This window comes from Argentina silus, assembly GCF_951799395.1.
Source record: "Argentina silus genome assembly, chromosome: 2".
NCBI classification, from domain to species: Eukaryota; Metazoa; Chordata; class Actinopteri; order Argentiniformes; family Argentinidae; genus Argentina; species Argentina silus.
In genome coordinates, this window is record NC_139656.1 from 16,388,579 (window position 1) to 16,532,757 (window position 144,179).

The 144,179-nt window shown below is 40.8% G+C and overlaps 10 protein-coding genes across 12 annotated transcripts; 7 read left to right on the plus strand and 3 right to left on the minus strand.

Moving 5' to 3' along the window:
* Positions 1-1,732: 1,732 nt before the first annotated feature.
* On the minus strand, positions 1,733-11,017 carry mtch2 (mitochondrial carrier homolog 2). The gene is made up of 13 exons (XM_083692093.1): positions 10,873-11,017; positions 9,834-9,918; positions 9,390-9,496; positions 8,244-8,270; positions 7,677-7,733; positions 5,907-5,964; positions 5,735-5,786; positions 5,592-5,651; positions 5,259-5,352; positions 4,668-4,715; positions 4,484-4,551; positions 4,203-4,278; positions 1,733-2,597 (listed from the first exon to the last, which is right to left on the minus strand). The coding sequence occupies exons 1-13, from the start codon at positions 10,957-10,959 to the stop codon at positions 2,511-2,513; spliced, it is 906 nt and encodes a 301-aa protein (XP_083548219.1). The 5' UTR covers positions 10,960-11,017; the 3' UTR covers positions 1,733-2,510.
* A 1,038-nt stretch (positions 11,018-12,055) lies between these two features.
* Positions 12,056-18,947, plus strand: LOC310820473 (low choriolytic enzyme-like). Of its 3 annotated transcripts, none has more exons than XM_083692106.1 (9): positions 12,056-12,374; positions 16,628-16,661; positions 16,840-16,905; positions 17,008-17,160; positions 17,494-17,611; positions 17,825-18,003; positions 18,217-18,298; positions 18,487-18,611; positions 18,750-18,947. In XM_083692106.1, exons 2-9 carry the CDS (start codon positions 16,658-16,660, stop codon positions 18,764-18,766), a joined length of 744 nt encoding a protein of 247 aa, XP_083548232.1. In that variant the 5' UTR covers positions 12,056-12,374; positions 16,628-16,657; the 3' UTR covers positions 18,767-18,947. The 3 variants fall into 3 exon arrangements, with proteins under 3 accessions (XP_083548232.1, XP_083548230.1, XP_083548231.1); XM_083692104.1 differs by lacking the exon at positions 12,056-12,374 and adding an exon at positions 16,246-16,354; XM_083692105.1 differs by lacking the exon at positions 12,056-12,374 and adding an exon at positions 16,253-16,354 and having other exon boundaries at positions 16,631-16,661.
* Positions 18,948-24,611: 5,664 nt separating this feature from the next.
* Positions 24,612-27,297, plus strand: LOC310801110 (low choriolytic enzyme-like; the record flags this gene model as incomplete). Its single annotated transcript, XM_083665100.1, has 7 exons — positions 24,612-24,672; positions 25,300-25,398; positions 25,695-25,847; positions 26,073-26,190; positions 26,502-26,680; positions 26,875-26,956; positions 27,121-27,297. The coding sequence occupies 7 exons, from the start codon at positions 24,612-24,614 to the stop codon at positions 27,290-27,292; spliced, it is 864 nt and encodes a 287-aa protein (XP_083521226.1). The 3' UTR covers positions 27,293-27,297.
* A 127-nt stretch (positions 27,298-27,424) lies between these two features.
* On the minus strand, positions 27,425-30,966 carry fadd (Fas (tnfrsf6)-associated via death domain). Its single transcript, XM_083665099.1, has 2 exons — positions 30,279-30,966; positions 27,425-28,655 (listed from the first exon to the last, which is right to left on the minus strand). The coding sequence occupies exons 1-2, from the start codon at positions 30,574-30,576 to the stop codon at positions 28,375-28,377; spliced, it is 579 nt and encodes a 192-aa protein (XP_083521225.1). The 5' UTR covers positions 30,577-30,966; the 3' UTR covers positions 27,425-28,374.
* Positions 30,967-32,133: 1,167 nt separating this feature from the next.
* Positions 32,134-67,401, minus strand: ano1a (anoctamin 1, calcium activated chloride channel a; the record flags this gene model as incomplete). The annotated part of the gene is made up of 25 exons (XM_083665179.1): positions 32,134-40,936; positions 41,119-41,224; positions 41,347-41,531; positions 41,756-41,808; positions 42,625-42,777; positions 45,040-45,182; positions 45,418-45,518; positions 46,221-46,278; positions 46,518-46,629; positions 46,927-47,128; positions 47,378-47,452; positions 48,369-48,437; positions 49,690-49,772; positions 50,108-50,268; positions 50,950-51,084; positions 52,003-52,067; positions 53,505-53,546; positions 53,657-53,712; positions 53,976-54,027; positions 54,598-54,652; positions 57,584-57,735; positions 59,921-60,019; positions 61,570-61,908; positions 64,087-64,274; positions 67,317-67,401. 25 exons carry the CDS (start codon positions 67,399-67,401, stop codon positions 40,712-40,714), a joined length of 2,994 nt encoding a protein of 997 aa, XP_083521305.1. The 3' UTR covers positions 32,134-40,711.
* A 7,546-nt stretch (positions 67,402-74,947) lies between these two features.
* On the plus strand, positions 74,948-82,979 carry LOC310823589 (apoptosis regulator BAX). Its single transcript, XM_083696476.1, has 6 exons — positions 74,948-75,239; positions 76,050-76,098; positions 76,254-76,415; positions 76,638-76,770; positions 76,941-77,045; positions 82,167-82,979. Exons 1-6 carry the CDS (start codon positions 75,173-75,175, stop codon positions 82,263-82,265), a joined length of 615 nt encoding a protein of 204 aa, XP_083552602.1. The 5' UTR covers positions 74,948-75,172; the 3' UTR covers positions 82,266-82,979.
* A 31,299-nt stretch (positions 82,980-114,278) lies between these two features.
* fgf3 (fibroblast growth factor 3) lies at positions 114,279-116,775 on the plus strand (the record flags this gene model as incomplete). The annotated part of the gene is made up of 3 exons (XM_083665509.1): positions 114,279-114,555; positions 115,714-115,817; positions 116,395-116,775. The coding sequence occupies 3 exons, from the start codon at positions 114,279-114,281 to the stop codon at positions 116,773-116,775; spliced, it is 762 nt and encodes a 253-aa protein (XP_083521635.1).
* Positions 116,776-124,584: 7,809 nt separating this feature from the next.
* On the plus strand, positions 124,585-127,154 carry fgf4 (fibroblast growth factor 4; the record flags this gene model as incomplete). Its single annotated transcript, XM_083664868.1, has 3 exons — positions 124,585-124,879; positions 126,269-126,372; positions 126,978-127,154. 3 exons carry the CDS (start codon positions 124,585-124,587, stop codon positions 127,152-127,154), a joined length of 576 nt encoding a protein of 191 aa, XP_083520994.1.
* Positions 127,155-135,824: 8,670 nt separating this feature from the next.
* On the plus strand, positions 135,825-137,632 carry fgf19 (fibroblast growth factor 19; the record flags this gene model as incomplete). The annotated part of the gene is made up of 3 exons (XM_083665180.1): positions 135,825-136,038; positions 136,520-136,623; positions 137,303-137,632. The coding sequence occupies 3 exons, from the start codon at positions 135,825-135,827 to the stop codon at positions 137,630-137,632; spliced, it is 648 nt and encodes a 215-aa protein (XP_083521306.1).
* A 1,657-nt stretch (positions 137,633-139,289) lies between these two features.
* On the plus strand, positions 139,290-140,958 carry lto1 (LTO1 maturation factor of ABCE1). Its single transcript, XM_083691740.1, has 5 exons — positions 139,290-139,452; positions 139,615-139,720; positions 139,826-139,896; positions 140,000-140,117; positions 140,366-140,958. The coding sequence occupies exons 1-5, from the start codon at positions 139,382-139,384 to the stop codon at positions 140,435-140,437; spliced, it is 438 nt and encodes a 145-aa protein (XP_083547866.1). The 5' UTR covers positions 139,290-139,381; the 3' UTR covers positions 140,438-140,958.
* The last annotated feature ends 3,221 nt before the right edge of the window (positions 140,959-144,179 follow it).

A 144,179-nucleotide genomic window follows, 5' to 3' on the forward strand; every position in this document is an offset into this window, starting at 1 on the left:
TTCAATATAACATATTGACGGACATAATTGGTGTAACCGTACATAGCCTACTGTAAAGAAAAAAAAAAGGAAAACTTGATAACAAGTAAAACAGAGCACAAATCTGAAGCAATAATGACATCTAATGAAATATAATTATACATATATGCAAGAAGGTCTATACACCAGTAATTTGGTAACGCTACAAAAGTAAAAGTGGACACAACCCTTGTTCTTTAAGTGGCTATGCGCCTTTACGCAAATGTGTAAGTAAAGTCCACAGACCAATCCGTCGGCTCGAGTGTAAATTTTGGCACCCTTTTTTAGATTTAGTCTAGTCTTAGTCAATTTGACTAAAATTACAATATGTTTTATTGTCATTTTAATCATGATTTAGTCTAGTTCGTCAAAATGACGACTTAATGTCATTTAATTTTAGTCACATTTTAGACACATCACATTTATTGACTCATTAACCCATAGTAAACAATAAATCACTGACTTTCATGTGCGCAAACATAGCGTTTGTCCAACTAACATGTTTCTGCATAACATCCTATCGCTTCTCTTCCAAACTGCGAAATGAGCAGAATAATTACTCTGCAGCAGATTAAAAATCACACCTGTCCAGGGCACATAAAGGCACATTAGGCAGTTGGCCTAATCAATGCAAAAACAAGCTCTGCGTTTGCCAGGATCAGCTTCAGCAAGGCACTGCGCAGGTTCGCTGATATTGATCACTAAATCAGTGCTTATTTCTTTACCAAAGATTAAAGAAAATGTATAAATAGGATATGCGCAGCGCATTGTTCAAACTGTTTTGAGATTGGGTTTATTTTCCCCCGTAAATTCGTGGGTGCAAAAGCTTTCCACATGACAAGTAGCCTCTTTTTCTGCCGATAGCAAGCGCGTGCCTGTTTGCTTCAATGATGGGTTTTGGCCAGGTTGCGAAAAGTTTGCCGGGCAGGAATGGGGGTGGTCATGACTTGCAAATGATCTGTGCATGGTATTAATTTTCCACCAATAACAACATTGCAACGTTGCAATGAGAAAGTCTTACAGTTCTGCTAATGTCATGCATGCTTCTTTTTTGGGTAAATACAGTTTTTATTAGGTTTTCCTTGTTTTAAACAAAATTAATGCATTATTGAAAATATCAAACAAATAAATGTAAAAAAGTTCAATTTGCTCTTTTACCATGGCTATTCAAATCTAAGCCAAGAGTACACATTCCCTTTCCCCTTGCAGTTGATTGATTGATTAATGTGATGACTGGCCCAAGTCTGAACCCATGATGCCCCAGGTCTGAATCAGTCCCTAATTAGAGGGGAAGGATGAAAAACATTGCTGTGGACCCAGAGGTTGAGATTTGAATACACCTGCTCTGTACTTTTCCACTATGACTGTGGTAACATGGATTTTCATGACATTGTGTGTGTCACCTAATATGTCAGGTTGTGTACTAACACTTATACACTCGTTTTGGACAGGGGATTAATGTACCTAGCTACAGTATTGATCATCCATATTCAGAACAGCATGGGCTCCCTGTTGCTACTAGCAAAGTCTACCTGGGATCAGTAGGCCTACTTTACACACTCTGCATGTGTGAAACAAGAATCAACTCAATATGAATGACTAACATGAAAACATTCAGTCCATACAAATCAACTGACACGATGTCAAATGTATCTTTTTGATAAGCATCGGCTTATCAAACCCAACGCATTTTACGAGAGGATAAGACGCAATGCAGTATGTCAAAAAAGCATACCTCTTTATTTGAGTCAGCCAGAATTAGTTAATTACAAGCACCTGACTGCTTTGGAAAGGCGAGAGACATTTGTCAACTCAAGCTACTCTCCATGGCTCAAAGTGTGGTAATGTAGTTGCTTTTTAAGCACCACATATGACTCCATTGTTTTTGCCATACGCTATAACATGGAACCATCTTCAAATTTGTAGCATGATTACATACACATCAATACAACACACTGACACAAGGAGGTCCCAATAACTTGTGAATTAAACATTACTACATGCAGATTTTAGCAAAAATGTCCATCTTAAATTCATATCAACAAGGAGATCACAGGAAGAGCCTCTATCACACTCTGCATCACAATATGCCAGATATAGAGGATTCAGAAAGGTTGTATGTATTGGCAAGAGGTAACATGTAGGATTCAATCTCCGTCACAGAAAGAGGCGGGCAGGTAACAAATCAAGTTTGTTTCATTACTGGATTTAGGTGAAATAGCTGAATTTCAATATATACTGCAGTAAATGTGTACAAATTTCTATATATTAAAATAAAGCTCTTCACGATTCCAATCAAAGCAGCACACATTGCCGTAAAATAATGCAATTTTATCTTTACTTGATGGCAGACTCAGACAGATTGTTAAAAAAAAAGAAGAAAAGTCTCATCGTAAACAAGTGCATACAAAGGATTAGATGCCAACCATCCACCCCATTCAGGCAATGTCAATTTATATTATAACAATTAAACTCTGCAGTTTGCTCCAGACTTAAAAAAATCTCTTCTGATCGATTGCATACGTCTTCCCCATCGGCAGCTTCCGGAAAAATAAACTGTTGCCTCTGCTCATGTTTCCCTATAAATAAGAAGACAAAAGAAAAACAGGAAAATCTTAAATGGTACAGTACATATGTACGTATTGGTAATTTACAACCATCTACTGAACCAACAGCATTCCTCAACACATGGTGCGCAGTGCATACTACTGGAACTACACATCCCTCAGGACAATACATTCTTAAAACTATAAATATATTATTACAGTTTAGAAACATAGATACACTAATATCTATGTTTGCCCTCGCAAACACCACAACTACAATATAGCTAATCATGGGCCAAAGGTCCCTCGTGAAGTGAGTAATGGCAGTGAATGTTTACTTAACTACTGAGAGAGTGATAGAATACAGAGGTTTTTCAGTGGAGCTTTACAAAGGGATGGTTCAGCCTATTTTCATGTTTAGGTGAAATATCATCTTACCCAGAGTTCTCTGGTCTCTACTTTGCTACCACAGCACAGGCTAAGAGTTAGCAGGGGCGTCTCCAATAGACTGGATTCCAGTGACCCGATACTAGCATTGTTTGATTTACATGCCATAATCTCAGAGAAACTTCAAACAAAGTTGATACAATGGTTAGATCCGGCAACTCTGATTGGCACAACCTGTTTCGCTAAAGGTACATTCCAGCCATGCTCAAAATGATATACAACGGCGAAAAAAAAGAGTATCTCTCCCTTCCCAGGCTTATCTCACAGAATACACTTCACATCTATGGAAAATAAAGATAGGCTGATTTTACTTTGCTTGCTACACATCAGCGTGACTCATGATTTGTGAACTGAGCAATGTTTCCAACATTGAGTCGCAGGCGAATCGGCGACTCTCCTGTCAGTCACACTGAACTGGAACAAGTGGCCACAGTCACATCTGGTGAAGCCCATATTGCTAGCAGGCTGACTTAACTTTACGTCTGCATTTCTCTTAGCTAGCTGTAAAATCCTCAAAAACAAGCGAAGCAGCTGAACTGACATGACACATCCAGCATTAGTACTGACGCTAACATTACAAACAAAGCTAGCAAGCCAGTTCAGTAGTTAGCTTTCATTTTTACCATATCTGAGCATTGGCTCGAATGCACCTCGGCACTCGTCTGCACCTTGTGCCTTTGAGCGCAGCACAAACCATGGCCACTTCGACCGCGCTCAAACAACTATAGAGCACACCCTTGTGTGTTCTTTCTTAATTAGTAGCTGCTATATACTGGACTAACATGTACATGCTTTTATTGTAATTCCAAACAACAATAGTTTTGCTATAATATGCAATGATATGTTGTCACATAGGAGACCAGGAAGTTTTTGTTCACAGCTAGTCATCACTCCGCTGTCATGTATTTTCTTCTTTGGTCTTTATTTATTTATTTTTATTTCTAATGTTTGCATATTGTTCTGTACAATTTTACTGTCAATAGTATGCACGTTAATAAAACATTTCAAGATTAACTTTCTACTAAACTTTGTTTCTCTGACAAGATTATGGCATGTAATTCAGACGATGCAAAACGGAGAACAGGAGAAGCTTTCACTGGCCTGGGGACATCTCAGGGTAAGATGATATTTCACCTAAAACATGAAAATAAGATGAACCATCCCTTTAAGGTTTTGAAAGCAATAAGCTACCTCTAGGCTCAGGTGCCTCCAGCAGTCCACCCAGGTAGGATATATGGAAGCATAGGGGGGGAGGCCCCCAGCCAGCCTGTCAAAGAGAGGAGATGACTGCTTAATTGGAATACAGGGTCTTTATCAGACATAAAACACTCACTTAAAAATAAAACTTTATTACAACTATACATACTTGCTTAAGGCAGTTACTGTAAGATATCAGGTGTAACAGCAGAGACATATCAGTTTGAAGCAAGGTAATGACCAACTACAAAACACATTTACATGTAGCTACTTACCCACAGTTATTAACAGCCATGAGGTTTGACACCAAAACAAAGGGGTATGTGAGCATACTGGCAAAAAACTGAAACACAGAAATACAGATTGGCCTACCATACTAAACCTGTCCCACAAACTATCACTTACTCAAAGTAATAAATTCATTTGATATAAAGATAGACAGACATGTTTTACACTTACCCCAGTCACAGCCTGAGAGCAGTTCTTGATTTCTCCTGTGTGACTCATCTGTGGAAAGAAATATATATGCAGTAAACTAAATGCAATATTCAAACATAACACTTAATAATAAAAAAATATATAAATGAAAGTGGCATTAAGGAAATGTTTTATCATTCAAATATTACCAAATGACCCAGGTATATCTATAGCCATTTGGCAGTGAAATTAGCTGGCAGAAGATCATCACCTAAGACCATCTCCATCCCATCACTTTTTTGACCACTTATGGCATTAATAATAAAACGCAGTACAAATATCCAATATATATATATATATTCAATAATGCAGCGATCGGTCCTTGGTGAGTAGAGGAAGATCTGGCACGCATTCATGAGACAACGTCAGGGGAGGAAGGAGCAGGGAGGGAGAGGGGAGAGGAGAGAGAGGTATTGTTTTGGTTTCGGTTTGGATTAGACGGGTACTGTACCTAGGGGAAAGTTAGCCTCAATCCTGCCTACTGCCACTTTAACATTTAGAACTCACTCATTGGCAAACAGTTTCTTTCTGTACCGAGGCTCACGTCTACCAAACAAGGTCTGTGAGACTTACCGAGTCGTCAATGGCGTATGTGTTGATGAGGTGGGCCAGCATGTTGCAGATCCATAGAGACAGCACGTCACCCAGCAGACGAGGGATAAGGCCCCTGTACGAAAGGACATTTGAGTCTAACTTTAACATCACAGGGAAGAAGAGCTCCTGGTAGGCAACCAGAGGTAAAAGCATATTTGAAATTGAAACAGCATAGAAAAAAATGTGACCTGCAAGACACACAAGAAAGTGATTCAATTTACTGATGTTCAAAGTATTCTAGTAATCTAGGTCAAGAGTAAAGGATTTCCCTGCTAAACCATTGAAGTCATGCAGAGAGGGACTCGTACTTACGCAAAGAATCCTAGGACTCCTTCCTCCTTGTAGACAGTGACAATGGAATCAAACACTCCACTGCAAGGAAAAAAAAACAATTTGTAAAACAAGGCTCAGTTTTAAAAACAAATATTAGAACAAACAAGTTCTGAGACACTTACCAGTATTTGGTTTCTCTTCCGATAAACTGGACCATGCATCTCAAAGTGATCACTTTGGGGGGAAAAAAGGAAACCATAAGAATATTATTCAAGGGACACTTAAGGGCACTGACGAATGTTCAAAAGTACAGGACAAAGGATGACAGTTCAAAAGATGTGAAAGTGACATTACCATGGAAGGGGTGCGTGACAATGGTGGCACAAGAGCGTGCTATCATCTCTTTGGTTGTCTATGGTCAAACAGACAGAAAGAAAGTGAACGTGAAATTTGGGACGCAACATCAATTCAGTATTGAGACCTCTATATAAGAGTAATATCCAGACCACAACTGGTTCATGTTTTCTTTGGTTATTTCTTTTAACAGCCACCATTATATTTGAACTAAAACAATGTAATGGTTTGATTATGGTGCAGTTCTGAGTGTGCACTGCTAACAACAGCACCGATAATAACCAAACATACTGTGCAGGAATACAAATTTCACACCCATGCCAACCTATAGTACAGGCCAGGAATTTACAGACGGTGCCCTACTGATTGGCCTTGAAAAAAAATCAAGACCCTACAGCCACGATGGCTGAAGTGCCCTCAGTGTATAAAGTTGCCCTCACGTTCTACGAACATCCCTCATCTGCATTTTTTGGCTAGCCTTATCATAATCAGTGAAATGCACTCTGAAATAGATTTTACAAATGCCACTGTTGAAGAGAGGACAATCTCTGTTTTAGCAATACCAATATTATGTTCAAACACACAAGATTGAGCATGTCATGCTCATGTTAACCTGAGTAAACAGTGATACTGAATACGTTACCTGGTGGTCTGGCTGTGATGGCAGGTACAAGAAGAGCTAGGCTATAGCATAATTTTAGAGATATTAGCGATGATTAGCAGCTTCATCTTTTTAAAGCTCTTTCTGAGCATCATCATTATGTTGCACTGTTGCTCCAAAAGAGATTGAATGGTTAGGCAAACTTGATTAATTGTTTAACAGATTTAATTTTCAGAAAAGTGAGTGAGTGAAAAAAACAAAAAACAATATCAAAGTGTATAGAATGTGTACAATATCCAGGGTTAGGGTCAAATCAAAAGATCTGTAGATTTTTGTTTTGTTAAATCAGTTCTTGCCTTATATACAAGTCTAAAGTAACTCTGAGATTCCTAACTTTGAATTCTCCCTTGCTCCACTGTCAGCTTTCATGTTTCAGCTGCTGTGCCGAGTCGTGACAACGGCTCATGCTGAATTTATGGCTCATACCTGGCGAAAATAATAAATAATTTCATTTGGGGGCCATATGCAATCGCCTACTTCACCCATGCTTTGGGCCGGCCCGAACAGAAAACTATGCATTTACCACATTAATAATTATTGATGATATTTTTTTATTATCATTATTTTCTTTTTAAAGTGAAGCGGAGCATCAGTTAAACCATGAATCAAGTTTGTATCACCTTTTTCCTTGAAATAAATCCGGAAAATAAAGTCTTTCTTGCAACTTAAATTATGCCCCAATTAAGTTCAGGTTTCAGGTGGCATTTGCAATAATATATTTTGTCCTTGTGTCCCTCCAAATCTTCCACTATTAAAAGGTCCAATGCAAAATGTTTCAGTAACATTTATTTACAGACAAATTGCTTTAGGTATATTTACAATTTAAAAACTCTGCAGCCCTAATTATACTGTAACAATTGTTTACACAAACCAGTTTCTCTGGCCTCTGAATGAACTTACATTTACGCAATGGCCTTAGTGCCCTGGCATTTGGCCTTAGTGCCCTAACAAATTGTGTCCTTTCCAAGGCCATGAGGCCTTCCCCTGAAATTCAATTCGAACCCTGCCATAGTAGCTTGACTGTCTTGCCTTTGGTGCAAAGTTGACATTATAAAGATAACAAAGTCAATAACAAAGAATAATATCTGTCTCACGGCAAGTCTTTATACCTCATTTACAACATGCTGTAGGGATCCCTCCTCAGCTTTTGGACTGCTTCCAGAGACCTGAAAACATTGAACATTGAGCATTAACATCCACAGTCTGCATTTCAACATGTGAATGTCGTGTAACATAAAAAAAGCAATCATGTATGTTTAGGCTAATTATTACATAATTCAGCTCAACTTAGAGCATAATGCTACACGAAAATGATTTGATCCTAAGACAGGTCCAGACCTGTGGTCCTCTGAGGCTCAGTTGGTAGAGCATGGCGCTAACAATTTTAGATTAGATTAGATTAAACTTTGTCATTGTGCAGAGTACAAATACAGAGACAACGAAATGCAGTTAGCATCTAACCAGAAGTGCAAAAAAGCAGAAAAGTGCAGTGTGAACAGTATATACAGTGCAATGCTTAGGTTGTGGGTTTGATTCCTGCTGGGACCATGTATACTGAAATGTATACACTCACTGCAATGCAAGACGCTTTGGATAAAAGTGTCAGCTAAATGGCATATATATTATATTATTATATATAGGTCATCGGTCATGAAATATTTTGTCTTAGGATTTACCTCATACTTCCCACCTTCCTGACACCTCTGTAAAAGAAAGCACAGGTTAGCGCAATAGAGATTACATTTTTGTCATGGTCGGTCATTATCCTGAGTTTCTCAATTTAGAAACTAATGGCACTTGTCACAGTCATCACCCTCAGACAGTGAAAAGCCAATCCAGTTCAAAGGTCACATGGAGTCAATGCCCCAGTGTTAATAACTTTCTATACAGGAGGACTAAAGACTAAAGTGGAATGTCACTGGAGACACCTAACCTCGTTGAGACCAGGCTTTCCTAGTTCGGAAATCCTGGGGAAATTATTTGCAGAAAGTAGCTACAAAGGAGTGGAAACCCATTTGAAACGAGTGACATCTCGCAACACGGCAATCCAATACCTTGCTTGGGCGGAGGTACAAAAAAACTGAAATCTGTTTTTCCTTCAGGTTTTCCTCCATTTTCTTCAATGTTGCAAGCTAGCATAGGCAACAACTCTCTGCAGTCCTACCCGATTGGAAGAGATGACACAACAACAAGCAACCATTCTACAGGCATGTAGGGGAGGGTTCTTGGAAACACCCAGTGAAATCGCATCGCTCCGTCCAGTTAAATCCAAACCAGACCTGCTAATCTAAAATTCTCCATCCATCCAAAGGACACATGAAAACAATGAGATTTTGAGGTATGGCTACGCGAGACTAGACACCCAAACAAATGGGCAGCATTGCAACACTGACATGGAAATTGTCATATTTGGCTGCTAAATGTGCACCCATAATAATATAATTAAATATTCTTAATTATTTTACTTCCTCCATCATCCTGGAAACTGAGAGTGTGAAAAACTGTCTCAAATATGCAAATGTTTATATTTTATCATGCTCAGTTGAAATAGCATTTATAAGCAAAGCAAAGTGCTAAGAGTTACAAGAAGTGAGATACAGTGACAGAGGCAGATTGTATGGGGACAGGAGAAGCCCCGAGTGACAACTCACTGCAGGCAGGTCATAATGTCTCTTCTACATCACTGGACTACAGAGTAACAGGATACTGCTTAGGGCATTGTGAGAAACTACATATAAAGTGGTGACACACCAACAATATGAAGGTATTTTACATTAAATATCCTTGACATCAAAACCAGCTGGACAGCTGGTAAGGCCCACCTGCAAGACCCTGCTGTGTACAATGGTGCCGATGGTCCCAGCACAGAGCCTGGGGACAAGACCATTGAATAGGCCCGCTTTTCCATCAATCTTTGTGATGTGCTTCGCTAAAAGACAGAGACAGACACAAGAAGACAAAACCACAACAAATGAAAGACCCACACCAATGAAACAATCTCTGCATAGGCCCCAACATGCAATTCTAGCCTATTTTGAGCATTTTGTCTAGCCTAATACTGTATGACCTGTGGGCTAAAATAACTACAGCACTACAATAGTCGTCTTGTATAAATTCAGTGGCCAGCAGATTCATGTCATACTGGGGTGTACACTGGTATTATCTCTACAGAAAGAATGCAGAAGTAACGTGATCTGGCATTACCATCTAGGAACACTTTTTTTTTTTTCAATTGGGAGGACTGCAATTCAGATGCCCAGTCTTACCATAAGCAAACAGTCCAGGCAGTTGGTACACTTGTCTGCCAAACAGGTTTCTACCAAGGGAGGGAGGCAAAGGTTCATGTCCAACCTGAAATAGAACACAGTGAGATTGCCACTTATGTAGTTAGCAACACATTAGCCTGAGTGGACCTTACAACTGTACGTATGTGGCTAGCAACACACTATATCATGACAGAGCTCAACTAACTAACAAATAAAACTAGTAGTAAATACTTTCTGTTCCAAGGTAGACAGTCATCACACAACTTTGTTGACTGAAGTTATCCATTGTGAAATGCTTTCTGTTTCACTTTGCTGAGACTCTCCCGTTATTAGCTGGCATAGCTACATTGCAATTATCATCCAATCTTATCTGATACAAAACAACACACTAACTTTCCCTGCAGCACTATGAGTGAGTAATGACAGCTATCTTAGCTAAACGTTACACACTAAGTCAGCTAGCTAGCTAGCTAGCTAAGCTGTAACCTTACTCAGTGGGCCAAAGGGCGCACATCCTAGAATTGACTCACCTGCCAATAATGGTTTGGTTATGCATGCACTTGCAACTTGCGAGTCGTGAACAGTCCTCGTAAATAATAATTACGTGTGAAATCGTAGTTAATAACACTTAGCTATTTATCTAGCTAGCAACTGTAAAAATCCCAAAGTACCTAGTAAGCTAGCTAAAAACTAGCTAGGTTAGCTACTAGTTCCTTTGACATTTCGTGACGTCAACCTCTGCAAAACCTACATCTAGCAAGCACAAAAACACAGTAGTATAGCTGACAGTTGTTAAAATTCTTTCATTGGATCTAAATATGCCTTTTGAAAATGAGAAAAAAATCAATGAATTCAGCACTGGGTGTTACGTAGCTAGCTGGTTAAATTAGCTAACATAGCTAACCTGTCAGCTAGCGTAGCCTCTTGTCTGACAGTCATACTGTCAATAAGCGCTCTCCTTGCCTCATCGTACAGTTTACTAGGTCAACACATTACGGACATTCATGTATATTTATAAGATTAGCTATTACCGTCTTACCTGAACAAGAACTTTGATGTACATTAGGGGGTGGGAAAGGACTGTAAGCCCAGACCCCAGAAGTACTTGGCCACACGTGTCCGCCATTATGGTGAAAACTGACAGGATTCTCCTCCTCCTCCTCCCACAACCGGGAGGAAGGAAGCTTTTTAGATTACTTTTGGGGTGTGTTCAAGATCAGTGTAGCAAACGCCAAGCAATGTTTCACTAAAACATTCATTTAACCCATTTAATCCCACCGGTTACAATAGTGACAGACCAAAACTATTGTTCTTGTTAGGCTCCCTAGAGGTTACAGTCGTACTTATCAACACATGCGTCATATAGTTGTTGTAGTAGTAGTAGTAGTAGTAGACAACTTCATTATCCTCCATGAGGAAATTTGTTTGCAGCGTCACTTACAAACAAACACAACACAGTTATTCAACACATATACATGTACGTAGATAAAACATATAAAAAAACATATTAAAAAACATTAGTGCATTAAATAGTAAAATGATTGTCCATAACTATGTTGTTTGTTATTATTGTCCAGTTAATTCCATTAATTCCAGTAAAGTACTAATGCATTGTCCATGGTCAGTCCATTCCATTTGAAGTGCTAGTGCATGTGTGTACGTGCGCGCATGCGCTCCTGTATGTGCGGATGTTCAGATGATTGTGTCGAAACAGTCCGTATATGTTACTGAATAACTTTTTATTTAGATGATGAATTGCTAATGAATGCGTATCTTGCTCTATTAGTTTTAAAGTTTGGAACTAAAAACTTGTGAAGGGAGGAGCTGAAATTCTACCTGTAGTGGGTGGGAAGTATCGGAGATGATTTTGTCGGCTTTTTGGATAATGCGTTTCTCATATTAAAAGTCCGCTAGGTTCTGAACAATGATTTTACTGCACGTTTTGACTAATTTTCCCAGTTTATTTCTCGGAGTGACTTTCGAATTCCCAAACCAGCAGGTGATGCAGTAACTGAGTACGGTTTCTATGAATGAGTATGGTGCGATCTACATTCAAAACAATTGAGTCGTCTTAAAAAATGAATTCTCTCTTGTCCTTTCTTGTGAATCGCATCCGTGCACTGTTCCCAGGACAATTTATTGTCAACCATGAGCCCAAGATACTTGTATTACTCTATTATGTCGTGTTCCCCTTTAATTACTGTGGGGTGTGGTTCAGGGACATTTCCTCTCCTAAAATCGATTACCAGTTCTTTTGTTTTTTTCCGCGTTTAAATTTAGCCGAGAGTTATCTCACCAGTCTAGAAAATAATTGATAACCGGGCCATGTTCGTTCTCATTGTCTTCCAGTAGACTAACTAATGCAGTATCGTCGGCGAACTTGATTCGAGATCTTCCTGGAAACTTGCTGCGGCATTCGCCAGTATACAGTATATACAGTATAGGCGATAAAACGCTTCCCTGCGGGGAGCCGACGGATGTTGTGCGCTCGTCAGACAAGACATTGCCGAAGCGTACTTACTGGCTCCTGTTCGTTAAAAAGTGGGTAATCCAAGAGACCAAATTTTCCTGTAGTCTCCAAGCTAGGATAGTGGCACATATCGTGTTGAACGCAGAGGAGATATCTGCAAACAAAATGCGTGCGTGGGTCTTCTTTCTACACTCCAGATGTGTATAGATTAGATTTAGCAAACATATGATGGCGTCATCGGTGCCTCTATCCGATCTTTATATTTGGAGAGGGTCAATGAGATGTTTAGTGGAATTAATTAAGTGCGACTTAACAACTTTCTCCAATGATTTAACTACGAGTGATGTTAAAGACACTGGCCTGTAGTCATTGGGAGTTGAGGGTCGAGAAAGTTTTGGAACAGGGACTACTATATACTTTTTCCAGAGAGATGGGAGCTCCTGGATGTCTTGGGAGATTTGGAATAGGGGAACTGAAGATGCCACTTAGCTGGGAGGCACAATGTTTGAGCGTTTGGCCATTGATGTTATCCGGTCCTGGGCTCTTTCTTGCATTCGTTTTCATTAAGATTCTCCGAACGTCTTCCTCCTTCATGATGAGCGCACCAGCCGGACGAGCGCCTTCCTCCTCTGTGTGCGCGTCAGATGTTCCGTTCGCACCTTCTTGGGGGGAGCGCTCGTTTCTTCAAAACGAGTAAAGAATGTATTTAACTCGTTAGCTGTTAAGAGGCAGTTTTTCTCATCTTGGCAGGGGGGACACATTTCGCGCTTAAATGATGCGTTGGCCATGTTCTTGATGCCTCGCCAGGCTGAGCGCGTGTCTCCACCAGAGAGCGTGTTTTGAACTTCGTCTTTATATTGAATGCCTGCTTTCTTGATCTCTCTGTTAACTTCTCTTTGGATCTCTTTTCTGTCTTGGATGTTTCCTGCAGCAAACACCCTTTTCTTTTTGTTAAGAATCTCTTTTAGCCCCTTTGTCACCCACGGTTTATTGTTTGGAAATATGTTGTAGGTTTTTGTGGGAATGACAGATTCTACCCAAAAATTAATATAGCATGACACTACGTCAGTCAGTTCATTCAAATTAGTTGAAGTTTCCCTAAACACGCTCCAGTCTGTACAATCGAAACAATCCTGCAATTTATTGATTCATTTGTCGTTCCAGACCTGGACGTTTTTTTTGGTTTATGTGAAGATTAGCGCTTTAGAAACAGGTATAGACCTGGTTGTATGACTATTGGAGCTTTGGCACAGGTATAAACCTGAGTATTTGGGCTTTGGCACATGTGTACTGCCTGAATAGTACTCTTCTAATCCACATTTCTGGTGGATTAGTGAATGGGACTTGAGCACATGAATATTTATATTATATATAGTTATAACATTAGGGTACATTAATCACAAGGTATATCTGTATGGCAGGGTTGAGGTGTGCCGGTGGCGATTCAGTTACCACCATGTTTAGGCTTTTTCCAAAATAGTTATGAAGCAAGATCATATCATGGGTCCAAATATATTACAAAATGATATATAGGCCTATTATTTATTTTCCTAATCAGGCCTAATTATTCAAAATCATTTAAATTCCAGTAAATTTGTGAAATAAATTGTAATTGAAAGTACTGAATAAAACACTGTAATAGGCATTTAAAAAATATATATATAAGAGAAAGACAGACTCCAGTGCTTAAAATCCCACGTGAAAAAAACCCAAACGGTCTCAGTCCTGTGCCCCACTACCTACAGCCCTCATTCCTGGGCCATCCAGGAGACTGTGAGACAACATTTGGCATATTCTATCATTAGACACAAGTTTGTGCACCAGCTTTAAAGATCCATCTTTAAACACCCTTTTTTTTTTTTTTTTTACCATACACATGCTTTCCATGCCTCAACTGTACAATTTGACCAAGACTGACCACTTCTCCCACCGAAATAGAGATTTTCACTGACATCACCGACTCAAATAGAGATTTTATGAAGGTGACACTCATCCTCTTCATATACTGTCCATGACTGAATTAGTAGTAATTAAAGTACTGTAAGTAAGAGTACATAGTTCTGATGGATTTTCCTTTCAACTATAACTGGTTCGGAATTGAAAACATTGTATAAAATACCAGTCTGGTGATGGAGTTCTGTTGTATATCATTTTGGGGTGAAATCGTTCTATTTATACAACTAGCACTATTGTGACCTAATGTGTGCAGTTGTGCAGGTTGAAACGCTGCATACAGACAAGTGGAGATCTAAAAAGATTAACAGTTTGTAAACATTTGTAATGTAATGTCTTAAGATAACCAATAACAATTTGTGAAAATGTTTATATTTTTTTCCATTTCTCTATTATTTTGAAACTGCTGTGATACGTAGCCTAATCAGGGACTTCAGTTGTAAATCTTGTGCAATTCGTCAAAGGATTGCAATGCACATGGTCCCTCACAAACAATTAAAGAAAGAAATGAAAAAAGAAGAAAGGCTATAGGGCTTGACTTTTTATATAATCTGCTTCTGACTTTCATTCTGCAATGTGCTGTGGCAGGACCAGACCTGCTGTGGACAAGACACAGGACAGTACTGTCTCCACATGTCTTATCTGGATGAAATGCCTTAACAACCACAACTCTCAAGTTGCTGTATGAACCACAGACGAGTGACTCATATTCCATGATGTTATTCATGGTTTACCATGTTATATTTTTCTTGGTATAGGATCAGTATAATGATAACATAAAAAAAACAACGTTTTTATTTTTTTTATCTGTGCGTGTCTTTGCAAGTCACTGTTTGAACCTCAACATTTTAAATATTTTGCAACAGTTCCCATAGTTAGGCAAAAGAGGAAGAAAGACACAGAAATATGCACACATATGGCCAGCATTTCAACATCCGTCTCATCACAATGACACTTCGAAACACTAGCATTTGAATTCAGTTCAACACATGTTTATGGAGAAACCGTTTGTGTGGTCTGGTGTTGTGTGGTCTACTGTTGAAAGGTTTAAGCTCTTTCAGAATACAAGAATGGCTGTTGAAAGCTGTGGTTCTTATTTTACAACAGTGTTTCAAAAACCGTCTACAATATCTTTGTATAACATTGGTCATGGGAAAATGTATCTATTGTCTCCTGTTTGGTCATATTAGAGTGAAAACAAACAAAGCACATGTTGATTTTAAGCAGTTGAAGCTAGATGGATGCTCAACCTAAAGTAATGTTGAGGTAGCATTATAGAGCATATTTTTCACAAAATGAATTTGTCAGTATTTGTTTAATAACTTGTACAGTATATGACAATGCTCCTATATAATAACTAGAAATAACAAGTTATCAAAAGATTATTATTGTGATATCACTATTTACTATGTGATTTGTAATAATACAAATACTACAAATAATACATTGTAATTTCTACCACAATGGATATAATAATCTTCAATAATAATCTTTCTCTAAAGATAATAATATGTCTCTATATTTCAAGATAAAGCAATAAAAATGAAAAGGTACATTGTCAAGCACTCTTTATCAGCTTTTGTTTTATTATGAAGTTGCATGTACATATCAGGCTCACAGTAGTGGTAAGGACCTTTTTTTTTTTTTATATATATATATAGCATTTTGCACTTTGATGATTATAGGTTCAAGTAGAATCAACCTGAACCATTCTTGTGAGAAGCACACAATTATGGACTTGTTTCAATGGTTGTCACATGCACTGACTGACATAATGCCCAAAGATTTTCCTAAGTTTGATGCCAATTCAAAATTGTTTGATGAATATTTGCAAAAGATCACAATTCAAACCACAGTTAGTCCTGAGAAAGATCTGCAAGCAAGTGTTGGGTTGAATTTGTCAATAACCACGGCTCTTTTGCAATTTACCCATTATGGGAAGGACCACAGCATCTGTCAACATAAAGTATATAAACTACAGCTCTTTCATTTCCATAGACTGATCTCAGACACCCTGCAGCCATTCATTATGTCACCCTTCTTTGAGCTTGCCATTTTCATCACTGTTCTCTGTTCGGTTCATGGCCGTTCTATCGAGGTAGGGTTCAATGAATTGAAGGAAGAATATGTATCTTTGTTTACAATAAACATTTTTTCAAAAAGATTTAATCTAACCTTTTGTTAACCTACTGCAGTGACCTTACTTTACTTGCAGATTATTACTTGAATCAGTTTCATCAACTGTATTTCATGTCTACTGATACTGAAACGTATGTCTGGAAAATTGCTGCGTTTTTTTCTCTCTCTCAGTTTTTGTGTGAACTGACTTTTGAAATGGAATGTAATATTTTCCTCTGTTCTTGCCATATAGCAGGTTTCATTTGACAGGACAGCAGAGGACATGGGTAAACACATTGTGTCTCAATTATGTAAACAGTAGACCTATAATATTGTACAGTGTACATTATTTGTTATTACCATTCATTATTGTTATTGTTCACATTTAGAAAAAAAAAAGTGTTATAATATATCAGTGGCAACTCATGCATAATTAATTAGTTATGTCTTATTTCAATTCAACAGACAATAGCATTGAAGAAATGGATCTCTCAGCTTCAACTCTGATTGAGTTGGCCAACGTAAACGTTGGTAAGGCAGCCTGTATATACTTAGGTCATTATTATTCATACTAATGAGAGCATGAATTAAACACACCATCGCATGACCTGTATACTTGGTGTTGTTTTCAAGGACAAGAGCTTGATGATCCAGTTGTCATGTACGGGGACATTGCTATGAATACTGGGTTCCAGAACGCTGACCCCTGCACAGCTCGGGGCTGCAAGTGGATCAAAGCTACTGATGGGAAGGTTTATGTGCCCTATGTCATCGCTTCTGAGTATTGTAAGTATGCGATTTCCCTTAGTTTCCCATTGATGCTCTGTGGCTCAATTGGTAGAGCATGGCACTAGCATGCTATGGTTGTGGGTATGATTCCCACTGGGACCATATGTACAAAAAATGTATGCACTCACTGTACTGTAAATTGCTTTGGATAAAAACATCAGCTATATGGCACATTTTATGACAACAACAGTGCATGTGTTGGTAGATTGCTTCATATTCATCGGCTTGCTTTTAAACACGTTTTTACTAATTTATAGTCTTTGGAATGCTTTTGTGCTTACTTAAAACACTATCATGTATTTCTGACTTTCCTTATGCACTGTTGTGCAGCAACACGTGAGAGAGGCGTCATTGAAGCAGGATTGCAATCCTTTGCTGCCTCGACCTGCATTCGCTTCACACCAAAAACCAGAGAGAGGGACTTTGTGGACATCAAGTCTAGATCAGGGTAAAAAGAACATTCCTCCACCACACTTGTTTGCCTATCTTTGATATTTGTGGTCATTCCCTCCTCTGTAAACCCAGGAAACATATCTATACAATGTGCTGAATACCCTTTGTATATCATATCTATTGATTATTATATTACTAAATGACCACCTGTAGATCTTAGATCTTTCACTAGGTGATCATGACTTGTCTTGCTTGTCTATGTCTGTAGGTGTTTCTCATTTGTGGGGCGCCGTGGAAATGGCCAGGTGGTGTCTCTAGCCAGAAACGGATGTGTCTTCCAGTCTGTGGTCCAGCATGAGCTGCTGCACGCTCTGGGCTTTAACCATGAGCAAACACGCAGTGACCGTGACCAAAACGTCCTCATCCTCTTGGAGAATGTCATGGAAGGTGAGTGCTTTCTACCTTCATGAACACTGGCTGTAAATTCTTATTATGAACTTGCACACTTATTGCTGATAGAAAATATATTCTGCATAAAATATACTGTCTATATAATCACAGTCTATTTCAACAAAGATTGATGTTAATATCAGAAAATCACAAAAAAGGTTTAATCAAAGAGAAAGTGTCTACATGAAAGTGATACATGTTTCCTCCAAGGACAAGAAGGCAACTTCAGAAAGATTCAAACAAACAACTTGGGGACTCCATATGACTATGGTTCTGTCATGCACTATGACAGGTAAATTGTATAGTACAGCCGGATATCCCGTTGGTATAGCTGAAGCTTTTCTTTACACCAATAACAGCTGTAATATACAAGGCAAACATTTTTCTGTCATCAGAGTAATGATGAAAAGTGAAATCATACCATCTGCCCATTTCAATTAAAAGCATAGTGGCATTCTGGCCTGTTTTGTTTGCTTTCAGGTTTGCCTTCTCTAAAAACCGAAGGCCTACCATTATTCCAATCCCTGACAACAAAGTAGTTATCGGCAGGGCAACTCAGATGAGTGCCAATGATATTCTCCGGATCAACCGTCTCTACACTTGTGGTAAGTGCTAGAAAGGGAGAGAGAGCTTTGTATAAGAAAATGGGTCTAGGGCTAAGAGTAAGGGCTACACCATAGGCAGCTTCATGTCCCTCAATTCTAACTAACTGTATTTGCTGTTTTGTTCTCTGTTTGAAACAGGATCACCATGTGAGTGATTTAAGAAAGCCGGGCATGGATTTGTGCAGCTTATTGCTTTTTACATTCTCAAGAAATAAAACTGTTATGCTTACAGTACAATTACTATAGATATAGTTATAAGTAACCATGGACTATGGATATAGCAAACTGCAGAATCATTGCTTACAATCACAATAAACATTTGTTTTCACTGCCTTATATTTTGTATACTTGTATTTTGTATACAAGTGATTGTAAATGTATTTGCGGCTGATTATTATATGAATCACCCAGTCTATGCAACAATGTTATGATGTAGGCACCATCCATCTATATTTATTTCAGAAGCATCTCATCTTGGCTTCAATTGTGTCCACACACTTTGAATTCATAATTCAAACCCACTCAAACGTCAAAATGTGTTGAAAACAACATACTTTATTTTGACTTCATAAACTTCAATAACAGTTGGAACAGTCTTTGTGGGAATTTCCACATCATTGGCAATATCTCAACCAAGGAATCAGTCAGCCATCTAGTGGGCACGCTGCCAAACCTAGTGGCCACTACTGTTGTAGTTCTCACTTGTAGTTCTGCCCAAAAAGACAATTCCCAATGTAATTCCATTGGCAGAGTCAGTATTGTTCCTGGCCAAAATTAGGTAGCTTCCAACATGACGTTCATGTTCTAGAATTACTTTCAAATATACAAATTCATACATTGGCCATCGTACATTTGTTTATAGGCCAGATCGGATTGGTAGTGTCTACGCCAGCCAGTGAGCTGAGTTGTCCAACTATAATAGAACATTAAACATTAATAACCCTTACACCATTTGACTCCATCTCCTTTTCAAAAAATGTAACTATGAATGAGATTTGTTTCTTGGAAGTGTGGTTTCATGGACCAGCCAATCACACTCTGTTAAAAAAAAAAAAAAAAAAAGTTTGAGTGAGTAAAGCTGTCATTTTTGTTGATAATGAACAAGACAAAGCCATGTAGAAGAACACATATGTTCTTACATACAGTCTTGGATAATTGTATAATTTGTTGCCCAAATATTTTATCACATGGCCGATCCATCACTAAATAGAGAATTGGATTCTGTTATTATGAAAATGTAAAATTGGCGTCAATGATCAAAAAGCAATTGAGGTGAATGTGCCCTCATTTTAGTATGCAACTATATATACACGTGTACTGAAAGTAGGATTGCACATCGCTTTGTCCATAGATCACATAAAGGGTCAACTGACAGCCCTACAAAATATTTATACTTTATTATTATAAGGAAATAGTGCTCCTATAATGCAAACTGCTGACTGCCTTGTTGATGTAATGACTCCATGTTAAAACTGCACGTCTCTGGCTGCCATGTCTATGTTCAAGTTCACCATGGGTCTTCTGGCCCTGCTGCTGGTGTTTGCATCTTGGGCAGAAGAGGTAAGACAGCTGTAATGGGTTAAAAATCACTGAACTTTTAAAAGAGAATTTATTTTACCAGTTAAAAGGATAGTTCACCCAAATTACAAGGTCACATACAGTATTTAGTTCCTTACCCTGAAAGGTGTAAACAAACAAACATGCTAATTTATGGTACATTGACTTCCAATGGTTTTGGTTAAAAATTAGTTAGTGATTACTGACACTGCCAAGATCAAAATAATTAAATTGTGGATTGAAGTCTGTCCTTGTCCATAGACTCCTTTCAGGGTAAGGAACCAAATATTGTAAGTAATATGGGTGAACTATGCCTTAAAAATATCATACATTACTCTATATTAGTCCAATTGTGGTTCTTTGTGATTTCCATCATTGCATATTTGTTACTATGACACACTCTCTTTCCAACCCCAATGTAGGCAGGTACGTCCACATGCACTTTAGAGCAGAAATTCATGTAGCCAAATAACTCTCCCTCTCCAGAGACTGCTGTGGTGGAGGACACATCAACGGCCTCATTTATAACCGTTACGTATGCACTAAATAGACCCCAAAACATACATGCTCCAGTTTTCACGCAAAAGTCTGCATTTATAAAACTTGAACTTGACGTGAGAATATGCTTACCTTCACGAAAACTTCTGACCATGTGTACGCCCACTCTAGAGGCAAATAGTATGTTTGAAAGGATCACTTTTGAACAGTTTTCGACCAGCAGTGATCAGTGCAGATCAGCACCCTTGAATACCTGTTGCATGATGGGGGTAAAATCTGTCAGACTTGCTGTGGATTCATGCAGTTACTTCTCACACACTGCATGAAGTAGTAAGTGCCTTGATTGCTGAAGGCACTTTTCATGGCCAATAATGAATGTTTTTTTGACAGGAAAAGCATATGCCGCGATGTGTATACTGTGGTAGGATGTACACTCATTGAACACTTTATTCGGAACACCTTTACACCTTCTTATGGCGGAGGTGGTGTAATGGTGTGGGGAATGTTTTCTTGGCCAATCAATCATGCTTGAATGCCACAGCCTATTTGAGTATTGTTGCTGACCATGTGCATCTCTTCATGGCCACCATTTACCCATCTTCTAATGGCTACTTCCAGCATGAAAATGCACCATGTCACAAAGCAAAAGTCTCAAACTGGTTTTATGAACATGACAATGAGTTGAATGTTCTTCAGTGGCCTTCCCAGTCACCGGATCTAAATCCAATAAAACACCTTTTGGATGTGGTAGAACAGGAGATTCACAGCTTGAAAGTGCATATGAAAAATCTCAGGAATTTGGTGATGCAATCATGCCATCATGGACCAGAATCTCAAAGGAATGTTTCCAACATCTTGTGTATGTGGGTATGTGGTGTCACACTTCTGATCAATCAACATCACAATTCATGCAGTTTGGTCTGCCTTAAAGCACATCATCATTCTGAGGTTGATTTGCTGTATATAGAATTCAATAAAAAACAATATATAAAACATAAAAGCATTGCCTAGGTAAATATTTGAAGCCATAGTTCCTACCTTGTCTTGCATTTCAGTTCATGCCAAATATCTGTGTTCCACGAGCAGATCCACTCCGACCGTGACAACCACACCCATGTTCACCTGCGGAACGTCCAGTCTGGTGAGTGGCTTGGCGATCTATCACAGGCCACTGTATGATGCATATTTGATCAACATCTGATTCAAACTGTCCCTTTCTAACCATGTCAGACCTGGTTCTTCATGGATCCATGTCTGAACCTCTTTTGAAGACACTTAGGATCAAAAAGTTGATTTTAGAAACCCCCGACAAAAAAAACAACTTTTGAAAGATTAGCACCCTCAACCAGGGAACTTCTTATGACTACAACTCTGTCATGCAGTAACACACGTGAATCAACTGCTTTTACGAATCTATCTTTCTAGCATCCACCATTACATTATCACAACCCACCTATCCAGCTCTCGTACAGACATTAGACAAACATATCAGCAAATAATTAATAAATATAACTGATTGCCTTTAACTCTGTGATTATAGGTACGCCTTCTCCAAGATCAACCAGCCCACCGTGCTGCCCATCCCCAACAGCAATGGCTCAACAGGCTGCTCAACGTGTGCTGTAACTCGCCCAATGCCACATTTAAAACTTCAAGCACCATACTCTGTACTTCATACGATCATACTATATACTGTCTGCCACCTTATACATCAATTGAGTGATTTTCAAAGAAACTTAAAAGCTGACGTACGTGAACATTTTCCTGCGCCCACGCTGCGCCTATGTATTGAGAAGCTATTTTCAAAGATCTTTCTATGCTGCACTTATGTGTGGAGGTGAGCGAAAAAAGAGGCGGACATGCCTAATTTAAATAACGTTGCCTTACTCATATCATTTTAGAATGGACTGTGACTTGGAAAGAGGAAATCGAGGTCAGATTGAGTTCAAATCAAGGGGTCACTCAAAACCCACATGAATAATGTGTAAGAGCCACCAATAATATGTTTGTTATTTTCATTTAAGATCATATATGGTTTGGACTATTTGTATACCCTTTAGTTGATTATAGGCTTAATTATGTTGTTTTGTTTTTAAGATGAACCTTCACCATCTACTGAGTGCAACAGTGATGAGTCTGAACCATCCCTCCTGTGTTTCATTGTTGACTGTCATACTTAATTGATACCACCAGATGGCGCAGCCTACACCGGGTGCCTTTCTTCTTCTTCCCTTTACCCGTCTTCACCTACAACAGAATCACCCTCCATAACAAAATGAGCGGACAAAAAAAGCGGAAGATTGACAGCGAGTGTCGGGGTTTCAACATGGAGTGGACTGCAAAATATGTTTTCATTGAAATACGATCAAAGGCCGTATGTCTCATTTGTCAAGAAAGCGTTGCCGTATACAAGGAATACAACAATACAGACACTTTGCCTCCAAGCATGCTAACTATGCTAGCAACTCCTCATCTGAAGAAAGGGCCGCTACTGCTGCAAGGTTAGCAGCCAACTTACAGGCTCAGCAAAACTTTTTTGTTCGTCAATCTACTATTCAAGACGTCAGCACAAAAGCCTGTTATCTACTGGCATACAAACTATCAAAGGCAAGCAAGCGTTTCTCTGAAGGGGAGTTTTTGAAGGAATGTATGGTAGAGACAGCAAGTCTTTTATGTCCAGAAAACAAAAGTAAATTTGAAAACATAAGTTTATCACACAGAACAGTTAGTCGCCGCGTAGAACTAATTGACGAAGACTTGGCCAATGGGTTAAGCAAGAAAGCAGAGTTTTACTCGTTAGCCCTGGACGAAAGTAGTGATATAAAAGACACTGCGCAACTATTGATTTTTGTCGGGGGGATTAATGACAACTTCGAAATCACAGAGGAGTTTTTGGCCATGGAGTCCATGAGGGGTTAAATCAATTAAATCCATCAATGGTGAGTTGTTTTTATTTAACAATAACATTTATTAATTAAAAAGTGGGAAAAAGGAAATAGATTTCACATAGGCTATATTTTATGCTCGCTCATTTTCCATCTCATCTACTAATGGTCCGGCCCACAGGTCAGTTTTAAAAACTTAATGTGGCCCTTGAGCCAAAAAGTTTGCCCACCCCTGATCTAAAGCATCTAGCATCTACACAACTGTAACTAGTCCTATATATTCTATTTTCTAGGCATGGTCTTTGTCTGGTGATAAAGCAATTTAAATTAGATTTTCCCAAAGTATGGTGCACCACCTACCCTGGTACCCAACACAATGTGGAAAAAGTTAAGGGGTCTGAATACTTTCAGCTGGCACTGTATATGAATCTGTTATAAAAAAAGAATATATACATTTTTAAAATACTTTATGTAAGTATGCATGTACTGTATGTTACACCAATGAACATGAGTTTGGAGGGCTAAAACTGTTAAATATCAAGGCATTAAACCTCTCGCTTAAAGATGTTTAAAAGGGGCCTTTTCACCTTTTATTCAGATGAAAACTGCCCATTTCAAGTGGATTGGATTCAAGTGGATTGACAATGGAACATTGTTTACATTATCCTCCTTTTTGAATGAAGCATACAGAGTTTGCTACAATTAAACACCACAAACAAAAATTAAACACCGCACATGTCATATTTCCCAGGCGGTTAATTTTCCAGTGACTGCAGAGTTCCCACCTTGTGTCAAGTATGTCTCAAAATGGCCTCACTTGTCAGCAAATATTGGTGTCCATTTAACCTTATTTGGGGGTCTCTTATCTATGTATGTGCTTGTGGAAACAGTATAAAAGCTTATTATAACTATCCACTTTTCACCCATTCCTTTTCGGAACTCTGAGGTAAGCACTTCCTATTCCTATTCTTATATGCATGTGGGCTAATAGGACTAATACTCAGCTAAGACATTAATGATTCTTCCTTGGTGGTTTTGACCCTGCAGGTTTTTGGCTGCCATGTTTGTTTTCAAGTTCACGGTGGGTCTTCTGGCCCTGCTGCTGGTGTCCTCGGCCTGGGGTGTGGAGCAGACTGAGGTGAGTCACACAAGACACTAAGCTGGGGGTTACTTCATCTCACCACTCGAGGTTAGAGGTTACTTTACCGCCAAAAAAACGACACCTCAATGACATTTTTACAAACAGCTGTTAGTGACTTGTCTGTCAGTAAATGCAAACTAAAATGATTGTACGACAAAAACGCTTAAAAGAGTCTTGACACCATGAGAACCAGTATTATTTTTTCATAATTTTTCATATTTTACTAATTGAAAATGTTGAATCTACAGTATGTTCCCCATGAATTGATATACTTTATATTATTGATGTACTTTATACTTCATTAATGTATTATCTTTCTTCACTGTCTGTCATTTTATGTTGTTCCTTGAAGGAAGGTGAGAAAATAAAAATGTTGGCACTCTTAAGTTGAATGTCAATAAATCAATCAACCAATCAATGAATCAATCAAGCGATTTATTGAAAATGAACAGCAAAATAATCTTACATCCCTAGTAGTGCAATACACATACCTCTGAAAATGTTGGGGAACTAAACTATAATTATGACAAAATATTTGTCACCAATTAACTTAATTGACACCATCACACATCTCCAACCATATTACATCTACATGGCTTACATTAAGAAATCAATGACCACTCTTTTACAGAGAATGTTGTGGAGGAGGACACGTCTGCCAGGCTCTCTGTCTCTGAGCTGCTGGAGAGAGCTAACAGGAACCTGAGTAAGTTGGAACCATTTACAAGGGATGTGTGATGGAAATGAAAATTACGATGAATATTGTTGGTCATTTTAGTGTCGCCCTATGTATATGCTGGAAATAAAGAGGAAAGTGAGTTTTCATGTATTGTATCTGCATTTGACTGTTAAGGATAACACATTCAACTACAGCAACTACAGGTTTCTACAGGGGAGAAAAGTTGATTATTTATTTTTACCTTCTGCCAGTGTAACACTGTAAATTGTTAATGTTTTGAACAACCCCCCATAGTAACCTGTTCTCCATGTTCTAACCTCAAGTCCCTGACTTTGACGAGCCTGAGCTGATGGGTGACATTGCTATAAAATCTGCTGATGGGAAGAATGCTGATCCTTGCACCGCAAATGGATGTATGTGGGGAAAGTACAATGATGGCATGGTCTACATCCCCTACGTCATTGCCAACCACTACTGTAAGTATTCATTCAAGGTTACCAGTCTAAAAATCTAATTGACATTGATCATTTTGTATGAAACATTTGTCCTTTTTTGACCACAAAAAAGAATTGAAGAAGGTATCTTATAACTTTACATCCTGAATGTCCTATGCTACAGCAGTTTGCAAAGGCTTTGATATGTTAAGCTGTAACTAGACAGAAAAGTAATCTGACTGAGGCTTGTTTTTATTATATGACCAGCATCTCGCGAGCTGTCCATCATCCAGCGTGGTCTTGACTCCTTCTCCGCCTTCTCCTGCATTCGCTTCAAGCCTCGCTACAATGAGAGGGACTACCTCAGCATTGAGTCTCGCAGTGGGTAAGTCTGAATTTCAATCACATCATAGGATTACCATGTCAATGCATAAGTGATTGAATTTCTCTATGAGGGATCATAACCCATTCAATCATTGAATTTGCAATCCCTGCATTGTTCATAAGGCTATCGTGAATTCCCATTAACCTATATCTTTGTCCCCAACTTTTCTCAAAACTGTACAATGGACTGCAGCCTCAATTAAATCAATTGCAGATAAAGACAAACTGCACTACGGGTTTGTTTACCCTGTATAAGAAGTCTTAACCACAAACTGAGACTCAAATGGCGCCTTGGCCCTTGTCCTTCACCAGGTGCTACTCTTACGTTGGCCGCACTGGCTATGCCCAGACCGTGTCTCTGAGCCGTCAGGGTTGCCTGTACCACAACACCGTCCAGCACGAGCTCCTGCATGCCCTGGGCTTCAACCATGAGCAGACCCGCTCAGACCGTGACAACTACATCTATGTCTACTGGGAGAACATCATTGATGGTTCTATACATCCTTATCCTGTCCTTCTGTCTATCTCTGTCACTGTTAATTCAATCCATAGTCTTTAGATTTGTCAAGGGGCAGCTTCCTTGGGGTAGCATATTATACCTTATAACACCTATTCGTTTCTAGCAGAAGTCTCTTGACTATTTCCTGGATTCTGATTAAGCTTATTTTTCTATTGTTTTTCCCAGACATGAAGTACAATTTCAACAAGATCAACACCCTGAACCAGGGAACGCCCTATGACTACAACTCTGTCATGCAGTACTCAAGGTCAGCAAAATAGCTCTATTATTTCTCTGAAATAATAAACGTGATCAACTTTCCATCCATTTCTACCATTCCCGAGATATGATCAATCAGACCAAGGTGGAGAATCAGCAGTGACGCTACTGGTTAAAAACATTTGTGTTGCATTGTGATTTGTGTTGTAACAGGTATGCCTTCTCCAAGAACAACCTCCCCACCATGGTGCCCGTCCCCAACAGCAACGTGGCTTTTGGCGAGGCCACCCAGATGAGCAACCACGACATCACCAGGCTCAATAATCTGTACAGGTGTTACAACTGTAAGTACAGTACAACCATAATCAATGAAGAACAAATTTGATTCTCATAATTCAAAAAGAGGTTACATAGAGGTTAATAACAATGTTACAATGACAAGTGGCATGTAATGACAACCAATCCCAGAATTATGTGCACCTCAAAATAAAGCATAAGAGTTGGGATATATTATTACTGACCACTTGTATCAAGAACTTAGCATGCTCTTTTTCCATTTGCCCCCTTTAGAAACAGAATAATACCTGTGATCTCACTTCCAATGGACTCAGGAGCATTCCGCTGAAGGAGTTGAGTGACCTCTAGTAGTTGAATTAATAAAATGTATTTTGCCTTTCAAAACACTGAGGCTGTCTAACACAAAAATCATAATAAACCTGATCAACTGAAATGAAAAGCTCACCTGTGTTACTCCTTTTATTCAAACACAGCACTCCAAATAAGTTTTCATTTAACTTGCCTAAAACAAACAGAATTTTGGCAACAATTATCAGTACAATGAATAATCTTGACACACCAGTGCTCACTGATACAAATACTGAAGGCCATTTTTGGGTGGTGTCGAATTTGCAATGATTTTGATGAATACAATATAATAACAACAAGCTAAATACTTACAATAATAGCCTGAAGCAAACATGACACATAACCTTCCCTCCCTGACAACTTAACAGTGGAAACAAGACATAGGGTAAATTATATAAATTAGAATTGCTATCATTCCTTGGGGAACAGGAATGAATGGACCAGGAATAGCCATAGCACCCAGAGAACCCATTGTGAGAAATTATTATAGATGCCCATTAACCTCGAGACAATTTATATGATGAGTTGTCAAAGTCAAGTGACAGGCCATCATTTGTCCATTACATTTTACAATCTCAGTAGAAAATGTGGTGTAATGGCTACAAACAGATGTTTCATAATGACTTGAGTCATACTAGTTGATGCTTAACAGTATGGCTCAGAGAGATTTCATGACAATAAAGTCAAGATGAATTTGGATGAATATCAATGGCCATAAGGTGATACTCTTCCATCTGAAAACCAAATCTTGTAGGCTACAATATCTATTAAGCCAAAACAACTAAATAACTAAGGCCTGAGAGATGATGGTTTCCTCCACTTTCACTGTCCATTGGCCTTTTCCAGTTCTTTCTGCACCAGATCAGCAGTGTAATTCAGTCGACAGGAGCGAAGGGCCTTGATCAAGTCCTCTGTTTTTGCCTCAGCTTTTTGTATTTTCCTCCATTCCTTCAGAAGCTCCACTACTTTCTCCTCCAAATTGAAAGGATGTTTCTCTGACACATGGTCCAGCTTGGCCTCTGACAGGCCTAGATTTCGGCCAAATACACGCCACCCCCGTCCAAGATTAGCAGTTATCATCCTTGTGGCAATGTCAAGTTTTTCTGGAAGAGATGGGATACAATTAATGTACAGTAGTCCACCACAAAGATAATAGCCTACTTCAGACATTTTGGATAAGACCTATTTCATACACCAATGTAACCTAGAAGCTACATACAATAGGTTATCCCTCATTTAACTTGACAGGATGTTCAAAATGTGCATCCTTGAAGAGTATGTTTTTCATGACAACAGGTGCCCGTAAGCTGAGTAATTCTGACCCTTTATCAAATCAAATCATAGTTTATTTATCATATTGACACATATGTAAATGGTACAATGAAATGCTTGTTATAAGCAACCTCTCAACAGCGCAGTGTAAATATAAGGATAGAAATAAAAAGAGAACAATAACAAAACAGGCAATAAGCCACAGTACCGTACTAAATACAATCAATAATAATAATAACAGTCAATCAATAAGTGCAACCTTAGATATGGTGGAATATATACAGATAAACATTATTATGAATATAGCAACAATGGTGGGAGTGAGTATGTGTGCGAGTGTATGTAGTATGTGATGTGCTGGGGTGAGTGCAAATTGTCTCTTGTACAGGTGAGCAGCAGGTAGTGCTGTGCTGTACTGTAGTTGCAACTGCATCCTGAGGCTTCACACTCGGGTTGCATAAAAATACAAAGACAAAAACAGAAAACACACCTCTGCACTCTATCGCTGAATAAAAATGTGCTTCAAGATAATATTTGTGTTTCTTGCAGAAAGTTGGAATGAAGTGAAAATACTCACCAGAAGTTATGTTTGATCTGTTTTTCCCCCTGGTGGTGGTGTATTCTGGTTGCCGGCTCATGCAAGTGCACGCTTTACCCTCAAGTCGCATACCAGGAGTTTTGTGCAAGACTGTGTCATTCTTCTAACTACGGAAGGCCTATTAGGCCTTTTTTTACACCGTTTACCCGTGATAATTTTCTTGGTTAACTCGTTCTCTCAAGATCTCATTATTATCCCATTATCTCAAGATAACAAATGTTGTTTTCCCGAGATAACGGGATAATTTTTCCAAGATCTCGAGTAGTTTTTAACCAGAGAAGTAATGGGCACGAAACGTTGTTTTCCCAAGATAACAAATAAATGTAACGTGAGATTTCCAACTGCATCACACTTGACATGACATGCTGATTGACAGATGACCTGAACACTAAGGTAAGCCTACTTCTTCGTTTGGGTTTTGCTTTTCTTTAGTTTTTTTTTTTGCAAACGATATAATGACATGAATAACTCGAGATCACGAAAAAACTAAGAAAATTAACTCGTTATCACGGGAAAACGGAGTAAAAAGTATGAATACATGGCCTTTTAAGTGTTCCGTATCTAAAACGCGGAAAGCGTGCGCTTGCATTACCCGGTACACGGAATACGACAGGGAAAAACAGATACAAAATAACTTCCTTAAAATTGTAATACATAATAGCTATTATGACATAAGTAGGTGGCTAACAATTTACAATAAATGAAGAAATTAAATTAAACCTCAACAGACACGTACCTGTAGAATGACTACGCAACACTTCCCCTATGCGTCACAAGATTCGGTAGAAAAAACAGGCCTCCTTTGACAACATTTTAGTATCATCATAGTTACATTATACGGACAATTTGGGCTTACCTATTTCTTCAGCGTCCGGAAGGTTATCCAGTGACCCGGTGGATTGACTGTCATAGTTGTTGATTTTTTCCACAAGATCAAGCTTACCTATTTCAGTCAAAAGACCCTTTAGGAATTCCGTGTTCCCATGTCCGAGTTTGTTTCTTTCCTTTAGGAGCTGAAAAAGTTTAATTCCACTGTCAGTCCTCTCCATACGGCCCTTCCCAATGTCTTTTAGACAAAGGAACTTCATTTTTTCTAATTGATCAACACTTAGCTCATCGGAAATCCGCAGTAACAAGACATCAAACGCGCTCATGTTGGCTATAAAGTAGAGAAACTCGCTAAGCCACTAGGAAGTGATCATAGCCAACAGTTTTGTAAACGCTTTCGCTTTTGATTTAGCTTGGGGTTCGATAAGGCTACAATGTAACATTCAATAGGCTAATTGTATAATTCAGCTAAGGAAATATTTTATAATAGCCTAGTGTTGGGGAGTAGTTCCGCTCAACTATTAACTACATTTTGCTGTAGCTTGGTGGTAAATAAACTAAATGCAAATCTAAGTAATGTGATCAGTATTTAAAAATAGCTACTACTCACTACATTTCCCCCCCAAAACAAAAAATAAATAAATAGCAATTTAACTATGATTCCAGCCCTTGAACTTCAAATGTCACTCCTACTATTTATTCCCTCATTGCTTTCATCTGTGTTCTCTCAGCTTCAATAGTGGAACTCCGACCATCTCCTTTCGGTCAATGTAAATGTATGTAAATGAGGATTTATTCAAAATAAGAGCACCCAAGTTAAACTTTATTTTGCATTTAAACATGGTAAATAGGGGTCAAGGAACCACGACAAATATGCTAATTATATATATCTTAACAAATATATATCAATCATAACCATATAATATGCTCTAGATTCAAACTCACCTGATGTGCATTCTGCATCAAGGAAGGTGACACCAAGAGGCTGAACAAGCTTATTAGGGAAGCTGGTTCTGTCCTTGGTGTCACCCTGGACACTGTGGAGGAAGGTGGCTTCTAGGAGGATGAGGACCAAACTCCTGGCCATCATGGACAATCCCCCCCCCCCCCCCCCCCCATCCTGTACATGACACTTTGGTAGAGCAGAGAAGCTCCTTTAGCAACAGATTATTACAACCACATTGCACTAAGGAGCGCTATAGGAGATCTTTTCTGCCTGCCGACAACTCCTCTGGCTGGCTCAATCGGGGTGATCAGAGTCAGGCTGGGGGATGTTAAATCATACTGAACTGTTGTTACTGTATATAATGTTTCAGATGGCTATTTTATTTTATTTTATTATTTATTTATGTATTTATTTATTATTATTATTCTATTATCACTTGATTGTGTTGTTGTTGTTTGTTTATGATGTGAGCTGCTGTAACGCCTTAATTTCCCTTGGGGGATGAATAAAATACATATCTATCTATTTAACTCGCTTTTATTTTGAAGCCGCGAAAACGGCGATAAGCGAAACCGGAAGTCATAATGGAGTTATATGGAGCTTTTTAGAGCTCAGAGAACACAGATACTGCTTTCCGTCTCTCCACTTTGCTCCACCATATCTGTTTCTATATTTCCTAGTGATGTCAGAGCGTTTCAGTTTCTGTCATAATGTCATAATTCACTAGTCATCTTTCAGTAACTGTCTTTCGTGTGTTGGACACTGCCCATCAATGAATCTTTTGTTAGATCAGTGAAATAGCTTTCGGTCGTTTCAACCTCATTTCCCCCCTATTTTCCTAGGAGGCCTATTGTTTCATGAGCATGAAACGAATAGGCCTACATACAGAAATACACCTGGATTTGCAGACACCGACAAAAATAAGTGAGACACCAACTCACAACGTATTATTTTATTGTAATTAAAATATGCTAAAATTGCAATAGAATAATATATCGTCTGACATTAAGAAAATGAGTTTGGACTTCAGGCTGACAGCTAACAAGTCAAGTCCCCGCAACTTTCTGCGAATGTTCCAATAAAGTCTCTCGGAGGTCCTGAATGTCGAGAACGTCGTAAAAGGCTTTTTTTTTATAGGCCCAACATTAGGCTACTTCAGACATATCAAGATCGGTCCTGAATGTCACGTTAATTTGAGGACATTCTAGGGACATATAAGAACGTTCCGTAAAGGTCCACTATTGGTCCTCAATGTCACGTATTGTACTTTGAGGACATTATTGAGACATCCCACGCCTTTATATGTCTGAAATAATTATACAAAATAACGTCATAAGTAACATACAGGCACCCTAAAAATATCACCTTACCCGGAATCACCAGGGACGTTATAACGTCGAGGGGACCCTCACGTTGACATGACATTAACAGGGACCTTAATAACGTTGCTGCAACATTACGAAACGTAATTTTGTTAGCTGACCTCTGAAAAAAAAAAGCCACCTATGTGCTTTAGGATAAAGCCCGGTTGTCTAAAACCTCAAAAGACGTTTGTATAGAAATAAATACTAAAATCAGCTAATGCTGTACAATTTCAAATTGTATTTTTTTTTTCAACACAGTTTTCCTCTAATGCTCTAGTCTAGTTAATCTAAATCAACATGTAAGAGTATCATGACTGAAAGTTCCTATGAGTAGTAGGCCTATCAATGAGGAATAAATTGCCACTGTAGTTAAAACGTAAATCAAGGTCAATGTTGTGGCAATTAAGCACACTTAAGTTATACAATCAGGGATGGAAATTAAGCTAGCCCGCTGGCCTGAGGTTAGTATTTGTCAGAGCTGGCTAGTGAAAAATGTGTCCAATATGTGTCCTAAGATTTTCATCTTAATTGCAAAAAGAAGAGCTAAGTTGTTCAATGTTATGTGCATTTATGGGAAATGAAAATAGTGTAGTAGATTTGAATTGAAATATATGAATTAGATATTAATTGAAATATTTGTTATGTTAGAAAATAATATCGTTGCTTCAGCCATTGTTTTAGACCATAGGCTAGTAGAATGTCACCTAGTAAAAATTGTAGTCAACTAGCCCGGCTGGCAAGTGCCCAAAAGTTCCATCCCTGTACAATGGAAATAAAAATTAAACAAAGTAGAAACAGTCGATATAAGTTGTTGAAAAAACAATGTCTCCTCGCATCAGAAAATAAAATGTGTGGTATTTTACAAAAAAATACCTGATGTTATACATTCCTACAAATAAATTGTAGCCCATGTTAACAGACATCACACGTAAATGCATCTCATATCATCAGTATCAAAATACAAACACCTGGGTATGCTTCCAGTAATACAGTGCATTCGGAAAGTATTCAGACACCTTCACTTTGTCCACATTTTGTTATGTTACAGCCTTATTCTAATTAATTAAATTCATTTTTTCCCCTCATCAATCTACACACAATACCCCATAATGACAAAGCCAAAACAGGTTTTTAGAAATATTAGCTAATTTATTAAAAATAAAAAACAGAAATATCACATTTACATAAGTATTCAGGCCCTTTACTCAGTACGTTGTTGAGGCACCTTTGGCAGCAATTAATCAAGTCTTCTTGGGTATGACGCTACAAGCTTGGCACACCTGTATTTGGGGAGTTTCTCCCATTCTTCTCTGCAGATCAAGCTCTGTCAGGTTGGATGGGGAACGTCAGGGCACAGCTATTTTCAGGTCTCTCCAGAGATGTTCGATCAGGTTCAAGTTCGGGCTCTGGCTGGGCCACTCAAGGACATTCAGAGACTTGTCCCGAAGCCACTCCTGCATTGTCTTGGCTGTGTGCTTAGGGTCGTTGTCCTGTTGGAATGTGAACCTTCGCCCCAGTCTGCGGTCCTGAACGCTCTGGAGCAGGTTTTCATCAACAATCTCTCTGTACTTTGCTCCGTTCATGTTTCCCTCGATCCTGACTAGTCTCCCAGTCCCTGCCGCTGAAAAACAACACCACAGCATGATGCTACCACCACCATGCTTCACCGTAGGGATGGTATTGGTGATGAGCGGTGCCTGGTTTCCTCCAGACGTGACGCTTGGCATTTAGGCTAAAGAGTTCAATCTTGGTTTCATCAGACCAGAGAACCTTGTTTCTCATGGTCTGAGAGTCCTTTAGGTGCCTTTTGGCAAACTCCAAGCGGGCTGTTGTGCTTTTTTTTTTTAATGAGGAGTGGCTTCCGTCTGGCCACTCTACCATAAAGGCCTGATTGGTGGAGTGCTGCAGAGATGGTTGTCCTTCTGGAAGGTTCTCCCATCTCTACAGAGGAACTCTGGAGCTCTGTCAGAGTGACCATTGGGTTCTTGGTCACCTCCCTGACAATGGCCCTTCTCCCCCTATTGCTTAGTTTGGCCGGGCGGCCAGCTCTAGGAAGAGTCTTAGTGGTTCCAAAGTTCTTCCATTTAAGAATGATGGGGACTACTGTGTTCTTGGGGACCTTCAATACTGCAGACATTTTTTTGTACCCTTCCCCAGATCTGTGCCTCGACACAATCCTGTCTCGGTCAACAGACAATTCCTTCGAACTCATGGCTTGATTTTTGCTCTGACATGCACTGTCAACTGTGGGACCTTATGTAGACAGGTGTGTGCCGTTCCAAATCATGTCCAATCAATTGAATTTACCACAGGTGGACTCCAATCAAGTCGTAGAAACATCTCAAGGATGATCAATGGAAACAGGATGCACCCGAGCTCAATTTCAAGCTACTAAGTATTTTTATTCTATTAGTTCGTTTTTTCACTGCTCTGAGTGTACTGAGTGCTACCTACATCTTGTATTGCTCACAAACCCTCTCTCTCTATACCAGCAAATATCACAATGTGCTTCCTCCCCATTCCTGTTGTTTCATCCATCAGGAGGACACATCGACGCTACACCCCCACTTGCAATCCTTCCAATCTAATCTACCCACCATGCTCGATTTACCACAACCTCACTGTCGCGGGAGGACTTTGGAACTGCCAGTCAGCAGTCCGGAAAGCAGAGGCTATCTCAGCCTATGCCTGCTTCGTGTCCCTCCACTTCTTTGCTCTCACAGAGACATGGATTACACCGGATAACACAGCTACTCCGGCAGCCCTCTCTGACGCCTACTCCTTTTCTCATTCCCCTAGACTCTCTGGTTGAGGGGGAGGAACAGGACTCCTCATCTCGCCTAAGTGGTCACATAATGTCCTTCCCGTCACACCTGTCCATATCCACCTTCGAATTCCATGCTGTTTCTGTCACTTCCCCAGTCAAATTTCACATTGTTGTTATCTATCGTCCACCAGGTCAGCTTGGCCACTTCTTAGATGAGATGGCTGTCCTTCTCAGCTTCTTCCTTGAAGACGGCACACCGCTCACACTACTGGGTGACTTCAACATCCAGTCGGAGAACCCTCACTCGTCTGGAGCACTTGACCTTCTCTCCTCCTTCGGCCTTACCCTGTCCCACTTTCCTCCAACGGGCAATCAGCTCGACCTTGTCTTCACCAGATCCTCCCATACCTCCAACCTTACTGTTACCCCTCTTCCAGTTTCTGATCATCATTTTGTATCCTTCTTCCTTCCTCTCAAATCCTCCCTCTTCCAGTCAGTCTCTACCCACACTGTATCCTCTTGTTGCAACCTGCGTACCCTCTCACTCACCGCTCTCTCTTCCTCTGTCTTATCCGCCCTACCCTCTGTTGAATCCTTCTCCCTTCTATCCACTAATGCAGCCTCCTCCACCCTCCTGTCCACTCTTTCCTCATCCTTCGACTCTCTCTGTCCACAGACCTCAAGGCCGGCACAATCCTCTCCACATGCTCCCTGGCTGTCTGAAACCCTACAAGCTTGTAGAATAGGGCTCCGGGCAGCTGAGAGGAAATGGAGAAAAACTGGCCTCCCTGATAACCTAGACGCTTATCTCTCTCTCCTCCTCAACTACACCTCATCTGCATCAGCTGCTAAAGCTTCTTACTACCATTCCAAAATTCAATCCTCTGCCTCTGACCCAAGGAAACTGTTCTCCACATTCTCCTCACTCCTCAACCAACCTCCTCCCTGTCCTCTCTCCTCCCTGTCTACCGATGACTGTCACCTACTTTGAAAAGAAGGTTGATGACATTAGCAGCTCTTTCCCTCTACCTCTCACCAACACTGCTACCTCTCCTCCCAAACCCACTGCGCTACACCGGGTCTCTGGTTTATCAGATTTTTTTCACCCCTCTCCCCTGATGATGTTCTAAAACTGGTCACATCCAAGCGGGCAACCACCTGCCCCCTCGATCCTATCCCCTCCCCCTTTCTCCAATCCATCTCCAAAGACCTCCTTCCATTCCTTACCACCTTAATCAATTCCTCTCTATCCACAGGATCTGCCCCAGCTGCCTTCAAGACAGCCAGAGTCAAGCCTCTTCACAAGAAACCAACTCGACACGTCTGCTGTCCATAACTACAGACCGGTATCCCTTCTCTCCTGAGACTGTTCTCCTTGCTGTCACAGAGGCCCTCCACTCTGCTCAAGCTTCCTCCCTGTCCTCTGTTCTCATTCTTCTGGACCTGTCTGCTGCATTCAACACAGTAAACCACCCGATCCTTCTCTCCACCCTCTCAGAATTCGGCATCTCTGGCTCTGCACTCTCCTAGTTTGCATCCTACCTGGCCGATCGCTCTTACCAGGTGACGTGGAGAGGACAGCGAGCTCTCACTACTAGGGTCCCCCAGGGCTCCATCCTAGGGCCCTTACTGTTCTGTATACCAAATCTCTTGCCTCTGTAATTTCCTCACATGGTTTCTCCTACCACAGCTATGCAAATGACACTCAACTCTTTCTCTCTTTTCCCCCTTCTGACTCACAGGTGGCAACACGTGTCTCTGTGTGTCTTCCAGACATTTCTGCTTGGATGTCAGCCCACCATCTCAAGCTCAACCTTAACAAGACTGAGCTGCTCTTCCTCCCAGAGAAAGCCTGCCATCGCCAAGACCTCTCCATCCGATGCAGCCAAGAACCTTGGGGTGATCCTTGACAACCATTTATCCTGTGTGGCGAACTTCACAGCGACAGCATGCTCCTGTAGATTCTTCCTCTACAACATCAGAAGGATACATTCATTCCTCACCAGAGAAGCAGCACAACTTTTGGTCCAAACACTTGTGATCTCTCGCCTTGACTACTGCAACGCACTCTTGGCCGGTTTCCCCGCCTCTGCATCAGGCCTCTGCAGCTCATCCAGAACGCTGCCGCCCATCTGGTGTTCAATCTCCCCAAATTCTCCCATGTCACTCCCCTCCTCCGCACCCTTCACTGGCTCCCGGTAGCATCTCGCATCAGATTCAAGACCCTGGTGCTCGCCTACTGGGTGGCAAAGGGAATAGCCCCTCCCTACTTGCAAGCAATGGTCAGCCCCCAAACCCCTGCCCGATCACTTCATTTTTCCACCTCAGCTAGCCGCCTGGCACCGCCGCCTCTACGTGGATGCAGCAGCCGCACTACTCGGTCACGGCTTTTCACTGTCCTGGCGCCCCACTGGTGGAATGAGCTTCCCACCGCTGTCATGACTGCAGAGTCACTACCAATCTTCTGTCGTAGATTGAAGACCCATCTCTTCAGGCTACATGTTAACGGTCCCTCCTAATGACCTCTTCACCCCCACTACCCCCCTGTACAAGTTTCTCTCCTGTTAATAAAAAAATAAATAAAAAAAGCATCTTCTAGCATTGTGACTGCCTATGGCCCCTGGTCTGAGCATTGATTACTTTATCTTATGATGACTGATGCATAGATGATTCACTTACAACAAATACATTTGTTTAAGTAAGTCGCCTAAATGCCATAAATGTAATGTAAATGTAATTTCGAGTGTCATAGCAAAGGGTCTGAATACTTATGTAAATGTGATATCAGTTTTTTTATTTTTAATAAATTAGCAAACATTTCTAAAAAACTGTTTTTTGCTTTGTCAATATGGGGTATTGTGTGTAGATTGATGAGAAAAAACATTTATTGAATCCATTTTAGAAAAAGGCTGTAACATAACAAAATGTGGAAAAAGTTAAGAGGTCTGAATACTTTCTGAAATGTATATTATTACTAAGCATGTTATTTGCCATGTCTCCTAGGATGTATGAAATACATTGCAACAGGTCGATGTTCCATTTCTGTACCATAGGTGCAGGAAATAAAAATATGTTAAGACAGTTAAATATAGCACATCATGAACATGTTTTTTTTTTTATCATAAAAGTGAATAATACATTCCAATAGTGTGTCCTTTTCATTCCATTCTGCTATCTACAGTACATGTTTTCTGAATGAACTTGGGTGTTCATGACACGCAAAGACAGACACAAAGGTCTATAACATTTTTAAAAATAAACATCAGAACTTTAGGAATTATTGAAAATCAGAACATACAGTGCCTTCGGAAAGTATTCAGACCCCTTCACTTTTCCACATTTTGTTGTGTTAGACTCAATATAAAATGGATTAAATTAAAAGAATTTGCCATCTTCAGTAAATTCATTAAAATTTAAATACAGAAATACATCATGTACATAAGTATTAAGACTCTTTGCTATGACACAAATTAGCTAAAATGCAAAAATGTCATTAACAAATCACTCAATAAGTTGAATTGAGTCCATCTCAATGCAAGGAGAATAGAGAATAGGTAATTTTGGAATTAATATTTTTGTTTTATTGGGTGTCTGATTTGCACAGGAATCAATTACACACTGTGTAGATTAGGATGTCACTACCAAATCTGCAAATTTCGTAATTTTCTCCAGATCCTGATCCAAACTCCCCAGTCTCTGCCAGTGACAAACATCCCCATAACTTGATGCAGCTACCACTATTCTTCACATGAGAGAGAGTGCAGAAACTGCACTGCATGTGCTGGATTTGCACCAAACTTAATGCTTTGTAGTAAAACCAAATAAACACATTTCCAGCCACTTTCTTTGCTGTATCACTTGAATTCATTGTTACAAACACAATTATGGATATGAGAGGGATTCTTTTTGGCCACTTGGTTATAGACCAATTTTGTAGAGTGACTGAGATGATGATGTCCCATCGACCATGCTTTTTCCTCTCCACCATTCAACTTTGTAGATTGTTGTGAGTCTCCCCAGGTCTCAGGGTCGCATTCCTGCGCAGTTTGGTTCCTCTCCATTTGCTCAGTTTGTAATGACAATCTGATTCACACAGTGTGTAATTGATTGCTATGCAAATCAGAAACCCTATAAAAACAAAGATATTAATTCCAAAATTACATGAACTATTATCCTTGCATTAAGATGGACTCAATTCAACTTATTGAGTGATTTGTTGATGACATTTTTGCATTTTAGCTAATTTTAAGAGTGTCATTTAAATTTGAATACATTTACTGAAATTTCTAAACATGTTTTTGCTTTGTCATTCTGGGGTATTGTGTGTGGATTGATGGCAAATTCTTTGAACTTAATCCATTTTAAATTGAGTCTATAACACAACAAAATGTGGAAAAAGTGATGGTGTCTGAATACTTTGCGAAGGCACTGCATAGTCTTTGGATGAACATTAAGGTTACTCTCATCAACATTACACAAGATAAGTTCAGCCAAAAGTATTTGAAGTGTGTTGATGGCTACCCTTGCTGTAATATAGGTTTCATCAACTTCATATAGTTAATAAGAACAATATCAATACATGTTTTGCCTGTTATACCTATCTAAGGTTACTATGAAAATCATTATTGACTAAATATTTAACAATGTAAAAATGTATGGTTAACTTAGCTGCAACTGTTACACAAATTAAGCAGTCAAAATACATCTTTCTGAAAGAGGAAGAGAGTATCTTTTTCTGGAACCCATCACCATTAAAGTTAATCGAAAAATTATCCCCTTAAAACAAAAGCCAAACAAAAACAAAAAAAATCCTCCAATCTGATTGCCGGTATGTCTGACAAAGCCAATGATAATTGTCAGAATATTGTTCATAATTAAAACAGTACTACTATAAATAAAACTCTCTGTGATCAATATCAATGAGTAAAAGAACATACAGGACAACAAAAAACACATTGACAAAGAGGAACATTTTGGCTGCTTGGCAAGGTACACAGGCAGAATGGCAAGCTCCCAATTTCTTAAAATAGCAAACGTTACAAACGTTACAAAAGAAACTAAATTAGCTAGCAAAAATTGCATATTCAAAAAGTTCTACATAGCTAATTACCTGCATTGTGCTTTTTTTGTGCAAAAGAGAAAAAAGGCCCATCTGAGCTTTCTGCCTGATACCTGGTTCACCAAAGAGATGGGCAATGACTTGCTACAAGTCAGAAGGGAGGAGGAGGGGAGGCAGGGGCAGAGGCCTGCCAATGGCTGCTGCCTCCCTTTTTGCTTGCTTTGGCCGGTACATATGTGAAGAGTCTAAGTCTAGACAGAGGGACCAAGGGTTCTGGGCAAGAGCTGATGGACGGACAGATGGAGCACACCCACACAGCAGGGCGCTAGTAGTTAGCGTGTGCATGCGAGGCGGGGCGAGAGCGTGGCTGAGGAGGGCTTTGGTTGATGGTTTGGTTGTCTCGGTTGTCTCTGAGGAGCTTCTTGCCCTGCTCCTCCTTCATGAAGAGTTCCACCATCAGGATCTTCTCCTTGTGGATCTGGACACTGATGTCCTTGGGGATGTCGGGGATCAGCCAGTCCACGAAGTCACTCATCAGCATCACCACGTTCTAGAGAGGGGCAGAAGATGATACTGTAAAGACTTAGCCATTTCTTTTACAATTCCATGCAATTCCCCAAACAGGCATTTATAATTATGACAGAATGTGCTCAAGTAGCGTAAACATTAAATATTTAAAATGACTTGTGTGTGTCATATTAATGTCTGTTATTTCTTGTGTGAGGCTCTTACCTGAAAAACAACGACAAAGGCTAGCCGTGCTGCCAGTATAGCCCAGAACTCCTTAGAGAGCTCATAGGCTGTGTTGGACCCTGGTGGCTCCCTGTAGTCCTTATATCTGTGATAACATGATTTACAAAGAGAGGGATTGAAATGACAATACATACAATCATTATAATAGGCTTCACACAGATTATCTTTATGTTACACCTCCTTGGAGGGCCATTTTGATGGTCGTACCTGCATATCTCCACACTGTATCCCAGGTGCATGGGCTGCATAGGGGCAGTGCCAGACTGGAAGTCACTGACATTGAAGTAGGACAAGGTGTGGTTGACAAAGCCGTGCATGGAGCCATCAGGACTGTACATGTACTGGTATACTAGCCGAGGGATGAAGTCAGACGTGAAGGAGATCACAAATGCCTGGAAAGACGGTACAGGTGTTGTGAGGTCAATTTAATAAAGCGATAAATCCCATGTGTTTTTCCAGTATTCAAATAGGTCAAGTAAGTCCAATAATTTGACAACACAAAATATCAATGTTGAAAATGTTTTGCGCATTTTTATTTTGTTATGTGCAGTGACATTTTCTCAGGCAAGACGTTTTTAACTGGACGTGCATATTTATGGGGAGATAATGTACTTACATTTACAATGACTGCTACTTTGCTGAGTCCTCTCAGAAGATTATACCAGATGCCTAAGCAGAAAGAAGACAGACAGGTAATGTGACCAGAGGTCCAGCTTCACACAATTAACTGCTTGGATAACTAACTCTTTCTGATATGCACCAACGTTATAAAAGAAACCGGAGGAGTTGGTGTAATGATTGATTCACTGGTTGTATTTGATAGCATTAGATAAAAAATTATGAACATACACCACAACAAGGACATAATAAGGAGGTTTCTCAACTGAGAAATTGTGGCACCTAAAGGAAGCTCAATAGCACCATCCACTGAGTGAATTGAGAGCATCACAATATTTTACCCATAACAAGTTGTGCAAAAAGGTGTCTTTAAGGTTCTATTCAAATAGGTATTTCATAACAATGCCGCTGTAGGTCTCTAAATCTTGCTTGCAAAAAAAGGCTTATTTGCATTATTTTCAATGGGAAACAATGGATTGTGCTCAAACCAAATAGGTAGCCCTACAGTATGTCCAGCTCTGAGACCACTGGCACGTAAACATAACTCAATAACATAATCACACAAACAAGGCTGTAGAATGTGTGTGGGAGCCTGTGTGTTCAATTGGCAAACTCCTGTTACCTATTTCAATTAGGATGTGTGGTGAGGTGTCGGTAGGGTCATCCCTACGAATCTCCTATTATGTCTAATTCAGTTTTGATATTAGAATAAATGTAAAAATAAAAGCAAAAATTAGGCAAAACCACTTGCCTTTGTGGAAATAAGAAAACATGACTGTTAGAAAATAACATATATAATAATCCTGTAGCATTCATAGACAAAGGATCAGGTTCCCCTGCTGTAAAAGTGTGTTTATGTAAACCTACCAATATCTTTAGCTCTTGCTGCGATAGGTCGCCGGACCTCTGTAACAAACTTCTTAGCATCCAGGCGTATCTCTATAATGTTGTTGAGCAGGGCAAAGAGTGGTGCCAGGGGAAACGAGGCCACAAACAGGGTCACCATCCCGAACTGGATGACTACAAATTAAAACAAAAACAAAATATCATCATCATCTCATTTCATTATGGACACAAGCAATGTTCCCTCTATTTTTTCTGATCTACTTCATAAAAATGTAGCACTACGAGCAACCTAATGTGGAATAGCCAGCATGTATGGGGTGCCGTTTGTAAATCTGACTAGATTTAGAAATCTGGTCAAAATAAATGTCTTCTTTTTAGAAAATGTAATATATATATATCAGAGTCTCAGATTAACACATTTAATTATTTACATCAAATCTTAAATCTTTAGTTATCTTTTAATTATTTAGCAAAAATTGTATATTTAAATGATATCTCATTATACATGCTTCCACTAGGCCAGATTATCCATAAACACAATATTTCCTTACACTGTTATGTGGACGACACCCAGTTATATCTTCCCATTAAACCCCATGATTCATCCAGTTCAGCTTCTCAATGATAGCTTGAAAGATATTAGATGTTGGATGTCTCAGAACTTTTTACAATTGAATGACAGTAAATCTGAGGCAGATATATTTGGCACTCCTAGTTCCATGGTAGCAATACAGGACAGTCTTGGCTGTCTGTCTGCCAATGTCAAATCTTCAGCTCGAACAGGTGGTAGTGTGGAACGTTTATCCACCAAGCTGATACAATCAACACTAACTACTGTGGCAGCACAGGGTGGTGCATGTACAGTAGTCTTATGTTAGCAGGTGTCCCCTTGGCTGAAACACACACAGATGTGTGATTCCCAGTAATAGGACCAGCCCAAAGCATTATCACCGTATTCCCTTTCTAGGGTTTATGGCTTCTGTATGTTGAGGTATGGCTTCTCTATATTAGGGTATGCTGTGAATGTTCCAGTATGTAGGGGTACATGGGAATCCATTGGCTGCTCTAAACCCTGTTTGCTGAATACTGTGGATGGCAATTTACTGTATAAGAATACAAGGCTAATCCACTAAAGCCAGTGAGACAGGGAGTTGGTAAGAATTACTCATGACTGCCTCTATGACATGGTCATACGCCCATAGTACTTCGTAGCACTGAGATTTAAGAATGGTTAAGGCTTCACCATTCTCTGTTTTCAGCCTGCTTTGAGATTGTCCAGTTATTTGGTCTGATGTTACAATTATGAGTGCCCCCACCGACGAGGACATCTAACGAATGAAATTAAACTTCAAGGTCAATCCAGTCTACTTACAGTTGTGGTCAGAAGTTTACATACACTTGTAAAGAACATGTATGTCATGGCAGTCTTGAGTTTCCAATCATTTCTACAACTCTTATTTTTCTGTGATGGATTGATTGGAGCACATACTTCTTTGTCACAAAAAACATTCATGAAGTTTGGTTCTTTTATGAATTTATTATGGGTCTTCTGAAAATGTGACAATCTGCTGGGTCAAAAATATACATACAGCACCTTGAATTATCAATTTTGGTGATGTAGAAAGTTGTGTCAATCAAATTTGTTTTGTGGCATGGCCTCTTAACTTCTTATGAGTGATTATGATTGACTACAGCTGGTGACTTATTTCAGTCCATTTAAATAGGGCTCGTTTGATACACTCATTACACTCAGCCAAAAACGCCATGACATACATGTTCTTTACAAGTGTATGTAAACTTCTGACCACAACTGTAAGTCTGACCACTCTCTGCTTCTCCCTGGTAGACTCTCAGATGCTGAGAAAATGTGAAAATGCATGTTATAGATTTCCACATCAAAGGTTGTGCAATTAATTTGACTCTGGTAGCTAATACTTTGAGCAGCATGAAATACCATAACAGATTTATTATCATAAAACCGAAAGCCAGTAAGGGGATAACTCTGTAAACAGGAATCACTAGGGATGGGGATAAGCTTGCTTGTTATTAATTGCAAGAATCAAAGGTTAATTGCAATAATTTTATAAAAGTCATGACACTATTATATCCATGTCTTCTCTGCGTAACAACAAACAAGGCTCTGACCTAAATATGACAGTGAAAGGATAAAATAATTGGCCATACAAAACAGTGTCCTCCTGTGTACACAATAATTCATTAATCGGACGCTAATAATTTGACCACAATGGATTGAAAAACAGACATGCTCATCCCATTCTGTGCGCCAAACCTCAGTTCAGTCAAAACCCTCAGTAACTGATCCAAGTTCATTGTCCTGCCTTTTATGTAATACAGAGTACATTGAACATGACAGGGATAGCTGATCTCCAATCAGCTGTCAGTAGCTTAACATTATGTGGGGACAGTGTGACTCACTCATCTCCATGTACTCTGGGCTGAGGCCTACGAAGGGACCCAGGAAGTGGTCCTTCTCGTGGCGCTGCAGAGTCTTGTTCAGCTCCTCCTCCTGCTGTGAGTCCATATCTGACTTTCTTCTCCTGATCAGCTTCTTCAGTTTACTGCAGTGAGCAGGGACAGAGCATGGAGCATAGTAATGAATGGGATTAGCCCTACAAGCATTTCTTTCAGAGCACATGATTGTAGGTAGTGTGTACACATAAGTGTGTGTGTGTGTGTGTGTGTGTGTGTGAGGCCGCATGTGTGTGCATGTACTGTTGGGCTCGTTTGTCTGTGTCTTGTCTATGACAGTCAGTCAGTGAGGTTCCACATGGTGCCTGCCTGCTCTGTACTCACGGAATGCCAATTTCAAACAGGTTGTTCTGGATGAGCTGCTTGCCCAACATGGTAATGCAGAGCTGAATGCATAGCTCCATGAGGCAGCCTGCATGGGCACACTAAAAAGAAAAGAGATGTGGTAAAACCAGTCAAATACAGATTACAGGCGTTATCTAATCTAACAGGTTGCATGGGCCCATAGTTAGACTTCAGATTAAATTGGCCTCACACACTTTTGTATCTTTAAAAGGTTTAGACAAGTAAATATGTTTTCACTGATTGGTTAGCTTTGATGTCATCAACAACACCAACTGTTACCCTCTCTGTGACAAACTGTTCTGGCCTAGAAAATGACCAACTCCGTAAACAATCTGCCATCAATGTCCATCTGAGCACCATTCAGCTAAACCAACTTTATCATTTATAACAAAATTGACAAAACAAATAAAAAAAAAAAAAAATTGAACAGATCTCTCCCTCCCTTTTTCTCCTTCAGCACAGTGCTGTGTGTGTGTGTGTGTGTGTGTGTGTGTGTGTGTGTGTGTGTGTGTGTATGTGTGATCGCACCAGCCCCTCCCTCTTGTGCTCCCTCACAGCTGAGAAGGAAAACGCTTCATTTAACATTCTCCCTCATCTACCAGGTCAAAGTAGTGCCACGCAAGATTTTCGAGTAGGGATTTTTCCTAATCGATTATGAGTCCAGGTCCAAGAGTACTCATGTACTCGACAACATGTTCACACCCTTAAAAAATTAATGGATTTAGGCTTTTCAGGTAATGGTAAATGAGATCAGATGAGAACAGATTAACAAATATTATTACCTCCTCCATTCTGTAGGAGCCAATAACATACAGATATCTTCCAGGACGCCCAACAAGTCTGTGGACAAAGCATGTTAAAAACATTTATGTATACAGTAATGGTCAAAAGCCATACTTATAAGACAGGCCAAATGGTAAAACTACAGTATATGGTATCTAGAGTGGATGGCTGTATATACTGTATGTGTTTGAGTTGCACATAGGCATATTGAGTTGCACACAGGGATATTGAGTTGCACACAGGGATATTGAGTTGCACACAGGGATATTGTCAAAAAGAAGAGAGAAGGCTTCAACCTGCCCCTGAAGAAGGCTAGGTAGACAATGGGGGTGAACGCGTTCACAAACTTCAGGACAAATGTCTTGATTATCAGCCTCTCTTCAAAACTCTTGTCTGTCTTTGGCACCTCTGAGAATACAAAACAAACAAATAAACAAATACTTTTTATCTCCTGACTTCTAATGCACTGGATATGCCTAGTGTCAGTGGTCAAGGCTTCAAATCAGAACTGTTGCAAATCTAACTAGCTTTTCTACAATAGCTGACATTGAAAAGTCACATAAGAACAAACATTGTGAATAATGTGTAAATACAGTTGGGTGAGTAAAACCCAAGTTTCAAGTTCCTGTACAGTAAGATCATTGCTAAAAGGGTTGGTGTACAGTAGACTGATCAAATCATGCCTTCTGCATGTGACAGACTAACCCAGAGTGGTAAGCCAGCGGGCGATGGCAGCATAGACCTCATCCATGATGATGATGATCACCAGGTTGATGATGGCGGCGGTGGTCTTGACGGTGGCTCTGATGTTGGAGCGCGCTGCGGGGTGGGAGCTCATGTGCAGAGCCGCCTTGATGGAGATCCTGTACAGGATGACCCCGAATACTATGGCAAAAGTCACACTGACCTGCAAAGACGACAGGAGAAGACACAACTTTTGACCATGTGAGTGGCTAATATGAGAGGATACAAATGTCTCACATGAAACTGCTAGCTCCGATGTCCAGTAACATTTGCTATGTTTCTGTACAGTGATTTGTGACATTTACAGTAAATACAAAATAATTGTATCACATACACTGCCATCAAACACACTGTAATAGCACAGACCGACAATCTATGGGGGCTCATCATGTGGGCAACTCAAAATACTTACCATAAAAAACATCATGATTAAGGCAGTCATGTATGCTGGCATTCGGTCTGTACATGTCAGTTTCACCTTTTCACTCTGAAACATAGAGTCAGCGATACGCACAGTGGGGTGAGAGAATCCAACAAATACATCTGACAGCGATCGTTACCTCAGCAGTGAGTCATTAATGTTGACACACATTTTCCAACAAGCCTGAGCGTCTTTCACCCCTGGCAAATTGATGGCGCTCCAACCAAGCACAGATAATGTAAAAAATGTACTGTCAAATCGCATTTCAATGTACAGCAAAGTGGGTCAATGATTTCAGCCTGTTTTTCCAGATGAAAAAGGTTATGTAATAACCACTTGACTGCGAGGAGAGAGAAGCTGACATGTATGGCAGAGGACTGCAGACAGAAACCACCACCCTGCCATGTGCTCGCCAACATGTGCTAACTGTTGTAAATAGAGACAGGGATAGGTGGAAAGCATCTAAGTATCTAGGGACGGTTAAGGGTGTGTGTATGTGTGTAACTCCAGGACACAGGTTCTTTATACTGGAAGGATGAGTTGAAGGCAGTGATATTAAAATATAGGTCATCTATGCATGGGGCCGAGTTTAGATTTGCATTCTTAGGTGACATGAAATGAGTTACAGATGAAAATAAAGGTCACCCTGGACTGTCACTCACACTGTGTTATATCATGCAAGAACAAAAATTGGAGGGGGCTTGAGCCATGAGTCAGCATAACAATGAGAGTTAGACTGATCTGCAGAGAGGGAAGAGAGGAAATGTCTGTTTCCAGTTGATGGTGGTGCCATATCTGACACTGAATGAGACAAGGTGAGCAAGACACGTGTAACAGCATCCCAGGAGCATCAGAGTAAAAAGACACTTATAATGATGCAGCAAAATATGACAAGTGAAAACTGAACAACTGATACAGTGAACAGACAATGTTAATGGATATTAAAAAAAAGAGGCATGCGAGAGAGAGGGAGAACGTTTACCTTAGACGTATGCTCCTTCTTCAAAGTCTTCTGCATGACGCGGAACTCATACTCAGCCCTCGGGTGGTCCTGGGGGAGACATGACACACATTAATGATCATAGTTTTTCACCAGTATCAGCCAAGGCCAATACATTTCCTTCAAGACGGGGGAGCTGCCATCATCCGGGTGAAATTGGCTTTTTCTTATTATTGAGTATGCAATACTGTGGTGCTGTGCCCAGAAAAAAAAACACCCACACAAAACCATGTCATCTGCTAAGGATGAGGTGTTTTAGCTTTGTGCAGTGCAGTATATACCACTAATATTTCTCATCATTTCATTTTAGAGGATGAAAATACAGTATCTATCATACAAGAAAATATGACAATGTTGGCAATATCTGTAACAGAGGATGCCGGATTTCACATGCACTTGGTATTAGGAGCACAATTAATTCCCTTGTCTGTTTATATACAATAAAAACTAAACCCTCATGTACAAGTTCAAGCAATCCCTATAGTGTAGAATGCAGCAGACAGCAACAACAGGCCTAACTGTGAGTAACTGTGACAGAAAGAGAGAGAGAAGGATTAATTAGCAAGTGTCTCTTAATTAGAAAGACAGCTCCATGGTTGGACATGCCAGACAAAAGAGAGGAGAAGTACAGCAGCAGATGAGCATGTAGCACATTCTGACACCCTGGCTGGTGGTAATGTACAGTAGGTAAGAGGGAAACAGCAGACTGTCAACTCTGCAACCACCAGCAGATGCTGCCTACGCTGTTAAAAGGTCAAGGAGAGGGCATGTTAAAGAAGCACCTTGCTAACAGCAGAGATGAGAGAGGGGGTGGGAGAGGGGGGAGTGGGAGGGAAGGAAGGAAGGGAGAGAGAGAGAGAGAGAGAGAGAATTTAGGAGGGGTTAGGAACCTTGTCAAAGAGAAATTGGTTAGTATTAGGTAACAGCTGCTGTAGCAGTATTTAGAGAATTAAATACATGAATCAGTTTCAAACCTTGTGCTCCTCCTTCAGGGAACCCCATAATATAAAACAAAGGGAAAACAACAAACACAAACAAAACTTTTTTGTTATCACAACAGATGTGATCTGGGTAGATGGCCTTTTAATACTTATTAATTAGTATACATTTAATATCCAATATCATCACTAATCTGTGCAATCTCAACAATATTTTGTGAATGATACCAACATGCAGCAACATTAAACATTACATCAGAATATTAAATACTAGGATATTTTCTGTGGGAACTTTGTATCAATTCAATATGTAAAGTTCCTTCTTATAGTGACACAATGGGCATCACACAAGGACATGGGCTCACCTCTTCCTCCTCAAAGCCAGTCAGGTCCCAGATGTAATTGAGTCTCATCTGCCTTCTCTTCCAATGCTCCATGAACATGGCCGCTACGAACCAAAACACAATTCATCCTTCATGACTACAGTACGTCACAACACTGTGCAGCTTCATAGTAAAAAAAGAGAAACATCTCTGAAACAGTGTGTAAGTCCTGCAGGCTACCATCTTATCATACAATCCAAACAATGAGCACACATTGTCAGTCAAATGCCTGTTCCAAATTGCAACTGACACTAGTGTCCCTGTAGCTGTATAGGGCTGTGCCCCTACTGTTGGTGGCAGATGGCATTGTGTGTTGGCAGGACATGACATGAGGACAGAACTGTGTGTGTGTGTGTGTGTGTGTGTGTGTGTGTGTGTGCGTGTGTGTAGGGCAGCTCACCCCAGAGGGCCATAAAGATGGAAAAGAAGACGGTGGCAGGGTTGTCAAAGAGATGGCTGGCCCTGGCAGTGCCACATGCTGTCACCAGCTTCCAGTAGCTGCAGGCACGGTCGCACAGTGGGCACATGGTGATGTTGTTCCTCGGGTCGCAAATCTCCATGCTGGGGGAGTGATAAAGAAATATATCTCAACTGCTTAACACTGATTTAAGGCAGAAATCAAATGACCAGTTTCAGAGGTTTCTGTGAAAACAATCGTGAAGGAGGAAAGAATGTACTACAGTGAAATGTTTTTATTTTATTAGAAATATCCTGATTTGATATCTGATCAAAATATGAGTCTGATCATACTGTTCCAGATACACCTCCAGGTTAGTAAAGGGGTTGTTGTGGCCAGAGTTGATGGCCAGAGAGACGCAGTGTTCTAGACACACCTAGACTCAGGCAAACAGACTGTGAAGATAACAGCCATTGCACAGGTAGGGTCCCTTACAGATAAATCTACAAATACCATGCAAGCCCTGAAGAGCCATAACAAAACATCACAGCATGTTCAAATGTGTAAGGCAGGTCTCACAATACTGGGCTTTTGACAAACGTGTTGTGTTTCTATGGCACCAGTTCCATCGATGGCAGATACCAAAAAGATGATTTATCTTGCAGTAAAGAATATGTATTCATGTCCCAAACAAAATAATGTTTACAGTGTGAAACTAAAACTGTTAAATGCATCTGTACAAGAACAATCATATTTTTTTGTTGATCTTGGACACCTGCAATAGATTAAATTGGGATCTGTGAATCGGACACTGAGTGTGTATGTGGAAGAGGGGGTCAGCGGACCTGGGTATATCATCGTCCACAGTGGCACAGCCGTACAGGAACACTATGACCCCGACGATGGCAGCAGGTATCAACATCTGAGTGTACACCCCCAGCCATGCAAAATACAGGCCAATCTTCTCCCCAAAGTATTTCCTGGAGGGGAGGAGCCAAAAAAGGTTTAGAGTGAATAAGGAGACAGTTCAGTTATGGTGGTTTGGTCATATCAACAGCAGCACTTCTAACCTAGGCTCAAATATAGTCAATGACATACAACATTTTCATCTACAGTCCTACAAGTCAGTCCAGACTACGCACATCCAAAATCACACCCCTCTAATGGCCAAGAGAACATCATCTAGGAGTTCAATTCAAGATAGAAATTCCTCAGAGAAATCTGTCCTATAGCTACACAACCTTTATTTTGAAGGCAGTCCTTCTGGATAGTAAAATATAAAAATTGGAATCTCATCATCATCATTAGGCTTTAAATAACAACTTAATAGCCTGTTCTTTGCCATATCTCATGTCCTCTCTATCATTTCAATAAACCATAGGATTGCATCAATTTCAATGAAATTATCTAAACCACAGGCCAAAAAGCAAATAATGCAAAATAATGTTTTGTCCGTAGTGATACCAATCAATCATTCATAACCGCTGTCCATGGTGCTTATATTGCGTTGCGTTGTGAAATTGCCAAGGTAAGCCTTCAGCTGTCTGTCAGAATTGTCATGGAGCACTCAAGTGTTCGCAAAGATTGTCACATATGTTCCTGAAAGTAACTTTGGTAAAACAGTAATCAAACATATTCAAGTACAGCAGTTCCAATATCCATGATATAGCACACCCTCCCTCTCATGTGTTATTGCAAAGAGGAGGGATACAATTAAGAATTTAATTGTACTGTCATAAACTCTCCTATATCCCAGTACAGACAGTAATATGACAATACAACTTTGAACTGTATGTATTGCATTATTATTGGACAGGATTCCCTCAGAGTATCTCAAGCATGCACAATACCTCTCTCTATTTCATCATACTGTATGCCAGTTTAAGCAAGTCACTTACCTGATTAGACTTATGGGTTGGTATTTGTAGAAGACACTGTAACTGGCCCATTCCTCATACAGGAGCTATGAAGATAGTAATAGAAAATAGGTTTAATCAATAAAACACAGAACACTAGGGAACCCACGATGGACAATATTGGATACATTGACCATTCAGTGCTAATGGAAACTGTGTCAGATATGGCAATTATACCCTCTCATCTTGCTTCTTATCTGCCTTCAGAAGTTCTCTTTTGTAGAACAGAGAAAGATAGATGGACTGGTAAATAATTTGTATTAATGATTAAACTGACAATGATGATGAAAGGGGAATGCATTTTGAAAATGGTAACACTGAATACCAGAAAAACGGAAATTAGGTGTCCAACACTAAGCCCTTCTATAAACAGAACATGAAATACCGCTTGGCCATTACGCGTCACAGCTGTGCTGGGATCTCAATGATATAGTGCAGCATGGGATTTGCCCAAGGCAAAGCATGCAGAGTGTGATTAAGTATACGGTAGCAGTGTGTCGTTAAAGCATAGGGACAGAATGTAGGGTGCTGCAGTCTCCGCTCTCTACACCATTTGAGAGTAGGAGAGGAGGTGGGGGGACAAGCTCATCCTCAACCACTATGATATCTGGATAGTCCTCATGGTGGGCATAAGCACTTGAAATCCACATCAGTGCAGTTCAGAGTTTCTGTTAGGAGAGGATTAGAAGATATTATATCAATGGCTCTCACCTGAAAGCAGAGCTGTATCCGCTGTGTGTGCGCGTGTTAATCACTGCAGCCTAAGGCAGCTCTGTCATATCCTGGAATCCCTATTCCTGTCAACCAGGATATTTTACTAATAAAATGTCATGCTCTTAAGGGAAAGGACATCTGATGGGCCTATCACAGTCAGAGACTCATTACAGGACAATGGCTATCTGTGTCTGTCTGTCTGTCTCCCACCCTGACTGCACTGTTCCCTAACAGAGGTTCCATGTAGCAAAACAATTAGGTGATGGCTGTGACTCACTATAGACAAAGAGACTCTCTAATATATTGTGTGCACCATGACACAGGCCATTTCTGACCAAACCAAGTTATTCCACCATACAGTAGCTAAGGTATTGGATTTTTTTCTCTGAGGTTTGCCATTTTCTCAGGGTAAATCACAATAAATCACTCCAATTTGACCAGACTGCTCCTACACCGCTCTAGGATGGAGGAGATGGGATTAATACGGTTGCCATGGTGACACTTTCAACACATACAGGATAACTATGGGAAATCCAAGAGAGCTTTTTCCCCCCCGCTGTTGCTGTAGACTTGTGTTCAGACAGCTTTAGAATAGTGCCTGAGCATACTCTTTCCCTTATCCATTGGACTTTCTCTGTCCCTAAAGAAAGCAGATGCAAATGTTGCATGACAATTTAATGTATTCACAGCTAGCTACACATATAATAGATTGGGCTCTGTACTTAGTGTTTGATTGATTGCTTATTGACATGATAATTAACTCCTCTCACCTTTCTGTCATTAGCCTCTGCGTACATGCCGTCGACATCCCCCTGCAATACAAAATCACCACGCACTGTTTCAATACTTAGAATACCAGAACCTGAGGGTAAAACTGCTGTTGGTAATGTATGTGTATTGATGAGTGTCATAATATACTCACATCATGCAGAGGGTATGCAGAGGTGTAAACGCCATTGCCAAGAAGACTTGTGATTCCTGTAAAAGTCATTTTGAAGAGGTTTATTACTCTACAAAATAAAAAACAATACTATTCATTTTGATTTGACAATATTGGTCTACTGTATTACTGGGGAGCAAGTCTTGTCTGTATTTTGTAATGGTCTTAAACTACATTCACACTTGTATACCGCATACACATATTCAAGTTCAAAAGCTTTATTGTCAATTTTTAGGGTAAAACAATATAATATTCACTTCATAGCAAGTATGCCTTATAGAGAGAGGGGGAGATGGCTTACCCATGGTGTATTTGGCTCTAGTACACCTTGTGCGTTTCAGCACTTCATATACCTATATGGGTGAGAAGAAAAGACTAGTTAGATTAGATTATTAGATTAGATTCAACTTTATTGTCATTGTGCAGAGTACAAGTACAGAGACAACGAAATGCAGTTTCGTAGTAGTGTAAAGGCTTGTATAACTGGAGAACTTTGGAAACGTCTAACACACAATAAACTGTGTATTGTAATCAACATTTTATCCCAGAATGCATCTGGAGTTTTTCAGCCTGGATGCTTTTATGACTGGGGTGTACTGTAATAATTAAATTCAAAAAGGGCAATTATTCTGTGTTGCACCATGAAGCCTGAAATAAAATAGACCTCTTGCACCTGACCATAGAAAGATAAAATGTGACATGCACTGGTAGACAAGTTCTTTTCAACTTGCAAAGCCATCTCCAAACCCATTTAGCTTCTTATTGATGTTTCTGGTGAGAGGTAAAGATTAAGCCCTCAAAGGGAAAATAACATCTAGCTTGATTGTGGTGTAGAATCCAATAAGACCTTAATTAGAAAAACAGATAATTAATTTCGTAGTGGTGTGAAGCACTGTTGTATTGATCAGTCATGCAGTACTTACTATAGAGCTCCTGGTTTTGCTGTCGAAGAACGACTCTCTGTCTGAGAGATCAAACCTGTAAATGCAAAACACAGCCTTGTGTAAGAGGTTTCTTTCTAGGGCTAAGCCTTCTACCATGAGAGTACTGTGCAATCAGGCATACAGATATCATGACAGTATGTAACAGTAACTGCCTTTAAACTAAAGTTTTGCAGTTATTTGCAGTCGCAAGTAGCTTACTGTATCTGGAATGCAAAAAGTCCTTTCCAGATGTTTTTTCATGGGCCATATTGTCACTAGCTACTAGACCAGACAGATAGGGTGATAACAGGGAGAAGATGCTTGAGCATCTCTTGGTAGCTTGTGTTAGTTAACAGGGCCTACACAGGGACCTTCACAGGGAGTCAGGAGCTCAAAATAGCCCCTGCCCTCTGTGCCCACTCTCTTGAATAAAACTATGCTTGTTTACGAGCCTTGCTCTGAACACTTTCAAATATCGAACCTTTCATACAGTACAAAATGTGTTGGTTCTCACATCCAAATGCAGATATCTCCATATCTGTAACCCTCCCCGACAGTATTAGAGGAAAGATTTGAATCACAGCAAAGATGATTTTCCACTAACATCTTGGCTGTTCAAAGCACCTCTATATTATTTCCATCTAGCACAGTAGTGCCATTAGCCATGTCAAAATGACAAAGGACACCTGAATGGTGAAGGCTGCGGGGGTAGCACAGCCATTTCAATTCCATTTATTTATTTATTTAATTTACAATATGGGGTATTGCACCTATTGCAAAGTGAATAATTGTAGATTGCAGCATATTACATAAATATATAATCAGATCTTCTGCAGATCATAATAGCATATACACAGTAGCTCACTAACTCAAATCTCTCATAACACCACAATCAGTAGGTCTATTACTGATATTCTTTCCACCTGCTAACATTGTTCTAAATTGCATTACACAACGCATAGTGCCCTGCATAAGAAATGGGACAGTGAAGCATTTCTTCTTTTGGCTCTACACTCCAAAATGTTTGGATTTACAAACATTACTATGTGGTTAAAGTAGAGATTCTCAGCTTTTATTTGATGGCATGTGTACATATTGGTTTCAATTTTTCGAAATGACACCACTTTGTATACATACTGTTGGCTATTCCCCCTATTTGAGGGCACCAAAAGTAATGGGCCAATTGCCTTGACAGGGGTTTCTGGTTAGTCAGGTGTGTTCCATGACATAATTTGTGCAGGCATAGGAGAGCTGTCTGTGTCTAGTATTGAGCAATTGGCGCTCGCATAGTTATGGCCTGAACCAAGGTACCATGAAAATGCCAAATCGCCTTGACTAATTTCTCAGCCGTTTGACCACCGATTTTGATGCCATTTTGTATGTCTGCTCACATGTCTACACATCCCCTGAATACAGACATTTTTGTCAGACCAATTTCTACACAACCAACTGGGATGCGGTGTTCGGGCCCCATCAGTTGAAGTCTCGGAGCAATGCATCGAGGCCAACTTTGTAGGTAGTATATATTTTTTGTAAATGTATAAAACATCGCATTCTCATGCCCATACACGATGTATGCTGAAGACCAAAATGCTAACTGTTTTGACGAACGCTAGTCTAACGTGAATGTTCTATGATGCTGTAAGACACAGCAACAAACACTGATGTTGGCTGCTGTGCAAGCACCAGCACTTGGCTACGATATTCGCTGAGGTCAAATCAATAAACTAAAATGTTTAGGAAACACTGTGTGGTTTGGTTTTTCAAACGTGTCTAGGGTAGCTGCTAGCTAGCTAGCGAACTCAATGCATAAAATACCAAGAATGGATGTAAAAGTTTGTTGAATTAATCGGTTTATGACTAGACACATACTTTTTACATTTGGATGTTATTGACGTCTAGTCACAGGTTGGTAGGCACAGGGGGTGCAGGGACTTAGCTTCAAAGGTAGCAGACCGCTAAACGACGACTCACATCGCATATTTGAAGACTCAGTGAACGTAAGTGTTTTTCCGGTGGCCATCTTTCGGAATGCTGACTGAAATCGGGAAATGACTGAGACAAGGTCATTCTTTCCAGTTTACTGTACCCCTATCTAGAAATAAACGGATAACACCATAATGCAAATTTGAAATATCAAATCCGCAATGTGAGCCGTTGTTCAGCAGTCTGCTACCTTTGAAGCTAAGTCCCTGCACCCCCTGTGCCTACCAACCTGTGACTAGACGTAAAATAAAGCACTGGTGAGCTCAGCAATCCCAAACAGGCTGGTGGGCCTGGTAAGGAAGACTTCTACAGTGGATGACCATATAATGCTCACCATAGTTAGGAAAAACGGAAAACAACTGTCCCACAGATCAGGAACACTCTTCAGGAGGTAGGTGTGAATATGTCAGAGACTATCATCTGCAGAATATGCCGATCTACAGAGCCTTCACTGCAAGGTGCAAACCACTAGTTATCCTCAAAAAGAATGGTCAGGTTACAGTTTGCTCAAAAGTACCTAAAGAGCCTGCAGAGGTCTGGAAAAGGGTCTTGGACAGATTTGGACTGCCATGGCAACTAGGCAGTTTTTCAGGGCCAAAAAGTTGAAAGTTCTTGACTGACCAGGTCAATCTTCAGATTTAAATCCAATTGAACAATTTCCTGATAATAAGATTTTAGACAAAAGTGCCTAAAAAAAGTTTTTGGAGTATAGAACCAAAAGAAGAAAAAATGCTTCACTGTCCCATTACTTACACAGGGCACTGTATGTCCTATTGTATTATTCATATTTCACTTTTATAACCCCATTTAACATTTTATTACCAATTGGTAGGATAGTTGTAGCCAAAACCCAAGCTTTCAGCTCCATCTCGTTGATCACATGTCAGAACATACTTAATAGTCTCTTTTGAACTAACCAGTATCTACTATCATGTGTCAGATAGTCTATTTTGTCTAAACCACTGAACCAAGCAGGACTCAGTGATGCTAGTGTACTCACAGGTGCTGCTTCTCCCTGGAAAACGGGTGGGACAGAGGCTTGACACTTTGGGGCCTGTTGGGCTCCACTTTAGGATGCAGTGGCGCCGTCACTTTGTGGATGAACAGATTGATCTTCTCCACCAGATTACTTCCCTGCTTTACCTCATATACCTGCATAAAAAAGGAAAAGGAGGAGAATACGATTTAAGAAACTAGGAGTTATGAATGTAACCCAGGTTTCTCTGAAGGAGATGAGGGAGACCCCTCACTATGGACCCCTCACTATACAACTCTGTGTACCTATTTGCTGAAACCCTATTCAATCACGCCTGTACAGGCAGAGGAGACTTGCAGGCACATAGCCCCGCCTAGTTCCGAGTGTATAAAGGCTCATGCATAGCGCACAAATCTATTCTGCTATCCACTTCACAAGCTCAGCACGAGAGGGTCAATGAGGTGAGGGGTCTCCCTCAGCTCCTTCTGAGAACCTGGATTACATTCACAACCCCTAGTTCTCTTTCACTTGACTCGGTTCAACCCCTCACTCTGGGACCCCGCAACACAACATATGGATACAAAGATTTGTACCTTTGAAAGGTAAGTGGAGAAGCCCAACTAGCTGCAGCACACATCTCTGAGACAGAGACACCCTTGAATAAGGCCCATGACGCTGCCAACTCATGGGTGGAGTGCATCAGGATGGCCACAGGGAGCTGCAACAACAATTGTAAGCCTCAACAATGGCCCCCACAATAAATGGGAGAAGCGCTGTGAAGACATAGCCCTTCCCTTGGCAGGGTTTGCAAAGCAGACAAACAACTGATCAGACCCTGAACGACGCCATCCTGACCATGTAAACACGCAGAGTGTGTACTGTATAGAGGGTGTTGATATGCTCCTGCTCCAGAGAGGAGAAGGGCGGGGAATGGAAATGGCCCCTGGCCACACTGAAACCTTAGTGTGGCCAGGGGCAAACTGGGTACGATAGCGCACGCAAGTCACTCGCATGATTGTCTGCGGCCAGGGCAAGCAACAGTGTAGTCTTGTAAAGCGGTGTACACACTACACAAAATTGACCCCGAATTCCTTGATTGAGACACTATGAGAACTTCCTAGGAAGTTCGGGACAAATCAGGGATGAAATTCAGGTAGTATCAAAGGTTCTCTGAAAACGTGCGATGATCAGTGACCTCCTGAGCAAAATCAAAACATTTTTGATATTTGATTGCACCGAATGCGCTTTCCACTCATGCCCGATGTTCTAAGGTATAGTCATTATGTGTGAAAGCCACACATCTTGAGATGGAACTTTCTCCTATATCGCGCAGTGTGTAGTCAGCTTAAGACAACATCTTGATGTCAACTTGATGTCATCTTGGGTTGGAATTAGTGAGCGCCTCAAGAACCAGAGACAGGTCCCAGACTGGACGAAGGCAGCACGTTCCCTAAAAATGACAGACAAGGGGGTGCGCCCCAGGAGTCGTCCCATCAAAACCTATATGGCACGCTGAGAGGGCAGCCAGCTAGCCTTTCACTGTGGAGAAGGCTTTGCCCTTAGTGAGCAGGTCCTGTAAGAAGGAGAGGCACTTCACCATGCACTTCCCATATCCCTGTAGAGGATTGGGCAGAAGGGAGGGGGATCAGCACCGTCATCTCCATCCCCATCGGAGAACTCTGTGTTGGAGGTGCAGCCAGATAGCTGGCTTCGTCGTCTCCCTCATTCAACTCCTTGCCAGCCTTAACCAATGGAGAAAGAGACAAAGGGGGCATCTCCAGAGGAGTCCTGCAGAGCCTCACCCTCAGAGGCGTTACACCCTTCAAGTACTTGACCCCGCGTTCAAGAACATCAGATAACCAAGCTAGGAAGTTTAAACAATTCAGTGGAATTGTGAGCACCAAGTTACCCATCAACCTTCTTGTGTTAGCGTGCTGACTTGGAGAGAAGCAGGTGTGAACAAGGTGAAAACCCTCAAACTTGGCTTACTGAGTTCTTCAGCGAATGTTAAGCTGAAACCGTAGGGTTTGAGTAGAGACAACCTAACGCCCCAGGAGAATCATAGGAACAGTTAAGTTAAGTTGCTAGCTAGCCATTGTAAATGCACTACAGTAAGCTTCGGACAGTCAGCGAGTGAAGAGTGGAACGAATAAATGAGCACATTATGCATTGCTGGCCACTAGGATACATGCCTGCAAGCATCCTCAGCCTGTACAGGCGTGACTGAATAGGGTTTCAGCAAATAGGTAAACACAGTGTGTGTCCCATAGTGAGGGGTCGAACCGACTCGACTGAAAGAGAACTAGTGCATCAACAGACTCTTAATTTAACTGATAGAGTGAGCCACAAAAAGGCCTTTACCTTTTTGGTGGGCATCTTGAGCTTCATGAACTCTGCCTCCCGACAGAGGACATTCCAGGGAGCATGGATCTTCAGGAAGCCAATCCCAGGGATTTTGGTCTAGAAACATAGATAATGTGATGCTGAAAACAAAGTAGGGCAGGAATATCCACCAAAAGACTAAGCCAAATGTTATGAAGTGTATATTATGTCTGCTTTTTTGCCTCTTTTTTTCCCCTTTCTGAGATGAAATCTGAACCCCCAGAAAAAGCTTAAGTTCAATGCAGCTACTGTAATTTCCATCACATCTGAAAATACTGCAATACTAGCATCGGTAATCACTACTTTACATCTCAGCACTGTCCCTGATGACATTGTTTTAAAACACTCTCTCTTCTGTTACTCAGCCAAAGGCTATCCACTGCTGTATCCACTTGAACAAAACAGTGTATAATAGTCTAATATATACAGTAGAGAGACATAAGTTCTCTCTCCACAATCTCCTGTAAAAAACAATGGTTATGCAAGGCCCTCTTATACACTCCTGTCGACCCAGTTCCTCACACCTCTCAGCCCACTCGAGGGTTCTGACCCGTCTGTTGAGAACACTGTAGCAGACTGCACACTGCAGTGTAATATCAAGCAGAGACAAACTTGCCAATATTCTATTCTTGGGTTCTCTATTTTGATAAAAAAATCCTCATTCATGGACGAAGGCTTAAAGGAAAGTATGTTGATCCTAAATTCAAAGAAAGCAACAAGAGGGATCAGACAGGGATGAAATCACTTTGTAAGATTGTTATTATTCTGCAGTGCTCATCCTCTCTCTAATGACACTATCTCCTTACATACAGGTCATGTTTAACATATGAATTTGTCAACGATGGCATTCTCACAGTAAACAGGTGTTTATTCTTGCAGCAATCGTGTTGCATGTGTCTCCTTTACCAATGTAATTTGTGTGAGTAGGCTACTACAGAACCAATGGTAGGCTAATTTCCTTATTAAGATTACATGTATTGCAGAGGGGAGCGATCATTTTTGGTTTTCGGGATTGGGACCTTGCTGTTTTCGGGGGTTAATATTGACAAAGGGTACCCTGCCATGCGCCTGCCCACCTTGGCCAGACAGCTGCACCATTGTTTCAGTTAATTCTAAATTCGAACGAGACCCAACCCCTGGGGTCCCATCCGATTCGTGCTGAGTCAAAGCTCTCAAAATAATGCACCCCTAGCCTATTGCATTAGAAATGCATTTCTAATAGGCCCAATTTCATGGATTAGAATTGTAAACAGGCCCTACAGCTATTGCTGTCATGTTAAAATGTGTTACAATTTTCTGAAGCACACCGCGGCCAGAGTTTGCATCGCAAATGAGGGAATGAGCTTTAAAGACACAATCCTTGATATGTTTCTGTTGTTTAAAAACAATGTATTGTAAACAATTAAAAACTATGTATTGAAATCAATTGGCATGACATTTTATTTCACACACAGGTCTCCTGACATCAACCCCATCAAGCTTGTCTGGCATGCAATGAAAGAGTACATCAGAAGGGAGGTGAAACCAAAGAAGAAAGAATTTTTGACATTTTCTGCTGTTGAGAATTTCCCTTTCCAAACAGTTGGATAAAGTTAAAAGTTAGATGCAGTTAAACACCACTACCTCACCTCCTCATCCTTCTCTAGCTCCAGACCCATCTCCCTGAGGTTGTCCTCAAACTCGTCCCGGCGGAAGCGCTTGTCATCCTCGTGGTAGTCGAGGCGGTGCTCCTGGGCAGCGATCTCGGGGTCTTCTTTGGGCGGGGGCGTGGCCCGGCTGCGCCTCATGCTCAGGCTGCGCCGGAGACTTCTGAGGATGGAGTAGTCTCCGAAGCGGGATGACTGGCGGCTCATACTGTGGGGCTTCTGGATGTTATAGGTGAGGACGTAGTCCACCCGCCGCTGGCCGTCCAGGAAACAAGGGCTCGAGGGCATCGTTGCATCCTCTGGCTTGAGGGAGTTCAGGAGCTGAAGAGAGAGAGCTGGATGGATTAAAAAAAACTCCCACAAAAGCTTTAGCCAAGTGGACAGTCAGAGCCCCTTTCATCTGAGGAAAATCAGTGCACAGCCAGGGCAGCGTACCAGATGCACAAGTTCTCCACAGGATTGGACAGATTGTTAAATCATATGGATGTAGTTCTTTGCAAGGTGTACCTAATAAAGCGGCCGGTGAGTGTCACACGACATGCCCTAATCTTAGTCATGAGTGCATAGCTGACGACCAGTGACCATAACAACTACATCCTATTTGACAGTAACACTCAAAGAGGACCATATAATAACACATTAACTATTATTTGTATTTGTCTTTGTCTGTGACCTAAAAACTAAAAACGCTTGTTTGATTATGTTAGTGTTAGTAATCTAGTGTGAGATTAGATATGGGAGCAAATTGGTCAGTATGGCTGCAAATTAAATGGAATGTTTTAGTTTAAACTCTCAATTACCAGAATCAAATCTTGTTTTTGAGGAGATGAGGACTCAGTGACGCATGCATTTTTTCCCCCAAAAATGACCTCTCTGACCTTGTGAAATTAAATGTATATGATTTTAGCTAAGGCTATGTGAAAAGGCTAGCTATAGGCTATATTGCTGAACATGTTATAAACACACACTACAACCTTGACCCTGAAATAATCATACTCCTCAGGGAAAACTCACAAAAACAATGCTAAATGCTGCAACGCTGCATACAAAGCATAATTCCCGCCTTGCAAAACAGTTCGTTTTTAAATTAAAAGATATCTTTAAATTTCTCTCCTTCCTTTTCCAATTTATTACATTTCAACTTTATTTGTTACACATAGTTAGACAGATCAGTTTCATGTGTTTAATGTGTTAATGCAAATTAAATGCCCCACCTCTATTTTTCCATTATCTGATATCATAACACTACACACAATATTTGCTCTACAATTACAGCTGTTTGCTTACAATCCTTCCATCCTAAATTGAGTATCCCTTCAGAATACACACAGGGCATTTTTGTCTTACAGAAAAAAACACATTTGATAGAGAAACATAGAGGTTTTGTTGGAGAGAAATCCCTCTACAACCATCCCACTGGACAGCAAGCTTTAACCCCCTCAGAGCAGGAAGCCACAGCAAAGGTCACTTCTCAAAGAAAGAATAGGGATGTGGTACGGTATCAACAACCAATGGAGCAGTGTTTCAGATAGAGGAACTGAGAGATCCAGTGTACTTCCTTCAACCACCCACCTCCTACAGTACGAAGCTCCTGCGAGCAGAGCAAAGGCAGCATGCATATCAATGTTGTTATTACTCAGCCAAAGGCGCCCTAATCTAGAGAGGCATGAATACAGTAGCTCACAAATTTGCATATCAACCTTTATGGCTGAACAGCTACTTGAGCAAGTCCATGATTTAACTTTCCTGCTGATTCACAAACACAGCAACATCCTGAGGGATGGGATTCAACCTCATATTCATAGGTTCACAAGTATGGTTCAATAAGTATTAGCTGAACAACACTACTACCTAATTTTACGATCGTAACGAATACGTATGTAAGAGCTATTTCAGCAGATATCTTATGTGATTTATCATTCTTATTTCAAGTCCCATCCTCACAAAAGCAAATCAATGGGTGTCTGTTTTAGCAGCAATATATCCCCAGACATCATGATCAATTAATGCTGTGTTCAATAGACTTGACTTGCTTTGAATGCTTATAGCTGTATCAACTAAATTACTCCACTATGTTAGTGATTAAGTGGAACCAGACTACTACTGCCAATACTGCTCACTGGACCATTATACACATAGCCCCATGTTTGACCTTATAGAGTCTTCACAGTAATGGGACAGAAACAATACAACCACAACACTGACATTTTGACCCTCAATAGCCCTCATGAGGGCGACTTTCTATGAGAATTCATTATTTTTTTGTACTTATGGGTCTGTTGTGAATTGTTTATCATTACACAGTAATTATACACAGATAATCATCATAATTAGGTCATTATGTTAATATTACAGAATCTCAAAACAGAGATCCCTAAAGACTAGATAGATCATCAGTAGTTCACACAATCCCATTACTACTTAATCAAAAGCTTTGATCATAAGCAAAAGAAGAAAGGGAAAGGATTCTGAATTTCCAATAAGGTGGAGACAACTTACAATGGAGTCATACTGCGCATATCTGTCATCACAATCTCTCTTAGTGTTGCCCATGTCTGGTCCCTTCTCATCGGCAGACACAGGCATGTAATTGTCATTCCTCCTCATGGTCCCGGCTGGTTCTTCCAACTCAGGGAGGAGGTTGCCCAAGCAGTTATGTACTAGGAAGGTTTTACCTAGGGGCGAACCTGTGGGGGGAAGGATAGAGATCAAGATTAGTATGGAGCAGAAGGGTTAATGGTTTATGACTATATAGACATAAATTATAATCATATTCAGGGTAAAAATGTGCATGATAAAGTAAGACGGAAGCCCATGCATGAATCCGCATTCACATGAAGCTGTATATAAAGCTACAGATGAGCCATGTTGATACTGTGAGAAAACAACAAGCAAATGCAGTCAGTCAGTGTGAAAACAGAACCTACATCTCCTACAATATCAGTATTTCCCCTAGCAAAAACACCATACAGGACTGCAGTGCTGATCCCAGAATGTTCAACTGAAACCGTTTGAATGGCTTCGTATAGGCAGGGGGGTGCAACAGCTCGACACAGACAGCTCTGCCTGTCAAAGTAATGGAGGGAGAAATGTGTGCTCCTGTATATCGTCCAGGTCAGGTGGTGCTGAGATAATGCTTCCCAGATGAACAATATGAGAAACATGAGGTCTCACCATGTGTCTCTTCTGACAAAGATCTTGGCTGACACTAGAAGGAAAGCTTCCAACGTGCTGTGGGTATTCATTTCTTAGTGCCTCCATGGTAATGTCAGATAATAATGGTAAATCACTTTACACATGAGATGTCTATTAGACATCTTGACTACATTGCTGAGAATCTCACCTGTGCTTCTTTGAGACATTGCACTCCACATGATGTATGCAAATGTTGTGTGAATGCTGAGTAATGCTGAGAATGTGAGTTTTCTAGCCAAAAGGCTCATCAAAAAGCATTGTGGCGCTTTTCCACTGTCACTTTTGGCACTGGTACATGGCCCAAAGCCTCAGACTTTGTGTTTCCATCTCTGAGAAAGACCCCAAAAAAGCCCCTAATTATTGACAGATTTATTGTTTCATTGTTTCATTTATTGTTTCAACAAGTAGTCATGCTGGATTGAGGGTGACATGCATTTCTGTCGACATTGAGTTTGCTCCTCCCTGCTCTCCCCAAGTCCTCAGAATTAACCTGGGTGGTGGAAACACAACGCACAAACAAAATCACCAGTGCTTGGGCCCAAAAAAATGTCTGCAGTGGGACCTGGTCTCTAGTGGAAAAGTGCCAGAAGTGTCAATGTGGTCCATGAATATCCCATAGCCTAAAGGCTAAATGTACCCGTTTATGGCTTGGATTTGAATTTATGTCATCCCACATATACCTGTATGAGGATATTTCTATAAATTGGTAAGATACTGAATGTACCTATTCAACATGCAGTAACTGGTCTTTGATAGGAAATCCCTGATTTGGCTTATTTTACCCTTTTTAATAGAAATATTCAAACAAATGTGCAATTGTTTGTTTATGCATGCAATATCTGCATAGCTTTTAGAGGGGAAACAATGGGACACCATCAAGAATCTGCCTATTCTTTGGAAATGATTCACAACAATATTGTTTCAGTACTATAGCACACTATAGCACCGGAGGCTAAGGACAGCCTGACCATCAAAGATTCTGATTGAGGTCCTTGTGATGAACCTTTTATGAAAAAGGGCCCTTGGGTGCACTTTAGTAGGAAAATGCTGAAATTAAATGAACAGGAGCGTAATATGGACTACAGTATTATATAAATACACTGAAAGATCCATTCAATCGAACCGGTGTTGTGCTATGTGCTGTATGGGGTAAGAGGAAAATGCATTGCAAGATTGACTGTTACTACTGTATTCAATCAAGTTTTGTTTTTCTTCTTTCAGTAAACATGGATATATTGATTGTCACTAAATGCCTTATAACTGTGAAACATGATTGTTGTTTTGACTTAACAAGTTCATTTGACTGATTGATGCACACATATCCATTATTGAGAGCTAGAGTGAATCTGTGATGGTGAAACAAATGCAACATGAGGAAGTTAGCCAATTAGATGGAAATTTCTGAGGCTGTCTGTGGGCTGCTTATCAATAGAACACCTTGCCACAGTCACGCTCTTCCTCATATTATTCTTGTTAAATGCTATCAACAACCAATCAGAATAACCACAATTCACTATAATTATTGACAACCACGTTCCATCTTCATTACTATAATTGCTGTTGTAATTTCAGACTAAAATGTTAGAGGTGACTTCAATGAGGAATGCTTAAATAGAAAGTCGTGCTCACATATGAATATCCGTCAGTGCTACTGTATCCTACTGTCCAGCTTCTCTGTATAACACAGTGAACAGAACACTTGACTTGGAATACGCTTCAGCACTGGCAGGTAAACAGAAGCTCACAAGCTTGAACATCACAGTTAATGGCAATCATGATAAATCGTAAAATCACTCTTCATAAGAAAGACGGTCATGCGATATTGTGAGCTTCTATTTTCCAATACTAATATGTATTTTTTTATTATTATTATTATTATTAACAATAATAATAATATAAAAAATACAACAATCCTCTTACCCAAAATATTAATGTGGGCTTTTATTGAAATTGAAATAATGATTGTAGGGTACTTTTCTATGCATACATACAGTACATCAAATGTACTCATTCTTATGCAACTACCAGTGGTGCGCTTTTTACCTGAGCTTCACAATTTTGAAAACAAGCCAAATCAACCATCAAAACAACAAGCTTACCAGATTCTTTAGGCCTACTATCATGATTGTTTATTTGCATCGGATCATCTTCATCCCCATATCTCTCCATTGGAACGGACTATTAAACCGGGTGATTCCAACAAATATCTTTCCTCTCTATCCCCCTCTCTCTGTGAAAACATCTAGCCCACAGTCGATATCTTCCGTGCGCCCGCGGGTTCAATGCTCTAGCGTTGCATGGAAACGTAGGGTTTCCCGGAGCGTCTCCCTGCCTCCTTTAGTAGGCGACTAATTTACTGGCTGTGATGGGAGAAAGTCCTGGTCTCTAGACTAGGTCTAATCTATGTGTTAGGAACTGCATACGCATTATGTGTGCCCTCCCACCACACGTCGTGCCAAATAGCTTTTATACTATTCAGTGCAGTCAGTGCATCAATATGATGGTCAATGTAGTGAGCTCAAGCAACAAGAGACAGCTGGTGCCGCCCACGCCACGATCTGACGGCTCCTCCAGTGGGTAGGTGTGAAGCTCTCCGTCAAAACCTAGAGGGTGTATCATGCTTGAAATACATTAATTATCATTACACTGCTTTGAAGAGCAAGACGACAGCAGCTAACAACACATATAGTAGGCTAATAAAGGAATTAAATTATTATTTGACTCGTACCAGGCTACTGAATGTTTGATCTGCGCGTTTACGGTTTTACTTCACATAAGCTAATAAACGGACAGAATACAGTATGAGCGATTGTCGATTATAAGACAATTAAATGAACCCGTGGACATCATCAGGGGAATTGTTTTCGTCCTCAGAAAAAGCCATTGCAAATTCGTTCAAATGAAGGGCATTTCATCTTCAGTCAAACGACCCCGAAGTCAGTGCCTGGAGCCGGCAACGCGTGCTATGGGTGTCCAACGATCCACTCTCTTCAATTAGTATCCAAAGAGTGACAGTCACAGATGAGGTTTTGAAAAATTACCATAAAAACTCCGATGTAAAGGGCTTACAGCATGGCAAGTTAAGACGTCCGCAAACTACATTGCTGTTATTTGGGACAATAGCTGGACAAATGGACAAGTACGGCTCCGTCTACGAGGTTTAAATAAGTCAAGAACACGATTAACATAATAATAAACCCGTCGTTATGGAACCTTCAAGTAATGTATATTTTTTAATTCAGGCCAATGGTAGGCCTCGGTTGGTAATCTGATACAGTATTTATTGTGTGGATCAACGCATTTCACAAACAGTGGAGTAGAGCAGGTGGGTCATGTTTTGCGCAATAACCAATGTTTTTTTTCTTTTTTCATCTGCCTATTTATAACTCCATGGGAGAAATGTATTCAGGAAAGTTCACCGCGGGGAGGTTAGTCAATTCACGTGAGGGCGCTCTACCGCCACAGTCTCAACGAAACTCCTGTATCTTATCAAAAGATCGTCCCCCAAGATGAGCCTTAGGATGTTTGTTAATGAAAATAGGCTTTGAAACAAGAGTACAAACCAATGATAGTTACGCCTTTACGCTGAAATAGCTACCATTAAGTATGATAATAAGGGCAAGTAGTGCCTAAACGACGATATAATTGTGGCTTGGATTTCCTACAATAAAAGTAGGCTATAAAGGGGTCAAGAAAAACAGCCAAAAAATATCACAAGTGCTTGTTATAATATATTGGATGTTGGCTACAGTCTTGTCAATGTGTAAATATGCGCATATTATCATAATGTTGCTTCCATTTACACGTGGAAACAAGAGATTAAATGGTAAGAAGATTTCTTCATTAACCCAATGTCGTCTTAATATCGCTCAAAACATAATAACTTCCACTGCAACCTGATTTACCTGATTTCCGTGAAGTCGACCGAGTAGGTCTGAAGAAAGTATATCCAATTTGAGTCCAGATACAGGTCAGCAAAACACTTCACTGCAATACCTCCTATCGAGACACACCTGTAGGTTATCTCGCCTCCCTACAAACTCTCGGTTGCTCTCACCGGGAGAATGAATTAAGGGAATCAGGAAATGTAAAATTGTTGTCGTCACCTCGCTTAACGTCTCACCAAACAATAGTAGTTCCAGTTGAATTAGCAAATTGGCTACCTGCAATCTATTGATGATTGATTAATTAAAAGCATTGTTATTACAGGTGAAGGAATGCGACCGTGGGATATCAACACATCGCGTAAAGAATGAAAACGTCTCATCTTCACACAGACATTCCGCTCTAGGCGTGTATGGACTCGTATAGACCTGTAGTGAACTAGGTGCCATCATAGTCAATCCCATGTGATCAGCGGCAGCCCTGCTCACCGGCGATTATTTTACCTATACGGAATTATTATGCATATACTGTAGGCATAGCCTAATCATCCATATCATAGGATTCTACTCTATTCTATCAGAAATCTCGAGCAAAGCATACCCTGAAAGTACACCAGAAATTCCTGTTTAGCTTGAAATACCTCATTTATCATTGATATCTGAAATAAGCCTACAATTATGAATGTGACACTATGTGAATCTTGTCAATACTTTACATGGGAATTCAATGAACATTTCAGTTGTTGCACTCCTTATGCAAGTACGTATTAGACATCAAAAAGTAAAGTATATGAAAATGTTTTCCAACCAAATGTTTCTGCAACAGCAGTGACTTTCCATATGTAAGATTTAGCTGCCCTGCAGTAGACTACTTCGGACAAAAGCAGGTGCATGCATTTATAACCACAGGCTACCCTTTATATTGGTGACTCCATTTTCTACACACTACATTGAATACTACACTGTATTCAAACTGGCCCCATTACAACGTATAGATAAAGGCTTCATGAAGCATTCATTAGCCCTTTATGAGGCCTATATAGTTGCTTCATATATCTAAGCATATGTCATGTTATTTAAAGGGTGCCTAAAGGGTTATGGGGGTCTGGCAAAAGCCTAGATGTAGGGAAGTGTTATATCACCCTTCACAATATAGTATGAAGGGTTCATTTAGCCTATACAAGGCTTATACCATCACTCACATCATGTCTGTCAAATTTATAATCTTGCGCAGACAGAACTCACATGTCTCACACTGTAAGTTAACGTCTAAGAATCCCTTGTGATATCTAGAGGAAACAATGTCTCTACAATTTAGGCTGAATACAGTGAAGGAGGAGAACCATATCTGATCCTAAACTGAAAAGTAACTAATGTTGTTTGAAAACAGCACCACCGTATTGTTACCACTCTAACCTTGAGTGACTCAAGCATAGCCTACCTATCTTGTGAAGTATCAAACCATTCTAACATGTTGAAAGGAGGCCAAGCTAAAATGTATTATTGGTTAGAGGGTAGAAGAGGATCAACTGATTGTCATGCAGCTTTTAAAACAACATTGATATATTTGTTTTGTAATCTACCTTGTCCGTTTATATTTTCAAGCATTAAACTAAGGTGTGCTGTTTCCAAAATATTTTCTAATTTGTTTTGGTGTAGTGAATGAAGTCATGTATATGTTAATGTTTGAAATTCAACACTTCACAGGCTATAGGTGTGTTCTTTTACCGTCCATTAAAAGCTAAACCCCCAACAAACCAAACTCTCTGCCCAAGCCCCATTGTCTTTTCCCCTGCACTATATTGTTGGGTGTCAGTTGTCTGACCACACCCAATGTTGAATGAGTAAAGTTGAGAGAGAACCAGCAGCAGGCCTACAATTATGTGCAGTTTATTATATTACTTTTTACTGTCTTTAGTAATACAAATGCAATTAGTATTAGTAACGACAAAATACATGTAACTAACCAGGGCAAGGGCAACAAAGGTGAGTAAAACTAGTTCTAAAAGGGATGATTTTCAGTCTCCTTCAGAACAGCTCATTGTCTGATTATAATCATCATTGATTATTGTCAATAACATCTGTATCTGCTGTAAGCTTTTAGCTGTCACTCCGCTACCTCTATCTCCTCATCTCCACAGGTTTCTCACTAAGAAATGAAAAGAGATGCTATCAGTTCCTTGGGAAAGCTACTTCTTGTACAAACTTATAGGCGTCACCCTCACTTCTCTGTGTTCACACCTCATTCCTACAACAATTGATGGGCTATGAGTGAAACGGGGCAGGCTCTGCAGTCTGCATCCTCTGTGCAGTAGCTTGAGAAAGTCCCCTCAAATCAAAACTGAAAACCGTGTTGAAAATCCTGTTTTCCCATCAAGAACCCCAGGCCCTTAGAAAGGGCAGCTTCAGTACTCAGAGGGAAGACCCCCCAGCCCTTCATTCCTGAATGACCATCATCACCAGCATAATTTCCTATCCTGATTAACGTTTGACACCAAGGATGTAGGAGACAGGGGGGACAGGAGAGACATACCAAATTAAGCACTCATGCTTAGATAGATAGATAGATAGATAGATAGATAGATAGATAGATAGATAGATAGATAGATAGATAGATAGATGCATAGACGTAACAAAGTACACAAACACAAACTATAAAAGTATAAAGGGCTTAGTATTTGGTCGACAATCCTTTGCATGCAATAATTGCCTGAAGTCTGCAACCTCTATTGACCCCACCAGACTGAGTATTTTCTCTGGTGATGCTCTGCCAGGCCTGTATTGCAGCCATCTTCAGTTGTTTTTAGGTGTTTTTGCATAAAATGCATGTTCAATTGGATTTAAATCTGAAGATTGACTTGGCCAGTCAAGAACTTTTTTAGTCACACCATTGTCTTACGTTAGATAGTGTGACACTGATCTGTCTGATAACTCGCAAGACTGGTAGTTCAGGCGATTCTGCACACTAGAATGATGACACCTGTCATAAGACAATGCAGTCACACTGGTATTCAGTACAGTATGAATGGCCCTAAGACTGATTGGACTGTATCAGAGCCTTAAGCCTTATAAGTTCCAGGACCCCAGAGATGCAACGTAAACTCATGGCATAATAGAAAACGCACAGATTTGAATGTAGAGATAGGGGAGGTTTCACTCATTTGGATAAACAATCACTATTTACATAATAACACAGCGACTGAGTTATTATATTGGCTCATATACTCTATAAATGCTCAACTGTTCACTTGCGTGAGTTCACTTACTAACTGTACTATTGTTGTGTCTAGGACAGATTTGAGATCCTGTTATTTAGCTTATACTGTATCTTATAATAATGTAACAGATTGATGTAGGCCTATTGATGACAGTATGTGAGGAAGTCTGTTTGCAGACATGTACTCATGTGACACATAGCTTCTGTTTATTCTCTATTGTCATCCACTGTTATTGTCAATTTAGCCATATTTTTCTGCCATTTACCATTCACAGCAACCAGTAAATTAATACAACCTTTTTCCCTGTCCTTCCATGTCTCCTGCAGCTTAAACTGCCCATACAATCATTTTTCTATCTGACATACAGGCCCTGTTGTTGGGAAGAGTATGTGATGACCAGTAAGCCTGTCTCAGGACTGAGGCTTTGGGTGATGTAGCCTACAGTAGAGGAAGAGAAGGAGAGGAGTTGTTTATACTTAATGAAAAATCCTCTCACTCCCTCTGGAACATTAGACACTCAGAGGACTGGACATTTTCACAAATGCTTTCTTGTAGTGAACATCTGTGTTTGTTGTCTGACCTATAATCTCCCATCACATGCATGCACGCTCGCACACACACACACACACACACACACTTTGCATGGATGATAATAGTTCTGCTAAACAATAAGAGATGGGTAGGGATTGATTGTTGTATGCTACTAGTGTTCCTCATTTTTGATACTCTGAACATTCACACTCTGAAAGAAGCTCTACAGCACACAAAAATGACTCACAGATGCTGTGAAATTGCTTTCATATCATTTCACTTCTGATCAATTAAGTGAAGGCTAATTTGTCAGTTATGAAGTCAGAAGGAATAAACAAATGTTGTGATTGTGGCAAAGTCATCAGTCGTAACTGGGAATAACAGTTCTGTATGTTAATACTTACCAAAGAGATATGAAATGCTGTAAAACTCACATGAGCCCCACAGAGATAACTGTAAAATTCCTGAAAAGATTTCTCAGTATTTTTAGTCTGACCCCCATTTATACAGGCCTTGATTTACCATGATTTATCCAGAACACCACGTTTACACACATCAGTGCAATACAGGTAGGGGAGATTTGAGGAGGGGTGGAATTCAATGCAAATGCAAATGAGCAAAGATTAGAGGGGCAAAGTACAGGGTGGAATTCAATGCAAATTCAAATACGTGCATTTCACCTCTGCCCCATTTACACAGACCCCAGATCGTCTTTTTACTGGGACCATAGGTCTGCCACGGGTAAAAGATTTAATTGTATGCCCTACCTCAGGTCAGTTTACCCAGACAATAGTACCAGCAAATGACATGCCTCTGTGTAAACAGGGCTAAGATGATTAGTAATATCACTCTAGTCTACATTGTATACTATCGTAAAACAGAGATATGTTACTATACCTAGTTTCCCTGTGTGAGTCCTCCTCACAACAACACTCATCCAAAATAAGTCCATTAACTATTTCCCATGCACTGTCCTCTTCCTGTTGTCCCTCACACATCCTGTCATGACAAGGCTGAAATTAAAACAAGCTGGCAGATAGCTGACCCCTCCTTTAGCACACAGTGAGAGTGAGGGCACTTTCTCACAGAAAGAGAGAGTGGCAATCAAGACTGATAGAGTCCAGCTGAATATGGGGGTGTGTTTCTCATTTGGAATGGAATCAGACAAAAGATATTACTGTCCTTAAAATGCAGAGATTATATATGAGCCTGTAGTGTAGAGGCTGTGTAATAGAGAGCGATTACTTATGTTTTTCAGATCTTTAAATTGCTCTCTAAATTTTAGAGCCTATGGGGAAAATAACACAAGCTACATTTATCTCGCACAAAAGTCTCAATCACGTTGATATGTGATGCTCATAGGGCATGCTAAGTAGCGTAATTGTTATTAGGGACCATCATGTCTACTTGATTGTACTAATTAATGTCTGGGCTCTCTCTCTCTTACAGCAACAGTGGGCCATATGCTCTAGTGCAGTGGTTCCCAAACTTTTAACAGTCATGTACCCCCTGTCGGTTATTTTGTAGCCTAATTGATATTCTATGAACATTATCCCTTACATATTAGACATTGTGATAATATTATTCTGTTGGATAGGGTGCATGCATTTATTTTTGGTACTGAGACTGCACTATTCAACAGGACTGTTTTTCTGCTCTAGTGCCACTATTGTCAAAGTGGGTTAGGGTTACGCGTACCGACATATCTTTCGCAATGTTGGAACTAGCTTTTGTTGTATAGAAGAAAAACCAGACAAGCAGGTTGGCTGGAGCTTGCCAAAGATAAGGTAAGTAGGTAAGGTGGAGGTAGCTAGCATGTGAAGGGGGTGGAGTACTAGGAGCCAGTGCTCATCAAAGCGCAAAATGGCACAGAAAGAGCACCATCTATACGTCACCCTGTAACAATTCCATTTATATTGGCAGTGTCTGTCTGACAGATATCCTTTTACGGTGAGTGATTCCAAAAAGCAAGACAACAGCGACATCCTCTGACGCATCTCATATTGCCATATCAGGAGGTGTATCCTGGGACAGGTTTTCAATATTATTGATTTACGAAAGTTGAAGCGCCAACCATGCATGTTATCTTCCTCAATCAGTATGCTATTTATTTAAGATGCATTGTCTGTGGTTTAAACCTGCCTTGTACATAACACTAATAGTTTAAAACGTACCACACAACAAATCCACGTATGGCATGCGGTTTAGTAAGCTTTTAATTTGTCTTTTTATCTGTTATGAGTCCGTGTTATGAGTGGATGCCAAATGAACTGCAGGTAGCACTAAATGATGGTCATTCAACAATCAACAGCAACTGTATTACAATGTATCCACACAAGAGGCGCATTTGGGTTCAGACACCCGAAGTATTTCCGTGTTATTGGGCGTACAGTACTTCAGGGGCTGCATTTCCAAAGTCTTAATTGGTTTCCTTGTGTCCTCTCACCTTGTCTCCTTCTCAGAACGCATTGGTGGAGAACGTCAGAGGGGAGGAACCTCGTATCCTCTCCTCCAATGCGTTCTGAGAAGGAGGCAAGGAGAGAGGACGCGAGGAATCCAGGAGTTTTTAAATTCGGAGCGTACTTTTGTGGCGAACTGTCCAGTTTAGATTGTTTAATTTGTCATATATTACATATACAAGGTCGGATACTCTACGATCTCTGTAGGCCCTAGTCTTGCTCTTGTTCTTGTAGCTCAGGACAGGTCTAGAGAGCAGAACATTGGTTGGACTTCTCTACAGACAGTTTCGTTTCGGCAATGGCAGACTCTCGAGAAAGAGAGAAAACAGGCGAAGAGGAGCCGCAGGGTGCAGTAGGAGGTGAAGGTAAATATTAATAATAGTGTATTTTTTTTTTACCAGAACGGTAACTATTTATATAAAACATTTGTAAATTAACTCGAACATTAGCGTTGACATACATTGTTGGTTTCAATATGCTCGTATACATGCATTAATTAGACGGTGAGATGGATATAATAATGCTGAGAAAGTCAGCCTGTTATATTGTAACAACTTTAGAATAAAGGTTTATAAGATAAAAGCTCTATACAACTTTTTAGAACTTGGGATAGCAAGGCCACTTTAATGTCCTCTGACGTCATTATAGGCAATAATATACGAGGTGTACGCAAATCGCAAACAGGTATCTTCATTGGCTCTTAGAAAATCTGGGATTCTCTGCCACAGGCAACTGGAGGCATGGCGCTGGAGAAATGTTACCACTCTCAAATTCATAGACAGCGCTATGGATACAACGATTTGAGACTATGAGATCAAAATGATAGTTTTAACCATGTTTTTAAGCTATGCAGTATTTGTTTACAATTACATTGTTTACAAACTATGGAGTAAAACAAGCTTATATTGTGGGTTCTGATGGGGTAAGACAGTTGAACTATATTCATAGAAGTCCAAAAATGAATGTACAAATCCCAGATTGCCCCTTTAAGCTACATGAAAGATTGAACTTTTGTCCAAAAGATCCCATAACTTGGAATAAGCCTACAATGTCATAAAATACACATTCAGTCACTTGGAGCAGTCAGTGATAAACCAAATCTACTCCCTCCACCTTTGCCGATATGAGACCTTGATAATAAACTTCTAATCATTGACAATATATATTCATTACAGATGTCATTGATGACAGAATTATGGAACAAGGAGCTGTTGTTTTAAGAGGGTAAGTGAATAAACTTCTTACCATTATCATCCATCAATCTGTTTATAACAACAGTGTTTATTTGATAAGATGATTATCACATTATCAAGTCACTGACTTTCCAATCTGCTCAACCACCTAATATGAACCACCTAAAATCTTCTTTTTAAATTGAGGTATGTGATAGAGAGTATCAGTGCAGAAGACCCAGAGAGGCATGTAGCTCCGGAGGACCTAGGTGGCAGGCCAAATGAACTACAGGATCCACACATCAAAGAGGTTGTGCAACAGCTACTGAAGATCGCTGATGAACTGAACAGAAACACTGAGCTACAACAGTATGGCATTCTCTTTCTCTTAATGGGCATATTTGTTCATTTGCTAGTGTTATGTTATGATGCTTTTATGGCTATTGATGTTCTGTTATTGTATTGTACATCTGAAGTAGTTCCAAAAACTGATCATTTGTTCCATTTCTTAGACAGAATGATGGAAAGAGAATCCCATTCTTACCTTTCACCAGTGTCTGAAGCTGTGTGTCTTTCTTCTTCCTCTGACAGCCTGATCAACAGTGTCCAGGCAAACTGTGCCCAGGATGTCTTCTTCAGGGTGGCCAGTAACATCTTCGCAGATGGCATCAATTGGGGAAGAGTGGTCTCTCTCTTTCACCTTGCCTACAAGCTAATTTATAAGGTAACGGCAGCAATATGCAAACAAACAAAACAGCTTCAGACTGGGTTGTGGTTAATAACATACTTTTGGTTTTTGAAGCAGAGGAACATTTTATAAGCTACCGAGGGTCTGGTTGAGGTTATGAAATATAACATACTGCAATATTCTGAAATTGTATTTCTCTTACTCAGGCACTTACTCAGAACCACTTAGAAATCATCAGGAGGATTATCAGCTGGGTGTTACAGTTCATCAGGGAACACATTTACTCTTGGATCAGACAGCAAGGAGGATGGGTGAGTAGTACTCTGTATACCAACATGCCCACCCACCAAGACTCCACAGCCAGATGTGTAATGACACCCTTTTATCTATGTGTACCACAAGAGGGGGAGGGTCATTCCATGTCAAATCAACAAGCCATGACATCCACCATCTGATTGTTCTGAAATGGTTTCTGTAGTTAGAAACAGACAAGATATGTATTCCTGCATCATTATTTTGTAGACACACAACTTCAATGACTAATACCTTTGGACAGGGCAACCTCCAGATTACCAGATTAATCAGAAATACATTATATAGTATGAAGAAACAAAACTCCAAGCCGCAGCTTCATATTAATTGTCAGACATTGAGAACTGATATTCCGACCCTGGCCAATAAAATATTTTAAAGGATGGATTTGGAGGATTCAAGGGTGACCTTTGACCATCATTTTGGATTCCTCATGCCATAATCATTGTCAGGTAGGACTTTGGTTGAAATTGGATTTGGGGTTTGAATTCTATTGAATATTACATGAATCCCACAAAATGATAATGGCCAATTTGGGTACAATCAATTATATTATTTCTCAGGGATGAAACTATATTGCTACAAAATAATGATGCAGGAATACTTATCTTATCTTTCCAACTACAGTAACCATTTCAGATCAATCAGAGATGGTGGATGTCGAAATCCTCTTTTGTCCGTTGATTTGATGGAATGACCCAGGAGACAATTACATCTACCTGACTCAGAGAAACATAACAGTCAGACTGTCGGCCCTAACCCTAACCCTAACCCCAAAAACCCCAACAATATTACAATTCACTCACATGCTATACTGTACTTACACATGTGTGTATATATTCATTGCAAAAAGAATACATATCTATGCACATTCAAATACAACCATACACATACAGTTAGGTCCATATATATTTGGACTCTGATACAATTTTTGTTATTTTAGCTGTTTACCAAAACATATTCAAGTTGCAGTTATATAATGAATATGGGCTTAAAGTGCAGACTCTCAGCTTTAATTTGAGGGTATTCACATCCAAGGGGGTTTAGGAATTACAGCTCTTTTATATGTAGCCCCCTCTTTTTCAAGGGACCAAAAGTAATTGGACAATTGCCTCAAAAGCTGTTTCATGGACAGGTGTGGGCTATTCCTTTGTTATTTCATTAAGCAGGTAAAAGGTCTGAGTTGATTCCAAGTGTGGCATTTGCATTTGGAAGCTGTTGCTGTGAACGCACAACATGCGGTCAAAGAGGCTCTCAATGCAAGTGAAACAGGCAATCCTTACACTGCAAAAAAAATAAAAATCCATCAGAGAGAGAGCGGCAACATTAGGAGTGGCCAAATCAATAGTTTGATACATTCTGAGAGAAAAAGAACGCACTGGTGAGCTTGGCAACTGTCTCCCGGGAATTTAGGCTCTATACAGAACCCCCGACCAACCCTCAGATAACCGGTTATGGATCCTCAGCCTGAGGGGTCTTACCCTGTCAGATGCTGACTGGTCCTATGTAGGTTGGTGTCGATTAGATTCACTCCGTTGTTAACGGTCTACATCCCATAGTTCCTCCCATATCTTCCTCTACCCACCTCAGCTGAACTGAAAAATCTCCCCAAACCTAAAAACTGTACACAGAAGTGGGTAGTCTCTATGGTTAACGACCGCTCTAATCTGATATGAGTGCCAGTTGGTGTGGTTGCGGATAAAGGGTTTATCGGTAAGGGTAATTTACCCAAAGGAGGTAATAAGGGGCCAGATATAACCCTTCAGATCCTAAGATGTATTATGCACAGCAATCTATAATATTTTATGTTACCAGGAGGAGGTAAAAGGCTTATGAGGGATGGAATGACTAAAAATATATAAAAATAACAAAATAAAAATACAAATAAAAAAATAAAAAATAAAAAGAAATAATAATAATTAAGAATTAAAATTGAGAAAACTATTCCTTTAAATGCAGGTTAAATTCTTTAATGATTGCTTAAAACATTGCAGCATTACAGGCAGAGTGATTAAATGGTAAAATGCTAGTATTCAAAAAATTATAAAAATTAGAAAAGAATAAAATCTATCAGTCTGTCCCTACTCTGCCTGTGAAATTTAGAGAAGCCCCAGTATCACTTGCTCAGAGCGTAGCTGGTTCTTCCATCCGCCAGAGCTGTTGTTATATAAACAAAGGTCCGCCAAGGTCCTCCGTTGTACTAGTGTGGCGAGGCCGACAGTCAGAATTCAATCAGAGTGTGAGCTCCGGACAAGGAGATCCTGCTCGGGTGCTAGAGTATGAAAAACTCCAGTTTCCACTCCGGGATAATCTTCAGTACACTCAGTCCTGCTCCGGTCCTTCAGGTGTTACGCTCCGCAGCGGGGAATGACCGTTGTACTGCTCCAGGGAGCTCTTTTTATAATTTGCAATGGGGCTTTCCTTTACCCCCACCCTTTCTTATCTAATTCATTCCGTCAGGCATTGAATTCGATCTAGTTCTCAGTCAAGCATAGAATTCGATCTAATTCATTACATCACCCTGAGTTCGCACCCATGCTTAGTCATGGGCCTAAGGGCACCTGTTGTTATGTCTACTAGACATACTTATCACTCTCCTGCTCAAACTGGACTCAAGGCCACTTCTTATTGTGGACTTCTGCAATCCTACTCTATTTTTGTCCCATACTAATCTATGCCTTTCCCAAAGTTAACATTTAGTACATATGGTATACAATTATCAATTGATTGTCATCAATTAGTGGTTATACACTTTTGAATCAACTTATCATTAATCAGTGGTTATACACTTTTGAATCAACTTGTCATCAGTTACACATCAAACAGGGTCATTTCATAGATGAAATCAAGGAAGGACACTTCTCCTCCATAGGCCATTCCTGGTGGGGAATCTAACTGAAAATCCTCTGTGTCTAGAGTAAGAATCGGCAATGGGTCATACCTCTGTATCTCTATGTCATGGGTTAAATCGAAGCTGAAGACTGTTTCAGGAGCTTCCTCGGGGGTCCACAGTCCCATCAGGTTTGGCAGGACAGGATCTTCAGGAACCTCAGCCATTGGCTCCAGTATGATCAATTCTGTTTTGGTGAGCGGCGAATATGGGAACTGAGGTGAGCAGGGAGAGCTGAGGGCCTCGTCCAATACCACCCAGTCGGGCAGTATCTCTATCTCTGATAACTCCGGTGAGGAGATATCCCCTGGCTCCGATGGGCCCTGTGATACTTTTGGTGGTGGTGGCATGACCTCCTTCCTCTCATGCACCCTTCTGCCCCCTGTGGGCCTCTGCACACTGTACTTTGCCATTTTGCTAGGGGTTTGTATAGTGTCAGGCCTAGGTCTGTAGGCCTCAGTCTTGGTGTCTTCTTCCTCCTTTATTAATGCTCTCTTGGTCTTTGAAGTCCCCTTTGTTACTTTTTTGATTGTCATTTTTATAGTTGATGTTCTGTCAGAAGTGGTCCTGGTAGCTGAAGCTTTCTCCTTTGTGGTTTTCTTAGCTGATGCTCTGTCAGAAGTGGTCCTGGTAGCTGATGGTTTGTCAGTTGTGACTTGGTAACCTTGGGTGTGGTGTTTAGGCCGGTAAAAGGCCATACTAATCTCGCCCTCGGCGACACAACACAAAAAGGCCTGAATGTCCACGGAAGACAACAGTGGTGGATGATCGCAGGATCCTTCACATGGTAAAGAAAAACCCCTTCACAACATCTAGCCAAGTGAAGAACACTCTCCAGGAGGTAGGCATATCATTATCCAAGTCTACCATAAAGAGAAGACTTCACAAGAGCAAATATAGAGGGTTCACCACAAGGTGCAACCATTCATAAGCCTCAAGAATAGAAAGGCCAGATTAGACTTTGCCAAAAAAACATCTAAAAAAAGCCATTCAGCATTCTTTGGACAGATGAAATTAAGATGAACCTGTACCAGAATGAAGGGAAGAAAAAAGTATGGAGAAGGCTTGGAACTGCTTTAATGATCCGATGGGCATGCATGGCTTCCACTGGCACTGGGTCACTAGTGATTATTGACGATGTGACAGAAGACAGAAGCAGCCGGATGAATTCTGAAGTTTTTAGGGATATACTGTCTGCTCAGATTCCGCCAAATTCAGCAAAGTTGATTGGACGGCGCTTCACAGTACAGTTGGACAATGACCCAAAACATACTGCGAATGCAACCCAGGAGTTTTTAAAGCAAAGAAGTGGAATATTCTGCAATGGCCGAGTCACCGAGTCATCTCAACCCGATCAAGCATGCATTTCACTTGCTGAAGACAAAACTAAAGGCAGAAAGACCCACGAACAAACAACTGAAGACAGCTGCAGTAAAGGCCTGGCAAAGCATCACAAAGGAGGAGACCCAGCATTTGATGATGTCCATGGGTTCCAGACTTCAGGCAGTCATTGCCTGCAAAGGATTCTCAACAAAGTATTAAAAATGAACATTTTATTTATGATTATGTTAATTTGTCCAATTACATTTGAGCCCCTGAAAATGGGGGACTGTGTATACAAATGGTTGCAATTCCTAAACGTTTCATACGATATTTTTGTTCAACCCCTTGAATTAAAGCTGAAAGTTTGTTTCATTTCAAATCCATTGTGGTGGCGTACAGAGCCAAAATTATGAAAATTGTGTCACTGTCCAAATATTTCCGGACCTAACTGTATGCACATAGTACATAGACATATGTACTATGTGTGTGTACATGTGGTAGAGAGGATCTGGAAGTTCATGTAGGTCCTGGAGGCAATAGCATTTTACAGCACAGATGGAATTATTAAAGGAAGCCGCTCCAGGTGTTAGGGGGCTGTGTTAAGACTTTAAACAGTAGAGCGTCACAGAGCGTATTGTGGCCAATAGCCCTTCAAACTGTTAGGCCTGTGACTTCAGTGAGCGGACATGTGGCAAATCCCTCTCAGACATCTCTTGGTATATTTTGCAATACTTTTAACAACCTGTGAACACTCATGGGATGGAAGTCAAACACTGAAAAAGAAATTGTAGTCACACACAATATTTTTTATGGCTGATGAGGATGTTTGTATTTTAGTGGGGTGTTAGGAGAATATAATGGTTCCACTGTAATGTGTGACACTGTTCACTTATCTATTTGCTCACAGGAAGGGGTCATGAGCAGCGTGTCGCGGTGGCGAAACGTGTCACTCCTGGCTGCAGTGGCGTTCGTTGTGGCCATGGTCTACTGGAGGAGGACACGCTGATGAGGTCATCACAGGAAGTAACTTGGGTGAATTCAATGTGTCCTTAGAATATGCACATCTCTCTGGAAAGTCGGGTTAAGGAATAAGACATGCAGTAGATCTCTCTCCTCTGATACTGAATTTGGGCAAACCTGGGTTGACATAGCATTTGACATTTTTCTAATTCTTTGAGAGTGTTTGCTTAAGCCTACCTGGATTGTAAGATTGGCGTGGTTTGCGTTTTTGGGACAATTCCATTGGCTCAATTGCGCCAGGCAAACTCAATCAAGCACAGCTAAGTATTTGAAATTATTTACTGTTAAATTAATTATAATACTATTTGAACCCAGGTCTGCTCTGCTGTTTACTACATTGTATATGTATAATGAATTGATCAGATAAGGGACAATGGGTGCCTTTTGTACTGTATCCACCAGCACTGAGCAAGTATTTATAAGTAGTACCAAGTTCAACCTGTGTTCTTCAAAAATGCCTTATTTTTCTACTGCTCACGAAAGTGCTTTTATAATTGTAAGGTATTTTATTGAACCTATATTTTATGGAATTTCTTGTCTTGTATTGCATAGTTTAAAACTGGATTTGCAATTAAGATGATGCCACTACTGTATATGCACAGCTATATATATGATCTGTGTCATATGTATTGAAATGGACCAAAGGATTGAAAAAAAATTGTACACAAATACTCTTTGTCATCAATAAAGACACTTGTGCCGAAGCAAAACATTTGTAATTATTTAGTTTATTGCTCTGAAACTCCACATGGTACATTATCCCTCTTTAGTACAGTATTCCTTTTTCACTTCTAATAATAATAACTTCATAAATAACTTCAATTATTCAAGAATCTCAAAGAGAATTTTTTTATGACAGAATTTATAGGTTGAACACGACCAATAATTGAGGAATACAAATGATCAAAGTCTAAATGTGCACTAAAGGTGTAGTTGGGAATAGACAACTTTAGAGTAATTCTTTGAGGTTATCACTGTATGCTTTACAAGTACATGATGTATCTATAATAGAAACATTGATTGAAGATCCATCTCTTCAGGCTACATCTTAACTGTCCCTCCTAAAGACCTCTTCATCCCCACTACCCCCCTATGCACGTTTCTCTCCTGTAAATACATTTTTTTTAAAAAGAAGAAAAATCTGCCTTTCTTCTAGCATTGTGACTGCCAATAACTCCTGGTCCTAGCATAGATTATTTTTTCTTATGATGACTGATGTATAGATGATTCACTTACTTAGTCAAATGTATTTGTTGTAAGTCGCTTTGGATAAAGGCGTCTGCTAAATATGCCATAAATGTAAATGTAAACCTGATTGAACCATATACTACACAATGGTATGCAGTGTCATGCCTCAACCACAAGATGTCATTGTATCCTCACATGAAAAATGTGTTTGCATGATATTGGAATTGCATGTCATTTTAAAAAATATTTCACAAACAATGTGAATACAGTCGGAGATGATGTTAATGAAAATAGGTCCAGGGAGACATGCCTCTTTGAATTTGGTTTTATAAAGCTCGAAACCATTGAATCCTGTCATTTGGAAAGCAATATTGAGGTAGTAGGCCTATTGCATATATTTTCCAGATGTTCTCCAACACCTACACGGTACTGTATTGATATTACCAGGAACATGGTATTATTTCATTAAACCCAATGACACTTGTTTTTTGCAAGGGCACGTCGGCCGTACTCCAGTGTTAGCACAGCTGTGAAAACTTTACTGATTGGTCCTAAATGTAACAGTGACGAAAGTCCTGCAGACAAGGTTGTCCACCCACAGGTCACATGTCATAGGTTTGTGTGGGTTGGAGCACAGCAGGTGTGTGCGTGTGCATGTGTGCATGCACAGGGTCACTGAGGCCTATTGAGAACCATAAAGCTGACCATGGCTTGAAGTACAGCTAATGTCCTCAAATACATACCTGCTATCTTTACCATTAACCTTAATCCCCCCCCAGAAATGTTGTACATTTGACAGTTGATGTGTACAACCTGCCCTGAGCCAGAAATGTCATTGCTGTGTATGTATATGCATTAGTGATCCTACTGTAATACCGAAACAAACACTCTCTTCTAAGCTCTTAAAAACTCTGCTTGTATTATAATTTTTTGATGCCACAGGAACAATGGAAATTTCTGCAGACTGAGTTTGATTGAATTCCAGCCGACGGCTGTCTTCAGTGCCAGTATTTCCCCATTGCTCTGGTGTAGTCACTTGCGCATGAGGATTCCCCACCGCTGCACCCCTGAGTGCTGAGCCTCGCCTGGCCCTTCTCCAGCAGACCCAGCTGTGCAAAGGCACCTGTGGTTTAGCACAACATACAGTCTGCTGATATGATGGAGTGCCCAAATGTTGCTGTGGGGGATCAAAGTGAAAACACTCCTCCATGATTACACAACGTGTTTGTGCAAATGCCAAACATGTGTATGGCATTCTCTATCTATTATACATCTTTGTAATCTAGTAGCTGAAGAGGGATAAAGTACTCAATGTTTATGGATTACATTTTTTAGGATTTTTTTTCTCCTGTGTGTCTTCTCGTTTTTGCCTTTAATTCTCATTATCACATTGTTTTATATATTTCTTGTGCTTAAAAATGGTGCTTAAAAAAATAACAATATTCAGTACCCTGAATATGAGCTTGTTGAAGTTGTTTGCTACTTTGTGATCCACTTATTTCTACTCATGCTGTCTACGACAGTATACTGAATGTAACATACTGCATTCAGGCCAGAACATACCTGCAGCATGCAGCCGAAGGTACAATGCAAGACATGCAAGATCAACACGCTGAAGAGGCCTCTATGATCTCAGCTAATGCCAATCTGCTGAACATGCTACTTACAATGGCATTCTGTACACTTAATAACTTAATAATAGAGCTTAGTGTTTAAGTCATATTACATTGTAGCTCATTCTAGAAGTGATATCACTTGAGACTGGGTTGGTGATAGAGTAGAGTAGGAGAGTGGTTGACATGCTGAGGGGAATGTCATTATCCCGCAGGCCAGTGGGAAAGGGGTATAGGGGTTTAGGGTGTGCAGAGACACCAGCCTCTTCCACAGATACTGATGGCTGCATGTTTGTTTGTTTTGTTGGTATACATTATGTAGGGCTCATCACCAGTGACCCACAATCTCTGATAAGGCAACCAGAGAACAATGGCATACTGGTGCAACAGACATGCTGTTGAGGATATAGACATGTTATCAGCCCAGTCAAGTCATGATTGCATCATCAGAGAGGCCAACACAGAGACAGTGATCTCACAAAATAGTCATAATGCATGTTGCCATTTGAAAACAATTTCCCCTCTGATGTTGATCATTTGCTAACAACAATATACAAATAGTCAGTCCCCTGTCTTGTATGTTCTGTAATGAGCTGTTTTTTTATGGTGCAAAGCTAATGTTGAGAAATGTTGATTAATGCGCATTGTCTCTGTAAAACTAAATTGAATCAATTCTATTTGATCTATCTGAAGTGAATACACAACTGTATAATATTTAGGTCAGATCTATAGGAGTTCTCATATTACTGCCTATGTATATGTCAAACCACAGTAACCCTCTCTCATATGTCATCAAGGGTTAATGGTTATCGTGTGGTGATAGCTAAAGTCAATCGAAAACTTCAAAAGGGTCCAATATGTGGAGGAGTGTCCCCCATGTCACTGAACAAAAGGTGCTACTATTCCACCAGTAGCATTGTTAAACATTACTTGGCTTACTTGTGTATGGTAAACAAACACACTTGGCCATACAATAACATTTTCATTTAAATGCTGTACTTCAAGCGTCTCAGAGGTGAACAGCATGGTTATGATAGTCAAAGCAAACAGAAATGGACCACTCTTATTTGTCTGCTTCTCTGAGCTGTAGCGAGTAGACACACACACACACACACACACACACACACACACACACACACACACACACACACACACACACACACACACACACACACACACACACACACACACGTCTGCTGAGGTTATGGAGGACTATTGCCAATCTAATTTAGTCACCCCACAGAGTTTACACTAGCTAATCATGACTTCCCCTCTGTCTGCACCTGTTAAAATCCCTGGGTGGATGCCAGAGGGTTGAACACAAAGTAACCAAACCACTGTCTGGCACATAGTGAAGGGAATGTACTAAATAAAAAACAAACAAATAAAGGGCCAAAAAAGCTGAGTACATGGATACACCACATTCGTCACATCTATCGCTGTACTGTATCAGACAAATACTAATACTACATTGCTATGAACATTAATGTCAACTTCAGTAACCTCATTTTCACTTGGAGAATGTAATGCTAGTCAGTTGTGTGGCAATAAAAGGATTTTCTACGAAAGAAGATTCATACAGTATGAGGCCAATATTGCATATAATTCACTAATTCACATACACTAAAGAAACGATGGCCATGTATACAGTAATATGTTGTGTTGTTGACTGTTAGTATACCTTAAGTACACTTAGACATATCATAGAAATTATGAAGAAAAGAGCACTTTGAGACATTTGAACAATTTGAGACAATTGTCTATGTAAAAAGCGCTATACAAATACATTCAGAATTAAAACAAAATAATATTAAAAAGTGTGCAACCAATACACATGGAATCAAGGTAATAACCTGATCATGACAGTGTAAATATTGTAACTAGCTATAACTAGCTACTTTATTAGGAAAAATATCATCCCGTAAAAGTTTGGTAACTAAATCATAGTAAGTCTATGCAAGGAAGTAACAGATAATATTTCCCCTCCTGCATTATGAGCTTCTACGTCAAAGGATGATGTAAGAGAGTTGATAAGGTGAGTTTGTGTAAAGAGAGAAGACTTTTGGCCTGTAGTATTTCCCTTGTGTATCTGAGCTTTGTTACGCCAGTGATCACGGTGCAAAACACCTCCTCATTGACAAATCTCTTATTCAATAAAAAAAAGTGAATTTCAGCTCCACTGTTTTATTCAGGCCATACTGGCTAAAATGCCACCTTATCTCTGTTCCTTTTTGATTAAGTCAGAAAATAAATATCAGTTATGGTCTCACTCACACTTGCTTTTAACGGTCCCAAAAATAAGAATGGGTCATGATAGAAATAGTTTTAGCTACTCAGCTCCGTGGTCCTGGAATTCTCTCCAGAACAGTTTAAAACTTGAGGATCTAGTCACTTTAGTGGAGTTTAAACATTGGTCGATGCAAATATCATTTGCAGTCCATAGTTTGTTTAACGTTGTGTCTGTGCATGCAAGTTGTTTTGTCTGAAACCTTGTTCCCCCTGCTGCTGTTGAAAGAGGTCTCTTTTGAAAAAGAGATTTTATCTCACTGAGACTAACCTGTATAAATAAAGGTTAAATTCATGGCTCAAGCTTGATTACATGTAGTAAGTCAAATAATATATTACTGAGTGCTTTCAACTGTCCAACAGTGGGACCAGAATTGTTCTTTTATTTTGGTTTTTTTCAGATGACTACAATGACATGTTGATTAATGCGTATATTGAAAACATATCCAGTATCATGAACATTAGAACCCCTTATTGTGTAAAAGCCATACAATAATTGACCTGAATGTCCTGTGATGTTCCTTACAGTATGCAGTTAGATTCTATCCCACCAGATGTCAGTAGCCTTTCTTTTTTGATAAATACATTCTGTATTTCAGCAGATGAGATGAGTTGTAAAACATTGCAGTGGTTGGCACATTATTGCTACATTGGAGATTAACAATCCTCTATTCTTAATTCTTGGAGGATTCATGTGTTGCTTGTTAACTCTTATCAAGTACAATTTCAGGAGCCACAGACATGCCAGTATCCTAGTTCTCTCTCACAACTTTAATGAACACCATAGAAATGGCATGCATATCAAATTATAGAAGGTTTGTATCATTAGTAGATACAGCATATGAAAGGCTACCTTGCATGACAAAAAAATCATATAATATAACTATATATGGAACAATTATTCACCTGGATAGAATAATAGGAGACAAAGCCAGATCTTAACAAAATATTCCATATGTAAGTATGCAAGTTTTCTGAAACATAGAAATAGTGAACTCTATTGGACAATGTATAAATATCCCTCTTATCTATATTAATAGGGGAACACTGAATGGTTGTGCTACTGTTCCGTGGTCACTTCAAATTCCATTCTGACAGCAAGTGCTCTCAAAGCTCCCTCAAGTGCTCATTCATGATCGACCTACAGCAATGTGAGGTTCAGCCAAAGCTTTTTTTCTAAGCTGAGCGGTTCACGGCAGTTATTCTAGACAAATTATCAACACTGAGGGATCCTTCAACTCCGATGTCGTCTAAGGAGGAACCTTTAACTCATTGTGTGCCTCTAATCCTCACCTCCCACCCCCTCTGTGACCTCCGCGTCCACATCTCTAGCTACAAGGAGAGGCCTGGGTCAGGGCAGAGCATGTGACCTCATTAGATAAATCCTCATCACTCATTATGATTCTGTTTGGCGATGTGGACAGGTGTATTGAGCAGGACGACAACACTAGTAAAAACACTGTTGTCTAAAGGGAATGTAGCCACCGGCTTACTCCGCCATCGCCCTGGCTACTGCTACTGCTCTGCATCACCTTGCCTGGGACTACTGCCTGAGTTAAAGCTTAGAGGGAGTTAATGCTCGTCTTGTGGGACCTATAATCCGCTGCTCCCTCTCTTCGAGCTCTCCTGTTCAACTGAATGGGGAACTTGGGAGGTGGGTGAAAGGGAACAATTGTTGGAGCTGGGGTGAACCTGCCTTTCAGACACTGTCTGTCTAGCCCTTGCCAGCTGTGCAGTTAGTGTTAGGGGATTTGGGGATAATTTTCCCCACAGGGCTCTCTCCTCCACTCCGCTGAGGGAGTACTAACTGGGAGACTATGGGGGAAATGACCCCCTGCCTTCTTCCAATAGGCCTGTATGGGGCTTGCTGGGGGGCAATAGGCTAGCTGCTCGGAGGTCTTACCCAACCTCAGGTAATGCCTGAAAGAAATAAAAGGTAATTTGTTATGTAACTCACAATTATTTCTCATACACACTGTGAGGGAATAACATTCACTTAATTACCTTTTCCACAGTTTGTAAAACGTCAAACTCTACTGACTTCTGTAATCTAGTTCTAAGGGGATTTCACCTAAAAGAGGCAAACCAGGATGAATATACATTTGTTCTTATGTGATAACAGTGCAATTCAACATTTTCATTAAAAATTCTTGATGATGTTAATTGTTGTTTTGTTTCGTCTCCTCAGATACAACAAAGTACTTTCACAACACATTCAAAGACATCCATACCTAACATTCAATCACCTTCAAATAGTATTCTGTGTAATGACTCACTATTCACTATTGAATAGTGAGTATACACACATGTTTAATCTGTTCCAATCAACTCAAGACACTGCACAAAAAATTAAACACGGACAGGGGCATAAGTGTGGGTACCTGTTTTTATTCACCTCAACACTCTAATCACTGATGACAGGCAGGTTGTATGCCCTGATATGATCCACCTCTCATTTCCTGATCAGTCTTTGGTAACTATCCCAGGACTTTCCCAGGACTGGCCCTCTTGTTCCACACTGCCATGCTGAGATAACTTTGTCTTCCCTGGTGGTAAAAATAAGTATTTATAGAAACACTAGCTTCACACGTTTAAACACTAGGACCTAATGACAGCGCCTGTAAAGCATCAGCCCCATTTGTTTTTAGCTCTGTTGGTCGGCATGCTTTCAGTATGTCCCCCCAGCACACTACTGGACCATTTTCAGCTTTACAGGGAAACTTAAGGTGTCCCCCTCAGATAACTTCTCAGCTAGACCATCACTGGAGCTGGCATCCCACTGAGTGCAAGTATGCCATGACTGTGGTAAGATATTCTAGAAGGCTCCGTCCGTGAATGAGAGATTGATTATCACCCCGTGGTGGGACTGTGAGCATTCGGATTTCCGAGAAGTGTGGCGTTAATGTTTTATTCCTGCTTATTGAACTGTTGGTCGTAACGGCAGTCACAGATTTCATCACGGGGGGACATCGCTGGGATATTTATGGCGTTTAAATTTAGCGAGCGCTGTGAGAAAAACTCCCTCCCTCTGAGCCCTGGCAGACAGTATATCACCCAAACCCCAGCAACCGGCCGCCCTCAGATCTCAGTCGCAAACAGACACTGCTGCTGGGCCATTTTTGATGGTATGCCTGCCTGAGCCTCCCCATGAAACATTTTCAACATTAATGTCAGCGGCCGTAACCTAAAACGGACTCAGTCAATAACTGATGTCTTCAAAGGACAAGACACAGACAGTGGTACAAACATGCAAAGCTTAAGTTCTTGTGGGGTAATTTACAACATCCCTCCTCTCCCCATCTCCCCCCACACACCCCCCACCCTCCCCCCTCCCCCCGAGCCACCACCACCACCAACCAACAGCTTACTTATCTGTGAGTGACAACGCTGCATGGTTCACTGATATAATGTAAGCCGTGGTGATGGATTGGATTTTGTTCACCAGATATGTTTATCTTGTTGCTTGCAAAGCAAGGGCCTGACCTGCTGACACGGATAAAGGTGCTACCGCTTGCACTGGGTACCAGCGAGTACTAACAGGTCACGACCTTGACATGAACCAACGACAGACGAGAGAGTGTGGATCACAAACCCTTTACCTACCGAGATGGTTACCCCCACAACAAAGCTTCCCCGCTCAACAAAGACGACACAATTGGAAAACAGGAATGCAATGACTAAAAAGAGAGGGGGGGTAAGAAACAAATCACATTTAATGCAAAGTTGGTCAATGGCTATTTAACTCTGAGCATGCTTTGAGGAGTATATGGACTGTGACTTTCAGGCCCTGTTTGCAAAAAAGTGATGCACCTTTGAAAAGGCCCTGAATTGACAGCTTTTTCTCGCTCTGTGTGGTGCAGGCCAGCCCTGAGACACTCATATCACTGGGGCGTGACGGCAGGGAGAGGAGTTACACTTTGAAAACACACACAGGGTCCTCGGCCCTGGCTTTTGTTCCCAGTTGCAGTCCACTGTTCCTGCTCGTCGCAACAAGACAATGAGGGGGCAGCCACTGGATTGGCTGCTCCCGAATCAAATAGCGAATGGCCGTCGATGCAGAACTAATCTGTGAAGAGGTCTTTCCTGTGTGATAACCACCCCCTGCCCCTCCAAAACTCCCCCCCCTAGCACCAGAAACCTAATCTTTGATGGGAAATGACAACAAAAAAAGTAACCCAGCTTTTAAGCATAGCTAGATTTTTTTCATTTAGTGTGAAGGCTCCCCATTTGGGATGTCCCTACTTATTTGATGTGGCAGCAATTAGCGAGAGACTTTTGTGCTCCACGAAGATGGAGCGGGCCACTTCAATGATCACGTTTATGCTCTGAATGGAAAACAAAAAACCCAAGAGGACAGATAGCATGTTCACATCAAACAGCAAACCCGGTGGCGCTTGTTACTGTTATGGCTCGCTCTTCTTTTATGGTGAGAAGAAGTGTTACTTTTCCCAAGAGAAAGCTTTCGGGGAGCAGAGTGACATCATAGGGTGCCCCTGGTCGGCGCCCACCTCCAGACACTAGGGCGCTACCATTCATGTGGGCACCTACTCTATGTAGGTCCATCGCTGCCTGTTTCTTTGATTTCTCCTTGCTTAAATGGACCCATGGGGCAATAATAGGCACTAGGAGTTCTGTTGAAGCTATGCTTTATTTGGCTCAGAGATGGAGTTTGTTTTTCATATAATACAAGACTAGAGTCACATCTATCGACTGGACACATGCATGTCCCACATGGTTGGCAAAAATAGTGTTAAAGGCATACAGTGTTTAATGTTTAACTATGGATTTATTAAGCAACACTTCATGGATCATGGTAGAAGCAACTAGAAATTGGGAAAGATTTGGGTAACACTATGTTATCACTCATAATAATAGCTGAGGTTGTTATGCAACATTATAATTCAGTCATTCATGCGTATTACAAGTCTTGAATGTACGATAATACTTTATAACTGTGTGCTTTATGTAAAGTCGAAAAATCCATCAAAAGCTCTTATAATTGTTTTAGAAATGTATCAAACGTCACAGCTGTGCAATATCTGGATCTAATTATGCCTGTTGACTGAAAAAGACAACTGCGTTTCAGAGGATATGTACTTAAATCACACGCTGAAAGATTAATTTGCCGTATGAGAATTAACAATACACACAACATGCTCCCTGACTTTGTTTTAGCAGTCAGAAGTGTGTATTCTCTAACCGCTGGGTGCTCTGATTATTGTAAAACTGACTTGTTAATTGTACACACAATGTAATGGTACAGTAACAGCTGGTGATTAAGGGGGTAAAATAAGTGGGTGTAGAGAGAAAATAAAAAGTAGCAAGCAAGGATTTTCTGGCATATCATATAACAAGGACTCAATCTATCTTTAAATAATGTGGATATGATGGTATTATAACGACAAAAGCCCTTTGTGAATGACTCCTTCATGGCATTTTATGGAGATTAAGTGAGGTAGAAGTGAGGATGTTTGACTTTAGTGTGGAAAACACAGACACTGTCAGTTATCAGAACAGCAAATAAAGAAGGACGACTATTCTTCAAACGCTTCAGGGAAATGGCAAGTTGGTGAAAACTTCTCCCATCTGATCAATAAAGTGTTTGCAGCATTGTTGTTATACAGTTAGCATGGGGTTAGGGAGGGGGGCAGGGTGACAGTAAAGATCCCCTCCTTTGCTCTGCTCATTCCCCCCTCAGGGCTCGGGCTTTTAAAACTTTCATTGATGGTGGACAGGGGTGGGGGAGGGGGGGGGGGCAATTTGCCACCTCATTACTAACTGGAATTCATGTGGACTGCCTGTGACTTACTCCTCACAATGTCTGTCTGTCTGTCTGTCTGTCTGTCTGTCTGTCTGTCTGTCTGTCTGTCTGTCTGTCTGTCACTCTGGGCCTGACCAGTGGACTCATCCCCTCTTTCTGGCTCCTCTCATGATGGAGTGAAGAAGAGTAGGAGAAAGAGCTCACGTGCATGACAATAGACCCTGAGGCTTAGCCTGCTGGGTCTCCTGAAAATAGATTGAAAACATCACTTTCCTCAATGGGTTAGATGAATGTGAAAAGATTTATAGCACAATTAACTGCTAATCTATTAGATAAGTAGCCACCAAATTATTTAATACCATAACAAGTAGAAGTAACATGATTGTGTATTCATAACACTTGATCTACTTCTTTTTCATACTGTAATACAAAAAAACAACATGTGTTTGTCTCAGAACAAAACAAAGCAAAGCAAAACAAATGCCAGCTCATTTGGCAATTTTGTGCCTTGAGCCAAACCATTTGCATCTATGTTGTATATCCATTTGTCTTGCTGAACACGAAAAAAGAGCATTTCCCAGAACTACCCTCATGCGCAAGTACAATATTACAATAGAAATGTAGAAAATAGAAGGCACTGTACACCATAGTTCTAATAATTCAATTGATTTGTTCAACAATGGCAGCAATGAAATATGGAGGGTCTGAACACGAAACTGTCATGGTCTATCTGAGGGTATGTTTCTTTTTCTCAACAGTAGTGACTGAACAGGGCTGGATCTTTCTGCTCATAGTGATCAGACAGACAGTACTTTGTTTTCTGATTTCTGATCTTTTCCATGTTGTACATGCGACACATTACAATACTGGCGTCTAGATATTTCACCCATAGGCTGCTGTACATATATAACCCAAAGAACACGTCAGTAGCATGGCCTACACTAACATTTGCATAATCAATTAGTCAAATACTATGTAAGGGTACTGACACTGTATTCTGATACTGTTGGAGCTAATGGAATGTCAAGAATAGTGGGCCACGGACTGTACACAACAGCCTTTTAGTAGACCTGTCATCTCACGACACCAGCAGTAGCCAGCAGACAACAAATTCTGTCCATCATCATCAGTACAAATGAAGCCCAGGCTGGACACACAGTTGACACCCCACTGAACATGGCTGGAATTCCTCTATGACAGGATACAAGAGCAAATTAAGGACATGAAGAATCAGAACATGATTGAGCCTATCAAAGCATCAGTAATGGAGGCCATATGATGCCTTGGCTCCCAACCTAAGCGTTTCTCATTGGCTAATACACCGGAGGCTCAGCTGTACTGTAGGGCCATGACAAAACACGAGTGATTAAATCAAAGATGTGTACAGAACACTGGAAAATGACATAAAACAGTAACTTAACCTGATGTAACCCTCTGGAAAAAATAAAGTAATTCTATTCTATTTATTGCCTATGGCTTGTTATGATGTTTACTGGCACAGTGACCTGTAAATGTTCACAGTGTTAAAGTTATAAAATGATATTATTACTTTGTGAGATGCTGGAAACTTGCACTCATGTCCAGAATCCGTTGTGTCAATCATGCATTAAAGTTACCCGACCCTCCCAGCTACATTAAGGATGTCCTTACATGTAATAGGATATTGATTTGCTAGGGTTGACAGGACGACATATTCCAGATTCTAATTATAGTCCACTATACCAACCAGTGAACCCACAAGAGGTTCCAAATGGAGCGTTCAGGGGCCTTGTATCAGCTCTACCATCGGTGTGACAGCTTCCTCAAATGATGAGTAGCAATGCCCCTATGTGTGAAACAAGTGCACTCAACATGAAATGGACGAGTTCAGTACACAGAGTGAGTGGGCCTGGTGGCTGCTCACATCAAAAGAGGGCTGAGCACTCGTGCATGCACGCAGGCACACAGGCACGCAGGCAGGCAGGCAGGCAGGCAGGCAGGCAGGCAGGCAGGCAGGCAGGCAGGCACGCACGCAGGCAGGCACACACACACGCACCCGCACGCACGCACGCACGCACGCACGCACACACACACACACACACATACACACACACTCTCTATCAGTCCATCAGCTGCTGGTCTCTGAGCTGCAGCTCTCCCTAAACACTCCTCCAGAATCAAGTTTTATCACCACAGCTGTGTTTGCTGTTTGACATTACTGTAGAAAGAAATTAGCTTTCTGAACTGTGCTGCATCCTCTAGAGAGTAAGCGCTTGGCTTGTAAACTCATACAGAGGCAACAACACAGTGTGCAAGGATGTACGCGAAAGTCAATTAAACTAATTACAGAGGCTTTGTAATTTTTTCATCTTTTTTTGTCAAGTTTTTAATCAACCTCACTGTTCTTCACTGTACTTCTGTACACCATAACATCAGCTGCTTACAGGAGCAGCTGCCTCTCTCAGACTTTACCCCATATGTCTACTGTATGTTCTTTTCTTGGAAAAATATTTTCCTAGTTTTTTATTTATTTACGAGCATCTCCACACACTCTGAATGTTCATGTTGTGTCATAAACCCAAACTCAACATAGATTCATGTAATTTCAGAATTGTACAGAGGTAAAAGTACAGAAACTGCTACATGCCTCTCTCCACAAAAGTCCACATGCTTTCTTAATTTCTGTACAATTTCATTATTCATATACAAGGCTCTCTGTCTCTGAAAGGGAGGTGTGAGGTCATTCATTATGCTCCAATACTGCTTGAATAAGCCCACCAGGTCTTTCTAGCCCAGACAATGGCAACTGAAAAGAAATGGCATCGAGTTACAGGTGGTCGCATCTGAACTCCTTTGATGAATAGTAAGTATAGGGCTACCTTTGAATGTAGATAAAAGGAGATGAGATATCTGGCTGGGTGCCAAAAAAAGGGAGACACTCATTTCTCCATTGGCAGTAGTGCATGAAAATGGGAAGCTATGTCAGGAATCTCCCACTTTGTTGTCCCCTCTCTCTTTCTCCCATTGATGCAGAGAGAAGAGGAGCCTTTTCGTGGGCTGACGCGGTCACTCTCCCATGCTAGCCTGGGTGTGAGGCATCTTGTAGGACAAGACCGATGACACGGCGAGGGGCGCCAGGGTGGGTGGGAGGAGGAGGGGGTGGAGATAGGGTGGGTGGCTGGGGGGGTGAGGGGTGCACCATGTCCGTTCCATTCAGCCCTTGTCAATGCAATCTGCTGATCGATTAGTGGAACAAGAGCCACACCAACTCAACTGTCCAGGATCATTCGCCCACCACACAGACACACACACACACACACACACACACACACACACACACACACACACACACACACACACACACACACACACACACACACACACACACACACACAAACCAATCTCACATGGTAAACATCCTTAAATCATGAAGACCAGACATAAATCTGTATTCAATTACCATTGCAGCTTTTCCCTTTAAAGCACAACCATCATGAAAATGTGTCAATCTATTTTCATCTGTGGTAACAGCTTTGAAAGAAATAACTACATAAACATACCTATCTACCTAACTACATACAGTACATACATATCTGCTTACAGAGATTCAATTAAATTACTTGACCATGTCACTATTCTCAAATACGAATGTCATAAAGGTAAATACTACCAGATTTAATAAAAAACAATTCAAGACTCATATAACCATTTATATGTGTTAATAACCAATAACAACCATTGATTATGCATTACTCAAAACATTAAAAACGCAAATATTGCAGAAAATCTAATTAGTGGTTTAAGCTAAGGAAAGTTTTAATTCAGAAAGTTTTTAGTGTTTCTAAGCTTGTATACAGGATGATCCCCCTCCTTTGATCGTCCCTGAGGTGTTTTTTGCAGGCTGCGGTCTCGGGCTGCAAAGCAGATCCAGTTATGAGTTTGCGTTCCCAGGCTCGGCTGTTTAGCATTGCTTAGCGCTCGCTCATCGCTAAAACTGTAACACAGCGACATCAAACATGAGCCGCAAAACTGCAACGCGATACCGAGCTGCCTCCCTGCAATGACCCCTCTCCACAGAAGTTAGGGCCACATGGCATACTGGGCTCCTCTGTACTCCACTGGGTGAGAGAGAGAGAGAGAGAGAGAGAGAGAGAGAGAGAGAGAGAGAGAGAGAGAGAGAGAGAAAGAGAGAAAGAGAGAGAGAGAAGAATGGATAGATACTTTGACTGTGTGTGTGAAAACATGTTTTATAAATCAAGGGTGCTTATTTCCAGGCCTTTGGTCTTGCAGATGTCAACAGTTTTGCAGCGTGACTCGGTTGCGTGCAACATTCTCGACAACATTACGGGCGATAACCATGGCTACAAGTTTGAAAAGAAATAGTGCCAATGACCACTTACACATAAACAGATCTGGAGGGAGCAATGACATTTATGCACACAAGTTAAGCATGGGACCCCCTCCCCCCCACGTCCCACCCCCACGTCCCACCTCCCACCCCTCTTCCCCTCTTCCCTCGGCTTCCTTTTGCTGACTGCGTTTGAGAGTTTCAGATTTAATTGCATGTGCTGTTGCCAAGCACATTTCTGGATTGTGGCGAATGGCCTGAGGATTTCTGCTCTTTTCAAATTGTCAAGTAGTTTTCTTGGGTTTTGGCAGAACACCCAGCTCAAATGTGGCGTGGCAGAGATCTGAGAGGGCCAGCGACTCCAGCAGCCTCAAGCGGGACACTACATTGTTTTCACACAGGGGATGGAACCTTCCAAGATGTCACAAGGGAGGGCAACGACAGGAGAAAAAAAACCTTGTTCTCAGGCTTGTGGAATTGTCTTTAATTGTGCACTTGTGAAGGAGGTTGGGTTCTGTGGTCTTACGTTTTAAAAGCTAAACAGACACATGCCACCCCATTGTGGCATGGTAAGGCGGGGGTGCTTAGCGCCTGCCCGCGGGCGTGAGACACATGGGCATTACCTCAGAAAGATGAACGCGAATAATGGAGAAGACAAAGCACTGGTGGAGCTGAGCCTGTCAGAGTTGGGACATGATGTTCCTCATGAAGAACCATACAACTCTGATCACCATATGAGACAAAGATGTGCAGAGCAGACACCAATAATGGACGGAAATCAATCCTATACCGCATCATGTGACACTCAAAGAAAGCTATCAACAACCCGCTTAAAATTATCATAGACAATCTACAACATTGGTCTCTCATGCACAATGTTGAAATATATGACTTAATCAAAAGCTGTGAGGCAAATGATTTGCCATTGAATGCTCTTCAAATATATTATCCCATGATGACACATCTGTAAAGGAATCCAATCTTGTGTGTGTGTGTGTGTGTGTGTGTGTGTGTGTGTGTGTGTGTGTGTGTGTGTGTGTGTGTGTGTGTGTGTGTACTTTTGTATGTGTGTATGGACCATTCTCTGTCCTTCCCTCACCCCTCAAGAGAGAAAAAGAGAGAGAGAGCTCAGGGACAGAGCAGTTAAGGGCATGTCACTGAAGGCTGCCTCTGTGTATTTCTAGTCTTTCTCCTTGTAAGATAACACAGTGTCCTAGTGATGGAGCACTCTCCATGTCTGCTGCCTTTGTTTCCTTTGTGCATTTGTTCACTTCTCCCGAGATGTTTATACAAAGATCTCTGATCCCTGGCTTTCAAAGAGACATGTCAGTTTTTGCTATAGTAAATAGGTGACCGAAACAGAGGGAGGAAGAGGGGTTTTCAGTGAAGCAACACGTTTGTGGATACATGACCCCAAAGGCGGAGCAAACCTGTTAAATGAAATAAGGCCAGCACTTATCAAGAGCCACAAAACAATTGTGCATGCTCATAAATTCCAGGATAGCTTTCTGTTGGCACATGGAGATTCCGAGGGTTACATTTGGATAGTTCTAATACATATTTTGTCATAGAATGTTTGTGGTCATTATGACATTTTATTATGCTATGCTAAAAAAATATATAATTACAATCGTTGATAAGGTAACTCTCCATTAACGTTTAAGATACCAATGTAATTTGCTTGTACATTACATTAAACATGTTGAATTCATATATTTTCTTTTACTTTTCAATATGAGAGAGAGGTAGAGGTACAGTATATATATATATATATATAGAGAGAGAGAGAGAGAGAGAGAGAACAAGAGAGAAAAATAGAAGAACGAGAGACGAGGACTTGATGGAATGACTCTTTCTTGCTTTCAGTCATATCATGACTGGGGCCAGGGAGCAAACTCCCATCTATTTGTTTACTGTCTATGGTGGCCATCAGGGAGCTGGGGCTGGGGTGGGCAGGAGGAGGGAGTGATGTATGACACCTCGTCCCCCCTGCTGTCAAACAGAGTCTCGGCAGCAGAAATGTTTGGCAGCGGGAGGAGCAGGGAGGGTGGGGAGGATCCGTCTCTGGACCGGGGCCTTGTGATTTAAGCGGCAGGCAGGCAGGCGGGAGGCTGCCAGAGACTCCTACCCTCAGTGTTCTGGCGGGCATCCAGGGCAGAGTCAGAAGTTGTTTTATATCACATTACACAGTGCCTAAACACGACAAGGCTACGCTGCTCATCCTGTCTGAGTTGGGCTGGGAGGAGTAGAGAGGAGAGAGAGAGGAGAGAAAAATAGAGAAGAGATAGAAAGAGGAGAGAGAGAGAAGAGAGAGAGCGACGAGAGAGAGAGGAGAGAAAGGAGAGTGCCCCTCAATACCTGAGAGGCCAACCTCTTTTGTGTACGGATATAGCAGACATTTTTAAATGTGAGTATCACAGGGGTAGCCGAGACCAAAGAAAAGCCGGATGTGTTAGGGCAGATCACAAAGAGTGTGTGGTGTCTGCTGACAATGGAAGGGAGGTTCTTGAAGTTGTATTGACACCCTGCCAAAATCCCCCCACACATAACCCCTCCCCACCCCACACCATCCCACCGCCACCCCTCCTGCACACTCGAAAAGCCCACCTGGTACAGTCCTGCAAACCTGCTTGTGGGTTGGCACAAACATAAAAAGTGACTCCTCCCTCTCCACCCTTGCCTGTAAGATTGGCTTTCTTATACATGTGACCTCAAATGTCATGCACCTCTCCCCTACGCTTCTCACAGTGACGCAGCAATTTCCTGTAAGGTGATGACGTCTGAGACCGTTTATAACTCACTCCACAAAGGCCTCTTTTACAATCAGTATTCTATGTGTGGTCATTGTTTACAGAAAAGAGCATGTTTGAAGGTCTAAAATAACTAAATAAAAAGAAACAAAAAGGGGACAAAAAAAAGGTTTTGGAGCATTTTCTATTAGTGTGTGGACGGAAGACATCGGCAGCGGCCCAAGCGATTCCCAACATTCTTGTTGACATTCTCGAAATACACCCTGTATTATTCTTATGCTCTTCATGTTCATCTCCCGTGCCAGCCATTTGTGGAATCTGTGGCACTGAGACAGAAAACACTACACACTTGAACCAGAGAGCGCCAGCGACCTAGACAAACTGTTGTGGAGAGTGGTTTCCTTTCAAAAGCACACGTTTGGCATAAATAGAATCAGTAAATGTTCCTATTGAGAGTGGCCAAGTGAGGCATTTCTTCTCTTGACTGTTTGAGCAAGGAAACGCAGGGGAGACTCGTTGATTGAGCTATTGAGCAAAGTCTGGCTCCAAAAAAACAAGAACACGTATTGGTCTATGAAACTGTAGCTAGGTGGCACAGTGAGTTTGCTGAGAAGCTACCAGCATTACACTCAAAGTCTCCCATACAAGCCCCCAAACTGCCAAGACAGATATTGGATTGAATTAGAATTACATTACAATGTGATACATGATTAACATACTATTGCTATGTCAAAATTGGTTTACACATTATTGCCTTTACAACAATATTTTCCATATGTTTCTATACCACATAAAAACATAGCCCATGTACTGATAGAAGTCATCATCATCTCCCATCGAAAAATACTGTTACCACCCACAGGTGAAATAGTTGGAACCTATAGACTGAGATGGTATATTGACAATAATGGGTTCAGGTTCATGTGTTAATGTACTGGAAACATACTACTGGAGTCTGGAACAGAAAAGTCCTACCCTCAGCCCACTGTAGATGGAGCTAAACCAGGGCTCTGGCTACCCACTAACAACATCTGTCCAGGCCTTGCATGGGAATGTTTGTCCCTTGAGATACAGTGAATTTGATTGGCCTGTGAAGGAGGAGTATGACTCATAACTATATACTGCTCTCTTTATTACCCCCATCTTTATCCACTATAGGTTCTGTTGTTCTACTTCTACTACTATAGTGCTACTGGTATACAGTTTATAAGCAGTTTATAAGCAGATGAATTGTAACCAGATTCATGATTTTAAGTTAAACGGGTCAAAAGGATATATTTATATACTGTATATATTTTGTTTCTGCTGTCATGCCACCATGAGGTGAAATAGAATACTCCTTGAATGAGCGACCATTGTACATCTGTATGTACTAACCAAATGTCATGATGATTTGTCTTGTGATTTTAAGATTTAACTGTAATGTTTTCCTTCTGAAGGAAGGAAACATTGGCACCACAGTTTGTCAATTCAAAGTCAAACGGGGCAGTTTGTTATTTCAGTTGACCATTTTGGACATCTGGTGTAGCGCCACCATGTGGCCAGTTGGCTATGCATTAGCTACAGTGGTGTAGCCTATGGCCCCTTGCATTCCTGCAGTTTGAACCTCTTCAGTCTAACCACATAAAAGCCATTGCCAGAAAGATCAATAATAACAGATGTTCTGGTGCTTGGACCCTTACAAATGTCTATGATCATTTCTACAGCCCACCCAGAAATAAACAAGACAGTAAACCTTTAAAATACCAGAGAAGCCAGAAACTTTAAGCCACTTTGAACTAAATGTTTAATGTCATAGACTGGTTTTAAAAAACAAGTACTCTGTGTGGTGTGGCAACATGGGACGTAGTGCTGGTGGCAGACCAAACTTAAAATAGTAACACCTGCTACAAACCACAAAGCTCGAGCCCAAGGACAACACACAAACAAAAGGTAGAGCATAAGGGAGAGGCCCTCTCTTGGAGATGAAAGACAGCACCGAGAAGGCTTTTCTTCTTTTGATCAAAACAAGAATCAGACGATGGAGAGCAAAGAGAACCTGTCGTATCGTGGCTTCGTTCAAAAGCCACACCTGCTGTTTGCAGTGACTGTCTCCTCCTTGCTGCTGGTGCGCCACAGACGGAACAACAAGCAGAAAAAAAAGTTAACTTCAAACGCTCCACTGTTTCCTCGTACTCCCATTGCCCCACCCACATAGACAGAGACAATATCATTTCACAAAGCAAAGAAATCAATTGGTTTTGATACTCATGTAACATGCGCAGGAATTCCTGGCTCCTGTAGGTATATTCTAACTATAACAGCAAAGGCAACCAAACGAGAGCTTCAGTATGAGATTCTGTCCTTAGTATACGAAAATGGATCAGCCAAGAGGATCCGGTCCATATAGCTAACATCTCTCATGATGGTCATGTGACAGTGGGTAGACTGTAGGTTATCTCTAACTGGACGTGGCACTAGAAGTAGGGGTGAGGGGCCAAACACTCTGCTAAGTGAGGTGCATATGATTATATTTAGCCGGCCATGTCCTTGTCCCCCTTGAGCTGTCACAGTAGACAATCAGACCTATTCACATACACACACACATTCACAACTCTACACTGAGGCCACACAGTCATGTATGCCTCTAGAACACCACAAAGCAGCTGCCAACTATTGATACACTTATTATAAGGTTGTGTAAAAAGAGTTTACGACCATCACCAATTACGTTTTTTTTCTCCTGGAAAAAGACTTGCATGAGGTCTAAATTAAAAATGGAAATCATCAAGGAAAATAGAGAGACACACACACACACACACACACACACACACACACACACACACACACACACACACACACACACACACACACACACACACACTCACACACACACTCACACACAGACACCCAGACACACACACACACACACACACACACACACACACACACACACACACACACACACACACACACACACACACACACACACACACACACACACACACACACACAAACACAACCCAAACCCAAACACACATAAAGAGTAAGGTCATGTTGCAGACATCAGAAAACACATTCTTACAGGGCTGCAGTAACCACATCAAGAGGCCAACAGACAGCCCACTCCAAACAAAGTGCTGCCAGTGGAGACGTCAGGAGATTAGAGCTCAGCAAGGTGCCACAGTAAAGGCAGCAGGTTCACTCCTACAGTCAGATCATATCTAAAGAACTTTTGGACTGCCACTGGCAAAATCCGAAAAAGATTAGTACATATTTTTTACTAAATCCATGTCTACCGAGTAGACTGAATGAACGAAAAAGGGCATTTTCAAAACTGCCAATCTTCTGTGACTCCCCCAGTGGAAAGGCATGTTCTTACACACACTAGCAATAGGTAAGCTGTCACCATGTGCCATCCCCTTGCTGTATACGTGCCCCTGTCAAGGCTCTGAGGGTCACACACAGATCCCTCCCCCTCCAGCCCTGATGTAATTGTTTGTGTGTGTACCCAGCAGGAGAGGGGAACAAGTTGGGAGGGAAACTGGAGGATGTCTTGCCTCTCTCTCTCTTTGGAGTTGTGGTGTCTGAAGGGGTTCCGCTCGCCTTCGGGGAGGGAAATTAATTTGTAGACTGCACACACTCCTGCACACTTTGAAACTAGAGTCGGCCTGGCACTGGGAATGGCCTGAGGCCTTCACCAGTCTCTCCCCCCTCCCCACCCCCTGCTGTAGCTCAACCCCCGTCTGGTCAGCCTAAACGCACACAACGGAAATGGGTGGCCGTCGAGGATCCGGTCCATATAGCTAACATCTTTCAGGCCATGGTTAGCCAGTATGGGAGTATAAACTGGTTGTACTCTATGGGATTCAAAAATCTCTCTGGCCCCATTTCCTCTGTTTGGGCACTTTAGATTTTTTTCTCTCTCTCGCCTACATACCGGTAGCTTTCCTTTTTGTTCTGCCTCAACCATGTCAACCATTGATGTCCCACCCAAAGTTGTTTTTTTTCTTCTTTTGATTCCTTTTTTCATCCAGGGATACCTGCATAGAGCTCTGTAAAGAGTGGGAGAGAGAGAGAGAGAGAGAAAGAGAGAGAGAGAGGGAGGCAGGGAGGTAGGGCATGGGGGAGAGGGAGGGGACTGCGTTGACACATAAAACCAGAGTTTCTCAGTTTTCAAATGTTTCATTGAGCCTCTTGCTGCTTTGATATTTTAAGTAGGTATCACAACAAAGGGGCAACAAATGGCTGGAAAGGTAATTCAGAATATTAAGGCTGCTAATGGCTCAGGCCCTCTGGAGCAGATCTGCCCAGAAAGGAGAGCCCTGTCCCCCGGGTCCTCTTCGGTTTCTGAGGGGAGGGTCATCCTTCCTTCTGGTTATTCTGCGCTACCCACTGCATGACAAACACTCATACATTTTCACTGTTTTTGGGAGGGAACGCTGACTCACACACACACACACACACACCCACACACCAACCAAAGAACATAGCTACTTCATTCGCTTTGATATGTTTGGCAAATGTTACTCCTTGTAACCCAACTCAGTAGCTAAAGAGTTTGTTGTTCCCATCTCCCTAGAAAAAAGCCTGACATTTTAAAGCTTCCACTAGTACAATGTCTTAGCACATCATAACACACACACACTTCTAAGGTCTAGCTCATCAAAAAAACTACACTGATGAGGAGTGGACAATCCACCATCATCCGGGTGCATAGTATTGCTCTACAACAACCATCTTTGCTAGACTGACCTGGCAGCCTGCCAGAGTGCCACCTCCTCTCACACCAGTCTAAGATAGGGCAGCCTTCCCTTACCAAAGTAGCCGACTTGATCCACAACACTTGATTACAACAGCAGCAGCAGCAGCAGCAACAACAACAACAACAACAACAACAACAACAACAACAACAACAAACACACTGATATACCTCTGGTGTCATTACCTTCTATAATGGATGTTACCTTCTTCAGTCAAACCAATAATCTTGTTGAATCTGCGACTAACTAACAGTGCAGTAAAATGGAGACCAATTTGGTTTACTCAGGATGTTCTGGGGGTAACAAGAGATACAGACACATTGTTGCACATACCACAAATGTTTTTCCATTTGCTGAGGGTCTGTGTGCCATATTGACCCTTTGAAGGTTGAAATCTGGATACCTTCTAGATGTGCCAATGTCACCGTCGCAATAGAAAAGATATTTACAGTATCCCCAGATAGGGTGTATAACATAGGACAAATGCACAGATGATCATGCCTGGGCCTGTCTTCATACATGCGGGCGGAAAGACAATAGGAAAATTGGAATAGTGTCTTCCAACAGGATGTTGTAGGCTTTATTGGGGGAATGCTAAGCATTATAGCATCACACTTCCTTGCTGGCGCATATGGCTCATTGAGCAGCAAGTCTGCTTTTCATTAGCAAAGCACACCACCACCCTGCACTATCCCCATCCTCTCGTTTCTGTCTGGGAACAACAGTCCTCGTTAGCCAGCGTGCTTCTCTGTGTGTGTGCTTGTGTATTGGGTGGCTGGGGGGTGGGGGGTGGGGGGCCGAAAGCCAGACTGTAGGCCTGAGAATTTTCATTTCACTCTGTTAATTCTGGAACCACTCAATTGAGTTGAGATTTCTCCGAGCCGTAAAAAGTAAATATAAAAGCAAAACATTACAGGTGAGGTTTAGGATCCCTGGTACTGCTGGTAATGCCTGAAAATAAATATAGAGAATGTCAGTAATATGACAGAGAGGCACTATTTGTCTGGCATAGCCTGCCCACAGCAGTTGAGGCAAAACCGTAATACTTTGCGTCTTTTAGTTTCCCTGTCATATTGATGAAGCCTTTGTCGATGAAAATTGATATGGCATATCTTTCAAAAGTCGCTGCTACTCCATTCTAAAAAGATGCATTTCCTTCCACGACAATGTACAATAATCAGCATTAACAAATGCACAAATATTTCTAATATATAATTGTAATGTGAAATGTTTTGCACCTCATCTCCAGAAAGATCAACAAAAGTTAAAATGTTTTTCATTCATGAGAAAACAAATGAAGATAAACCAGACTGATAATTAGTAAAAATGTGTATTGCATGGAAAGCAAGTGGTGGTGAGACTACATATGGGTAAGACTACATTAACCCCTCCACTGATAAACATATTTCTGTAAACATATTTTAAGGCTTCCTATTTTACAGGTTCCTGCTGTGTCAAACGGGCACTCAAAGCAGAAAGGACAGTCTTGCGAAATGGCATCTGCCATCTTTGTCTGAGGATGGTCAATGCATGCAGTTTGCACCAACAATTCCACTATGTCACCTGATGTCAAGTTGCATTACAAGGCACAATAGTCTCAGCCTGGAAAGCACAATTTCAGTGCCTCTTCTCAAATCAACATCCTCCATGTAGGGATGGTGGGGAGGTTGTCTGAGCAGATAATCATGGAGTAGAGTATCTTCATTGGCAACTATCTTGGGAATGGAAAACGTTAGCATTGCTGTGGTTTCCTGCTTGCACTGTCTACTACCATCTGCAAAGCTTCCTCCAAACAGCTGCAGCTTTTTCAACTCTTTAGTTGATGTGTGCACCCTCTAGGGATGAGGACTCTATGCCATAAACAAATCTTGGAATATTTCATTGGTGCACAGAAACCATTAAATACTCAAAGTATCCTTCTATGCCCTTATGGCAATTGTTGCTATTCCCTCTGGGGATGGATACAAGCTGGTTCGCTAGCTTCTCAAACCCATGGATGAAGAATGTGTGTGCTCACATACATATTCTAGGGTTACCACCCAGTATGTCAGAAGTAGCGGCAGTCTCCGCATTCAGACAGGGAATACTCTCCCAGTGGCCATAGCTCTGCGTCGGCCACATAATAGGAGCCTCCCCCCTCCTCCTCCTTGCCCTGAAACCAGAGAGCAAGGCCACTGGCCTCTAGCTTTACAGTCTGCAGCTCCGTAACACCTGTTCTCAGTCTGACTGACAAACAATTGTGTCATTATTCATCACCCAAAAGGCAGGGTGACCCCCCCCCCAACCCACTACCACTACCCCCCACCACTCACATCACACCCCCTGTATAGTCTCTAACAGCCCCTGCCCCCGCCCTCCAAACCCCAATCATCTACCAGAGCATTTACACTACTCTCTCTGAACCAGATTTCTGTGCAAGGCGATTCCGAATTGTTAAAGCAGGTTTAAACTACACTGGAAAGTTGTGTTTCAACAAGACCAAACCTCCAGAGGTTTAAACAGTCTTTACCACATTACAGAGATGTGCTAGGATTGTTTATTTGGTGTTGTCATATCATTGCTTATTTCCTCAATTACTGTGAAGTTGTTTTTTTGGCACAATGACCAAAAAAGATAGTGTAAAACACAAAATGTTCTGAAGATTCAACCAGAAATCAGAAATGTCAATCTAGAATGAAAGTCATTAACAATATAATCTAAATCATATATTCCTATTCTACGTCATCAATGCATTTGTGCAGGAACCCTAGTAATTCCATTGATTTTGACAAGAGTCTACTCTCAAGGAGTTCTAGGTTAAGTATATGTTCAATAGTGAATTCAATTATAATCCTAATCCCTCTCCACAAACAGACTCTTCAGAGTTAAGGGTGGGGGGAGCAAAAGCCAGGCTTCAACTGCCCTTCTCGTGTCTGATGTTGAGCATTTACCATATTATGAATGTCAGTGTTGGCACTAATTGCAATAGTGTATGGTGTCCCTCATAATGGCTTCTACATTTACATAAATTGTAGAATTTTCCAGATAGCACAATGGGAAGCCTGCAAGGAATGCCTGGCATTTCATCTTATATAAAAGCATTTTCCATAGGATATTCTCCATTTCAGTTCAAGTAAATTCAGGAAATGAATTGAAATCACATAAAATAACTGAAAATAGTCTTTATTCTTTTCGGAAGATTTTCCAATTTTCAATTCATTTCCAATGCAACCTGCTCTCTCTCTAGAGTAATGGCTCATCCCTGCTGTAGTATGCCCTCTCCCTCTCCCCTTTGTTTATGAAACACAACTATACCCAGCTAAGGGTAATAAATTGTGTGGAACCACTTCACAGTCACACACAGAGTAACATTTTAGGGGACTCACTCAGATCCTGTCAAAAAGAATAGGCATTAACATAGCTCTGCCCTGTCAACTGAAAGTAAACAGTCCAAATCAGCAAACAATCCAGTGATGATAAGTACCTGCGGGACAGACATCTGTCAGTGGACCAATTTGCTCACAGAGTGACGGACCAGTCTATCTCTCTGAGGAGAGGGGCCAGAAAGACGCACTCCAGTAAGGTGGTCCATCTCAATGGCTAAAGCTTATGGGTAAGTTGGGTTCAGCTTCAGTCCTGGACATTAAAATTAAATTAAATAAGATGCACATTTAAAAAAAATAAAAAAAGGCAACATTTCAGTTCGGTTGCATGGAGACAAATCACAACTGTCCTTGAGTTTTTGCAGAGTCAAGTGTAGAAGGCTCAGGCTGTCCTCATCTCTCACAGGGTGAAGCGTGTGGTTGTGGATGCAGGCAGGCCCACCCACATACATGCATGGTCCTCCTTGATAGCCAAAGATAATGATCATTTATCAAACTTCATCACACTTCACTGACACATTGAGCTCATTAAGCTCAAATACAAATATTGACCTTTTTTATTCAGTCATTGGTCTAAAATGTAAATGTTTGCTTCAAATAAAACCATCCAGGCAGTCAAAAACAAAACAAACAAAAACAATACATTTGGCATATTAATTTAGTCCATAAATTAAAGCAATCTGTCCCATATCAATTGTGCCCTGCAACTAAGTGAACATATCATCTATAAACCATTCCATTCATTCCTGTACTACATAAAGCAAGGGCCATACTCCATGCCTTAGTGTTGTGTTTTTCTTGTGTTTCATTCTCGTCTCTCTGAGAGAGGAGCACAAAAGGAGGCCAGAGTAAAAGTCCACCGAAGGTCCATATAAATGTCACTGTGATGCTTTCAAAAGAGGACCTGGGAACAATACACCACTGCTGCAAACACTCCTGGGCCATCCGTCTTTTACACTATCAACATACAGCTTTCTTATGCAGTGGCCCCTGCCGTGCACTCCATCCCTTGTGTCAATGGCCTTATATTAAAGGGAAATTAGGTGACATTGAGTTTCAAATGAGTTCCCGACATCTGCTCCGTCACTGTCACTCTGAGCTATTCGTCTGGTGGCGACGAGGTGACAGCCTTGCCCACCTCCCAAGCCCTGTTGGTTAGAACTCAGTCAAGACTCTCAAGGGGGGAGTATGCATTGGGTTAAAGACACACAGGAGACTGGTCTAGAAGAGCACCGGATCAATTCCTGTCCATAGGACAGTTTCAAATGAAAACACATATAAAATCTACACAGCACAGCCTGCCAGACTGGGAGTGACTGTTGTATCTTTTAGTATAGTCATTTTATTAGTTAGTGTCCTATGACTTAAGTGATTAAGGTAACTAGCTGGTTGGTGTGATAACCAATAACCAGATGCATTTTGAGGAGGTTATTGATTTTACTACACCTGTACTTGAGCACTTGGCTAATAGTGGGTTTTACAGCAACTGTTTTTGTCCCTCCCATAGACTAACCCTTGCCCTGTGACTGTTTGGTGTGTGACAGCCATTGATGGCTTATAGAGTTACAACCCACCACAATCATTTTACTGTTGGAAGGTGCAGTGCTGTCCCACCGAAAGGTATTTGGAGACCTGCAGGTAAGAATCAAAGGGCTGTAGAAGTATAGGACAGCCCTATCCAGTTTCAAGTGGGGCAGAGTGAAAAGAGGAGAGAGAGAGAGAGAGAGAGAGACAGAGAGAGAGAGAGAGAGAGAGAGAGAGAGAGAGAGAAAGAGAGAGAGAGAGAGAGAGAGAGAGCAAGAGAGAGAGAGAGACAGAGAGAGAGAATCATCCTCCCCAGTGCAGTTTGGAGTTCTGCTGTTAAATCAAGCACCGCACGCTGATCTGTACCTGTATCCCACAAAAGGATAATGTGGGTGAAGTCTGCTCACCCCTGAAGCCATCTATGATTTTATCTATCAAAGTGCTCACATATCCACTACACTGAATGAGAACTATCCTGTACAAGGGGATATGTGTGAATAAGGGATATTAAATGGACATACTCCTTGTTTTCTCTGTGCTGCATCATTTGTATGACATACAAATACATGTTCAAGATTCACCACTAAATTAAATCTGAGCCCTTGTCCCCCTCAACCATCAAAATAAACTGACTTGAAAAAACAGAGTTGTATTTGCAGGTCAGTCTAGAAAATATGACTCAAGAGGGGTAGGGTGATACGTCCCAAAATGTGGCAGTGATGATTGCCAAAAAGAAACCATATGAATTAAGACAGAAAGTAATTACCAATATAACAAAAATGTATGTGTAATTTAGAGTCTACAAGAAACTCCAGTATGATGTATAGACCCTATTAATTGATGTATATCAAGCACATCATGTGGTATGTCATTCACCTGGCAAGAGCATTCTGGCCAAAACATTAATCATAAATAGGAGAAGTAGAAGAAGTAAAAAATATCAAACTGGTCACAATGATCAAATCTTTGAGGGTTTGGTGTACTCAGCGAGAAAGAAAAAATAGACAAATACAAAATAGAAGCCAATAACTTCACAAAAAAACATTAAAAAAAGCCATGTTTCCAAAAAGGAAAAAGAAAAAAGTAGTCAACTAAACATATTGCAGGTGCTAGGTTTATGAAAAGTATAAGAGTTAACATTTCTGAAAACCAACTCAGGGTAAAAAGGGGTATGAGAATAAAATAGTTGCCAATTTGTTTGCAGTGCGTTCGAACTGTACGGGAGTTCTTTTTTAGTCCCTGACAAGCAGGTGAGATCAAAGTGAATACAGACAAAAGAGGCTCAGCAGCGATTTGTCAGGGGACGAGAGGCATTCCCGTCTGGGAAAGTGGCTGCAGCCCTGGCCGGGCTCTCAGATCACTAGCTCACTAAAGAAACCACGCCATGAGAAAAAGTACAGCAGAAAAGGTTCAGAGGTCAGTTTGATTTGGTCTGGATTATTGGTACCTCCTTTTTCTCTGCAAAGGGGCCAAGAAAAGGACCTGTGGCTAATAACCTTTGTAACGTCAGAAAAGACGGCATTGTGTGACCATTTTTTGGAATTTGGGGTCAATTAAAAAAGAAGCCCTGAAATTCTTGCTTTCATTCATCAAGCACAAAAAGTTTAAATGTATGGGTTGGGTGCAATATGAAGAAAATGTACTATTGCTGGGTTTTACTTCATGTTGTCAAGTTTAAGACAACCAATTTATAGTTGTAAAGGTGGGGTTTTTAACTGTCTCTATCAGTCTGGCAATGCCAGTTCTAACCCATTTGACTTATAACCAACTACAATCAAATGGACAGTGGAGATGACATGTTGTATGTGGATACAACTGGGGAACAACATATATTTAATGTAAATAGACTTTAACACTATGACTTTAGATATTAATGGTGAATACTTGAAATATATTGCATATATGTATTTCAGTTGAGGCAGGAGGAGACTAACACACCCACTATTTTGCAACCTCCATATAACATGCAGATATAAAGAGGTTTTAACACTATGAGATATTGCCATAAAACTGGAAGTTACTAAATTGCACTTAAAACGTGCAAAGTTTGTTGAAATGTCCAGGAATGTCAAACACTGGTTATACATAGGTTCACATCCCAAGTCAATAGTGTGTTTATAAGAATGATCTGTGCAACAAACATTCAGTTTCTCTCTCTCTCTCTCTCTCTCTCTCTCTCTCTCTCTCTCTCTCTCTCTCTCCTTCCTTCTTTCCCTCCCTCTGTGTGTGTGTGTGTGTGTGTGTGTGTGTGTGTGTGTGTGTGTGTGTGTGTGTGTGTGTGTGTGCACGCGCGTGCATGTATGGCGCGCAAAATCAGACTGTTGCACTGATTATTACTGAGATGCTTTGTGGGCGTCTATGGGCCATAATTAAAATACTTTCTGAAAGAAACAGCAGACCACATCTTAGGTCCCACCCTCTGTCAGAATCAAACCACATCAAGAGTCTCTCTCAGAAATGGTCACCAGAACAACTTATGATATACATCGGTTGGCTGATGTTTTGGTATGTTGTCTGACTCGCGCAGTGCTCAGTATTATGGTCCCCTTTCTATTAATTCGAGTAAACTACGTGACAGACACGTACCTCAGTGATGTATGGGAAGGGAAGACAAATTAACTGCTCTTTCCTCCAGGGGATTCTGAAGCATGGCCTTGATAGCATGCACTGGAGTAACGCCAAAGGGCAGAGAGATTTGTAGATGATGGTGCTAATTACGAGAATGGTAACCATAATGCGACCAAGATGGAAGCAATTTAGGCAGTAGTCATTTGCGTGTTACTCTTCCGCCCACCGGCTGCAACATAGCCGGAGCCTTAATATTAAATAGGGAATCGTCTAGGACTGTATTCACAATCTCAGACTGAGGAATGAATGCGCATATGGGAAGACAAGACAATTGCGGACTGCACATGGAGACTCATATTGGATGAATGACAATAATAGTGCGCCATTGCTTATTCTGATGGAAATGTGTCATGGAGAATAAACAGATAGAAAAAAAAGTAATGGGTATGTAAATGTATGCTCTCCGTGACGGCAACGATATGCAGTTTGAGGATTAATTGCTGTGATTCGAACTTCCAAGCTAGACAAAAAGGTTTATCGTTCGATTCCCACAAGTTGTTCTGCATCTTGGTACACTCTTTGGCCCGCCCTTTTAATGTGCTAGCAAATCTGGAGAGATGCTTTCCATCAATGCCACATTTGAGGATACTGTTACGAAGGATTTCAACATGACAAAGCGTCGGTTTATGGCAAATTACATGCTGCAAAAACGTGATGATTGACCCTATCTTATAAAAATGTGTTTGCCTTCTGCGTAATCTTGGTGCACACCTTTTAACGTAAATACATTAGTCACTGAAGATATTTTCGATCGTTTTAGAATATGCACTATGTCAGGTTAGGCTGGATGTCAACATAAATCAACATGGAAAAATGCATAAATGGAGTCGATCATTTACATATCAGTGTTGCATTTCATACACGGCATGGGCAAACGCATTGTTTTATAATCCGTAATTCGTTTACTTGAATTCATCAGACCATTGTAAACAAAACTCAATTAATGTTAAATGCTGTAAAAACATTTCAATTATACCTAATGAACGAAAATTCAAATTTGGACAGTAGGCCTATAATGATGGCATGTCCGGGGGTGCTTGGTTGAGAGAATCTTAATGATTAAAATGTTTAATTATGTAGACAAAAGCAATAGGCCTGCATAAAAAATACCAAGACCAAAATGTAAACCACGACCAAAATAATTAGATTTTTCTATCACTCAAACCTATCCTCACCTGTTAAATTGAATTGATAGTGGAGCACTTTGATAAATGCCACATGTCTGAAACCACAGTGTATAATTTCGGATGCATAATTGGTCTTTGGGATATTTCAAAAGAGGAGTTCAGAGGAAAACTCTGCCCTCAGATGGCTCGCTCTTTGTGATGCGGTGTTCCGCAATAAGCCACTGTGTGTAATGCTGTGTAATTTTATCCACGCTGCACTCTCTTGGTTCACACAAGGCTGATACCTTGCCTCCCCCTTTCCTTTGTATCAATTGGTCGGAGTTCAGGCTATTGTCACTGCAAGGTTCTTTTATATCTGTGCACACTGTCGATCAGCGAAATCTCACGATAGCCTCCTTGTAGGATCCAGAGGCTTTTACAGTCTGCTTTAGGGAGAGTAAAAGACCCATGACAACCACCAGGACGAACCCACGCTGTTGTCAACGTGCCGGCCCTGATCGATGAGAACGGCTTCACCAGATCACTTCAGATAAAGAGACGGCAGCGGAACACATCTAGTTGCCAATGTTTCGTGGGCTGGATCATTGGGTTTTGCCACTACGGCAGAGGCAAACGCCAACTCTTTAATGGGACCCGGAGTGCCATCTCTCTCTATTCTCGCAAACATTTTCCGATATACTGCCATGCCACAATGGTTATAATTCAGCTCCTGTTGTTGCTGAGTTTCTTGGACCAAAGCAAGCAGGATTCTCTGTCTCCGAGGTTCGCTAGGACTTCAAGAGCGCCTTGTGCCAGGGGCCAGGCGTGTGACCCAAGGCAGCGGCGAGATGCTGGTGGACGCGGTGGAGTCTACGAGCACCTCGGAGGAGCACCAAGACGCAGAAAACTTTACTGTGCAACTAAATACCATTTGCAAATACACCCGAACGGGAAAATAGACGGTTCTCTCGAGGAAAACAACCCATTTAGTGAGTATTTATTCCCTTCTGTATTTCTATGTTTTCATAGACTAGCCTGTTTATTAAGTGGGAATTCAAAAAACCTCTGCACAAGCTAAGATAAACAAGAAATAGGCTACACTTTCTCCTTTCCAAAATATTGTAGAACCACTACATTAATATGGTCCATCAAATATTGTTTCGTTTAGTCGCCTCAGTTGTGTTGAGCAAGTATTTCGTGCGTTTTTTGTTATTAATAGCGGTTAAGGTGGTAATAAAGCACCAAAGAGGTGATCAGTCAATCTTTGACCTTCAAGTGTATATTTGCCTTAGTGGGAAAACGTTGGTTCAAAATAGGTCAAGTGCTTTCTATAAAGAAAACAGTGTTATGGGGTACAGTAGATCATGACACCAGCGACAAGCTGTCATGTAAAGCAACCGTTACACGTATGGATTGTCTCTCAACGCATCACTTCCCTCTCAAATTGACTCTAATGCTAACAAGGTCACAAGAATTGTTTTTTTTGTAATTTATTTTAATCGTTTTCTCTTTTCTCTTTGATTTGGATAGTATGATCATGTTTACGTGTATCTTTGAAAACGTGACCAGCTGACACTCGTAACCGGTTTTATTCAAACACTTACACAGTCAATTATCAGGCAATAGAACTCCCATTAGCCAAACCCAAACACCGAGATGAAGCTCATTTCCATATGAAAATAATAATTAACAAGCTATAAGACACAATATCTGGATCGTAACGGATGTATTTATCTCATCAATGACGATTAGGTTATTCGAAACCACTGAATAGCCTATTACAGACTAATTAATGACAGAGCAAATAAACATCAGGCCTAATATGAATACAATAGTTATATTCAAACTTAAACTTAAACTTAAATTCAATCAACTTTTAATTAATTCAACTGAAATAGTGCTGAAATTAGCTTTGATTTGTAATACACATCAAGAACAATTCATGCTTTTTGTCGACTCCGTGTTTCCAGACAACAACGCATATTATGCATGAAACATAGGCCTATATCCTTCCCTGAACACCCAGTATTAAAGTTTTTCTGTTCAATTAAATTCAATGGAAACTGTCATCAAAATTATACTGTTAGTAAGAAAGTCAGAAATGGTCAATTTATTCGTGTAATAACGTCTGGTCCTATTACTCCCAGGCATTATGGAGATCACAGCAGTTGACGTTGGAGTGGTGGCGATAAAAGGGATCTTTTCCGGGAGATACCTGGCCATGAATGATAAAGGACGCCTGTACGCCTCGGTAAGTGTTACGTCACATCTGCCAACACCAGCTTTAGCATTTGGAGGGCTCGGGTAACAAGCAGAGCTATTTGATTCCATCGAACCATTGTGGTGTTTATCTTGCATAACGAGCGCACCCAAATTGTACCAAATCGTAGAGATTTCCCCATTCAACCTCTCTGATATGAGGCTTGTGTCCCTCTGCATGCTTCCTCACACCCATAAACAGCCACCGCTCGAGTTCTCAAAAGTAGTAGTAGTCTACCAGTTTTAGAGGCAAGGCAGTGTGCTCATATGGAAAGTGTGTGTGTGTGTGTGTGTGTGTGTGTGTGTGTGTGTGTGTGTGTGTGTGTGTGCGTGTGTGTGTGTGCGTGTGTGTATGTGCTTACAAGCTGAATAGTTGTAGATGCTGTTGTTGAATAGCTTCCAAGACAATGTGAATGTGATTTCATAGATTTAGGCCTGTTAGACTATTTTGACAGCTATGTCTTGACCAGAAATCCTCAAACACCTTTATGGGGGATCCCAGTCTTGGAAATTGGAAATTGGAGTCATTAATGAGTGAAAGTTGTGATTGACATTGTATACTCTTTCAGGATGTATTCAACCAGGAGTGTGAGTTCTTGGAGCGCATTCATGAGCTGGGCTACAACACCTACGCTTCACGGCACCACTCAACTGTGCAGCCGTTCGCAGGGGGCGGCAGTGGAAAACGACGGGCCAGTGCCAAGAGGCAGTGGTATGTGTCCATCAATGGGAAAGGCAGGCCAAGGAGGGGCTTTAAGACACGTAGCACAGACAAAGCCTCCCTTTTCCTGCCCCGAGTGCTGGGCAACAAGGACCATGAGATGGTGCGGAAGCTCCGTGACAGCCAGAGGCACCCTGCCGCACAGCAGAGCCCTCCTATGGGCCATGGCGAGCACCGGAGACGGAGACACCGTGGCCGGAAAGGCGGAACAAGGAGGCCGGATGACTGACACTAATGACTGCTAATGAGAGCAGTATAGGCCTGAAACCCCTCCACCGAAGAACACCATGTCAAGGCACATGAAACTGACCAAAAATAGACTTTTAAGGAAGATAGTTCACTTGGATCAGTGGCATCAAGCTATACATTTTTGTTGTACAATATCCAGCTAAAAATGTGCGAACAGTTGGACACTCTAGTTATACCAGTACAATATTTGCCTGGAAGTAGGGCACACATACCTACATTAAAGTTAGATCCTCCAGTACGAATGGACACACTACGATGATGAGGATGCTTGCGTTTGTTGTGTACATACACATACTCTAATGTGACAAAGTCAACATATCTGGATATTTTCTTACTTTCTTATCACATGGAAAAGGATGAGTTGTTGTTGAGTCATTGTTGACCTTATATATATAATTTATGTATATATGTATACAGTTACTTTTATTGTTTCATTTATCAGCATCTTTAACTTGGTAAATGATTTAGAATAAGATTTGGACATCATACAAGTGCTTACAAATACCAAGGAGGTGGAATGCTGCAGAGAAATAGATACATTCAAAAGATGGTATACGGCAAAGCACTTTTTCAGATTAACATAATAGTTAGGAAAAGAAAACCAGTAAAAACATGGGAACAGGTGTATGTACTTATGATGTGATAGTCTACTGTCTTTAAAACTGCGAGAAGTACTTTGTATATTACTAATGATATGAATATTTATTTGGTACCTGTGTTTTTTAAGTTATTGATGAGATTGTTTCTACATTTACCAATGTTATTATTTTTTACATAGTTTTAACCAAGCAGTTGTTTCTATCATTCAAATGTAAACACAAAATGGTATTGGGAAAGATTTTGATAAAACAAATTAATCTGGCTTGTTTTGTTAATCGGTTCAACAAGTAACAGTGTACAGATAGAATACATCAAACTTACGTAATCTTCATGGACCGCTTTTTGGACACAAGGCCACAAAGAGGCTCTCTCCATGTTGTCCCATGGCCATGTTTTGCACTTCAGCCCAGGGTGGGTTCATCTGTCCCAGCTCTGCCCAGTCAAACACCATGTGGCTTTTGGCTCTCTATGTCACCTCCTGCATATTGCTCTATCGAAAGCAACATTAGGTATGCAGCTTTTGATCCACTCCAACAAAAACATGGTAACTTCATGAGAGGTAGATCTTTATTCACTGTCAATCAACTCCTTGGTGAATGTTGGGTAATTTATTAGCCTGTCAAGTTATACAGAACTACAGTAAATAATAAACTGTTTCACTTTTGAAGATCAAGTACTTGGATAAACGTCACCAATAAACCATATGGAAATATATAACGTGTGTACTTTGTGTTTAAAAAGGTTTCCTGTTGACGAGCTAGGCCCAAGGTTTTAATTATCCTTTTAGATCTAAAACAATCCTCCTTCATGTTCATTATTAACTTGAAGTACAAGTACAAGAAAAAATCTCAAAACATTATTGTAAAGTAATGGCAAATTTTACAAGCACATGCTTATGTTTCCATATTTTCCTGAAAGACACAAACAAAGTGCCAGGACTGCATAACTTGCCTTTATCAAGTGTGATCCCACAGTCAGGAGCAGAATAAGTCTCATGGCCTTCCAGCAGAATGGAACACTCTCCAGGGATCATAGGCCTTCTGTCCCCTCTTCTGTACTGTACTGTACCTGCTCAACTCATTCAATGCAACTGCACCTGTTTTACAGAAAGACAGGGGATACAACACATGACAACTTTGCTAGGTGACTAAAGTACTGAATCTGTCATTGAATGTTTATTTATTATTTTATACTTTAAGGAAAGACTTTGTGGTAGCCTACCACTGACTGTGTGTTGGTGGAATCTATAGGAGGATATAAAGCGTTGTTATTCTATACCTTGAGGGTCTGAAAGCTTCCTGAGCATGACAATACAACGTCTCTGGGGGAACATGGGAAGCTGTGTCGCCTGAGACATTCTGCTTTAAAAAAAAACAAAAAAAACAAAACGAACAAAGCCTAAGATCCAATAAACAAGGCAATCCCTTCTGAAAAAAAGAAACTGTGTCATAGAAAGTGTAACACGTTGCCATAGTTTGTTATGAATGCCAAACTCTAATATTACTTAACAGGAATGCGGGACTTCAGATAAGTGGAAGTAGGACTACTTGAATTAGCCTTTGCGTTTCCCGGGCCGCTGTCTTATTTTCAATCAGCTGCATCTATTTCTAGTGCGATCAAATCGGTCAGGACAAACATATCTACGTCCACAGCAATGAGTCAACGACCGTCCTACACATATCTGGCTTTATCAGCCGCACAATAAAACCTACATTCAAATGTGATATCGTCTGGCTGATAAAAAATTAAATTATAACATTTCCCAAGGGACCATTTGACAATAATTATATAATAAACCCATCACCCGTCATTTTAGAGAGAAATAAAGAGGTGAGGGGATCAATTTCATTTCGCGTTAATATGAGTTGTCTGCTGTGACATGTTTCACAATTGGGTTTCAACATTCCACAAGAAATATCAACGAGAAAGCACAGAAATAGCACAGCAGAGAAATATCTTGTATAACGATAACAACAATTACACAAACAGCCTAGGCCTACTGCACAAATGAATGGGGCTGGAAGTCACTGTAGCCTATTATTGCTAATAGCTATATTATGCTTAACCTAAGTCTTCCACTTAATCCCAACATTAAATGTGGATAGCCTACAGATCTGGCCACACATCTAAAGGGCATTCAATATGATAGGGAGCATAGGATACAACAAACAGGAGATACAACTTTTAATTCATACAAAATTAGGCTACCCGGCTTCCCTCTCTCTGTTCCCACACAGATCATGTTGTCCTGCTCTCCCTGGTGCGCACGCTGAACATCTATTCAGGCACATGACGCTCTTATTAGTTCAGTGGCATTAAGCAAGTAAACAAAAGCTCCGTAGTTAGAGTTTGCGTCTCTACCAGGCGACTTCTGTTGACCCGACGACACAATGATGTGTCTGGCTGTCGCCATGTCAAGGGGAGATGCTCATTAGGGCAGTAGCAAACTTTCCCTCCCACAGTGGACGCGGCAGCGACACGTAAAACCCGGTAATGACATCCAGCAATTGAAGGCATTGTATTCCACAACTGACGACAGAGAGATAACTCATATCACAGGTAACTAGTAGAGGCGTCCTGGTCCCCTCAGTAGAGAGCCCACCTCTTGTGTAAACTTGCAGACACTGCACCCTAGGGGCAGGTAGTGGTCTCCTGATGAGAAATAATATTATCGACAATTAACAAACCACACTCATGATTAATGAGTATACAATTCATTAGGCATCATTGAGGAATGCTAGGCTAGCAATGACTTAAATCATGACGTAATTGCGCACATAGGCCTATTTCGTGAGAAAAAATGTGCGGCACTATTTTTGGACGAAAATACCTAGCCTAAGTGGCAAGCATTCTGTAGGCTACCTATAGCAATGAATATAATTACTTTATAAACATCAATTATACATTTAGGAAAATGATTCATGATAATTGAGGATGTTGATGAAGAAGAAGATTAGAAAGACAAAGATGAAGAAATCTTAGAGGAGGAATGTTAGTTGCTGCTATTGTAGTAGTTGTTATGTTTGAACATGCGACAGCATTCGCTGAAAGATGTTCTACCTAATTAAAAACGCAGGTATTCAGTGTCTCTCTAAGAGGGCCGCTTTCAGAGACGGGCCCTCGTGCCTGCCTAATTGGTGGTCAGGAAATCCTCTTGCACAAAACCTGGCAGGCCTTTGTCTCTGCCCTCTGCAGGCCGTCTGCATGGGCTGCCTTACACATCTGACCTCTCAACGAAAGAGACACTCCAGAGGTTTCCTTTTCAAATATTTTCTTTGTTTAGCATATGGTCAAATAGGTTGACTGACAAGTGGCATACCAACTAAATGGCAATAATCTTATAGGCTTGTGCTCGATAATTCAGAAATGTAGATACAATATGTGTAGTTAGCAATTAATAAATGCCCCAACAATAATATACGTATATATTCATTGGAAATCACACACAAAAGTGAAAATTGTCTAGGCCTTTAGTTCATAGTGTTTCAAAGAGCGATGACAACCAACTGTAGGCCTATATAACTTGTGATTGGGTATTTTCAAATGTCGATTGCTATCACTAAACTCAACCCCTTTATAGTCTATAAACATAATTTGAATGGATTTCGATGCTTGCCGTCATGCTGATATAAGGATGTCATGATCTTCCATCACTTATTTGAAAATACACCTGTAGAATAAATTGCTCAAGTGAACCTAACATATTTCAATTAAAAGCAACTGTATGAGTTGCAGATAAGTTGCAAATAAGGTTATAGCTAAAGCTACGACACTTTGTTGAATGCATTTCGAGCAAGCTGCATATACCATCCAATACGACAATGATATGTTAAAATAAAAAGTAGCGCAATGATCTATTAAAAATCAGATAATATAACGTTGGGTCAAACGTGTGTCCTATGACAGTTGTATTTACATGGTGGTTAGGCATACATAATAGCTTTACATCCTGCATTGTGATTTTATTGAACATTTGATTGAACTAGATTTTAGTAGTCTAATAATGGTTTTGGAAAAAGTTAATGAACATAGAAATATCATCGAGAAGATGAATGAAAAATAAAGTGGTGGCCAATGAAACCCATGTTAACGTAAGCAAATTTCACTTCTAGCATAACAACTATGAAATAAGTATCTAAAAGCATTCAAGTGTATTAAGATGAGTAAGTCTGCACGTTAATGTTGGATTGGTGCGACATTCTTACATGATGAATAAGCAGTGATATTTAAAATGCACCATTGCAAGCTTATGGTGGCCATTGAAACCCATTTTAATTTAAACAATATATAGTATATATGTTTTTAAAAAGCAACCCAAGCAACGTGGCATCCTTGTTGGACCATCTTATTAAATGTTAAAGTTAAGTAGGCCTATAAGCCAATGGAACAAGAGGTTGAACCAACAGAAGTAACAGAATCCACTTGCCAATTGATAAGGAAATGCGCTGCTGTAGTCTGATCCAAAATACTGTACATCCTCTTAATGTCCAAATAGGCTAAACAGTTAGACAGTTAAGCAGATATGTTATATGGTCACCAACCTCCAGAGATCCGTTTTCCAAGAAAAGAAAACACGTGTTTTGTTAGAAAAGAAAACACGATCTCAAGAAATTACATTAGGCCTACATACTTGTGTTAATCAAGGTTAATCAAGCATTTATTTTCATCATCAAGTGAATAAATACCAAACATAAACATTTGATAACGTGGAACTCATAAAGCGCGATCGTTTTTTGTAATGCAGAAACAACATTACAGTACCATGGAGAGCGGCCACACCAGATGAATGGCAAACGCAAAGTGTTTAAGTGCTGCCCCTTTTCTCCAAAGCCCCGTTAACGGTGAATACGTGCATTAAATGTTCAATAGGCTGTAAGTTGCAAATATGGTCCATTATAATAGGCAAATTGTATGTGTCAACAAGTTTTTAATGTGCCCAATTGTGTGTGAAAAATAGTCGAATATAATAAGCATACGGGAGACAGAGAGACCAATAGACATACACATAATACACACACACACGTACCGGTTAAGGATTGTCTTTCAGAAATCATGAGAATTGAAGCCTATGCAACAGGTGTCTTTGCGAGAAATAGCAGCTTGTAACGTCCCCCAGCCAAAACGAAATCAGTATAAGGGGAAAGTATACATAGCACAAAGCTCTGTTGATAGAGCGGCACAAATATGTGCAAATAGGTCGAAGTTGCATGAGCATGCATAGTGAATGTGTGATATGGTAATGGTACTCCTTGATCTACCTCAGTGATTGCTAACACACACAACAACGAATGTCACTCGAGCTTTTTGATCACTACGGGGCCTTTAGGCTGCAAACAAGCAGAGGTCGACTTGTGAGACAAAAAAGATCAAATAGACCGCCTGAAAAAGACACGTCTTGTACGCCATCAGCAGGCAGCATTTAGTGAACCAGCGAACCTTAGGAGATGGGTCGCCAAGCTAAAGGTTGAGCAACTCGGGGTACGGCTCCAAGATCTGACAGCTTTCAAAGTTCCAATTTGCAGCATAGAGAGGGGGAATGTTACTATACATTGAGGAGTACCCAAACGTGAACGTGAGAAAACGTTTTCATGCGAATCATCAGCCTGCGGTGACAGGCGCAAGAACGCATGCAGACCCACCAATGAGTTCCAAAGGTTTATCCTGATTTTTTGTTTCTTGAGGCTATATTGGGTGCACAGAAACGACGACGTGATAGATATAAACGAAAAATGCTAATTCAGCTGTGACGAAGGATGCTTAACTCAAAGGCAAGGCTGACACAATTTCCACTACGACAAAGTGCACAAACAATTCCGAAACAACAGTCTAGAATATAAAAACGATTAGGCTATGTCCCTCAACCACGTTCATATAGTGTGCAAATATAACAAATTGGGGTAGGCATTTCAAGTATAGACTGGCAATATTTGGACACTACATGACGGACGCAACACGCGGAAGCCACACTGATTAACTTGAGGCATTCTCATGTTGGAAAATCGGGTTAAATGTTTCTTTGCAGCATTGCGTATCTGTTGTGTTGAGAGAAAACAAGGTAATTTGATGGTTCTACATCAATCAATATGTTTATTTTCCCTATAGTGAGGTATATAGCAGGCTATGGAACACATGGTGCAGGTGCAGTTGGTCTGTGAGTCTCAAAAACAGGACAGAGCTAAAAGCTAATGACCATCACATCCAAATGGTAGTCATATCCTTAGTGCAGGCAGTAGAAGCAGAATTCGTGACTGACTTGTTTTGTGCCATTATCTTCAACGTGCAGATTATCGGTCGGAGCATCTACTTATCATGCTTTTCGCATTCTATTTAGTCTCACCATTGTTCTCTTTAAGAACCGGGGTCATTTTTTTTCCCGACCAGTCTTAAATTAGTTATTTCAATTCGTTGAATTGAACTTTTGTTTTTTCCTGTTATTGTTCATTTATAGAACTGTCTCCTGTCTGACACCGACGTCTGTACACTTAGCTATTTCCCATTTTACATCCTCCCATACATAAATTATTTCATTTTAGTCCGATAATGAAGGAAGCTTTACACAAATAAACCATGTTGCATCGTCTTAATTCTAAGTTTCAAGAACTCTTTTCTGTAAGATAAGGGCACTAGGCTATAAACAGCCTCCCGCAGTTTTGCTTGCTTGATTCAATATGAGTGAACATTGGCAAATGTTGTTTTGTTATCTGGGCAATCCGATTTTTGACATTTGTTAGACGCCCCCCTCCCTCCCAACCCTTGGCACAGCATGTACGTGCGCACATTATAGGGGATCAGTCTGTTTAGAGTGGCTTAGAATACTGTCCCGTGATGCAGTAGGTAGTGCGTGATGTAATTTCACAGCAGATATAAATATCGTCGGCGAGGGAAAAGCGGCATGGCTGTGCCGCGCTTGCCTACACGGCCAACACTTCTCAACTTATCCTTGGACTCAAAAACAAGTTAGACTCGAATCTGTACACGTTACCTCGGGAGTAGACAGTCATACCAAGCAAGAGTTGATGTCGCTCCAACGGTAAATCCGCATCTTCGTCTTGGAATGAGCGTTTTTAGAAGCTCCTTTTTATTCGTTCGTTTTTTCTTCTTCGGAGTTCAACGTAAAGGCCGGCACAGGGGAGATATTTTTAGTCCCTTAAACTCGCTCAACAAACACTGTACTGCAGTGTTGGTCAGGATGGCCTTTCAATCGGCCCTCTTACCAATATTAGTCTTGGGACTGATGACTAGTTTGGTGCGTTGTGCCCCCTTCCCTAGTAGACTGAATGGCACAGTCGAACGACGCTGGGAGACTCTGTACTCGCGGTCCTTAGCTCGGATCCCTGGGGAGAAGAGAGAGATAAACCGGGACAGTGACTATCTTATGGGCATTAAACGGCTACGGCGCCTTTACTGCAACGTCGGCATTGGGTTTCATATTCAAGTGTTACCCGATGGGAGAATAACAGGAGTGCACAGCGAAAATCGTTACAGTAAGTTCAATAACATTATTTTCACTTTGACGCATATTGCCAGGTATAGTTGCATCCCATGGTCCTGTGCTGTCATTCAATGCTCTTAGGATAACTCGCTCCCTCGCGGTAAATTAGATCTAGAATATCATACGTATATCCCATACATCTCATCAAATTCAATAACGATGCACTCACCACTCGTGTTTCACTCATAACGACCCGAATTGAAATTAATCTATTATTGTTTAGGTTGTATGTGCCATAAACGCCTGTTAGATTAATCCACCTTTCATCCTAATTAGCAAGTGAGAGATGGTGTAAAGATAGGCCTATATAGGCAATCAATATATGGCACAGAATGTGTTTGCTAGTATGGGAAACGGTTTTGACAAGACTTTTGTGAGTTTCATTTGAAAGTAGGCTGTCACTTGATTGGAAAATAGAATTAGCTTATTTTACATATCCACACCTCGAATGAAATGTGTTGTCTATGCTGTGGCATCGGTGACAGTGCTCCTCTTGCCTGAGCATCGATGCTCGTTTTAAATAAATAGCCCAAAGTGTCTTCATGTCTTGTGTCAAAGCGAATAAGATGGGTATGGGCTTAAACATCTGGAGTGTTGCATTACGTGTGGGTGCTTTCCACTCTTGAAACCAGTGTCTGAAATCAGAGCTTGCTAGGAGCCAAGCCAATATCTAACATGGGTCCTAAAGTTAGGACGGAGATAAACCCATCTGTTACGGTAGATTAACCCCTTGGCCTTGCGTGTCTAATTAATGTCCGCTAGAGACAAAGTCATATTCGATGACATTTGCAGACACAAAGAATAACAAAAATGTGTTTGTCTTACAGTTCTCATAGCAAATATAACCCTTTCCAACTATATAAAGTGACAAAGTCGCCCGTAGCAGGCCCTATTGACACGGCCTGCCTGCACTGTAAGGTTGTTTTGTGTTCCCTTGGCCTATTTTGAGACACGACATAAAATGCAAGGGAGATACATTACATAGATTCTCTTTGAACAGCTTTAGTCGCCATAAAAACACCTTTAAAAAGGGGAGTCAGCTATCATTCTGGACTCAAAATCCCATGGCAGAAATTTTAAGTGAGGTATTGGAATTGGACATCAGATGACATTTTAATGCAGCATCCGAGGTATAGACTAATTGACTAAACTACAACTGACCTTTATTAAATAAATACTGTGACATTGTTAGGCGATGCCATTGGCTACTTGTGTAGCCTACAGGCAACATGTAGCCTAGTCTACAGGAGGCAGAAAGTAACCTTTTCTGAATGATGCTCGCGCAACTGACCGTTCATTTCTGTCTCCAGAAAATATCAATTGATGACGTGATATGATGCGAGCTGTGAAACTATTATGCTATTTGTTTTCGTTCTTCCAGGTCTCCTTGAGATATCTCCTGTAGAGAGGGGAGTTGTGACACTGTTTGGCGTCAGAAGCGGTCTATTCGTGGGCATGAACAGCAAAGGGAAGCTGTACGGATCTGTAAGTGTACGAGACGATTTACGGTTGATTTCCGCCGGTAGATGCTCTTATCGGCAGTCTGTTTGATGAGATGTCACCACTTGAGAAGTAGCAACCCCTCCCTCTGCTGTACAGCACCACCCCCGACAGCTCCTTTCCGCGTCACATTGTTGGGCTGGATTATGGCATACTTCCAGTGCCTGGCTGTGTTTTCATTGTGGGCCAGATAAACCCAGGAACGGTAGCGCAGTAGATCATTCAGACTGCACATTCCATTCTTTGCATTGCCAGCCACCACATGCACCTACTGTCCTTCCCAGAGTAAAGATGGACTGGACAAAAAGACCACCCACACACACTGTGCTGCCGTCCCATATACCCACCCATGTTCAGACACACAACACGAATGAATGTATGTTGTTTATTTGTGTATGTTACCTGATATCACTTTAGTAGACCCACATGATAGCGGTCTTAGCAGACCCAAATAAAATACCCAATGACAATCATCGAGGATATTACGAAATATAGCTTAATCGATATATTAAGTAAATCATCAGAAAAAGTGGACAATATGATAATTAGTTTGTTTATGTAGATTAATCTTCTAATCTTCTCTGTTTTAGGTACATTACAGCAACGAGTGCAAATTCAAAGAAAAGCTCCTGGCAAATAATTACAATGCTTACGAATCAGTGGCATACCCGAGGATGTACATCGGACTAAGCAAGACGGGTAAAACAAAAAGAGGAAACAGAGTATCACCAGCCATGACGGTGACGCATTTCTTGCCAAGAATCTGAGTCACTCAGAAATAGACTTAACCTCAATAAGGTGGGGTGAGGGGGACTCAAAACGATGCACTTTCCAATGGAGTTTTATGCAAGTCTAAGTGTATCATATTCTAATTTAATGTTTTAAGTTTGTATATCAGTTTATTTATAATGTAACACAATTTTGTATTTTGGGGGAACAGGTCCTCCCATGGGGGAGAAGAAATCAACTCATTTATTTATGTTTTTTTTATTTATCAGAAGTTTGCTGCTATTAAGTGTTTGGAAAAATGAAATTCCTTCATTGAATGATGGTTTTCTTTGCACTGTTTATAGACAAAATATTCTACAGCGACAGAGCAAATACATTTATTACATCACTCATTTTTCTTCTTTGGAGAGAATTTTTAAGTCTTAGACCAAAGCAGAAACAAGTAAAACTGTATAAAATCATTGATGTTACACGCAGAGGCAATTGTCCAATGTCAGGCCTCTTTTGTATGGCATTGGAGTCTAATTGAAACAGTATCAGCTTACTCCTGGTTACAGAAAGAGCTGCGTTGAAGTCCTACCCTCTCAAATCTGTTTTTAGCTCTGCCAGGGGGTTGAACTTTGAACTTTTCTGCAGTCAATCTTTGTCAGATCCATAAGACTCCAGATAGAGAGAGGCATCTTCTTGACATTATAGAAGCAGAGAATTTGGGAGTTTAAAAGCAAGGTCAGTGTCCTGACATTCAGTGCAGAAACTATAGCCATGGCTCTATAGCGTACAGAAGAAAAAAGTCAAAGTCCTCTGGAATATGGGGAATAATATATCTCAGAGGAATAAAGATAAAAAAAGATAGTTCAGCATCAGAGGTCCTCCGGGAGGATGATCCAGGACAATAGAATGCTAGATAACGATGATTAATGATACAATGATTGTCATAGATAATGTTTTCCTCAAGTGAGTGTATTTGGAAGAATATGTTTTTCACATATCTTTCAATTTCCTTGGTTTCTCTTCTGTTTACCCTCTACCTCACATAACCAACAAACCCAAACAACCTTTGCAGAGTTTGTCCTAAAGCAATTTTCTCATACAAATTTAAGATAAGCCCCTCTCTCTGCTAATTTCTGTTCCCCCATCTCTTCAGAGCACCCTGCCATAGGCAGAAATCCAGGCAGCCATTTCGTCCTAGTTGCGCCTTGTCACGTTTGAGCTATCTTTACCCTGTGATTTACTTTTAGAAAGGATAATCATGGTAGAAATATTTACAGACAGCTGTTAGACTGCACTATATGCTCAGCCAGTAACCCTATATTTTTCTTTATATATTTTGTAAATATAACCCCTGGTAACTGGCGGAGCACAGAGAAGCTGCTTCAAAGTCTGTTATTCCTCCTTTGAGAACTTTCAAGCACAGACAAGGGGATTGGCCAAGTGAAGGTGCATGACAGAGGTTCTCTTCCTCTCTCTCTCTCTCTTGATTAGACTAGTTTTCAATTGTATATGCTGGTGTTCATTCACCTCTGAGAGGTTTCCATCTCAGGTTCAACATTCCACAAACCATGGCATTTTTCAATGTACAGGCTTTAGACAACTAACTGGAAGGGATTACCCATTGTTACAATACTGTATACAGGTAGTTTATTGTCCAGATCCTTTGAGAAACCTAATGAGGTGTAACTTTTTGACACAGTTATTGGCTTGGCTAAATACAACGATTGAAACTAAGAACCGGAGTTGGGTGGCTCTTTGGATCTTTGGATTCATGAGTAGATTATGAATCCTCATGAATCCAAAGAGCCACCCAACTCTGGTTCTTAGTTAGCTCTAATTGAATACCTGGCTTTATATTGTCAACGGCCGTGCAGTCATAGAAATAGAGGTTTCGACTGTCCCTGTGGGAGGACCTTTTGAATAAACCTTGTGGGTTCCATTTATAAAGTTTCTATAAACATTTTGGGTTGCTTGTAGAACCCTTTCCACAGAGGGTTCTAAATGGAACCCAAAAGGGTTTTACATGGGAACCAAAAGGGTTCTTCAAAGGGATCTCCCACAGGGACAGCCAAATTACACTTTTTGGAAAGTTTTTCACCTGGATGCTGAAAGACCTGTGACTCTGAAATGATGATGCCTACCAATCTCACAATTACTTTTTTTTATTGCCACAGCTGTGCCAAACGTTTCCCAATAGAGCTGTTTTGCATGGCTGAGGATGATGTTTACAAAAGATTGCAAAGCCACTGGCAAATACTCTGTGACCTCTCCCATCAACCTGGTCCCACCCCCTTTAGAGTGGCACCTTATTTGTTTAAAGCCTACAGCAATTGTACAAGAAACAAAAGTATGTTCTGAAATTTGCACCTTATGGACAAAACAATAAATTAAACTATAACTCTGACATTTTTATCTATCGGTGAGTAAATATGTTGAGATGGTACAAAAAAGAAACATTTTCTTTACTGAATTGACTGTATGTCCAATATCCATCATCCCCAATGGATGCTCATTTTCTCCATATCCGTGCTGTTTCTGCATTCAGGGGTGGGCTCTCAAGTAATAAGTAATACTGTCTGTGAGACCTGTGGTCCTGTTTGCTTTGTGTTTTTGTTTTACATTTACCAGATATTCTGTAGTTTTATACAGGTCTGGTTAAATATCCTGGTGTATGTGCTGTGCACATGACTAAAGCCTAACTTTAATGGATGTTAATAAAAAGATGACCCAATGTAAAATGTCTCATTAAGGTCTGAAACGTTTTTGGCACAAGTATTATATTCATCCTTTTGAATTGCTCTATATACTAAATGACCAAAGGGCCTTACAATCTTATCATCAAACAGGAATATATTTATCAACCTGATAAGACAAACGATTGGTGATTACTTGTCTCATACTGATTTTCTTTTTGTTCAACCATTATTAATCCAGGTTAGTTTCACTGAGATAAAATAACATTTTCAAGAGTAAGTTTGATAACTGATGGCTTCAGCAAACAGGCCATGTTCAAGACAACCTGAAATACAAGTTGAAAGACAAAATAACTAAAAGGAGCTCTTTATGAGTTCTCTATATAAAGGTATGTCTCCACTCTTTAGAAGGAAAGTCAATTATGTTACCTGACTACTCTGTACTGCTTTTCTCTATTTCAAATGAATTTACTGTATTATAACCATTTTTGTTTCATATTTCTCAAAAGGAAAATAGTAAAGTAAGAAACGATAACATGATCTATATTCTTTATACATGCACGTATCTGTACTTTCACATGCTTCACATGCTTCATATGCTTCCACATATATTTCATCACATAATAATGTGTTTCTCTCATTCTTGTGAGAGCCAGCAGGCTCCAGGCATATTCCAAGCTATTTTGTAGTTTAACTGTCCATTTTGTTCAATGACTCTCAACATGGCTTTGGAAGAGTGAGACAGGTGTGGCCACTCAATACACATGTATTTCTGTCCACTGGCTCAAGCTAAATGGAGCCTTGTCATTGCCTGAAAGAATGACAGCTTTCTGCTCCAGTAAACTAAGGCTGCAATGTTTAAGGGCTGTAAACGCTCCCTAAAATAGTGTCTACACTTCATTGTCTGTCAACCACATAAACATACACACACCTATGAGCCAAAATGTCTATTTTAGATATGCCTTTTAAGTTCTCACAGGGCTCCAGACAGCGAAGGAAACAATGTGTTTTCTAACAGAGATGGGCAATTGAATGGCTGTTCGATGGTGTTCTAAGTAAACGGACAGCTAGATGTGGAGGATGAGTGGACACAAAGTTGTCCTTCCTTCCACCACACTGCCCTAACAGAGAGAACAGTAGGGGTGCTGGACAGGGTGACTGATGCAAGGGCAGGACTTATGTGGGAAGATACACAAATGCAAGCTGTTTAACCGTAAAAGTAGAGAGGTCCCAAGGTTTGAAACCCCAGTTCATGTGGTACATGTATGACCATTACGAAGACTTACATTTTGATCAAATAGCTTTTGAAGATTGATTAACTGAACAGCCAAAATAAGATCACTGATGCAAAAGAAACTACAACAACATGCAGCAGAGGAACAATGGCAATTCAACCAATGATGACTAGGAAAAGATAACATCTATATTTATCCACATCCCTAAGCAGCATGAATACATTATCCCATGAGTTAGGCTTATGAGGTTTCTCCACACACAAACAGACAGACACACAGACACACAGACACACACAGACACAGACACACACACACACACACACACACACACACACACACACACACACACACACACACACACACACACACACACACACACACACACCTACAATTACAGCCTATAGTTCTCCAGGCTGATTGTAACATCATGCTGCAGTGGGGATGTGCCCATCCTTGTTGCTGACTGACAGGGGCACCTTGAGCACTTAGTTAGCAAGGCCCTCTCACAGAGTGCCTGGATTCGATGGGTATCACACCTCTTAAGCCCCAGCTTATAGGGTTTTGCTGCTTTATCCTGCCGGCAAACAAAGGCGAAGCCAGAGTCTTTAACGCCAGTGAGACTGGATCATCTCTGGGGAAAACGCGGCTATGAGAGGAGATGCTTGATGTGGGACAGGGCTCAATCATTCCACACTGTCTAAACAAGAAGCGATACCATTGGGGAACCCCTCTTAAACAAAGAGGACAGAACGGGAATGTTTCTGGTGGAACATAGGGGATTCCAATGATAATAGTCATTTTGTATCACACTGACTGGCTGCGTAAAGAACTCCAAAGCCCTGCTGCTACTCAATCACAATCATGACGGTTCTTTAAACATTTCTTCAAGTACTACTGACTTCGACTGTGCACACATCAGGGAGTAGGATTTTAATCTGTCCCAATGACACTGTTAATTGGTTCAGACAGATCAAAACAAAACAGGGCTATGTGCTGAAGCAAATGAGCTCCATGCAGGCATATTCAAATAGCCACACCTGGCCTGAGCCACAGGCAAACAACCGTTTGTCTAATAAACACCTGCTGGAACATCAGCTGACATCAGCTGTGATACCCTTGGGTTTTTACAGGTACGATGTGCTGAATTCAGATTCTCTACCCTGCTCCTTCAAGTGTACACTTGTTCACTTTCCCTCATGGATTTAAAAGCATCGGATTGGTGTAAGGGATATGGGATAAAGGCAGTTTCCACCATTTTTCCACCAATTTCTATTCCATTGTAATCTATGAGGGGGAGTGTTGATGTGCCTGATGGTCTGGGCCTGAGAGTGTATAGGGGGTACTTAGAGAGGGTGTTTGTGCCCCATGCTCTCTTTGTAGGGCCTGCTGTGAGGTGTCTGTTTGAGATCCTCCAGATGTTTTCCTATAAAGACAAGGTACTTCAAAAGGTGCTGAAAAGGCTCCCCCTCTCTCACTTCCATGCTGTGTGATGCTCCCTGTACTAGTGCATTTAAAAGAGGAAATGACATGGACCCTTGCCCTGTAATCATGAGGCCGATGGTCACCATTTCAGCAGTAACAGAGGCCAATGAGACAATCCAGAGTTCATGCCCAAAGCTCTAAGCTCTAAGGCATCAGAGTGGAGTCTCCTCATTGGGAACTTGAACTTCACTGTGAGTGTGACCCTGTGAATGAATATTGGGCAATATTGGGCAAGCTCTGAGAGCCCAGTGAACTACCAAAGCTGTCCATGCCATGCACAAAATCTTCAGTTTATGGAATATGATGATAATTCTTTGTTAATGTAACAACATTAGAACACTGGAATGAGCCCCATATTGGCTTAGTAATATAAATACTTACAGTACCATGATTGGGAACTATTACAGTGATTTAGCTAATAAATACCAAAGACACCTTGAGGATCATTTTGGTAACATGACATTGTTGTTGTTCTTTTTATGTAGGCAGACATTGGTGTGGATGATGGCATCATCTACCTGCTACACAGAGCTCACTCCTATTTAGATAATGCTGGCAGCGCTGTGAGGGTCATGTTCTTTGACTTCTCCAGTGCATTTAACACCATACAGCCCTTACTACTTGCGGATAAGCTGCTGATGATGCAAGTGGACTCCCCCATTGTTTCCTGGATTACGAAATACCTGACCAACAGGCCAGTCAGACTGGGTGGTGAGCAGCACTGGCGCCCCCCAGGGGACAGTTCTGGCTCCCTTCCTCTTCACCCTCTATACCTCATACTTCAGGCACAACACAGATACTTGCCATCTACAGAAGTTCTCGGACAATTCTGCTATTGTGGGATGTGTCAGTGGAGGCCAGGAGACCGAGTACAGAGAACTGGTGGACAGTTTTGTTAAGTTCTGTGAGCAGACCCACCTGCTACTCAACATCTGCAAGACAAAGGAGATGGTGGTGGACTTTAGGAGGACTAGGGTCCCCCTGTCTCCTGTTTCCATCCAGGGAGAGGACATGGAGGTGGTCCAGAGCTACAAGTACCTGGGGGTGCACCTGGACAATAAATTGGACTGGACTGGTAACACAGATGTCCTGTACAAGAAGGGCCAGAGACGGCTTTATTTCCTGAGGAGGCTCAGGTCCTTTGGCGTGTGCAGGATTCTGCTGAACATGTTCTACCAGTCAGTAGTGGCCAGCGCAGTGCTGTACGCTTTGGTATGCTTTGGGCAGCATCAAGGATGGTGACACCAAGAGGCTGAACAAGCTTATTAGGAAAGTCACTCTGGACACTGTGGAGGAGGTGGCCAATAGGAGGATGAGGACCAAACTCCTGGCCATCATGGACATGGACATCTATATCAATACATGTTACCAAGTGATTTAGTAATTGTTTAGTAATTAGGTGATAATAACAAATGTATGTAGTCTACAGTACAATAATGGAGGGAATGTTGTTTGTCAGTTAATTTGCAGAACAACCACCTCATGGGAAATTGAGATGACAGCATACTGTAGGTCAACAGAGAATCAGCCTGTATGAGAGTCACATCCTCTGCACATACCACACAAAAGCCATGCATTCATTTCAGTGTGACATCATTTTTGCAAGGTTTACAGAAAGACAAAAAAGTGTCTTCCACCAGACATTTCCAAGCCTGACAAGAACCATTCACTGTGACTAAAGCAGTGTAATAAACGTTACTCACCAAACAAAGCAGACAGATCTTCTCAAATGTCACCATAAGGTTATGGTAGAGCGGAGGGTGGCAGCAGGACTTCAAATCACCCTTGTTGTGAGGCAAATTCCTGGACAGAACGTTTCACAGAAGCGAAGACCACCCCTTAGTATTAAGGTAATATTCCCTTTGACACACACAAAAACACACACCCACATGCACGCACACACACACACACACACACACACACACACACACACACACACACACACACACACACACACACACACACACACACACACACACACACTTCCCGCCCTCTTCATTGAGCAGACAGGTATAAGCTCGAGCATTTAGTCTACTACACATGATATCGAATAGACCTATAGCCTACTTGTGGCATTCTCAAAGAAAAATGACAAATAAGACAGATGGTCGTTTGGTTTGTGCTTCACCACTATCACATTATCTTTGCCGTACCATCATCATTTTCATCAGCAAGTTGAGGCCCAATAAGTCTGTGGTTGAGGCTCCCGACACCAGACGAGAGCACACGCCAAGACTCCTCGGTAGGCTATTGATGATAATGTGGGAGCGCCATCTAGTGAATCTTAGATCCATTGCACGCACCCGCAGGTAAAGTTTTCAGAGCGTCGACCTTGATTTCAGAGCGTGGGCACTGCTGTAGCATTGTCTTCAATTAGGCTACCTTTCAGCATGTCAGTAATTTCATAAATGACGTTCACGAAAACAGCTGGATTGAAACAAATGAAGTGGATGTACATTCGAGCCAATGACCACACAACTCACCAAGAGATGTTGGATACCGACCGACCGTCCACCCGGTTTAACGCTGGCTGATCTGATATATTGCGCACTGGGATCTAGGTCTTCGGCTGCATTTTCATGAATGGGGATGTTTGCTCAAAATTACTGTTTAACTGTCAGTCCACAGAGGAGTTCAGTAATTCACAAAAAAGTGCCCAATGTGCAACGGAAACGCCCGGTCAAAATCGGATAACAGCGGAAAATGTGTTATTTGTGTTCGTTGACTTAAGACTATATGCCTCTGTGCCAGATCTGTGGCTTGAATTACACGATTTGCACTTTAACCCTTAACAGGAGCTTACTGAAATAAGTGAACGGTCGAGCCCCTTTATTGAGCAATTAGCCTATTCATGAGGAGGCATATAGGCTAAAATGCATTATCTATGATAAAGCATGACAATGACATGTGGATGTATAATGTATTCAATTTTATAATGCACATGGTTTGCGCAAGGACATAATGAGATTAAGAAACATCCGTTATTTTATCAATGATAACAGCTATATATCTGTATAATTTAATAGAATACATTATTACTATTATTTATTTATTTATTTTAAGACCTTGCATGGTGGAAACACGGGGGGCCATTCGCTATGATTTTGTTGGATGTTGAGTGGGGTGTGTTATGTTGTGGTTCTCAGAACTGGCTTTGGGAAAAGGGTTATCGATTGGACTGATAAGGGGCACATTTAAAAGGCTGGGGCACTGGCTTACTACAAAATAGCGACTGGCACTTGGAGTGAGACGGTCCGGATTTAGAGGAGGATCAGAAAATAGTATTTGACAAAGTTGTGAACTAACAATGCTGCTAACTGTTTTTGCAAAAGTATGCATTACCAACATCTTCTTTGTCGTTGGAGTAAATTGTCTGCCGTTGCCAGACTCAGGGCCACATATAACCAACGGGTGGGGACAGACAGTCCGCCTGAGACACCTGTACGCTGCAAAACACGGATTGCACTTGCTTATCAGTAATGATGGCAAAGTGCACGGATCTGTTGAGCAGAGTTCTCACAGTGAGTATAGCTTACCACTACAACCAGAGTAGTGTCATTTAGAAAGGACACAGTTTGACATTGTTGAGATATAGCATTATTTTGTCATTGTCAATTCCAACTCAAGGTCAAGGTCATTTGCAAATAAATGTGTGGGCATCCTTAGTTTACATGGTCAAATGAAAATATAAGTGGGAAATTCTATTATCGACTAACTCTACCAAAAACTCCTTAATCAATCGACAACTCAGTGTCACTTTATCGATAGGCGTAGTCAGTATGATGACCGTTGATTTAAAAGCTTTAGCCTAGAAGTGGAATTTTATTTTTAATTGATTAGGCTGATCAAGATAATTGACACATTTGATGGAGCGAGCCCATACATTTCGAATCCACCTTACACATAATAGCAATAGGCCCACATAGTGACATCAAAGATTGAGAGTTAACTAAACATCTCCTATGAATTTGGGAAGTGACCTGAATTGTTATGTTGATACAGGTTTGGTGGAAATTCGACCTGTAGATACGGGTTGTGTCGTAATTAAAGGAGTTGCAGCGGCGCAATATCTATGCATGGAAGGGACTGGAAGACTTTATGCATCGGTAAGAGCTACAACATTTGACCCTTGATTGAACATTGGTTTCTCAATATATCTCCATATCTCTATATCTCAACTTGGAGGGGGGGGTTGCTGATTGAAATATCAAAGGAGTTAGGGCTCCTTGACCAGAGGTTCATTCCTCTCTGTACACTTAAATACACGTGGAAAATATAGTTCAGTCAGCAGTATCGTAGCTATATATGTGTTGAATGTGAACATCAACATTTTTCAAGTTAAACTTTACTCTGGGGCAAAGAACATTATCAAAAAATATTTGCTTCAGACGTTCATTTGCCTCAACCATTTGCTTTTGATCATAAAAGGGATGCTTTTAAAATGCTTATAGAACATTTATATTTGATATTATCTGTGTCCAATGTCTTGCAAGTCCACTGCATTTCCATAACATATTATGAAATAAATTTGGCAAATTCTGAAAATATCATGGTTTGCTATGTCACTGCAGCAACCTTTGTCCGTGGGGTATATTTGCAAAGTGAAAACCTCAATGAAATGAAACTGGAATAACAACCTTGGCCTCTGAGTGACACTATGTGCACTATGTAAACAGCCCTCAAATAACTTAAAGCTGGACATACGTAGGCACTTCGATAAGAAGGGTCTGACGAATATTTGTCACCATACCCAGTTAACATCCCATTCCCCTCCTCTTTCCATAGGCAACGTACATGAAAGATGACTGCTCCTTCAAGGAACACATCCTCCCAGACGGTTACAACACTTACGTCTCTGACAAGCATGGAACTCTGGTCAGCCTGGGAGGTAGCAGGCAGAGGCTTCAAGGTCGAGACAGAGGACTTCCTGCACTTGCTCAATTCCTGCCAAGGATGAGCACCCTGGCTATGGATACAGCAGGCACCCAATCATGGACGGCCTTGCCAGGCCACACAGAACACAGCCCTACATCAGGCTTGGACATAGACACAATGGACACCTTTGGGAAACTTTCACAGATCTTCATCCAGAGCCCCAGTTTAAATTTTAGATGAGTGACTGATGAAATGAGTGCTGACTTGTAAATCTGCACTATGAAGCTTCTACGAGGAGTCTCCAGATTCAACACATCATGTGTATTAGCCTAGAACTGTGCCAAGGCACATTATACACCACTCCAGACATACAGGTCTAAGATGAACTGGACTGAAATATACCATCAATTTGAATATTTGCTTAGTTTGTTATACACTTCCTTCTTTTTTTAAAAATTTGTTTTTTATAAAAAATAATCTGATCAATTCATTGTACAAAAAAGAGGAAGAAACTGAAGAAAATGGAGCCCTGTATGCACTTGTTTTTGTCTAAATTTGTGTAGATATTTGTAAATGTACTGATTAAACCTACGTGTATATATATTTGTACCTTTTGGGGTATTCTGTAATGTTTGTTTGCCTGGTTTATATTTCTAATGTGCTGAACATGTGAGAACATGTGTTCATGTGAGATTATTAAACTAAAATGTTTAAGTATTGAAATGAAGTTCATCAACCCATGAATTAGTCCTTGAATAAAGCCATATTGATATAACAGAAATTCATAGCAAGTAATTGTAAGTACATTTTTAAACTGAAATGATGCATCAGTTGTATCACAAAGATTGTAGGCATAGTTTGAGCTCATTGGATGTTTTAGGAGTTTCATGCAGTCTCATGAATCACAATCTTTTCTCATGACCTTTCTCAGAATTGAGAATGTTACCTCACAACCCTCCCCGCCGCTTCAACCCAATTGGTATCCTTAAAGTGAAGTAGGCCTAGTTATCATGCAACCAACACACACCTAAATCAGCCCAGACTGGACTGACACTGGATTCTAAAACTTCAGAAATAACAAATATATATTCTGTCCTATTGCGCCCTCCAATGTTATTCCAGGTGAACTTGAAATGCTTTCTACAAGAAGAGCCACTTTAATGTGACACTGTCCATGGTGCTAGTCAGTAGAGTTATACCATATTGTGGAATAAACAAAAAAACTTCATGCATGCATGACATTGAGATGTCATATGAGGGGATAGGCACAGATATGCTTGAAGTAGGCTATGTAAACCACAAGGTATTTTGTTGGATATATTTTGGCCACGGGGCAAATTATAAAGGTCTTTCTGATTTCCTGGAATTTCAGTGGCCCTGTTTTTTGTTTTTTTAGCACCATCAAACTCCGTAACAGTAGACGGCAGTAATGCGCCGACTATTGGTTTATGCGGCGGACTCAGAGTAATGAGTAGATGAGCAGAAGCTAATGCGGAAGACGCGATTTCTATCTGTGTTCTCTGAGCTGTAACTAGCTCCATCTAGCTCCATTTACACTTCCGGTTTAGTTTTTCGCCGTTTTCGCGGCTTCAAAAAAAAAGCGCGAGTTAAAACATGAATGGGATCGCAATATTTTATGTTATTTTTGCTAAAATAAGGACAAAGAATTACGAACCCTTAAAAACACAAATAATAAATTGAGATTTATTTTATTAAATGATTATTGCCATATATAGTTACATTTGTGATTCCTTTATCCATATTTAGTATTTCTAAATACGTAAACAAGTTTAACGTGGGTGCTTTTATTTTGAAGAAATCGTCATTTACAGACGTTTACTTTGACCGGAAGTAGGTGGGCGGAGTTCCACTATTTGAGCTCAGAGAACACAGATGCGATTATGTACTGTGCCCAAGCTAACTAGCGAAGTGATATTTAGGTAGTTTTCCAAGTGAAGAACAATTTCTATAAAGGGATTTATTTACTCTATGAAGATGGCCCTCTTATCTGGAACTGGCAGTGAAGACCTATTCGACTGTATTACCATGGCGGATGACAGGTAAACCTAGGGAGGGTGTTTTTAGATATTGCTCACCAAGAGAGTCAGATAGCTAACCAGCTCGCCAGGAGGAGCTTTTACGAAGGGTTTGTTCAGCCTCCCTAGCCCAGGGTATTAAATGAAGCTAAACCTACCGTATCCGTTTTTCAAAAATGATTTCAGCTTCTACGTGCAGGGGTACCGCGAGGGTTTCGAAGAAGGTACACGTCAAGGGATGCTTCAGGGTCGCAAACATGGAGTATCGCATGGTGCCAAACTGTCCATGGAGGCAAGTTCATAATCACCCATACAGACGGTCATAGCTACTGATACAGATTTGACACGCATTTGTTGGTACTCCAGTCATTTGACATCCTTATCCCTCTCCCCCCAGGTTTCCTTCTATTATGGGTTCGGAATCACTTGGAAATGCCTTCTTCAAAACAACACAGACACAAAAGCAAGGTTTGACCTGGCCTCTAATCAACCATAAAACTTACTTGGTGGTCATGTGCTCCTAGTATCATGCATGATACTTTCATTAGTACCAAAAACCTTTTTGTTTCAGGAAGAGGCTTAAAGCTCTGGAGTCCCTTCTTGGATTGATTCAGAAGTTTCCTTATGGGGACTCGAAGGATGAACACCTCCAGGAAGACATCGACAAACTTCGGGCCAAGTTTAGACAGGTGGTTACCATCTCACTCAACTCATTAATAAATTATGTGAATAAGCACTTACATGGCTTATTTTAACTATCAAACAGTTTTTCAGTATAACAAGTATATGGCATTTACCTTAATAGACACTTTGTTCTTATCTTGCATATCTGCATTTCCTTTTACACCCTATACAAATACATGTTGCTGCCTAAGAGCTGTAAGGCCCTTATTTTTGTTTAAATCACTGTCTATTCAATAACTACCCTTTCCGTTAGGTCTGCTCTCTGTTGAATGTGCCGACAGACTTCAGTGAATATATCAAGGGGTCTGAAGGGATGACCTTCTGAAGGGGACTGCAACCTCTAAAAGTCAAGGACTAGATACGTCAAAAGGAGGTTCCTCAAATGCAACCCGTCTTATGGAGCTGTGTGGCCGAGAAGCTGGGAAGAGCACTTGAAGAAGGCCTGCCCTTAAGCAAATGGGAGGTTTGGTCTGCAGTGGAGCTGACTATGTTGTTAGAATGGAGGCATAAAGTATTGTCTGTTGTGATTGGACAATATCATTTGTGTTTTCTATTCTAGAATTGCTATTGTTAAAAGATAACAAATTATGGTACATATACCATTGTTGAAATGGAGAGTGTTACTGTAAACACGATTTTCAGTGAACTGTTGATAAAAAGGTGTGACAATTGATCTATTAAGAAAGGATTTTAAGTATCATTACTTATCACGAGGGAGAAAGCAGGCTTTGTGTGCAATTCCATGACAACAGTGATAATTAGGATTAAGATCTTGTCTTGAGTCAATTTTTTGAGAATGAGACAAAAATCTGTAGGCCTACTGATTGGTGAAGTGTAACAATAAAATGTTCTATTCAATGCTGTATGTGTGTGAATTGTAAATTAGTTTGCTTTTCTATTTGCACTTGCTGAACCAATTTGCAAGGGGGTACATATTGAAGTTGTGTTCTGTATGTTTTGTAGGCTATGGATGATAAAATGGACCAAGTTGATATTTCTGCAATAGCCCCGAATGAGTGACACAGTATCAGTAGTATTACAATATCCCCACCGTGTGGCCAAGTGGAAATATCACACCCATATATAGTGAGCTCCTACTTTCATAGTATTATGTAGAAGTGGAAGACTCACAATTATGCTATGCAAAAACAAGCCATAAAGAACACAACATATTACACTGAAATATATAAACAGTTGTTTTCACTCCAAGGCACAAGCTACTTATGAGACATGAAAATTGATTCACCAGCTGGATGCACAGTAGATCATTATCTGTTGATTTTAGTTAACCAACACTATCCTTCCCATGAAATTCCACCACTGGGTCTTTCAACCTCATTTCATGGGTGGTCAGCAGTTAGTTAATGTTCGCCCCCCATCCACTGGGTCATATGTGGGATTGGTCCCTGGCCACAACAATGGCATCAAGAGGCACCAGGGATGGCAGGGGCTGCAATGGAACGCTTGTTGTTTTTGTTCCTGGCCCCCTTTTCTATTCCATGTACGGATCAAAATTCACATAGACAAAAACCAGATGGGGAGGCCAGAGGAGAAGGGAGAGGGGAGAGGGAAGAAGGGGGAAGGGGGGCAGTGGCAGCTGGTCTGTGCTCTGGGAGGCAGCAGGTGAACACTGCCCTGGTGGCACCTTCTGAGGGGGGACAGATAAAACCCAAACTTCCCCAAAGACCCAAATGAGCCAGGAACTGCCAGTATAGGCTACTGCATATCTTTATGCTGTCTAATCTGCTCCATAGTTCTTTGCGTGTGTTTGAATGTTTGTGTATGAACATTGTGTTCCATCATGTGCTTGGGATTATGAGTGCATATTATTCATAAAACTAGTGCCATGGTTAAAATGTATCACCTGAGACAAAAAACACAGGTAAATAGTGAGCAAAATGGAGAATAAACAGAATATCCATCCTCTATTCTATCTCATTTTCTACTAGTCTGAATAATGAAGGGAGTAATTTAATAGTTTTAGTTCCAAACTAACTGTAGATCAGATAATGATTGTCTATAGATAGTTTCTTACTCACAGTTTGTTTGATGCTTTCTAACTTTTTTATTATATTCCTTGTCAAAAAGGGCAAATGATCCCAAGACAAACTCAACTTAAAATGCAAGAAAAGAACAGAGTGAGAGAGAGAAAGCTAGTGAATGAAAGCTGCAGCAGCAATGTTTCTTTGATTCTCTCTCTACCGGGCGAGTGGATGGGGCCAAGGAGAGGGAGGGGACAGAGGGGGTATAGGGAGCACTGAAAGGTTTAGAGAATGTTCAGGAATTTCAGGAGCAGGTGGCGAGTGGTGACATGAAAAGAAGACGTGACAAATGCAACCGCCAGGCACTTCGAGGAAAAAAAGCCCCAACCTAAATGGTGGCATAGAGTTTCCCCTTGCCTTGGTGCCTCATGCCTGCTCCCCCTCCCCCTCCCTACCTCCCTCCATCTCAGTGATGAACTGCCTGCACTGCATAGTTCATGATGATAAATGTTGGCTTCCCATTCAAAGCAAAGACAAGAAATGCCAGGCTACACAACAGAGACAAGAGCCCCTATTTCATGAAAACATCAGGCCAATCCAGTGCTGAGAGCTTGGGCAACGCTCATTTTATGGCTATGCTCACTCTGCACATTTTTGACAACTATTAGCAGTATGACTGTAGGTCTGTAGAGCAGTAGTTTTCATGCCTTACTACGTCCCACTGTCCATATAAAGATGTGAGATTTTAATCCCAGTCATGATATGCTGAGCAACAGAGAATATCCATTTGACCTCTTTAGCCAAATATTTAAAAAGGGTTGTGTTTTATCTCTAAACCTACGCACTAAACCTCACTCTCACCTGGGTTGGCAAGCTTTTAATTTAGTTTATTTTACAGTTTTAAGGCAAGTACACATAATACAATAACGTACATATACATTCAGAAAATCATCGAAAATGTAATAAAATAAAGTCCAAGACTTACAGTGTTTACATTGTGGTCTTCATTAAGGCAATTTGGCTCAGCAAGATTAGCAATGCAGTTAATTACAGTATGGCAATTGAGAAATGTAAAAGCATAAAAATAAAGAAATACAAACACTGTTTAATTATTGACAGTTTACATTGAGGAATCAATCATGAGGGCACACAACTTATTGTTTAACTTTCTTTTTAAAGCTGAATGAGTATTTGATTAAAGGTTTAGGTGAAAACTGTATCGTACAAAGAAAATAATATGAAGAAAGGACTTGTGCCCTGCATTACCAGTTAAACTTAGTCCAAACTGCACTTTCCTTGTGCCAAGCAATCACTGTTGGTGTCCAGGCCAGAATGTCACACCTCTTCCTCCTTTGGAACCTCAGACAGGAAGTACCTCTGACAAGACTTCATTTTGGAGCAGATACTGGCCTCAGTGTCTGGGGTGTGTGTAGTCAGTGTATTGTGTCAAGCTAAATGCTATATCGTCACAATATGTCATTGGTCCATTCACAAGATATGTCATTGGTCCATTCACCAGAGCATTTTCTAGAACATTCAAGTCATCCTCATGATAGGTCCTCCAGCTGCTATGTCAGTACATGCACAATCCTGGTAGAGAAGCCTCTTCAAGGTATAGAAGAGGCCAAGAAGTATTGATTGGTACTATGAAAATGTGTCAATTTAGGTATTATAATGATATGCTCCACTTTCTATGGACTGGATGAAGTACAGTACTCTTAAGGAAGGAACCAGGTCAACACCACAGTCTCTAGTGTGACTGGCATTAAAGCTGTTTACCATTGGCATGAGTGAGAATTGCCTGGTAACTCAGTTGTAACACTGTAACACACCACACTGAGGTAGCATGTCCTGACGATTCCTCCCCTGTCCCCTTTGATGCTGCTGGAGGAGTAATGTTGATCCTTCCTCTGAAACCACAAGTGCTAAGACGTCAAAGGCTGAGGACACCGTATTAAGGCAAACCTCAGACGCCCACGGCTTGATGTGAAATACTCTGAGTTCCTTCACAAATGCCCACTGCCTTCCACCAGTGGTTCCAAAACGTTTTTTCAACAACCCAAACCAATCTCTCTCATCGCAATC

What these genes read in the sequence shown, in the direction of transcription:
- mtch2 (XM_083692093.1), bottom strand. Translation starts at nt 10,959, where the DNA reads ATGGCGGACACGTGTGGCCAAGTACTTCTGGGGTCTGGGCTTACAGTC. An exon ending in AGGAAGGTGGGAAGTATGAG is followed by an intron (nt 7,734 to 8,243) that starts GTAAATCCTAAG and finishes CAATGTTTTCAG; the next exon opens with GTCTCTGGAAGCAGTCCAAA. An exon ending in TACAGCATGTTGTAAATGAG is followed by an intron (nt 5,965 to 7,676) that starts GTATAAAGACTT and finishes GTTTGACCATAG; the next exon opens with ACAACCAAAGAGATGATAGC.
- fadd (XM_083665099.1), bottom strand. Translation starts at nt 30,576, where the DNA reads ATGAGCGCGTTTGATGTCTTGTTACTGCGGATTTCCGATGAGCTAAGT. An exon ending in TCCGGACGCTGAAGAAATAG is followed by an intron (nt 28,656 to 30,278) that starts GTAAGCCCAAAT and finishes CATCTCTTCCAG; the next exon opens with AAAAACTTGACATTGCCACA.
- LOC310823589 (XM_083696476.1), top strand. Translation starts at nt 75,173, where the DNA reads ATGGCAGACTCTCGAGAAAGAGAGAAAACAGGCGAAGAGGAGCCGCAG. An exon ending in AGAAACACTGAGCTACAACA is followed by an intron (nt 76,416 to 76,637) that starts GTATGGCATTCT and finishes TTCCTCTGACAG; the next exon opens with CCTGATCAACAGTGTCCAGG. An exon ending in TCAGACAGCAAGGAGGATGG is followed by an intron (nt 77,046 to 82,166) that starts GTGAGTAGTACT and finishes ATTTGCTCACAG; the next exon opens with GAAGGGGTCATGAGCAGCGT.
- LOC310820473 (XM_083692104.1), top strand. Translation starts at nt 16,286, where the DNA reads ATGTCACCCTTCTTTGAGCTTGCCATTTTCATCACTGTTCTCTGTTCG. An exon ending in TTCATGGCCGTTCTATCGAG is followed by an intron (nt 16,355 to 16,627) that starts GTAGGGTTCAAT and finishes CTTGCCATATAG; the next exon opens with CAGGTTTCATTTGACAGGAC. An exon ending in GACATCAAGTCTAGATCAGG is followed by an intron (nt 17,612 to 17,824) that starts GTAAAAAGAACA and finishes CTATGTCTGTAG; the next exon opens with GTGTTTCTCATTTGTGGGGC.
- lto1 (XM_083691740.1), top strand. Translation starts at nt 139,382, where the DNA reads ATGAAGATGGCCCTCTTATCTGGAACTGGCAGTGAAGACCTATTCGAC. An exon ending in GTGCCAAACTGTCCATGGAG is followed by an intron (nt 139,721 to 139,825) that starts GCAAGTTCATAA and finishes CTCTCCCCCCAG; the next exon opens with GTTTCCTTCTATTATGGGTT. An exon ending in AACACAGACACAAAAGCAAG is followed by an intron (nt 139,897 to 139,999) that starts GTTTGACCTGGC and finishes TTTTTGTTTCAG; the next exon opens with GAAGAGGCTTAAAGCTCTGG.